We start from the raw sequence: 144,179 nt of genomic DNA on the forward strand, positions 1-144,179 counted from the left end.
GAACGTCTGTGGAATCTAGAAGAAGTGTTGAGCAGACTGGAAAAGGCAGGCCTACTGTTAAAGAGAGGTAAGTGTACATTCCTGGTGAATGAATTCAATGCTTGGGATGCAACGTGGATACTAAAGGACTACACCCAGTTCAAGAGAAGGTAAAAGCCATTCCCTATGCTCCTGCACCAACTGAACTAACTGAGCTGAAAGTATATCTGTGATTGTTGAATTATTATAATAGATTCTTGTCCATTCTAGCAATGCTCTTGTCTCCATTGCACCGATGTCTGCGAATGGATGTGGCGATGGACTGAAGCCCAAGAAAATATTTTTGTGCCTTCTAAAGAATTACGACAGTCTGTTGATGTGTTTGTCTACTACTCAGCAGGCAGAGAAATTATGTTATCTTATGTTGTTGGTCTGTTGTCCCATTAGATGGAAGATAGTTCTGAAAACCCAATAATAAGAAAACCCAAAAAAGATTTAGCCATCACACTAGGAGTGCAGCAGTCCATAAATATATCCATGGATGTCACTGACCATTCACACAGAACACACCAATGCATTCCATGTTCCATGAAATGAAGCCAGTTCCTCGAATGGTTTCCCTCGGAGTTCAAAGATGCTGGATCATCTAGACATTTTGCCTGTGAGCTCTGTGCAAATCAGACAGTGAACAACAAGAGATCCTATTTTGCCTCAAGTATAGGTCATATGTTCCAGCAGAAGGAGATCGCCTGGAGATTTGAACAAGTGTGTCAAATAATGTTGAATAGTTTGGGAGTTTGGGAAAGATATGTATATAGTTGATATATAATTGAATGTTTATAATTGATAGTCATTCTGCACCAAACTGGCAAGAGTTAAAGTTCTTTTGAGGGATTACCTTCTGTCACTGTCTTGATCAATAATTTTGAGAAGATCACTGCTTCTGAGTAGATGCCACTTTAGTTGATCTCTGTAAGGGCTGTGTTTACAGGCATGTTCACTCAGCAGGCTTGAAGAAAATAAATAAACTGCCTGAGGGATGAAACTAAACTTCCATCATTTTTGCATGTTAAGATATTATTGTAACTCTGTGGACTATTATTGGAAAATCTGAGCCATATATCTGAGCCATTATCTGAGACATAAACAAATATGTCAAAAGGTTTTGAATATAATGCAGAGTTAAAAATCCAAAATTACATTTTGAGTAGGATCTCAATTCACCACCATCCTCACTAGGGCCATAATCTCATTCTACTTTCTTATTTGTATGAAGAGGTAAATATACAAACACAGATTGGGTGATCACTTTGCTAAACACCTCAATTCAGTTGACAAAATTACTCTTCAGCTACTGATCCCATACTATACTAATTATCCACCTCACTCTTACATTTGTCCCCATGACCTTCTGCACTATTCCAATAAAGCTTTCAGAGTTTATGGTATTGGAAGCTGAAAACAAGGCCACCTATGATGAAGCAATTACATTTGGAGTTTCTCTTACTTAATAATTTTCTAGGGGATCTGACCATTACTAGTAATGCTAGCATTTATTGTTCATCACTAATTGCCCTTGAGTATGTGGTGGTGAGCCACTTTTTTGAACTGCTGCAGTCTTTCTGGTGAAGGTACTCCCATGATACTATTTGGGTAAAGAGTTCTAGAATTTAGTTGAAGCAATAATGAAGGACCAGTGATATATTTTCAAGTCAGGATGGAATGTGATTGGAGGGGGAACCTGCAGGTGGTGGAGTTCCCATCCCCTATAGCTTTGTCTACCTTGATGGGAGCGGTCAACATTTGGGAGGTGCTGTCAACTTAGTCTGGGTGAGTAACTGTTGTGGAGTTTGTAGTTGGTAGACACTGCAGCTACTGTGCTAGTGATGGAAAGCTGGGATGTTAAGGGAAGTGGATGAGATGATCAAGCAAATGAGGTGCTTTGCCCTAAGTGATACTGAGTATGTTAAGAGTTGTTGACATTGCATTCAACCAGATTAGTGGAAATTATTTTGTTAAGCTCCTGATTTAAGCCTTGTAGATCATAGAAAGGCTTTGGGATTTCAGAATATTCATATGACTGATTCTGGTGACCTCCCAGGATGTTGATGTTAGGGGACTTGGCAATGGTATTACCCTCAAGGGTAGATGGTTAGATTTTCTCTTGTTGGAGATGGTGTTTCGAACTGGGTTACTTTTGGTGAATGTCCCTTTAAGATAGAGCATAGTGGTGCGTGTGTGTTTTGGCGTGGTTACGACAACAGTAGATAAAGGACGTAATGATGTTTTTGGAGCAGTCAGTGAGAGAGGGAGAGAGAGAGAGAGAGAGAGAGAATCCAGTGGAGTCCACTTTGTCATTACCCTGTACAGGGAAACAGGTATTTGCATGGACGGCCATGTCTCAGATGCCTTTTGGGGTGGCAGATACTCTGGAACGAAGCAGTGGAGTTCACTTTGTTGTTGACCTGTAGAAGGAAACAGGTATTTGTGTTGACGGCCACGATTCGAGAGCCTTTCATGGTGAGGCAGATGTGGTGGAGTGGTCACTGCTGAGTAAACACTGAGGTGTCTTTTAGGTTCCAAAGTGGACCATTTGGATTTTGTAATTACTCTCTATTTTATCTCTACATCTATGTTTTGTCTTCAGTCAACGGTGGTTGTTGAAGAAGCCTTTTCTCACGTTTCACCTTATGGCTTGCTGAACTGAATTTTAAGAACCATTCCTGGACTTGGAGTTTGCCACACACACACTACGAGTTTAGTTTTGGGGTTAATTTTTAAGATTCTAGCATTATTACTTTTATTTTTCTTATTATCATAAGTAGCTATTAATAAAGTAGTTTTTACCACTGAATCATGACTCGGTGTGTTTCTTTTGTTGCTGGTTCATAACAATGGTCATTGAAGATTTTAAACATCTGCAGATGCTAGAAATCTGAAATAAAAACACTTAGCTGGTCAGGCAGCATCTGTGGAAACAGAAACAGGCAGAAGACCATTTGTCAGAACTAGTGAGTAAGTGCTGCTTGATAGCACTGTCAGTGACAGCTCCCATCAATAAATACAGCATGCAATAGATAGAGCTAAGTGATCTCACAACCAATGGTCAGATCGAAGCTCTGCAGTCCTACCACATCATGGTGGTGGAACATTAAACAGCTAACAGGAAGAAGACGGTCCAAGACCATCCCCAATGATAGTGGGGGCCAGCATGTAAGAAAGGGCTGAAACATTTGCATTTACGTTCAGCCAGTGGGGCCAAAAAGATGATCCATCTCGCTCTCTTCCTGAGATTCCCACTATCATAGAAGCCAGTCTCCAGCCAATTTGATTTACTCCAAGTGATAGCAGGTGATATCAAGAAATGGCTAACAGCACAGGATACAGCAAAGGCCATGGACCAAACAAAATGCCAGCTGTGGTACTGAAGCTCTTGAGGACTACCTATTCCTCCGACAAAGCTGTTCTAGTACGGATATGACATTGGTATTTCACTGGACAATGTGGAAAATTACCTGGGTACATCCAGTTGCCCAGGTACACTCTGTTTACAAAAGGTGGGGCAAATCCAATCTGGCTAATTACTGCCCACCCTATCTACACTCAATTGTCAGAAAAGTGATCAAAGACGTTGTCAATGGTGCTATCAATTGGCACTTACTCACTGATAACAACCACTGATGTCCAATTTGTTTTTTGCCAGGACCACTTCCCCTGCCACCACCAATTACCGTGCCCCCCACCCCAACCAGACCACATTACAACTTTGGTCCAAAGATAAAACAAAGAGTTGATATCCAGAGGAAAATCCAGCGAGACTGCCTTTGACATCAAGATAGCATTTGACCAAGTTTGCTATCAAAGAGCCTTGGTAAAACTGAAGTCTACGGGCATAAAAAAAGATATTTATTGGAATCTCTTTAGTAAAGCATACCCTCTGCCACACTGATGGTAGGAGCTGTGCTCTCTGAAGACACTTGGCTAGATCAGGTTTTGTTCTCCAGTCCCTCCCACCTCCACTCTCCTCTGCCTGGCATCATCTACTCCTTCTATTCGTCATTCAAACCAAGATGTCCCATTCCCTTTCTTCTGGTAACTCCTGTAGGCAGTCCGAAAAGGTAGAATAAAACTACATGGCCTGTAACCACAACAGGAGCACCCATGTTATCTGACTGCTGATTCTGCTGTTGCCATTCATCAAGTAATTCAATACTATTGGGCCTACCAATGGAAGAACACATGAACTTGTTGAAAGTACACAAGGAGGAGAGGAGGCACCAATATTTTTTTTACATGAAGTCCACAGAGTGTTTCTGAAAATGTGTCAACAGATCTTGGTTATGTCTTTACAAAATGTTACAAAAAGCTTTATGATGTGTATCAAAGGGCTCCTTCAAGCATTGTGTAGATAGACAAACTCAATCGGCAAGTGAATATGATGGCTGAGGTTGTCTTAAGCAGCAGTCAACAACATTTTTACTTCTCTTCTGTTGTCCCAGATGGTGGTGGATGGAATTTTCTACCGTGGAGGGTGGTGAGGGCTAGATATCTGGAGGTATTTGAAGAGGAGGTAGAAAAGGTTTTGCAAGGTTGGGTTCTTGAGGGCTCTGGGGATCTGGCACAGAAGAAAATTTGAAACTAGGGACAGATCAGCCATGATCAAATGGAATGGCGGGTAGAGTTAGAGGTAGATGGTCTACACCTGCACACTTATTGTGCTCTTGTGTTCAGCTGCTTGATGCTAAAAGTTGATAATCACTGTGGTGGTCATAACATTGTAGATCATTAGGAACAATTTAACAAGCTCTCAGAGGGTTAATCCTCCTCAGAATGGCCATTCCTAGTGTGCATCTAAACTCCTTTACAAAGACAATGTATTCCACCAAATCCAGACTCATCTGGTGCTGCAGATCATGACTCCATCTTTGCTATTTCCCCATCCTTAGTTCCCAAACTTCCAGTACTACAGCAGTCTCCAACACAAGTATATACTGTTGACTTATAATACAAAGTCACAATACTGGTTTTCTATAATCCACTGCAAATTAGCTTTCAATAAATTTAAGATATTTTAATCAATAGTGCCACATGTCAGTTGTATTTTACATTTATTAGATCTAGTCTTGGCCCCCAAAAGCATCTAGCTAATCCACTCTAACGTGAAGCACATGATGTTTTGTGAAATAAACAGTGAAACATAGGCTCTGGTCTTTGAGATTCATTCCTGCAGTTGATGATTTCAACTGAACCACTCATTAACTTTATTACATTGTAATCATCACATTTGATATGCATTATACTGGATGTTAAAATCCCAGGGAAAGAAGAACAGCAATTTTAACCAATCAATGTTGATTTCTATTAGCTGCTGATTGTAAGATTATATGTCGCCCATTTAATTGTATGTCATACCAGAAACTATTTGTATTTGGTACTTTCTTAGCTTACATGAAGATTTAATTGTAACCATTCTATTCTTTGATCTTATCTTAAGAAGATAATCCACTCCTTCAATGGCTTTAAACCAAGAATGTTGGCATTAGTTTCTTGTAAACAGCAGCTTCATGTTTCTTGAGCAAATTGTTAGGTACAACTGAATGTCCCCAGGGCAGAGGCAGGATGCAGTAACAATGTTAACTTCTGCAAAACTTTGCACTGAATAGCAATCTACCAACTTTGCAGCTGCTTTTACTGAAAGGAACAGCAATAGATTATGCTAATTTATGGTGTTTGATTCATATCTCATGGGCATTTAGAAAGGAATGTCAAATAGCTACTAAAAACAAGTTATGAAAATTTTGTTACATATATGGACAAAAATATAAATGATTAGAAAATATAGTAGTTGATGCTTGAGTCCATTTCCTGATCTAAAATAGGAATGGGAGTTTCTGCAAAGGTTTCAAGGTTTAAAGCGGCTTTATTTGCAGCTTGGCTTCAAAGAGACAAATGAAACACTCTTGTATTCAATGTCTGCACTCCCTTACTGCTATTCTCATCATCCTACATTACAGTTTCAGTGACAAGTTCTCTTCCTGCTGTTCACCATGTCCATATGTAGAGCATTCAGTGTAATGAGTTGGCCACCATGAACAGACTGTGGGTTCAGGACCCCTACTTCTCCATCTGCTGCCAGCTGAAATAAGTTACTCGCCAAGGATGGTTTGACCTTTTTCTCATGCTGGGCTAATTGCCTGATCAATGGCAGATCTCCGCCTGTAATCTGGCCCTGTCTGCTGTTCATTGCCAACATCTCCTGCAAGAAGAATTCATAAATGTGAAAAAAACAGTAGCTTTTCAGATCTTTATCCCCTTTGAGAGTCAGCATTCAATTTTTGTAGCAAAATAGTGGGATGTATGCATATGCTTGGGCATGAGAGGGTAGCTTCAAAGAGCAAATGTAGATAACATGGTGTCACAAATTTTAAATGGAGAGGTCCACATGACATAGAGACTGATTGCTGCAGGCCAGGCAGTGTGAAATCTCAAGGATCTTGAGCCAAAGAAGGAGATACTTGGAGATTAGCCAAAACTTTGTTCAAAGATCTATGTCTTATTTTTGTTTAACATGGAGAAGTAGATTGGTTTAAGTTGGTGTTTTCAAGCATGGAATCAGAGCAGCTGAAGGTATGGCCAGCAATGTAGGATTCAAGCAACACACAAAAAGCTGGAGGAACTCAACGGATCAGGCAGCATCAATGGAGGAAATGGACAGTTGACGTTTTGGGTTGAGACCCTTCATCAGGATTCAAGGCATGGTTGCAGAAAAGGGAGGAAATATCTAGTACTAGTGTTTGTAGCATTGAAGAATGTTGCTAAGGTAGTGAGGGAAAAAGAAAAACAAGGATTTAAATACCAAGATGAGAATTTTAGTTTGTGTTATTTGGCGCTGGTAAGTCATTAAGATTATGGGCAAGAAGAATTTGAGCAGGATGGGATAATGATGGTACAGTTTTGAATGAGATGAATTTAATGGAGAACAGGAGACTGTTAGAATATTCCAGACTGAAAATCACTGAAGCCTGATTGAAATTTCCTTCACTATATGGTCTGCAACAATTACTGATGAAACAATATACAAAAAGTGCTGGAGGAACTCATCAGGTCAGGCAGCATCTATGGAGGGAAATGAACAGTTGATGTTTTGGGCTGAAACCCTTCATCAGGACTGAAAAGGAAGAGGGCAGAAGCCGGAATAAGAAGGTGGGGGGAGGGGGAGGAGCACACATTGACTGTTTATTTATATAGAAAGCATCCGATCTAGATGCATCACGGCTTGGTATGGCAACTGCTCTGCCCGGGACCACAACAAACTGCAGATCTGTGGACGCAGCCCAGCACGTCATGGAAAACAGCCTCCCTTCCATGGACTCTGTCTATACCTCTCGCTGCCTTGGTGAAGCAGCCAGCATAATCAAAGACCCCACCCACCTGGGTCTCTTCTCCCCTCTCCCATCAGGCAGAAGATACAGGAGCCTGAGAGCAGATACCACCAGGCTCAAGGACAGCTTCCATCCTATTGTGATAAGACTATCGAACGGGTCCCTTTTATGATGAGATGGACTCTTGACCTCACGATCTACCTTGTTATGACCTTGCACCTTATTGTCTACCTGCAATGCACTTCCCTGTAGCTGTGACACTTTACTCTGTATTCTGTTATTGTTTTTACCCTGTGCTACCTCAATGCACTGTGTAATAAATTGATCTGTATGAACATTATGCAAGACAAGTTTTTCATTGCACCTGGGTACAAGTGACAATAATAAGCCAATAACAATAGCAATATTTCCCTCCATAGATGCTTCCTGACCTGCTGAATTCCTCCAGCACTTTCTGTGTATTGCTCCAGATTCCAGCATCTGCAGAATTTCTTGTGTCTCTGAATCACTGCTGAACCATGTTTCTATTAATGCTGAATTGGATTCCCCAACTGGAGACACTTTCTCTGCTTTTAATCTAGCAAATCTAACGTTGATCTGACAATTTCTCGGCATTCTCAGCCCAAGGGAGTTCAAACAGAATTCATACAACCTGACTTCATATTTCATCCTTTTTAGACCTTGGAGTCATTCAGGCAGATCTGAGAACTTGCCCTCCCACTTCCAAAGCTAGTAGTATATCCTCCTTGGGATGTGATGCCTAGTCTTTAGAATAAGACTTTAGAACACATCACCATGCCAACCCACAACTCTCCCACAGCCGCAATAGGAGATTGATTCCTAAAGTTCCATTCAATTTTTAGTTACTTATGCACCGATCCACTAGGTCATTGTGATTTGTGCATTTGGACATCCACATTTTTCACCCTTCCACAATTACTGGTTTCTCTCTATTAAAATAAATTTGATTTGTAGATCAGCATGCAGTTGACAGGTGATCCTTAAAGGTACTGCTCCAGGATACAACCAGCAAGGAAGATGTCTGAAATCTACTTGAATATGGAGCCAGAAGATGCTGATAATTAACTGGAAAATGTTTCCTTCCGTGTAAAGATTTTTTTCAACTGCTAGCAGTGTCAGTGCATTTTTATTTAATAGTGGATTTGCAGACAGGCATGCCAGAATAGCTGGAAACACTGAACATTTTATGCTAAATGTGTGATCAAAATATCTCTACTACATTGCCACAACACTCTAGCAACAAGAGAGGAGAACATTGCCATTTTTAACTACCTCTCCCAGTTCATTGGATTTTTAGCTTTTCCTTGCACTTGTATAAGTCTTTTCTTTGAGCTGGATATCATATCTTACCTCATTTCTTGACTATGGTTGCACAATCACACAAGTAGATTTTTTTTTGGCTTTTAGAGCTACGCACTGCTTTTCTAATGTGCCAAATAGTTTGAACAGGAATAATTTACACTATGTTTGGCCTACTTCAGCTGAAAGTTAATTGGCAAATGTGTTCTTTCTTGCCACGTAAAATATTATGCTGCAATAGTGCTATAGATGTCTTGACTGATAGGCAGAAATAGCTAGGAGAACTGAAAATAATTTTGGTTACGAAAAATGTGGCCAACATAGTTCTGCCCAAGCACAGTATTTCAGTAGCAAGAGCAAGGCAAGGCTTTTTACTTCTATTCTGAATTCCCCATGTTTACCACAGCAAAAATGTTTGCACTTAAACTTTGGGGAATTCCTGGCTCCATGTGTCTGAAATAAACATTTGAAGTAAATCCAAAATGTGGTTATTAAAGATAGGTTTCAATATGCTGGTTAGTTCAACAGTTTTCTGATAATTTCTTTTATGTTGCCATAGTGCCTTACATAATGTTGAAAAATGCAGAACACTACAATTGTTGTAATAATCTAGTTAAGGTTTAAATAACTGAAAATCAAATATGCAATTTGCATTTTATTCTGTTGTTTAAATCAATTAAGGGTCCACTTGATGAAAGATGGCCCATGTTTATTATTAGAATGGCATTTATAAAATCTTGACATTTGCTTCCAGCTGTACTGTGCAGCACGAATCCATTGCTTTCTTGTACAATATTACAAAGATGTTATTGCTTTTCTACATTGATACCTAATTTAATCATTTTTTTTTCTATGAATAGCAAAGTTGCACAGTATTTTGGTACAGGAAGTTTTTGTTACCCAAGTTTCAAGGATTCATTATAAATAGAGATGACAGAAATTGATTAACATATTTGAAACTTGTCCTGGGATAACTCTATTGATGAATAGATGATTGTAACTGGATGTAAATTAAAGTCATATTATTGTTTAAGTATGTTTTATTTATGTCATTCCCACCATGATCTTCTGAAGGGAATGGAATGGAAATGAGGAATGAATTTTAGGATCTCAAGTTACTACAACTTATATAACTGGCTTAGTGAAAAGAATCTGAAGGGGTGGCTGGTAAATTTGCTGATAATGCAAAGATAGATAGGAAAGTAAGTTGTGAAGAGGATATAAGGAAGCTACAAAGGGATATAAATAAATAAAGAGATTGGGTACAGATCCGGAAAATGGATTATAACAGGGAAAATGTAAAATTGTCCATTTTGGCTGGAGATATACTATCTAAATAATGAGAAATTGAGAGCTCTGAGATGTACAGGCACTTGTGAAAGTATGCAGGTATAGCAAGTAATTAGGAAAGCGAGTGGAACATTGTCATTTCTCGTTATAGGAATTGAATAGAAAAGTACATTATGCTTCAGTTACATAGGCATTAGTGAGACTGCAGCTGGAGTACAGTATAGGTCTCTTTATTTAAGGAAAGATGTAAATGCTTTGGAAGCAATTCAGAAAAAGGTTGATATCTGGAATGGATGGGTTGTCTTATGAGGAAAGGTTGGCCAGGATCGCCTGGCATCTGCTGGAGCTTAGGAAAGTGAGGCATGACCTAACTGAAAAATATAAGATCCTTAGGAGTCTTGATAGGGTATAAATGGAGAGGATGCTTCCTCTTGTAGGAGAACTAGGAGTCACTGTTTAAAAATAAGGATCATCCATTTAAGACAGACGTGAGGTGAAATTGTTTCACTTGGAGGTTCATAAGTGTTTGGAACACCTTTCCTTGAAGAGCTGTGAGAGCAGAGTCTTTGAATAATTTTAAGATAAAGGTAGATAGAATTTTGATAAGCGAGAGGATGAAAGGGTATAGAGGTACGTGCAATGCAGAGTTGAGATTACAATGAAGCTAACCTTAACCTTTTTGATTGGCAGATCAGGTTCGAGAGACTGAGTGGTGTGATCCAACTCCTAATTCACATGTTTTTATGATATTGGCCCAGATTTTGTTGCATTATCAGTGAAGGTGTTAGCACTTGGTGCTATAAAGAATAACCCTTTTCTAGAGTGTAAAGGTACAACTTCCTTACTCTTTCCAGGAGTCAAGACTGTGATCATGAACTGGAATGCTGAGTGCTACTTTTGCTAGGGAATGTTTGGTAGGCATGCATTTGCATAACATATCAGCTACCTTCACTGCTAGGCCAGTTATAAGAGTATCCTGATCTGGAGATCATCTCTGCCAATTCTGCCCTTTTTCTCCTGTCCTTGTTAAAGAAAAGCAGAGCCTCTTCACCAAACCAAGATCCAAAGAAACTGACAGTTGAAGCTGAGTTTTAAGACTTGAACCCTGTATTACAAGAAACACCACATTTCTAAAGCATTTCATTGGATGTGAAGAACTTTGGACAACCAAAGGTTATGATAGTACTATGTAATTACAAGACTTTCACATTCTGGCCTTTCTTGCCACACTCCCAGCAGGGCTAGAACAAAACTGCACAGAAAACACTACAAATTCCTGATCTACTGACCCACATTACTGATGAAAAAAATATGCTATTTTCAAAGATTTTTTTCTCCTTTTTCTTCTTCAATGTTATTCTATATCATTCAACTCCAACTTATGAAAGAGAATACTGAAGCAAAACAATTCTTTCATGATCTTCAGTTAAAATAACCTTCCGTTATTTCTTCCTAAAAGGATTTACAGTTAATGATTCTCATTAAATCTTCATCTTGCCACAGATGTCTTTTTTCTGATCTAACTGAAGGAAAAGTTCAAAAAACTTAAACCCTGATTTTAACTCTGAGTGGGAGTTGAATGGTAGCTGGCATGTGCACTAATCAGTCCTGTCATTGGGAATGTGGTGATTTTAGCTCCTGGGATTTATGACCCAGTCAGTCACCAAACTGAAACTGTCAAGAAACAAATGCAGATGTGATATATCAGTTGACAGGAGAATTCCACCAAGCACTGTGGATACTTGGTTAAGTTACTAGACTAGAATCCAGAGGTCAGTGTTATTGATCCGGAGATATGAGCCCAAATCCAAGAAGCTGGAGAAATTGGAGAATGTAAATCCAAGCGATTATGTAAAGCCAGAATTAACAAGCTAAAAGCCCATTACTAATGTCCTTCAGGAAGTCTGCTGGAAGGCCAGGCTTCTAGAACAACAAATATGCATCCATTGAAAGACTTAGTAATCCACTCAGTTCAGGGCTTATAGGGATGGACAATAAATGTTTGTCTAGTGAATGAATAAAAGGTGAACATAATAATTCATTTTACTTAAGTAGAGGAGGGGGGTGGAGATAGTGCAAGCTGTCATTGGTCCTCCTTCCTGATAAGGGAAGTGAAAAGAAAGTTGTATAAAATGTACTTCACTGGGCCACTTCTGGCCCTGACTGTTGTCCACACTGATTCTTTAACAAATGACTGGGTCACTAGACCACTTCAAGAAACATCAATATTCACTGCAAAACAAAAACTGCATGCAAGCCAAACCACTTTGAGCTCACAGCTTTCTGACAGACGTTTGGAACCAATGGGACTGTTGCACTAACTTAACAGCTTTTCTGATAATTTTCTTTCTTTGGTGGCAACCCAGAAAGAAGCAGGATTTTTTTTGGTCCATTTTCACAAGTTGCCAATTTGTAATTTGAGCTTCTGGCCACTGGATTGATGGCCAAGTACTACAGCAATTACACTACTGCATTTTTTAAGAACTTATACTTCCCCAACAATAAGCTTTGGACTACAAAATGTGACATGAATCTGATCACTGTTCATTCATGTCTGGCTCCTTAGAGTGAAGCCAGCAAGGCTGATGAAATCAAAGTCTCTTTGTTCTGATTCCAACAGTTCAATGTGAAATGAAGATAAAAAGATGCAGCCAAGTTTTCAATGCTCTTGCATTCACAGCAAGACAACTGGCTGCAACTTGGTGTAACTTGGCACCCAGTTTGTGTAGAAATTTTGAAAACAATGCCAGTGAATGGTTTTCCAAAGAAAAGTTGTAAAGCCAATACATCTGTAAAAATATATAAAATATTCTCATTCCCAGTCCTGATATCTTTTACTTTAGATCCAAGGCATGTGCAACTTATAAAAGAATTACTTAGCTGAATCATTTGGAGTTTAGAAAATGTGATTCTTTTCATCAGTTAAGTGTTTGAGATGTGAAAACCCATCAATAAATCCATGTCAAAATTAAACTAAGAAATTCACATAATTTATACCTAGCATAAATTTATTTCTTGAATGAATGTCATTGATATACTTAAATTCAAGAGTCCAGATAATTTTCGTGAAGGTTTGAGAGACCTGTGAGTGCGCAAAGGTATGTTTGACCAGCTAAACAAATGTCTCGTAAACACACGTGGTTTGCTTTTGCACCAATATTCACTGCAGTATTGGCCTGCAGGGTCATCTGGAGTCAAGTGGATGGTACCTCTAGTGTTCTTGTTAATAAGAGTGGCATGGAATAATGCAGACTAGCCTGGCACACCTACTGCAGTGCTGAATCTGCTACAAAGGGTTGACATTTCTCTTCCTTCATCATCTACTTCAGAGAATCTTTCTCTGCCTCTTTTCCTATTACGTTAATTCGACAGTTGATAATGTCAGCGACTTGGGGCATGAATTTAAAATTGCCATTTAAGGAGTAGGGAGAGAGGTTAAAAATAATATCTTCACACAGAATGCTGTTGGAACATGAATTATTAGGGGCAATGATTGAGACAGAAATCTATTTGGTCTCAAATGTTTTGAAGAAACAAAAGATAACTATTTACAACAGCCGTGAATCCAGAGCTGTAGGGAGTGAGCAGGTTTATAGTGCTCTAACATGAATGCTGCATAGATATATAGGACTGAATATTCTCCATATTTCCTTGAGAGATAGAAGGAAGCCACATGACCCACTGAGTCTATGCTGGTTTACAGAGCAATTCCACTCCCCCACTAAAATCCCATTTCCCTGTAACCTGTTCACCCAAGGAGCAATTTATAGTGGCCATTTAACCTATCAAACCATATGTTGTTTCTGGAGGAAACCTACCTGCTTACAAGGAGAATGTGCAAACTCCACAGTCTCAGTACTGGAGGTTAGGATTGAACCCAGAGTTAATAACAACTCAGAGTTGTTATTATCTCACAACTCTCTGGACTGTGAGATAATAACTCTACTAGCTGAGCAACTGTGTCACCCTTCTCATGCTGTGCTAAGCAGGTTTCTAAACAAATTCATCATGTATTCCCACTTGGCTAATCTCATAGCAGTATATCCTACTGAACTGGATCAATTTTGGATAGAGTGAATTAAATGTGCCAGGTATCCAGTAGAGCTCACAAATAACATGCTGAGGGAGAAATTCATCTTTGGTGCTAAACTCGTGTGAGAATATCAGTTGGCGGTACCCACTCCTGAAATTTGGTTCATTGATTTCAATAGATCTGTATGTGTAGGAGGTGAGTATAACTGGCAGCAATTCATTCACACAACTTAGTGACAAAAGACCATCTTTTGAACAGGTATGTTTTAGACAAATTCCCAAAACAAACACTCCGGTTATGCTGTCAGACAGAAAATGTCCTGAAAATCTTTAAGTACAGTTTTCTTTGGAAAAAATTAAACATAGTAAACAATATACAACCCTGCAGACACTGGAAATCTGGAATAAAATCTGGAAATGCTCAGCAGATTAGGCAGAATCTGTGGAGAAAGAAACAGGATCAATGCTTCAATTCACAGACCTTCCATCAGAACTGGGAAAAGATGGAGATAAAATGAGTTTTAAGATGTAGGGGCGGTGGGGAGGGTGGAAAGAAGAATAGTGAATTTCTGTGGTAGGGTAGAAGGCAGGAGAAGTTAAATCACGAAAGGGATGACTGTGCAACACCAAAGGAGGTGACAACAGGTCTAATAAAAAACAGAAGTGTCTTTGGAGAAAGTGAAAGTTGGAACCACAGAGAAGTCAAAGTGGTGTTGGAATGGAGAATTAAAGTTAAATCAGAAAATTCTGGAAACACTTAGCAGGCCGGGAACATAAGATGCAGAGTTAACATCGATCACCTAACATCAGAGCTGATAGTGGAGTTATGGCCTAGGGAAGATAAGAAGAAACGTGAGATAGATGGCATTCATCCTGCATAGGCAGAGGTACATTGATCAAACAAAAGCTTCAGCACCCTCGTCAGGGATACTTTCAATCCTTGACATTTGAAAGAAATCAAATAGATTTATTGTTAAAGCATCCGATGAGTCAAACAATGACTCAGAACTATGGAGTGGTGTAGCCGTGAAGTACAATCATTGCGGAGTTCTGAAGGCAAAGGTTGAGACCAAGCTTCACATGCAGGTTGCGTCTCTAGTTGTGGTGACTATATCCATTGCAATCATATTATTTTAAATTCTCAAATCTTTATCAATTGTAATACATACCATGTCACATGCGTTATTAGGGGCAGTGTAACAGTGTAGCGGTTAGCGTAATGCTAGTACAGCGCCAGAGACCTGGGTTCAATTCCAGCCATTGTCCGTAAGGAGTTTGTAAGTTCTCCCCGTACCTGTGTGGGTTTCCTCCCACATTCCAAAGACGTACGGGTTAGGAAGTTGTGGACATGCTATGTTGGTGCCGGAAACGTGGCAACACTTGAGGGCTGCCCCCAGAACACTCTATGCAAAAGATGCATTTCACTGTGTGTTTCGATGTACAAGTGGCTAATAAAGATATCTTATTACATTTAATCAAGCAACATTGGCATTGATCCTACATATTGGAGATAGTTTTCAGTGAAAGTTTAACTAGGTGCAGGATTTGAGCAGGTCGAAGTTTGAGCAAGCCCTAAACACATCCAACTCAGTAGCTTGAGGGTCAGGTGAATTCAATACCCAGGTGTAATCTGCACAATGCCAGCCTGCTACCTCCTGGGCAAGATCAAGGATGTGGTCACTGGCTGGCACCAAGTGAAGGCCAGTCAAAAGGAGAGTCTGGGAGTAAGTGCAGAGAACTCAGGACGTTTAGAGTACTGCGTACTGTTCTGGTTGCCCTGCTATGGGAAGGATGTCATTAAATTGGAAAAGGTGGAAAAAAGATTTACAAGGAGGATACGGGACTGGAGGACATGGGTTATAAGGAGAGGCTGGATAGACTGGGACCTTTTCCTTGGAGCGTAGGAAGTTGAGGGGTAACCTTATAGAGATTTATAAAAATCATGAGGGGCATAGATAAGATGAACAGCTACAGTCTTTTCCCCAAGATACTGTACATGATTCTAAAACTAGAGGGCATAGGTTTAAAGTGAGGGGCAACTTTTTCACACTCCCTATGTATGATGCGAATATGGAATGAGCTGCCAGAGGAAGTGGTGGAGACGGGTACAATTACAACTTTTAAAAGACATGGGTAGGTACATGAAAGGTTTAGCAGGATACAGGCCAAACGCAGGCAAATGGGACTAGCTCAGTTAGGCATCTTGGTTGGCGAAGGACCTGTTTCCATGCTGTATAGTTCCATGACTCCATGACTTGTGAAGTCAAGCTACTCCTTGTGATTTCCTGAGGTGCAATCTCACTGGTTTTGGCCCCACAGGAAATCATTGATTCAAATATACCTTTGCTGGTCACAGAGTCACCTCTGGCTGCCTTTGCCTGTAAAACAAGAGCTGCAATGGCTTTTCTTCTTGAGCTGGGTGTGGATTTTGGGAATTCTGCTAGGTAGGGTTTAAAGTCATCCCACCATGAAAGTCAAAAGTATTGTAACATTAAAGCCAATAATAAATGCAATAAAAGTGTTTCCCCTCTCCTTATTGACTCCTTTCACAGTATACCAAATTAGCTTCAAACTAGATCACTCATGATGATCCTGTGGCAGCAGAAACAATACTACTGTGCATTTAATGTGTGGCTGTCCAAAGACTAATGGTTTATGAATAATTTATATGCTCTTGTACAAGGAGACTGGAGAGCTGCATTCAGTACTTCCCTGTGCTGCCTGTAGCAAGAGGCTGCTCGCTTTCATCAAGTGCTTTACACAAGATCGGGTTTATATTTCCTGGCTTCATAAAGAGTTTAAAATCTGGTGTTCTACTGAAAGTCACAACCTGCAATTATGTTGCACATCTAGTGACTGAAGAAATCAATGCTTATGAGCAAAATTGGAACTTTGAGAGCCATAATATGACACAGGGGAGTCTGTGAAGATTAGTTCAAGACACATTAGTAAGAGTGGAACACATCTTGATATAAGAATCTCCCCCTCCCACATTCAGCCTACTGGCTGCATTCTTGAAAATGCATGTTTACTGTCTTGTATTATAACAAAACTTGCTGTTCATTTACAACATGACAATTGCAACTTACCTTTGCAAAGGTTGAAGTTGCTTATTTTTGAAAGATTTTTATTTACTGTTGCTCTTGTGATTTTCTGTATGTTTTACATCATCCAGCCCAAGGCCTGGTACTTAACCTTTTCCATTCTCCTTATTATCTGCAGGGCTCAAGTTCTACTGATGTGGCAGGATTCCTTATCATTAATATAAAACTGGTCGTGTAAACAATATAATAGCTGGCAAATTATTGGTTAGCTCGATGAAATATTTCAGTCGCACATCCTTGCAGAGATACACATTGACCCAAAAACAAAAGTGCATACAGAGCCACATGCAGACACCTAGGGCTGTTTCATTGAAAGGAATGGAAACTAAATTCAGCAAGTATGTAAATTAAACAACCAGTCCAAACCTCTTAGTTTCCTTCTGGCCACGTTAGCTTAAAGTTATTCTCACAGATTTTGTGAAAAGAGTTAAATAAAACATAAATTAATTGACATTCTGAGCAGGTCGTTCAGCACCTGCAGAGAGGAAAACAGACTTAAGAGTTTTTTTCTCAACCTGGAAAGATATATTAATCTGATGGTGTGTGGCAGGTTAACAAAGGTTTTTTTTGATAGGGTCCCAATGCTATTAAATTGTAAAGAACATAATTCCCAGGTCAGTGTGAACAGTGGATTGGACATTTCAAACACTGTACATTCCTTAACATGCTCTATCATCACAGAGGCCACAAAGGAAATCAAGTGAATTGTGACATCATTGGGGTAGTTTGGAGGGCGGTTAGTGACAGGGAGTGACCTGGGGTGGGTTGGTGGAGTCATTTGGGGATACCAGGGCCTTGATGGTTTGGTCAGGGCATCAAGAAGGGCTGTGATCAACTGCTGTAATTGGGAGGAAGTCAGCCATGCCATTGATGTGCAGGTGGTCTGTGACTGCTGATGGCTGTGGGAGAGAGGATAATGCTCTCAATATGAGGTTGTGTGGTGAGTGGAGCTGGGCCAGTCTTACAATTCATTGCACAGGTACTGTCTAGGGATTGTGAGGCATGCTTGGATTAGTAATCAGTGTGAGTAATGTGAACATTAGGCTCAAGACTGAGGCACTGAAAATTTGGACTACCAATCAGAATGGTGGGTAGGGTCAGATGTGTAACTGGGTGGGGTGCCATGACCATGATTGGGAGGTGGGTGGGGTGATATGGAGAACCAAAGGAGAATTGTCACAAATAGAAGTGCTTTCATTAAAGAGGACCAGACTGAGGCAAATGCCCAGCAGTGTTCCCAATGGCCTGCAATGAAGCAAGCCTCATATTAATTGTTAAGGCCATCTTCCACACTAGTGGACTGTGCTGACCACAGGCCACACACATGTGGTCAAAGATCTTGGAAGTGCTTTCCATATATGAGTTGCTTGGTATAAGTTGCTATTGCCCATGCCTGGGTGCCTCCAATATTTGAGCATCAGGCACATGTGGGACCTGGAAAGAAAATCGCCAATTTAGTGGTCTTTTAAAATATGTCTTTGATTGTTCTGTATAACTGTATTTATTGAAATTATATTGCGCATTCACATAACATTGTGATAAAACTTCTAGACCAAAGACTTAACATTTCAAATTTTTAACTATGTGTCTCTCTCCAGAGATACTGTTTGACCTGCTGAGAATGTTCAGTGTTTTTTTAATTTCAGATGGTCATCATCCTTTTGTTAAAATGCTTGGCATTTTCAGCTGCTGGCCAGAACTTGAATATCTTCTGCAAAATACATATTTAGTTGGCCTAGATTTTGGTCAGTGGCAATCATTTCTGAGCTTGAAGAAAATTACTTGCAAAGATCTAGCAATCTCAATGGCATGAACTTTCTCCTTTTCCAATGCCCATTGATATCAGGAATTTGTTTGATGGAGTTCTCTGGTGCCCAGAGGCAATGAGATCATCAAAGTAGACAAGAACCTTTCCACATTAAAGAGGTCTAGTGGAGAACATATCAGGAAGGAAGAAGAACAATTCTAATCAACCTTTTAATCATGTTACAGAACACTAAATAAAGATTGAAACAAACACAAAGGTGCTTAAAAATCATAAATGAACATTGTGGTAATAAAGAATACATATGCCTTAAAAGTCATTCCTGGAGAGTATACTTGATATTGTACTTTGCCTCTGAAATTCATTTGGGAGGCTGAGTAGAATATGCTGTTACTATTATGTGGCATGTGCTATTTACTGGACATGGATTTCCATGCAATATTTGTTGAAAAGGATTGTGTGATGGGAATTATAGTAATTCACAGGAAGTTAGATTTTAAAGTCTAGGAGTTTGATAAGATTTATCACTTAGTGTGACATTAAAGCTAACTTTAACTTCATGCATGAATATAAAATGTTCATGTTATTTTATATTAAAAGTAGTTATTGGACATGTTCAGTTCACGTAAGTGATTTCCCTTGATTGCATAGAAGGCTGAAAACAATGTAGCTTGTCGAGCTGCTCTGAATCATTGGTAACAGCTTTGGACTTTCCATGTTGGACATTCCATGCACAGAAATTGCAAAGTTGCTGTTGGTTTCATTAAGTTATATCAATGGAACTCTATAGGCTAATTATCTTTACTACTCAATATATGTGCCACATAGTAAATCATTTCAGATTATGCTGAAGAAAAGTTGATTTGATCCCTTGCAACCCTGTCAGTGGGTTCCATTTTTGGGTATCGACATATTTGTTACTTTCTTTTTGCAATGTTTTTGAATATGGACTTACGCCAAATTTTCATGGCACTTTCACAAGCTGCAGTAAACACTTTATATAATCAAGCTTGATAACTTATTCACTATCAAGACACCAGAAAGTGCTATTGCCCCTGCAGGGTCTAGTTTAGGGAATATGGTACTTAGCAGCTGTTGCTATTGCAGATTCTCAGACAGGAGGTGTGCAATAGCAAATGAAATGAGTGAGTTATGAACATTGCAAGCTATCACCAGTAGCAGTTGCAAATGATGAACCAGTCAGTAACTGCTGAACATCTGCATGAAGAAACAAGCATGGCAAAGAGCTTTTATTCCTGTTGTATCTTTTATTTCTCGCACATTCTATCTCCCCACTCGACACTTGCCAACTTTCACACCTTGTGCATATGTGATACATAGTCATGTCCCATCTTGTTTATACATCATTGAAATGCAGTTTACTGATTTACTATTTTAATTGCATTATGTCATCCTTTCGTTCTTCAGTGTTTGGAAGGAGAAGTTGGCAAATAACTTGTGCAGCTACTTTACTTCTAGTGTTCTAATTGGAGGTATGTTAACATTTATTCATAAATGCAGCAAAAAATTGGGTTTCAGGAAATGTAGTCAACGATGATCTTAGGTGAAATATCTTGCTTTACAGGAATAGTCACAGGTTATCAGGAGAGGAGAGCCGAAAACAAAGAAAGAAAAACATGGCTGAATAAATTTACTTTTAATGGAGGTTAATTTCTATCATTTCTGCTATCCTGCTCCAATAACTTATTGCAGACTATGATTTCAGTCTAATGTGTGAATACAATCCTTTTACAGATAGGATCAGCTGTTTGCCATCCTTCTTTACAGAGTATTCATATACATGCATGCTTCTGTCTTTGAGATTCTCATATACATGCATTAGATTAAAATATCTAATCAAACAATTTTCTTTTGTTGGTGCTTAATTGCATTATTCAAATAATTTATAAAACTGGAAAATCTGCAAACTGTATAATATATCAATTTACATTAATTGACTCCTTTGTAAACAACATAGAAATGGTAATGTACAGGAAATACATTTAAATGAAACAACCTTCTGATATTATAATTGGAGTAATACATTTCAATTCACTTTTTAAAAAGCACCATTTGTTGATGAAAGTACATATTTCAATTAAAGCTAACTTAACATTGAGGGATCAGATTTTGTGATTATAGGAGCATGTGCTTTGTTTGATTCACAATATAAGCTCAGCTACAGGTGGGTAGTGTCAGTTATTGTGCTGGGAGCCTCTTCCTCTAATTTGTCTTTGTCTTCAGTGATCCCTTGGGATCGTGGATGATTTCCTGCCCCTCTGGTTATCTGGATTCTGAATAGTCTAATGAGGCCAATGTGGAAACCCTAGGTGCTTCCACAGATGAATCAAGGGGTATCAGATGGGGTGGGATCAGTGGGTAGTTTATTAGGCCGTGTGTTTTATTAGGCCATTTACACAGGACTTTGGTGTGCTCTTGATGCATTGCTTCGAATTTGTCAGTACCATTCTGAATGTTTTCCTTTTTTGAAAGAGGAATGGGTAAAGATGTTGATTTCTTCAAGGAAGCTTCAAGAATTTCTTTAAATCCTATTGTCTGCCGACCTGGTTATCTTCCATGACAATGTCCGGAATACCATGTCTGCTTTAGAAGTCTGGAGTTGGGCCTGTCCAATGTAGCTGACTCAAAGTAAGTAGGGTATCAGTTCTGGGGACGTTGGCCTGGGGAGGACACTGATATTGATTATTTTGTTTTTCCTGTGAATCTGATGTTTTTTTGTGGGGACAATGTTGGTGGAATTTTTCCAGAGTCTTGAGATGCCTGCTGTAGTAGTCCAGGTCTCAGAGGCATAAAGGAAGTCAGGAATCACTGCTGCCTAGTAGACAATGAGTTTTATACCAGATTTGAGGTCTTCACACATAATTTTCCTCAATCAACAAAGGCTGTGCACTGAAAGATGTGATGAGTTTCATCATTGATGTCTGCCTTTGCCAAGAGGTTGCACCAGAGATGTGGAAAGTGGTCCATATTTTCGGGGTCTCATCATGACTTCAGAGGGCAGTGTGGTACAGTGTGGTAGAGTGGGGTAGAAAACCTTGGTCTTGTGGATGTTGTGCAAGGTACATTCTCTTGTGTTCTTTTGTGAATGAGTCAAAGATATCTTGGAGGTGGACCTCTGAGCATGCAAAATGCAAGCCTCATCTGTGTACTGCAGCTTAACCACTGAGAATTGGGTGATGTTGGTCTGAAATGTAGTTGCCACAGTTTGAACAGTTTTCCATCAGTTCTGAAGAATAGCTGCTCTCTCATGGGAGTGAGGTGCAAAACTGCAGAGAGAACGGTTGGGAAATGTGTTGGAGCAATAATACAGCCATGTTTGAAACCAGTCTTCACTGTGAATGCTTCCAGTGGCACATGGAAATCAATTGGATTACAGCTATTGAAGATCTGCAGCTTGACACTAAAGTCGTAGAAAAATTGGACAAATTGTTCACAGTGCACAAATGATGAGGGGTTACTGATGCAGTTATCGTTGAGGCTAAATTATTGGTACTGTGGCTTCACTAATGTACCAAACTAGTCTGTCATTTCCAACTTTATCTTCCTCCCTTTCTGAAGAAAGGAATTACATTTGTTATTTTTCATTATTATCCAACTTTTTCCAAATCTAGGCAATGTCAGAAAATTAGAACTAATGCAATAACTCTCTCACTAGCCACACAGATGACAAGTGATTGGGGTTCCATTCAGTTTTGCTCCTTTTAATGTTGTAGTTTCCTAGTAAGGTTAGCATCCAGGTATTGCCAAGGTAGACTTGGGACCAAAATTTAGTTAAACATGTTTCACCACTTGAAATGTGATTGAGTGGATTTCACAGATATACCTGGATCTGTTTGTAGACCTCACCTCAAATTGCAGGGATGAGGTCCTTAGTGCTCTCAAGGTCAACCAATGCCACTGTTAAGGTACATCAACAGGCAGCCCAGTTTTCAGGAATGCTATGATGCCCCGGTGCCATGTGAGGCTGGGAAATTTTTCCCAAGCCACAGAGTGGCTTGACTCTGTAGCTCCCAAACAAAAGCTGCAGTATCCTATTCAGGGATACTTTCAATCCTTGACATTTGAAAGAAATCAAATAGATTTATTGTTAAAGCATCCGATGAGTCAAACAATGACTCAGAACTATGGAGTGGTGTAGCCGTGAGGTACAATCATTGCAGAGTTCTGAAGGCAAAGGTTGAGACCAAGCTTCACATACAGGATGGGTCTCTAGTTGTGGTGACTATATCCATTGCAATCATACTATTTTAAATTCTCAAATCTTTATCAATTGTAATATATACCATGTCACATGCGTTATTAGGGGCAGTGTAACAGTGTAGCGGTTAGCGTAATGCTAGTACAGCGCCAGAGACCTGGGTTCAATTCCAGCCATTGTCTGTAAGGAGTTTGTAAGTTCTCCCCGTACCTGTGTGGGTTTCCTCTCACATTCCAAAGACGTACGGGATAGGAAGATGTGGACATGCTATGTTGGTGACAGAAACATGGCGACACTTGAGGGCTGCCCCCAGAACACTCTATGCAAAAGATGCATTTCACTGTGTGTTTCGATGTACAAGTGGCTATTAAAGATATCTTATCTCATTACATTTAATCAAGCAACATTGGCATTGATCCTACATATTGGAGGCAGTTTTCAGTGAAAGTTTAATTAGGTGCAGGATTTGAGCAGGTTGAAGTTTGAGCAAGCCCTAAACACATCCAACTCAGTAGCTTGAGGGTCAGGTGAATTCAGTACCCAGGTGTAATCTGCACTATGCCAGCCTGCTACCTCCTGGGCAAGATCAAGGATGTGGTCACTGGCTGGCACCAAGTGAAGGGAACCCAGGACGTTTAGAGTACTGCGTACTGTTCTGGTTGCCCTGCTATGGGAAGGATGTCATTAAATTGGAAAAGGTGGAAAAAAGATTTACAAGGAGGATACGGGACTGGAGGACGTGGGTTATAAGGAGATGCTGAATAGACTGGGACTTTTTCCTTGGAGCGTAAGAAGTTGAGGGGTAACCTTATAGAGATTTATAAAATCATGAGGGGCGAAGATAAGATGAGCAGCTACAGTCTTTTCCCCAAGATACTGTACATGATTCTAAAACTAGAGGGCATAGGTTTAAAGGGGCAACATTTTCACACTCCCTATGTATGATGCGAATATGGAATGAGCTGCCCGAGGTAGCTCCCAAAGAAGATGTAAAGATGTCTTTGGGTGGCAACTGAAATCTTGCTGTTTCATTGTAGCCTTGGGCCCTTCAGAAGGTTCATTGGTACTATCATAAACTCCTCCAGACATAGATGCCAGAGGACTCCCTGCTTCCATTATTTGATCTGTTATACAAATGGAATAAAGTCTCTGAAGAATCATACAAATTTAGAGCACAGAAGATCAACATTCAGCTCATAATGTCCACGCCCGAGAAAGGGACCAGAACCCAGCTGTGCTCAAATTTCTCATTCCCTCTGGTGTTAATATTAGGGGTAGAATTTGATCCCTTGCTCTACCAAGTATTATTTCCTTCTGTGTACCTTCCTAAAAAGTGTGTGGAACTTCAGGGTGGTTGCAAAGTGAAGGCACCGTGTCTGTTCCCAGATAATGGTCATGGCATGCACAATGATGCATCTGCTGTCAGATAGTGCTTGAAAATTATTTGCGAGAAAGCCCTTTCTGCCTATTAGGCTCTGGAGACCACATGAGGACACCTGATGGCAAAATATGGCACTAGTTATGCATGGCCCTCAAGAACACTGTGGCCTCTATTGAACTTCTTTTGCTCTGTTTAGCTGATGACTCATTTACACAAGATAAAGGTGCAGCCCATTTAAGCCCAGCATTTATTGTTGGTTTCATTCATGTAAATATGACCAACAGGCTGCCATAAATGACATAGCTTTCCAGTAATTTGGAAAGTTTCAGTAGCAAAGTTTGGTAAGCTCCACTTAAACTGGAGAAGTTTCCCTAGTTCCACTTACATTTTTCAGGCCATCCTTTAGCACCTCTTTCAAATCTGTCTTAGGAAATGTAAGTCAAGAGGTCATAACTCTCCTGATATCTCCAAGTCCACATGAATTAATCAATAAATGTGAGTCCTAAAGATATGCTGGTGCAGACAATATTGGCTGTATTAATTCTCCTGCATTGCTATGTCATCATGGCTTGATCATTTTCAACTCAATTATATGGTTCTGTGGGAACCCCTAAAGATTTTCCTATCCTCACTATCATATCTGGTGGTTTTTAAATCCCAGCAGCAGCTGAAAATAATGAAGGATACTCAGCAAAACTAACTACTGCATGAAATAAATGCAGATAAATGTGATTACAATTGCAAAAGAAAAATTGTTTCAGTGACTCAAACAGTAATCTCCCTTTAAAAAGATTACTTGAACCGACTTAGTCCCAAGGCTCCCATTTATAAATGGGCAAAAGTTGTGAGATTTAGCAAGGGATCTAATTCAGCCTTTGTGAACATCACTTAAATAGACTTCCTACCATTCTTCCATTTATTTAAATAATTCTTGCAAGCTGATGGAAGAGCTTCATTGTGTCCCCTGAAATAGCAGTCAGAATATGATATAAAGCAATGATTTTATGCTATGTTATCATGCACAACAAGGATCTCCAATCCCTTTGAAGCTTTGTACAATTGACTCCTTTGTGCTATTACTTCCTCAGTTAAATGAAGCAATTACTGATTTGCTAGTCTGATATCTATCCACTTCATAATTGCTCCTTTCAGAGCTAAATATCACAGTAACAAAGATGACAAAAAATAAAATTTTGTTACATGACAAATAATGTGACATGATGAGGGAATTTTACCTCCAGTTACGAGGTGGAAATTAAATGTGTTAAAAGTGATGACTTGCCTGAAACCTGACCCCAGTTGGGGGGGGCTTGAGATTACATCTGGGAAAATCCAACAGGAGAGATGGGTTGTCAAATTCAATATGCTAGTCAATTATTAAGACTTTAATCAATGTCAAATAGGTTGAGCTGGTTTGAATGTGAAAGAGGCTCTAAATGCTGGAATCTGGAATAAAAAAACAGAATGCTGGAAGAATGCAATGGGTCAAGCAGCATCTGTGGAGGAAAAAGGCATGAATTGACATTTCAGGTTGAGACTGCACCAGGACCAAGGGGAAGAGGAAAGATTGCCAGTATATAGCAGTACAAGGGAGGGGTGGGACAAAGGCCGGTTCCATCTGCTTATCATCCTCTCCTCATCTGGTTCCACCTGTCAGGATTGCTGTTCAGGATTCATTACTCCCACCACTGTCTCTCTGACTATATGCTTGCTGTCAGCTAGATAGCCTACACTTCTGCCTTCGATGGTGAGACAGTGCTGCCTGAATCCAAGCCATCCACACTCTGACATCTCCTCCACTGTAAGTCAGTGAGCATCACCCAGTCTGTGTAACCACTGATAGATTACAGAGTGGAAGTAGTAGGACAGCAAAGGTAGCAGGGAAGACGGAAGGCAAGCACTAAGGAAACGCACAAGGGTGTTTAATCAAGAATGATAGGGCTTTGTAATTGCTTGCATGTATAAAATTGTTTGGTAGATTCATTTGTTTGGTTTCTGATTTCATTACTTGTGCTCATACAGACACTTAAATGATCAACCTCAGGGTCATGGTATATGGGAACAATATTAGAGTAGTGACTTGGATTTCTTTTTATTTGTAGTCACTCATGAGTGGTGGGCATCACTGCGAGGCATATAGCAATGTCCTTAATTGCTGTTAAAAAAGGAGCCAGCATCCTGACCTGATACATGGTTTATGACAGAACGTGGAACAGTACAGCACAGGAACAGGCCCTTCGGCCCACAATGTTGTGTCAAACTATTTAAAATAGTAATTAAGTGCCTAACTAAAGTAATCCCTTCTGCTTACACAATGCCCATATCCCTCCATTATTTGCACATTCATAGGCCTCTTGAACGTCTGTTGTAGCTGCCTCCACCACCAAACCTGGCAGTGCATTCCAGGAACCCACTGCTCTCTGTGTAAAAAAAACTTGACCCACATATTTCCTTTGAACTTACCCCCTCTCACCTTAAATGCAAGCCCTCTAGTATTAGATATTTCGATCCTGGGAAAAAGAGACCAGCTGTCTATCTATACCTCTCATAATCTTATAAACCTCTATCAGATCTTTCCTCAGCCTCCACTGCTCCACAGAAAACAACCCAAACTTGTCCAACCTATCCCTATAACACATGCCCTCTAATCTAGGCAGCATCCTGGTAAACCTCTTCTGCACCCTCTCCAAAGCCTCCACATCCTTCCTATAATGAAATGACCAGAATTGAATGCAATACTCCAGATGCGGCTTAACAAGAGTTTAATAAAGCTGCAACATAACTTCCCTACTCTTGAACTCAGTGCCTTGACTAATAAAGGCAAGTGTGCCATATGCCTTCTCTACCACCCTATCAACCTGAGCAGCTGCTTTCAGGGAGCTATGGACTTGGACTCCAAGATCCCGCTGTACATCAACACTGTTAAGGGTCTTGCCATTAACAGTGTATTATCCTTTATATTTGATATCTCAAAGTGCAACACCTCATATTTGGCCAGATTAAACTTCATCTGCCATTTCTCTGTCCATATCTGCAACTGATCTATATCCTGCTGTATCTTTTGGCAATCTTCTACATTATCTACAAAACTGCCAATCTTTATATCATCTGCAAATTTACTAACCCACCCATCTACATTTTAATCCTGGTCATTGATATATATCACAAACAGCAGAGGTCCCAGTATGGATCCCTGAGGAATGCCATTAGTCACAGATCCCCAGCCAGATGGTGTGTTGTTAGTTGGCAGCTCCAAGTTAGTGAGTGAAAGAGGGGATAGGAACAAGTTAAAATGGTGTATGGGGTCCACCTTGCTAGTGTTCAAGTTCCCTAGTAATTGTTGCTCTTGTCCTTCTAGGTGGCAGCCTTATAAACGTAGAGTCATAGAGTCATACAGCACAGAAATGGTCCCTTCGACTCTCCATGTACATGTCAACCTTTTTGCCCATCTATACTAATCCCATTTGTTTCCATAAGGACCATATCCTTCCCTGCCTTGCCTATTTAACTGTTTGTCTAATTGCCTTTTGAACGTAGTAATTATATTTGATTTTATTCTCTCCTCTGGCAGTATGTTCCAGATATCAATCTCTCAGATCCCCTTTAAAGCTCCTTCCTCTCTCTTTAAACCAATTCCCTTTTGTTTTTGATAATCATATTATGAGAAAAAATTGTTTGTCTTCCCTCTCTATGCCTTTCATAATCTTATATACTTCTTTCAGGTCACCCCACAGCCTACTTCATTCCAGGAAAAACAAGCCCAGTTTATCCAATTTCTCCCCATAACCAAAGTCCTCCAACCTAAGCAATATCCTGATGAAACTCCCCTACACTCTATCCAGAGCAATCATATCCTTGCTAAGGTGCCATGACCAGAAATGCTCAGAATACTCCAAGTGTGGCCTAACCAGTGTTTTGTAAAGTTGCAACATGATGTCCTAACTTCTATGCCTGTGAAAGCAAGCCTGCCATATGCCTTCTTCATTACCCCATTGACTTGTGTTGCCACTTTAAGGGAATATGGACTTAAACTCCTTGGTCTCTCTGTTCATCAACAGTCCTTACTGCCCAACCATTTATTCTATATGTCCTACACTATTTGACTTCCCAAATTACATCATCTTGCACTTGTCAGGATTAAATTCCTTCTGCGAATGCTCCATCCAACTTTCCAGTTGATCTATATCCTGCTGTAGCTTTAGACAATCTTCCTTGCTTTCCACACCATGACAAACTTATTAGTCATACCCCCTACATTCACTTACAAGTCATTAATATACATCACTAACAGCAAAGGTACCAGCACAGATCTCTATGTACTCCACCAGTCACAAACTTCCAATCACTACTACCCTCTGACTCCTATCACCAAGCCAATTTTGGATCCAATTAGCCAGCACATTTTGAATCCCATGTGCCTTAACCTTCTAGACCAGCCTGCTGTGTAGAACCTTGCCAAATGCCTTATTAAAGTCCGTTTTGGCAACACTTACTGCCCTGTCTTCATTAATCTTGTTTTTTATACCTCAAAAACTCAATCAAATTTGTGGCACAGGATTTCCCCTGCACAAAGCCTTACTGACTCTCTCTAATCAGTCTCTGCCTTTTCAAATGTACATAAATCCTGTCTGTTTTTTTCCAATAATTTCCCTAACAATGATGTAAAGCTCACTGCCCTGTAGTTATCTGTATTATCTCTGCCGCCCTTCTTTAAATAAAGGAACATCATTAGCTATCCTTCCAGTCTTCTGGTGCCTTGCCTGTGACTAATAAAGATGCAAAAATCTCTGGTAGGTCCTCATCAATCTCCTTCTTTGTTTTTCATAACATTCTGGGAGAGATCTCATCTCGCCCTGGAAATTTATCCACTCTTATGCATTCTAAAACATCTACTACCTCCACCTTCTTCATAATGACATGCTCTAGACTACCATTCTAAAATCACTGTCTATCTTCCATATCCTTCTCCTTGGTGAATACAGACCAGAGGTATTCATTTAGGACCTCACTCATATCCTCTGGCTCCACACATAGACTACCTTGTTCCCTCAGTATCCTCTTGCTCCTAATGTAATTACAGAATGACTTAGGATTCTCCTTAACCTTACCTGTCAAAGATATTTCATAGCCTTGGAGAGTCGTTGCCATCCATTCTGTACATAATCCACTCAGCACGTATTGCATCAATGGACTGTGGTGCTGGTGAGATGATGGGGGTTGGATTTGCACTGAATGAGTGAAGACTTCTTCAGTGTTTTCATAGTTGCACTCATGGAGGGAAGTAAAATGACTTCTTTAATTGTCCTGATTTGTTTATTGCAGTGGTTGAAAGTCTTTTCAAAGTCAGGAGCTGACTGTCTTGTTGCAGAATACCCAGTCTCTGATTATGCTGTTGGAGCTTGAGTAATTAAATGGCTGAACCAGGTCTGTTTCTGATCTGATAGTTCCAAGGATGTTGCTTTGATGACCTTGGTATTAGTAATACCGTTGAACATTAATATCAAATGGGTTTACTTCTCTGTTTTGGAGATGAACGTTAAGGTCAAATGGGTTTGTCCTGTTTTGGAGATGTTATTGTAGGTCTCTTGCATGTTGCAATGGGAGTTTGTGACTCATCAACACAATACTGAAGGAAACTTTGCTCCTAAGAGAGTTTTCATGGAGCCCTTCTACCCTTCCTCTTTTGGCTTCCTTTGTTATCGTCATCTTGACTTCAGGTCCTCTCTTTCTGCTTCTTGTAATACTGGAAGTAACCAGGAATACAGCGGCTTTTACATCACTAAGCTGAAAATGTAACCATGATTCTGGCAGCTCCAAAGTGCAGCTTCATATTGTACAAGAAGCTCAGCTGCAAGATGATCCCTAACCAATTTGCAAATAATTAATGATCCCTTTAAATATCTCAGTTGCAAGGCTACTGTTCAGATCTGATTTCTTGTGTGTGGTTCACATTGCGTGTTGGGTTAATACGCCTGGCCCTATGTGGCATCAATAGAACATTGCACAAATTTTAACATGGGTATCATGTGTGCTTCATCATCATGTGTGACTTGCATTGAACTGCAAATTTTGCATTAATGTGTGAATTGCAATCCCAGTTTTGCACAGTGACTTGTAAGCTTATAAGTAAACAATGCTTCATAAACTAATTTCTATCCCACAGCTTCCAAAACATGCAGCTTGTATAAATTCATGTTTGTGGAAAGAAGTTACGTCACCTTAGAAATTACTGCTTGTTATATTAATGAACAACATTTAGTGGGAGTCATACCAAATTCCCCACCACATTTGGAGAACTTAACCAGGTTAAGTTAATACAGTTAATGCTCTCTTTAAAATAACACAGAGATGAATTTAGTATGTGTGTTGATTGTTCATACAGTAACATTGCCTGTAGTCTAACCTTTGCACAAAGTAATCTTCTTTGAAAACAAAGCAATATCTCACAAAGTACATAGTAAACTAATAGTTTCATGGTCATAATCTATGATTGATTGCAATGATAACTTCATTAGTTTCTGAGGAATATTAACTTTGTATGAAGGTTAGAACTTGCTGTTGCATAACAATACTTTTGCCATTCCTCTGCAGTTTGATTTATTTTCCCTGATATATCTTTATAGCTTGGCCAGCAGCCTGACTAAGTGCTACGCCTGACATATAAACCAGCTCCCAGTTATTGATCTTGTAGATGGCTGTGCTGTATCCAGGCTTCTCTGGTGCCACAAAACTATCAGCTGTTAGATGGTCAGGCCAAGACTGTCTTTCCTTTATTAAATTGTTAAAACTATACTGGTAATAATATCTGTATTTGCAATAAAAGCAGCAGTTCATACCAGCCAATAAAACCATTCATAGCGTGGAAACTGTTGACAATAATCACTCTGCAGTCCAGAGAAAAGGACATGACACAGTCTTTTTTATATCAATAATTTTTTTTACCTTCTGATGTAAATGAAGCAAAATAACTTTGAGATATGTAAAAACAAAGTTGTTTCAAAGTGTTGCTTACTCCTACCTATACATTTAAAAAATATTCAAAGGAAAGTTCCAGGGCATTCTATTTTTTTCTTGAATTGAACTCTCCATTAAGTAGCTGTAATGTACTTATCTACTCTAAAGGTGGAAAAATAACACCTTAGATTCCAGTAAGTAACATGTTACAGGATTTCAGTCATGGCTGATGATACCAGTATTATAATTGCCTTAGATCCCAGGAAACCATTCAGTTTAAAATTATTTCATAAGAATGATTTATGAGTGTCCGCAAAAATATTGATGAAAGGTGACAGAATAGGTTCAGTAATTACTTGAAGGGCAATTAGCTCCAGTGTTAAATGAACACACATCACATATTCAGAATGTTGCTATTTTTGATATTGTTATCTCTCATTCTTCCAAATGGGTTCTTTTTACCCTGAAGTGCTACATTGATAGATGATGAAGGCTTAACTTTTGCTGGTGTGTCAATGAGCTGTATTTTTTTTATTGCTTGAAGGAATGGTGTAGAGAGGGAATGAAGCTGTTTGCAGGACAAAATTAGATCTGAATAAATGAATAATATTTAAAATGAATATTTTAAAACCACAAAATATGTATTCTACATGTGCTTTATTTTAGAACATAGAACAGTACAGCACACTACCAGTCCTTTGGCCCTCGATGTTGTGCCGACCTATATAAACCTACTCCATGATCAATCTAACCCTTCCCATAGCCTATAACCCTCCATTTTTCTTACATCCATGTGCCTATCTAAGAGTCTTTTAAATGTCCCTATTGTATCAACCTCTACCACCAGCCCCAGCAGAGTGTTCTAGGAACCCACCACTCTCTGTGTAAAAAAACCTACCTCTGACATCTCCCTTAAACTTTCCTCCTTTGACCTCAAACTGACGTCCTCTGGTATTGGTCATTGCTGCCCTGGGGGAATGGTGCTGGCTGTCTATGCCCCTCATAATCTTATACACCTCTATCAAGTCGCCTCTCATCCTGTGTCGCTCCAAAGAGGAAATCCCTAGCTTGCTCAACCTTTCATCGCAACAAGTTCCCTAATCCAGGTAGCATCCTGATAAATCTCCTCTGCACCCTCCCTAAGGCATCCACATCCTTCCTACAGTGAGGTGACCAGAACTGAACAGAGTACTCTAAGTGTGGTCTAACCAGAGTTTTATAGAGCTGCAACATTACCTCGTGGCTCTTGAACTCAATCCCCTGACCAATGAAGGCCAGCACAGCATATGCCTCTTAACCACCCTATCAAGTTGTATGGCAACTTTGAGGGATCTATGGACTTGGACCCCAAGATCCCTCTGTTCCACCACACTGCTAAGAATCCTGCTATTAACCTTGTACTGTTCTTCCAAAGCGTATCACTTTACACTTCTCTGATTGAACTCCATCTGCCACTTCTCCATCCAACTCTGCATCCTGTCTATATCCCATTGCAATCTACGACAAACTTCTACACTATCCACAACACCTCCAATCTTTGTGTAATCTGAAAATTTACCAACCCATCCCTCTACTTCCTCATCCAAGTCATTTATAAAAATCACAAAGAGCAGGGGTCCAAGAACAGACTACTGCAGAACACCACCATGCCTCATGACTTTCTGGATGAGCCTACCACGGGGAACCTTGACACACGCCTTGCTAAAGTCCATATACACCACATCCCCCACTCTACCTTCAATGATTTGTTTTGTCACCTCCTCGAAAAACTCATAAGGCTCATGAGGCATGACCTGCCCTTCACAAAGCCATACTGACTATCCGTAATAAGACTATGCTTCATTGGTATTGGTATTGGTATTGGTATTGGTTTATTATTGTCACTTGTACTGAGGTACAGTGAAAAGCTTGTCTTACAAACCGATCGTACAGGTCAATTCATTACACAGTGCAGTTACATTGAGTTAGTACAGAGTCCATTGATGTAGTACAGGTAAAAACAATAACAGTACAGAGTAAAGTATCACAGCTACAGAGAAAGTGCAGTGCAATAAGGTACAAGGTCACAGCAAGGTAGATCGTGAGGTCATAGTCCATCTCATTGTATAAGGAAACTGTTCAATAGTCTTATCACAGTGGGGTAGAAGCTGTCCTTAAGTCTGGTGGTATGTGCCTTCAGGCTCCTGTATCTTCTGCCCGATGGAAGAGGAGAGAAGAGAGAATGTCCCAGGTGGGTGGGGTCTTTGATTATGCTGGCTGCTTCACCAAGACAACGAGAGGTAAAGACAGAGTCCAAGGAGGAGAGGCTGGTGTCCGTAATGCACTGGGCTGTGTCCACAACTCTGCAGTTTCTTGCGGGCAGAGCAGTTGCTGTACCAAGCCGTGATGCATCCAGATAGGATGCTTTCTATGGTGCATCTGTAAAAGTTGGTGAGAGTCAAAGGGGACAAACCAATTTCTTTAGCCTCCTGAGGAAGTAGAGGTGCTGGTGAGCTTTCTTGGTCATGGCTTCTACATGATTTGACCAGGACAGGCTGTTGTTAATGTTCACTCCCAGGAACTTGAAACTCTCAACCCTCTCGACCTTCACCTAATGCTCGTAAATCCTGTACCTAAGAACCTTCTCCAATAGCTTGCCCAGCACTGACATAAGACTCACTGGTCTATAATTCCCAGGATTATTGCTATTACCTTTCTTGAACAAGGGAACAACATTTGCCATCCTCCAATCCTGTGGTACCACACCTGTGGCCAGGGAGGATGCAAATATCTTTACATTTTTTAAAAAAACTTTATTTATTCAGCACTGTAACAGACACTTCTGGCCCAACGAGCCTGCACTGCCCAATACACCCATGTTAACCTAGTAACCTGTACGTCTTTGGAATGTGGGAGGAAACTGGAGCACCCTGAGGAAACCCACGCAGTCATAGGGAGAATGTAGAAACTCCTTACAGACAGCAGCAGGAATTGAACCTTGATCACCGGTGCTGTAATAGCATTACGCTAACTGCTAGTGCCGCCCCCAATCATTGTCGATATCTCAGCAATCTCTTCCCTCATTCCCTGTTGGAACCTGGGGTATATCCCATCTGGCCCTGGGGACTTACCTACTCTAATGTTTTTCAGAAGCTCCAACACTACCTCCTTCTTAACCTTAACATGCTCCAGCACATTAGCCTGTTCTACGCTGACCTCACATTCATCAAAGTCCCTCTCCCTAGTGAACACCGAAGCAAAGTATTCATTAAGGACCTCCCCTATCTCCTCTGCCTCCAGGAGGATACATTTATTCAGTTAAAAAAAGGCAATTCATTCTTGAGTTTGGGTTATTAAGGAAATGATGGAATGCTATATTTCTGCTCTGATGCTGGTTTATAGATTTAATTATGTTACAAATTAATTTACTGAAATGAATTTGCTGATATTGTATGAATTCACTATTTTTCTCTCACTTTTGCATCACTTTACTCATTGCAAACCACACTTTTGCTTTCATTAATAAAAAGGTTAGACTTGGATCTTTCAATACAGGTGTAATTTCAGAAGTGCAAAAAAGATGTATTTCACTGTGTGTTTCAATATACATGTGACTAATAAAGATATCTTTAAACTTAGGAAAATTACAATTGCCAGAGAAGTGGTACTGAGCAAATTATCGGGGACGTGGATTGGCATTTCCCCAGGTTTCAATGGATCATCTTAAAAGAAATAGTTCATGAGGTAGTTTGTGCATTGCTGTTAATTTTCCAAACTCCCCTAAACTTGAGGACGGTTCCAATTGATTGGAAAATAGCAAATGTAACTCCTTTATTCAAAAGTGAACAAGACAGAAAGCAGGAAACTACTGGTCAGTTGGCATAACATCTGTCATAGGGAAATTTTTAGAAACTAATATTAAAAATGTTATAGCAGAGCACCTTAAAAAAACTCAAGGTCATCAGACAAAATCAATATGGTTTTCTGAAAGGAAAACTATGATTAATATATTGGATTTTTTTTGAAAGTGTAACTTGTGCTGCAGATAAAGGGGAACTGGTGGATATATATTTCTAGAAGGCATTTGATAAAATTCCACATCAAAGGTTATTGTAGAAAATGGAAGCTTGTAACTTTGGAGGCAATATATTGGCATGGATATAAGATTGGATTTTCAATAGGATGCAGAGAGAAGGCATAAATGGGCCTTTTTCTGTTTGCAAGATGTAATGAGTGGTGTACCGCAGTGAGTAGTGCTGGGGTCTCAACTTCTTAAAATTTATATAAATGATTTGGATGAAGGCACTGAAGGTATATTTGGTAGGTTTGCTGTGACACAAAGATATACAGGAAAGTCAGTTGTGAAGAGGATATCAGGAGGTTGCAGGGGGATATAGATAGGTTAAGTGAATGGGCACAGAACTGGCAAATTAATAGAACGTAGAACAGTACAGCACAGGACCATGTCCTTTGGCCCATAATGTTGTGCCTAACTAAACTAATCCCTTCTGCCAAAACAATGCCATATTGTTGCATTCTCTGCACATTCATGTGCCTATCCAAGAGCCTTTTAAACACCTCTATCGTATTTGCCTCCACTATCACTTCTAGCAGCACATTCTAGGCACCCACCACTCTCTGTGGGGGGGGGGGGGTGAATTGCCCTGCACATCTCTGTTGAACTTGACCCCTCTCACCTTAAATGCATGCCCTTTCGTATCAGACATTTTGACCCTGGGAAAAAGATACCAGCTGTCTATTCTATCTATGCCTCTCATAATCTTATAAACTTGTATCAAGTCTCCACTCAGCCTCCGTTGCTCCAGAGGAAACAACTCAATAACCTACATGAGCTGCATGAGGGGATATTGGGGCAGATGACCAAATGTTTAGTCAAAGTGGTGGATTTTGAAGAATCCCCTGGAGGAGGTGAAAGGGATAAAAATACAGAGATTTAAAAGAAGGAATTGCAAAACTTTGACACAAAATATTCTGCAGATGCTGGAATCCGGAACAACACACCCAGTGCTGGAGGAACTCAGCAGGTCAAGGCAGCATCTATGGAGGGAAATAAGCAGTTGACGTTTTGGGCTGAGACCCTCATCAGGACTAGGAAGGAAGAGGGCAGAGGCCAGAAAAAGAAGGCCAGAGGAGGGAGAGGAGCACAGGCCGGCAGGTGATAGGTGAGTCCAGGTGAGAGGGGGAAGGTAGGTGGTTGGGGGTGGGGGTTGAATGGGAGTGATGTAAGAAACTGAGAGGTGACAGGTAGAAGAGGCAAAGGGCTGAAGAAGGAGGAATCCGGAAGGAGAGGACGGTAGACCATGGAAAAAGGGAAGGAGGTGGGGAATAGAAGGGAAGGTCATGAGGGCATGGGAAGGGGAAAGAGAAGGGGTGAGGGGTCCACAGGAATGAGGGAAGACAAAGGGGGGGCAAAGAAAAATAAGGAGAGGGAAGAAGGGAGAGGTTGCTGGAAGTTAGAGAAATCAAAGCTGAGGCCGTCAGGTTGGAGACTACCAAGGTGGAATGTGAGGTGTTGTTCCTCCAGTGTTTGGGGCTTGGGAGCTGATGTAAAAGTGGAGGGTGTATGGTTGAGATTGTCAAAAGTTGAGGATTGGAGCAGCTTGGACAATGTGGTGATCTCTAAAGGTTGTAGGGCTGAATACGAGAGTAATAAATTCTGTCTATATAAAATATATTCCATTGTTTAATGGCATCTTTCTCATCTCTTTCAGCAGCAACCAAGGTCATATTGTTCAATAGAATTTATAAGCCTCCAGGCGTTTAGCAACATAGAAACGGTTTACAAGAAATAATTAAAATTGTGTTATTCTCAAAAAAGGGAAAAAAAAACAAATACACCTTCAATTCTTTAATGTGGAGTCCAAGTTTGTTTGCAATGGAAGTTAAGATACTTAATTTATGATATGTAAGTATGTAAACATTAATAGTAAATATTCTCATAGAATATATTTTCTAACTGTGGCTTAAAGTCTTGCTGCATCAAGTATGTGTGAGAACCAAATACCGGAATCCTTGTACAGCTCTGTGTGTATAATTCAATTAAGACAAGATATCTTTATTAGTCACATGTACATCGAAGCACAGTGAAATACATATTTTGCATAGATTGTTCTGGGGGCAGCCTGCAAGTGTTGCCATGCTTCTGGCTCCAACATAGCATGCCCACAACTTCCCAAACCATACGTCTTTGAAATGTGGGAGGAAACTGGAGCACGTTGTAGAAACCCTTGCAGACACGGGTAGAACATACAAACTCCTTACAGACAATGGCCGGAATTGAACCCGGGTTGCTGGTGCTGAAATAGCGTTACACTAATTGCTACACTACCATACCTGCCCTTACACAACCATGCCTGTCCATACAGGCAAGGTAGTGTAGCAGTTAGCGTAACACTATTATAGCACCAGTGACACAGTTTCAATTCCAGTTTCAATTTCAAAACCATAGCACCAGTGACACGGTTTGTATGTTCTCCCTGTGACTGCGTGGGTTTCCTCCGGGAGCTACGGTTTCCTCCCACATTCCAAAGACATACGGGTTAGGAAGTTGTGGGTATGCTATGTTGGCGCTGGAAGCGTGGTGACACTTGAGGGCTGCCCCCAGAACACTCTACGCAAAAGATGCATTTCACTGTGTGTGTTGATGTACATGTGACTAATAAAGATATCTTAATTGAATATACACACAGAGATGTACATGGGTTCTGGTGTTACATGTTTTAATAACAACAGAAAATACTGGAAATATAAAATGACACACTCAATATCAACAAGGAGAAAATGTCCATTTTAAGGTGTAACATTTCATTATTGAGTTTTGATGAGCAGTAACATTTGGACAGTTAATAATCTGTCTTTTCACTTTACAGAAACTGCTAATTCCCTGCATATTTCCAGTTGTTTGTGTTTTTATTTCAGATCTTGAAACTTTCCAACTTTGTTTTATTGTTAAGAAACAACTGGAGCTCCATCGAACTTGCCTCTTGCAAAGGACACAAATCTCTTACAAAGAACATTTTGTTCCTTGAGATTGAACACTGTTCTCTGTGTACTCTGTCAAGAATATTCTGTCCTGAGATGTGACTAATCCTGTAGTGCTTATGAAAAATCACAGAGATTAATATTTGAAAATAACTTTTTATTTTGTTGAATTTAGAGAAATATTTCACAAGCAATAAAGGTAACCATGTATTACATTACTAATCTCTGTTGCTGTCTTTCATCTTTGTATACATAAACACATGTCGAATGCATTACAAAACACCCCAACTCTTCACTGACAATGATTCAAATTCAAAGAAACCAAATGGCTCTCCGCTTCTTTCTCGACAAACACATCCAATCAGTTCCCCTCCACTGCCACCCTCCTCCATCTGGCAGAACTGGCACTTACCCTCAACAACTTCTCTTTTGGCTCCTCCCACTTTCTCCAAACCAAAGGTGTAGCCATGGGTACTCACATGGGCCCCGGCTATGCCTGCCTCTTTGTCGGCTATGTGGAACGGTCTATGTTCCAAGCCTACACCGGTAACGCCCCTCAACTCTTTCTCTGCTACATTGATGACTGTATTGGGGCTGCTTCCTGCGTCCGTGCTAAGCTTGTCAATTTCATCAACTTTGCCTCCAACTTCTACCCTGCCTTCAAGTTCACTTGGTCCATCTCTGACACCTCTCTCCCCTTTCTGGATCCCTCTGTCTCCATCTCCAGAGACAGATTAACTACAGACATCTTTTACAAACCCATGTGTGCCCACAGTTTCTTTCACTACACCTCTTCCTAGATGAAAAACACTATGATGCTGGAGGAACTCAGCAGGCCAGGCAACATCCGTGGAGAAAAGCAGGCGGTCAATGTTTTGGGTCAGGACCCTTCTTCAGGACTGAAGATGGGAAGAGGGGAAGCCCAATATATAGGAGGGGAAAAGCAGAGCAGTATTAGGTGGACAAAAGAGGGGAGGTGTGGTGGGCACAAGGTGGTGATAAGTAGATGCAGGTAAGAGACAGTGATAGGCAGGTGTGGAGGAGCAGGGGAGAGCAGATCCATTGGGTGATAGGTCAAAGGTAAGGAGGAAGGAAGGGGGTAGGTAAAAGAGAGAGAGGCTAGGAAAGGGAAAAAAGGAAGAGGCATGGTTGGGGTTGGGTGTGGGGGGGGCAGTGTGGGGATTACTTAAAGTGGGAGAATTCAATGTTCCCTCTCCCATACTATCACAGATATGTCAGTCCCTGGCGTCCTCCGCTGCCAAGAGAATTCCAAGTGCAAACTGGAGGAACAGCACCTCATTTTCCATCTTGGAACCTTACAGCCTAATGGCACGTAACTTTGCCTCCGAGCTCAGCATGGGTACAGGAAGCAGCATTGAATCCTCCCACTTTAAGTAATCCCCACAACATGCCCCCCGCCCCCACACCCACCCCCAACCATGACACTTCTTTTCTTCCCTTTCCCAGCCTATCTCTTTTTTTCTATCCCTTTTTTCTCTCTCCTTACCTTTGACCCATCCCCTGGTGGATCTGCTCTCCCCACCTCCCCCCGCCTGCCTATCACTATCTCTTTCCTGCATTTACCTATCACCACCTTGTGTCCATCCTGCCTCCCCTCTTTTGTCCACCTATCACTGCTCTGCTTTTCTCTCCTATATATTGGGCTTCCCCTTTTCCTACCTTTAGTCCTGAGGAAGGGTCCTGACCCGAAACATTGACTGCCTGTGTTGACCTCTTTATTCTGGCTTCTGCCCTTTTCCTTTCCAGTCCTGATGAAGGGTCTTGACCCAAAAAGTCTACTATTTATTTCCCTCCATAAATGCTTCCTGACCTGCTGATTTCCTCCAGCATCTTGTGTGTGTTGCTCCAGATTCCAGCATCTGCAGAATCTCTTGTGTCTCCAAATTCTAAGTTTCTTTCCTGGTTTTAGACGGGGCAAAGACGTTATCACAAGTTGAGATTCAATCTTGGTCAAAAATTAAATGTTATGAAGAGCTTGGCATTGATGTGAAGCATGCATGACCTGACACTTAATGCTGTTTTTAACAGAGTAGTATTTCTCACTAACAATTAGTTGATTGAATACAAATTTTGCACAGCTTAAAGACTGTTCATGCTTAAATTGTTTATACTTATAAATCCATGCAAATAACAATGGAGCTGGGCTAGAAATAGATTTGTGCACTCTTTATAAACTTTATTTGTAAAATTTCAAGGTCAATGCAAAGTGTGTTTAAATTGATTTTTTTATAATAGGTGATACATTTTAAGTATGCCTCACAGATTCTAACAAAGGAATGATCAGTCCATAACTGTCAGCTACTAAGCAACACTCATTATTGATCATGCAAGCCTTATTTAGCAATTAGCATTGTTCACACAGAGACTAAGAAACTATCTGAGAAGCTTAGACCATTACTAAATTGCAGCAATATTTCCAGTTATTTATTGTATTCTATTCTTTTCACTGGTCTCTTACTGTATTCTCATACTTGACAGGACAAAATTAGTTACACTTCTACTTTGACAAACCTTGTCCTGTATAATTTCAAAACATAATTTCATTCTTTTACTGAACGAAAAACACTATAATGCTGAAGAAACTCAGCAGGCCAGGCAGCATCCGTGGAGAAAAGTGGGTAGTCAATGTTTCGGGTCAGGACCCTTCTTCAGACTGAAGATAGGAAAAGGGGAAGCCCAATATTTCAGAGAGAAAAGCAGAGCAGTAATAGATGGACAAAAGAGGGGAGGTGGGGTGAGCACAAGGTGGTGATAGGTAGATGCAGGTAAGAGATAGTGATAGGCAGATGTGGGGGAGAAGGGGAAAGCAGATCCACTGGGGGGTGGGTCAAAGGTAAGGAGGGGTAGAGAAAGGAGATATAGGCTAGGAAAGGGGAGAAAATAAGAGGCATGGTGGGTGTGCAAGGGGTGGGGGTTACTTAAAGTGAGAGAATTCAATGTTCATGCCATTAGGCTGCAAGGTTCTAAGATGGAAAATGAGGTGCAGTTCCTCCAGTTTGTGCTTGGAATTCTCCTGGCAGTGGAGGAGGCTGAGGACTGACATATCTGTGATGGAGTGGGAGGGGGAGTTGAAGTGACTGGCAACAGGGAGATGCATTCATTTACTGAATTTTTTTTTCATTTTAGGGATTTTATTTTAAACAGCTTATGCACTCATTATTTTACTGGTAGTCATGGGATCTTGATTGGCTGTTGTGCTTCCAACAAGTGACTGCACTTCAGAAATACTTCATTGGCTGTAAAGTGCTTGTGTGTTGGGCAGAAAGTCTTGAGCTTGTGAAAAATGCTATATAAATGAAGTCTTTGTTTCCATTCTGTGGCTCATTAATTCCAGAGATGATATTGAGTCTTTGTCATTACTCTGAGTTGCAAGATTGTGAACTCAAGTCCCAAGGGACTTGAGCAGAAAAGTAGGCAGATGCTTTGGTACAATACTGAGGGACTGTTGGATAGTTGGAAGTGCTGTCTTCTGGACAATTATCCCTGTCCAGTGTATGTAAAAAGTCACATTACTTTGCTTCAAAATGGATAAGAGCATTCTGACCATTTTCCTAAGAGGTCCACATGCATCATCTGCATCAAAGGACTGATTAGATGAGGAAATACATAGTGTTCGGACCTGAATTCCACAGGCAATGTAAGAGTGACTACTCGTGACAACAAAACAGCATGTGACCAACTGTAATGTGTTGGAACCTTGGTAAAACTAAACTCAATAAGCAGTAAGGGGAAAACAATCCAATTGTTGGGGTCATACCTTGTACAAAAGTTGTATTTGATGGAGGTCAATCATCTCAGTTCAGAACATCACTGCAGAAGCTCCTTAAGAGAATCTCCTTCAGCTGCTTCATCAATGATCTTCCTTCCATCTTAAGATCCAAAATTGTGATGCTTGCTGATGATTGTGCAATGTTTGATTCCATTTGTGGCTCCTCAGCAAATGAAGCAACCCATATCAGTAAGACCAAGGCAACATTTGAGCATGGGCTGATAAGTGGCAAGTAACATTCTCACCACAATTGTTAGATAATGGCTATCTCTATCAAGATAGAATCTATTAACTCTTGACATTCGATGGCATTGCCGTCACAAAGTCCCCATCAGCAACATCTTAGAAAGTCACCATTGGCTAGAAATTCAACTGGTGTAGCCATATAAATATATTGGCTGTAAGAGAATGTCAGAAGCTGGGTATCCTGTGGTGAGTGACTCATTTGATGACACCCCAAAGCTTTTCATCATCCATAAATCACATCCCAGAGTGTTATGGAATTCTCTCCATCTGATTAGTTGAATACAGCCCCAACAACTCTCAAGAAGCTCAACACCATCCAGCTCAATTGATTGGTATCCTATCCACAATCCAATGTATTAATTCTCTCCACTACAGTGGCTTCAGTGTGCACTATCTACAAAATGAACTGCAGTAACTTATCTATGCTATTTTGACGGGAGATTACATATATCTGCACCCTCTACCACCAAGGAGGTCAAGGGCAACAGTTGCATGCGCACATCACTAATTGCAGATTCCCCTTCTAGTCATATACCACCTTGACTTAGAAATATATCACTGGTCTTTGTTACTTGGTCTAAATCCTGGAACTTCCTATCCAACAGCTCTATAAGAACACTTTGATTGGAAGTATTGTTGTGGTTCAAGAAGATAGCTCAACATCACCTTCTTAAGGGTAATATGGGATGGATAATAATGTTGGCTCTGCCAACAGTGCTCAAATCCCCCAAAAGTGAAGAAACAAAACAAAGGTCTTCCTTTACTTACTTACTTTTTCTCATGTCAAAGTGCATGATTACTTTAAACAAAAATATGCAGATATTGAAACAATCACAGCAAATGTTGGAAACATTCAACAGGTCAGGCAGTATCTGTGCAGTGAGAAACAAACTCAATACTTCAGGTCAATGATCTTTCATTCGATAATTTTTTTTCCAGCATTTTGTGTTCTTGCATCTGATTATTTTTCTGAATAACTTCATGCCTAGTGTAATCAGTGTCTTTATCTGAATAAAATCAAAGTAATAATGTGTTGGGATCAAGCAATAGAGGTTTAGATTATCCTTTAATTGAAAAGGTGCCTTTAGATTTTAATCGTAAATGACTAGATATAATTTTACAATTATGCTTTTTGTTCTACCAAAAAGAGAAATATTTTTTATTTACTATATCAAATTCTTATCTCTATTTAAAGGTCTCAATTAGATCATCAATCTTATTAGATTTGGAAATATTCCTAATTTAGCACTTTTGCCCTGGTATTGTTCGGGTGATAAATCTCCTTACTATATGGTTTTGTGCAGACGTGCATCCACAACTCCCTCATTCCACTCATTATATGTATATATGTTGTATAAGCTAGAGAAACAGTCATTGTTCAGTACCAGAGTTACAATCCGTTCAGTGGATTCAGGTGAGGCAGTGTGAAAAGCTGTGTGAAAAGATGTCACCAGGATTGAATCTCTCAGGGAAGGATTGCAGTATATGGATGGTGATCTGACTTGGGTGGTGACAGTCATAACTTAGGTTTTCCTTCATGTTTCATTTATGGAACACTTCACGGAAACCAGCCTCCCTTCCATGGACTCTGTCTATACTTCTCCCTGCCTCGGTAAAGCAGCCAACATAATCAAAGACCCCACTCACCCCAGGCATTCTCTCTTCTCCTCCCTCCCATTGGACAGAAAAGCCTGAAAGCACATACCACCAGGCTCAAGGACGGCTTCCATTCCGCTGTTATAAGACTACTGAACGGTTCCCTAGTACGATAAGATAAATTCTTGACCTCACAATCTACCTCATTATGTCCACCTGCACTGCACTTGCTCTGTAACTGTAACACTTTATTCTGCACTCTGTTATTGTTTTACCTTGTACTATCTCAATGCACTGTGTAATGAATTGAACTGTATGAATGATATGCAAGACAAGTTTTTCATTGTACCTCGGTACATGTGACAATAGTAAACCAATTTACCAATCGTCCTTACCCTGTCCTCAAGTAGCTGAGGATTGTCTGGATTTTCCTTTAAATTTAAAACCTGAGATGGCATCAATTGTGTTGTGGTTGGTGACATATCTGAGCAGTCAAGAGGTGTACCTTTGAAAGATGGGGCAGCTAATAGTTTTGTTGGGTTCGGAGTGTATTCCAGTGGCATTTGGGGGATTTTATTTGGGTCTTTGTCAGTGTGAGTGCTTTGTTGGCTGTCAGCTAATGGTTTTGTTAAGAGAAATAATTTGCCTCTGAATATTAGAAGGTTCAATGTCACCCAGGAAGACCTAATGTTTTGTCATGCCTTCTAGAAGTGAACATTTACCACATTTGTGACAGTTCTGAGCCAGGTTGAACAGCAATCTAAGTTATTAATTAATCCTTGTCATAAAAGTAAAATAATATGGCTGCTGTAAATCTGAAATAAAACAGAAATTGCCAGATACTCTGGAAATCACGTCTCAGCTCTGTAGAGAAAAGCAGAGTTAACACTTTAAATTGATGACTCCTAATGTCTTTTGTGTAAATATAGGTTGCCATTCCAACACTTTTGTTTTATGTTCTGTTTTCATTTCATAAAACTGAGACCCCAGGGCAATCCTTAAGGGACATTGTTTGACATATCCTGCCAATCAGAGAATATTGCCTTTATTTCTTTTTCATGTCTCCCGACAAATTGCCAACACATGCCAAAAAGGTTACATCTAAAACCATGCTGTTTGATTTTTGATAATGTCCTGTAATAAGAAGCATTACCATATGACTTCTTCCACTGAGAAAATAGATGTGAGGTATCTATTTAACAAGTTGTCTTTTTGTTTACTCAAAATAAGTCTTGCATGCTTTTATCTCTAGTGAGTCCAGGTACCCTGGTCCACTCTTTCTCTTACAATATTCGTGAAAATTATTGCCCTCAACTTTGATATTTATTGAATATGTCCTTCTATCCCTTTGATAAGCTCTGCAAAATGTATATCTGTTACTTAAGCAGAATGGTTTAAAACCTGCAGAAAACGTTTTTGTTCCCTTTGTTGTGAATTCTTTAGTTGTGGCCTAGTATATCAACAAATTCCAACAAAATATTATTCCAGTGATAATATAAACCAAATGTGACAACTCTGCAAATTACCCGGCATCCTATACCTGATGCCTAGAGCTTAATGACACTAACTTTCAGCTGATACTTGAACAAATTATTATCATTATACAAAGATACAAATTGTTGTCTTATGAGGATAGGTTAAGCGAGCTAGGGCTTTTCCCTTTGGAGCAAAGGAGGATTAGAGGTGACTTGATAGAGGTGTACAAGATGATAAGTGGCATAGATCGAGTGGCAGTCAGAGACTTTTTCCCAGGGTGACATAATTTTAAGGTGATTGAAGGGACATAATTTTAAGGTGATTGGAGGAAGGTATAAGGAGGATGTCGGTGTAAGTTTTTTTACACAGTGGTGGGTGCGTAGAACACACTGCCTGCAGAGGTTGTGGGGGCAGAAATATTAGGGACATTTAAGAGACTCTAAGATAGACACATGAATGATAGAAAAATAGGGGGTTATGTGGGAGGGAAAGGTTAGATAGATATTAAAGTAGGATAAAATGTTGGCACAACATTGTGGGCCAAAGGGTCTGTACTGTGCTATAGTGTTCTATGTTCTAAAAATCAAAAACCTAAAGCACATTTTTCTAAGAATTTCGACTCATCTGATTATGCTATTAATGGGGAAAAACAAAGGAAGATAGCTAACCTAATGGCTCAAGCAACGGGTAGGACCAAATTCGAGATCAAAATGTCACAGGAATGGCCCTGGTTAGACAAAGAATGAAATATGAATCTCTTTGGCTATTTTATAAAAGGCTAAATTCTTTTGAAGTAAGGATAATCAGACAACAAAGGATGTGTATGTTAGGATTTGAAACCTTGCTGAGATTTGCAAAAAGGTAATGCCAGTCTTAATGACCCAATAACAAAGGCAATACTGAAGAACATAGAACATAGAAAATTACAGCACGGTATAGGCCCTTTGGCCCACGATATTGTGCCGACATTTTATCCTGCTCTAATATCTATCTAATCCTATCATAAAAATATGACACACTTGGCAGACTTCTCAACTTTTCTTGGGAAACAGTGGGATGGGATTTCCACCTTCATCATCTGGGTAGAAAACCATAGGCCTTATTGTCAACCTTTTCATTGAGTTTTATTCCATTGATTTCCTGTGGCTCCAAAGTGGACAGGAAATCATCCACACAAATGATTACCCAATGGTGAAGCTGAAAATCTAGGATGGATGCATTAAAGGGTTTTGTAAAGAAATGTGGCTTTCAAAATAGTGAAGGATATTCCCTACCTGGACTAGATCAGTTTTATCCTCCTGGTATGAGAATCCCTATACAATGGTACAATGTGGAAAGAACCTTCAGGTCCTCATCAAGAGATCTGTACACTTGCAAAGTGAAAAGATTCACATGTGATATATGTGTTTATTTAGACCTCCAAATAAACAGATTCACAGAAAGAATGTGTTTTATTTGGAGGTCTAAATATTTTATGTGGAATGCCATTCATTAGGAAATAGAGATATTGTAGGAAACCATTTAAATAATTGGATTCATTCATTCATGTACTATAATCAGTGTAGGTGGATCTGTAGAGAAGAATGCTAGTGATCTTTATGTTTCATCTGGGCTTCCCTGCCAGATGGTTGTTGTGTAAAGATTGGAGTGTGGAAACGGTAACTTGACTTACACTGGGGGCTATGAACTTACAGGATCTTTTGAAGAAATGTTTACCTGTCAGGGAGTCCTTTGCTGCCCATGCCTACAATGCTTCCCTCTGTACGGCAGGGGAATGAGTTTGTGGATGCTGTTTAGGGACATCTCTCTCCTTTCTCCTTCATTTCCTATGATAGAAGCAAAAAAACTTCAGATGCTGGAAAATGCTAGTAATGCTTAGCAGGCTAAGCAGCATGAGTCAATATCATCTTCTATGATATTTACATTGCAAACCAAGATGAGTTGTCCCTTCAAGTGAATGTGAGAGCTGTCCCCCTCTCTTCTACTGACTCTTCCATGGCAGCTCAGTGTATGTTGCTGCTATGTGGCTGCCTCTGGGAATATACTTTTGAGGGCTAATGTCCTTCTCTGATTGTTGTGCAGAAATGTGTCAGGAGATCTGCAAAACAGATCGAATTGGAATTAGTATTGGTTTATTATTGTCACTTGTACCGAGATACAGTGAAAAACTTGTCTTGCATACTGATCGTACAGATCAATTCATTACACAGTGCATTGAGGTAGTACAAGGTAAGACAATACAGAATGCAGAGTAAAGTGTTGCAGCTACAGAGAAAGTGCAGTGCAGGTAGACAGTAAGGTGCAAGATCATAATGAGGTAGATTGTGAGGTCAAGAGTCCATCTTATTGTACTAGGGAACCGTTCAGTAGTCTTAGAACAGTGGGATAGAAGTTGTCCTTGTGCCTGGTGGTACATGCTTTCAGACTTTTGTATCTTCTGCCTGATGGGAGAGGGGAGAAGAGAGGATGTCCTGGGTGGGTGGGGTCTTAGATCATATTGGCTGCTTTACTGTGGCAGCGGGAAGTATAGACAGAGTCCATGGAGAGAAGGCTGGTTTCTGTGATGTGCTGAGTTGTGTCCACAGCTCTCTCTTGCGGTCCCGGGCAGAGCAATTGCCATACCAAGCTTTGATGCATCCAGGTAGGATGTTTTCTATGGTGCACCGATTAAAAGTTGGTGAGTGTCAAGGGTGACATACAAATTTCTTCAGACTCCTGAGGAAGTAGAGGCACTGGTGAGCTTTCTTGGCCATGTTATGGTTGGACCGGGACAGGCTATTGGTGATGTTCACTCCTAGGAACTTGAAGCTCTCAACCCTCTTGACTTCAGCACCGTTGATGTAGATAGGTGCATGTGCACTGCCCCTCTTCCTGAAGTCAATGACCAGCTATTTTGTTTTGCTGACATTGAGGGAAAGGTTCCTGTTATGACACCATATTACTAAGCTCTTATATCTCCTTCCTATACTCCGACTCATTGTTAGTTGAGAGATGGCTCACTACGGTGGTATCATCTGCAGGCTTATAGGTGACATTAGAGCAGAATCTGGCCATGAAGTCATGAGTGTATAAGGAGTAGAGCAGGGGGCTGAGGACGCAGCCTTGTGGGGCACCAGTGTTGAGAATAATCGTGCTGGAGATATTGCTGCCTCACTGATTGTGGTCTATTGGTCAAGAAGTCAAGAATCCAGTTGCAGAGGGAGGTGTTGAGTCCAGGTCTCGGAGTTTGGTGATGAATTTGCTTGGAATTATAGTATTGAAAGCAGAGCTGTGGTCAATAAACAATAGCCTAACGTAGGTGTCTTTACTGTCTAGATGCTCCAGAAATGAGTGTAGGGCCAGGGAGATGGTGTCCACTGTAGACCTGTTTTGGCAATAGGCGAATTGCAGTGGGTCAAGGTTTTCTGGGAGGCTGGAGTTAGTGTGTGCCATGACGAGCCTCTCAATGCACTTCATCATGGTGGACGTCAGAGCCACCAGATGGTAGTTATTAGGGCATGTTACCTTGTTTTTCTTAGGTACTGGGATGATAGTGGTCTTCTTAAAGCAGGTGGGAACCTCAGACTGAAACAAGGAGAGGTTAAAAATTTCTGCAAATACCCATGCCATCTGATCTGCACAGGATCTGAGGACATGGCCAGGGACACCATCTGGGCCAGATGTTTTCCGTGAGTTCACTCTCTTACATCCTCAATGGTGACCTTGGGTTCATTGGAGGCTGTCAAGGTTTACTGGGAGGCTGCAGTTAATGGTGGGTGGTGACATACCAATCCTCTTCTGTTCAAAAATGTGTACAGAATGTGTTAAGCTCATCGGGAAGGGATGCACTGTTGTTGCCGATGCTGCCTGACTTCGTTTTGTAGCCCTCTATGGCATGTAAACCCTACCACAATTGACGGCTGGTCTGGGACTTGATTTTGGACTGATATTGTCTCTTGGCATCTCTGATAGCTTTACAGAGGTCGTATCTCGATTTCTTGTAAAGGTCAGGGTCACCTGATTTGAATGCTGCAGTCCTTGACTTCAGTAGGGAGTGGATCTCCCGGTTCATCCCTGGTTTCCAGTTTGGGAACACCCTGATTGTCCTCTTTGGTACACAGTCCTCAACACACTTGCTGATCAAGTCTGTGATGGTGGTGACATACTCATCTAGGCTGGCAGCTGAGTCTTTGAACATGGACCAGGGAGATGGAACATTTTAACACTTGTTTCCAGTGGTAAACTATGCTTCCACATGAAATTTAAGCCAATTTCTTAATTAATTTTTTTCTTCTGGGGACCTGATTAGCTGTTAATGCTAAGTACTAGTGCACCAAAAAATAGTTGAAATCTAAATTATGGCATATATTTCAAATGAGATGTAAAAGGGAGGTTTCACCTGTTTTTTCAGGTCAACGAGAAACATCCTGGAGTGATTTTGGAGAAGAATAGTGGCATTTTTCCTGGTGCCTGAGCCAACATTTACCACCAGCCAACACCTAGGTACAGATTATCTAGTCATTATCACATTTGTGTGGGACTTTGCTATTGGTTGCTCATTTTCTATATTTAAGTTCTGATTGCACTTAAAACAAGTAATTTATTGCCTATAAACTATTTCTGAGGTTATGGAAGGCACTACATAACAATTTCTTTTTATTTATAAGAGTGCCTCTGTCTAATTAGATTCATAGAGTTATACAGCATAATTGCAGGCCCTTCGGCCCAACTCATCCATGCCAACGAAGATGCCTGTCTATGCTAATCCCATTTACCTGTGTTTGGCCCATATCTGTCTAAATCTTTCTTATCCATGTACCTGTCTAGATGCCTTTTAAATGTTGAAACTGTACCATCCTATACACATCCTCTGGCAACTCGTTCCATACACCCACCAGCCTCTGTGTGAGGAAGTCGCCCCTCAGATCCCTTTTAAATCTTTCCCCTCTCACCTGAAACCTGTGCCCTTTGGACTTAGACTTCCTTACCCTGGGAATAAGATTGTGACCATCCACCTTTCCTATGTCTCTCATAATTTTAGAAATCTCTATAAGGTCAACCCTCAGCCTCCTTTGCTCCAGGTAAAACAGCCCCAGCCTATCCAATTTCTCCTAACTGAATAGCAGAGGAGGTTTGAGAGGCCTATTGGCTTACTCCTGTCTGGGTTTCTTGTGTTCTTACCAAGTTAAAATGAGGTTATAGTTTAAAAATGTACATGGAGAGTGAAATATATGTGCATAGGCAACAGGAGACATAATTACCCAATTGATGAATCTGGGTGTCGGGAGCCAATTGTCTAGTATCTCCTTGAGATTGAGCAATATCATCCCCAAAACTGCAAGGATACTCCCAGGCAAAGCAAAAGCTCTGTGACATTGCTGTCAGATGATGCCAAACAAATCTGGCCTCTGTGTGAATGCCACAGGAATTAATCAGTCCATAAACCAGCATTGCTAATGCCACATAAGTACGTAATTACTTTTATTCTCTGGAGAATGAATAGGATCATGCATTCCATATTGTTATGTCTGCAAAACAGCAAAAAACAGAACAGGTGGTAAGATCTTAAAATGTTATATATTGCAATCTCAATTTGTTCAATAATCTTACAAATTTAGGATAATGATATGAATGATAGTTTTAGTTTTGAATAGATGCCAAATCTGTGAATCTCCTTTATATTTTTGTCCTGTTGGTAGATGATTGATTATACATTTTATATGCATTTGATGGTCTTGTGCCTTCAAGAGCAACAAAAGATTTAACCCATAAAGAGTTGGATCATAGCATTTCACTTACCTACTACAGAGAACCCATTCTCACAGTAAAGAAGAATGAGAGACAGATAGCAGAAGATGTTGGATTTCAGTAGTAATGCAATGGCCTGTGAGATCAAACTCACTGAAATGCTGCATCTTGACTACTGTTAAAATGATTATCATTTGGGTAATGGCAATATGTGGTAACTTGTTTATAGCTTTTTGAGGTGATTTGTATGTACTTGGAAAAGCTGATAACAAGAGAATTCATTTTGTTCAGATTCTGGAAACAAGATAGATGGTTTTTGCTTTGAGCCATCTCTAAAGATTTTATGTGTGCATATGCCTTTATTGCAGTGGTAGCAGAAAAATCAATTTTCATGGTCAAAATAGATCAGAAATTTAAATTCACTGCAATTCCAAACATATATTAGAAAAGCATGTCATGGACACATTCATATAACCATTGCTGGAATAAAGAAATAATAGTCACAAAAAACATTACTTAAGGGTCTGCCATTGTAAATTACTTGACAGCACAGATGCTTCAAAAATATCTGCTTTTCTTGCACACATTCATTAATGCCAGTTTGGACAAGCTATTGCCCAAATTACTTTACTGGTTATTTGTAGTGCAGCAGGGAACATCAAGAATTTCACTTCTTGAAAATGGGCACTAAGTTACATAGTTTATGATCAAACTGAACTATGCAAGGGTTGTTTGATGGAACTGCAGTTATCAAGCTTAGGGAAATCAGCCTTGAAGGCTCTTAAGCATATTATGTAAGCTGTACAATTTATAGCTGAAATATCTTGCATTTATTTTGGGAATCAAAACCAAAATTTCAGGATACTAGTTGAACTAAAAGATAAGGAATAAGTGTGGTTATTTGCTTTTTGTACATTTTAAGTATTTTTTGGTAATCTTGGAAACAAATATTATGAAATGAAATAAAATAAATTCAAATGCAAAGCTATCAGTGTGACATGGCAAAAAGCTACCATTAGCGTGAAGATAATTTTCTTTGTTACGTCTAAGTTGACAGAAAATAGAATTGAAATTATTTTATTTCTACAATTAAGAATAAACAACATCTTATTATCGAGTGCCAATGTCTGCCTAAACATAGCAGAAAGCTGTCTTTTATTTTCTACTTTCGCTAGCAAGCAATTTGTTAATCCTTTGAAGGCAATTAGAATTATTGCTATCAATGTAATAATATTAGACTTTAAACATCTATTGCTGACACTGCATAACTGTACTTAAAGATTCAATATTTAAAAGAATGATTAACCCTCCAGTTATCAAACATTGATTTTGCTATTTTCATATTTGAATAAATGAATTTTTACTGGCTAATGCTAATTAACGTAAATATAAACAGCGTGTTTTGAACACGCTGAGAAAGATCTTTGTAAATGTAGTTTGGGGAAGGAGATAGAGAAATACTGCTAATGACCCTCAGCTATATAGTCCATAAATTATGTTAAATGTCCATAAATTCATCATAGTCACTAGCACCATATCATCTTACACTGCTTGGAAGACTCAGCAATTCTTCATGAAATGCCCTCTGGCACCCGTAGATGCTCTTACAAACCCATTCCTGTCTTTACTCTGTCTCCTGTATGATGATACACTTACAGAAATATTTACAGACTGTTTACTATGCAACATTACTTCTATATTTTGCATGGTCTAATGCTAAGTTGCTATTTCAGATGAAAACTGATATCATCATGAAGTTGTGTTGTAATATTAATTAACTTCCATCATTCAATACACCTAAAATAACCATGTATTTTGTGTTAACTAGTAACTTGATTCCAAACAGTGAAACAAGAGTCCCCTTAAGCCAAGGCAATGACATAAGTCTGGTGTCCTAATATGACCTGACAGAAAGCCACTGTTTCTCTATATACATCACTATTAATCATCCTGTCAAAATATTTGATGGATAGTCTAGTGGTAAAGGCTTGACACTGACATCATTTGAGATCTTCAGCAATGCAACTATCTTCTTCAAAAGGACTTAATAAATATATTTAAGTGCAGAGCTTTTTTGGGAACATGAGTTATTTTCATCATGACAATATCAAATGGAAATGATGCAATGATCTTTTCCAACTTACATAATTTTCAATGTTGCTTTGTTGATATATTTAAAATGACATAATTCATGCTATTCAATCGTATGCTTCAAAACAAATGATAAAACATTGAACTTTTCAAGTGCTTCTTCATAAAAATGATGTTTGTTTTGACTATGTGGACATAAATAGGCCTATATTCATTCTGATACCAGAATATATGATTAATTTATACTTCGCTACAATTATCTTTTTTTCTGTTTAAGGAACAAATGCAGTATAAGCTTGCAGAAATTGAAAGAATTTAGCAGAGAGAAATTGAATTAACATTTTAGTTTGCTGACATTTCATCGAACTGGAAAATAATAGAATGATAATGGTTTTTAAGCAATTATAAGAAAAGGTAAAGGGAGAAAGGGGAAGAAAGAGCAAAACTCAGGATCTGGGTTAGGAAATTGGATTATCCCTATCTTGAGTGGTGAATTTTTAATAGTAGTGGAAGGCAAGTATAGTTTGATGACAAAAGGGATACAGGTACAAAGCAAAAGTGAGAGGTAATGGAACAAGTGCAGGAACAAAAGACTGTCTTCTAGATAATTGTCTCTTTTCTATTAAGTTGGCCTGAACATGTTCAGGTTGGGTACAACCAGTCAAGGTCCACAGAGCACCGCAATCCAGAACTCTTCTAAAAATTTATAAAGACTCTTTGACATCATAAACAACATTAAAAAATACTAACACTATAAATAACATGACGTAAGATATTGTATGAAATTACCGAAGATTACTTGCTATTAAAATGCTTCATAAAATTGTACACTAATATGACCTGTGTCTTCTGTACCTTTAAACAGCTTTAGCCCTGGACTGAACTTTTATCTGAATCTCATATCCACTTTTATCTGAATCTAAAAGCAACTCACTGTATCAATTACTTGAAGGAATCCATTCCCAACTGCATATAGAAAATCAACTGTCTTCAGTTCCTTTGCAAGCTGTCTTTTAACTTTAAATATTATTCACTCCTTAGCTTTAGATGATTTTGTACATAACTCACCTATGCGATAACTTGGAGGATCCACGTGTCCAGTCTTTTCCACGATGAGTTGCCAAAGTTTGCCTGAACCTTCTTTATTTTATGAAACAAAAATCACACACATGACAACACAATTGACTTAACCTCTTCTCTGATTTTACCCACCATAAGACCATGAACTGTTTGATTGAGAAATGTTTGACATAGAACCATTAGTACAACAAAAAGTTTGATTGGGAAATATCTAAATTTATCAGCATCCTGACAAATTGCTGACAAAATATTTGAAGGAGCAACATGCGATTAGATCAGTTGCCAGACTAATGCCAACACAGAGCTGACCAAGTGAGTAAGAATATTTTGGGAAGCACCATGCTGTGAGAAAAGCAGTCTGATATATTACAAAAGTACAAATAAGTACCCTTTATAATTAAGGAATCAATTTGTTGAGGTAATTGTGGATTGGTGCCAGCAAGAATTTGAAGGGGTTAAAAGAAACACATACTCGCATAGATAAGGAAGTGGATATGTGACTCTCAAACCTTCAGGATTGTATGGGAGAATGAGTAATTTTGTTTTCCCAGTCCTTGAATGAATGCCAATTTGAATGATTGACTTTAGAGTTATGCGGGTCCTGGACAGGGGTAAGAACAAAAAAAAGTCTGAAGAAGATTGGAAAGAAAATCGAGCCCCAAATGGGTACACCTTGAGTCCCAATCAGTACTTGAATTTTCATTAGTTTCTATTTTAGGAGCTCCACTCCCTTTTGCACTTACCAAATTAAGTAAACATATGATTAACCCAATTGTTAAACATACAATATGAATATGGTTTCAATTTCGTAAATTTTTTGGATTGAATAAATTTAATCTATCAAGTCCCATTCAATCTAATTTTTTCTTTCATCCATCCAGAATTGACACAGCTTTTTCCATATGGAAAAGGAAGGGAATAGTATGTTTTCGTGATTTATTCATTGATAACTGTTTTTCATCTTTTGAACAATTGTCTAACAAATACGATTTGCCTAGATCACACTTTTTTCGATATTTACAAGTTAGAAATTATTTTAAAAGCTACCATACCCTCTTTTCCCACACCTTACAAAACTGAAATTACGGAAAAAATTTTTGGTTTTAATCCTTGTCAGAAGGGCTTGATAGCAATAATTTATGATTTAGTCATGAAAATTCGTTCAGAATCATTGGACAAAATTAAGAATGAATGGGAAAGTGAACTCCAGACATCTACACCTACAGAGACTTGGAAGAAAATTCTTCAACTATTTATAACATCTTCAATGTGTGCCAGACATTCTTTGATACAGTTTAAGGTAGTTCACAGGGCCCATATGTCAAAAGATAAGCTAGCCCATTTTTATCAACATATAAATCCTATATGTGACAGATGTAAATCGAATGTGGCTTCTTTGACACATATGTTTTGGTCCTGTCCTCCTTTGGAAAAATATTGAAAGATATTTTTAATATTATTTCAAATGTATTGAAGATTGATTTACAACCTCATCCTATCACTACAATTTCTGGTCTACCAAGGATAGAATCTGGCCATCTATCTGCCTCCGCTAACCGTATGATTGCCTTTGTTACATTAATGGCCAAACGATCCATTTTGCTTAAGTGGATGCCCCCTACTACTTTTCAATGGGTCACTCAAACTATATCATGTTTAAACTTGGAAAAAATTAGAGTGGTCCTGTTGATCCTTCGCTTAAATTTGAGGAAGTTTGGAGTCCATTTATTCAATATTTTCACATGATATAGATCCCCTTATAATAACCTTTCAATTTAGAGGAACAGAGTTGATGACATAAGAGTTGAGAAATTTTAGTCCAGTTTTTTTTAAAAATTTTTTTTAGCTTAGTTTGGTTTGATATATTGTTTATAATTTTTCTTATTGTTTTGGGGATTTTTTTTTCTTTCTTTTAAATTTTATAATAAATCTTTTTCTTTTATATTATATTCATTCATTAACAGATTGTTGGATCTACAGATTTTTTTATACTTTATTGTTCTTTATGATTATCCATGTCATGATTGTTCTCCTGAACTCTTTGTATTACATGTATAAGCATTGATATATTAATCTGTATTAATTTGAAAATTAATAAAAAAAGAAAGAAAATCATAGAACAGAAGGACCATCAGAGACATTGATAGTGACAACCCTGGGAACAACCATCACAGAAGGAAGATCCTGAGTATGGAACTCAGAGAAGACTACTGCTCCAGTGGACTGAACTGGCCAATTCATTTCAAATGGGTAGTAACTGAGTCCAAGCCTTGAGTCTTGTGATTTAGTATAAGAAGTGATAAGTTGGAATAGTAAATCAAATGTGAAGTTATTAGAAGTCAGTGGTCGTTATGAATGTTTAAGTAACTCAAATGCTAATAAAGATTAAGTTGTACTAAACCTTGGTTTAGACTCCCTTTGTTTGACATGTCAGTTGATACCATATAGAGGTAATAGGGTCGACAATAGCTCTTTTGTTCAAGCATTTGTAAAACTGATTTATTAAAACTGACTTAGTTAAATATATTATCACATGTTTCTAATTTGCTTGAAAAGTCTAATAAGCATAGACAATGGTTGGTAGTGCTATAACCTGTTAGTGACCAAGGGTAGTCTGTGTTGATTTAGAACATAGAACAGAAAACATAGAACATAGATGTAAATAGTATTCTTTGAACTAGAAATAACAGCTCAATTTTTCTACATATTTTCAATTCCATTTCTTTTCAAAAACTCCTACAATTTTGAATGAATATCTTATAAGAAAGGCTGGATAAGACCAATTATAAAATACATAATTTTCCAAATAATTTATCTTGTTTTGAATGAACATTTATTTTTCTTTCTGTTTTTCTCATTGTCTAATATAAACTGTAATCAAAGTTTTTGCAGATCTTCCATGAAAGTGCTCAAGGCAACATTAGAATATTTTCTTTACTCTCGTGAGGAAGTATCTTCATTCCAACTCTACAAGTTGACAACCTAATCACTTCCCTCTCTCAGCACCAACTTCCAACACAACCTCCACAGACACACACAGCTCTAGAGCTGTAAACTCTGCAATCCCCTCCATAAATCTCTCTTCCACTCTGCGACTCTCTCTGCTTAAAGGTGCACGTGAAAACCTATCTCTTTGACTGGGCTGTTAGCTTCTTTACCTAATGTGTCACTTGGTGTCAAATTTTATTTGTCATTACTCCTGTGTAACTCTTTGATTAAAGACACTGTATAAATGTAACTTGTTGTTGTATTTTCCTGTCATTGTGCACCTGGATTACAAATGTTGTAACATGCGGTAGCTCAGAAATAACGCACAACCTGTTAAATCTCACATGCTGCCATCAATTTGGTTTTATGATAATTATAATAGACCGTAATAAAATTTCCATTAGAAACCTATCACTGAGATAATCCTTCCCTGGTGAGAATTGTCACTTATCACATCTAGTGTTAAAAGCAAAACTGTGTAAAACTGTATTCTCAAGCACAAGTGGCGAAATTAACATCAGTTGTCATGTTCAGTCTCAGCCACCACTGAATCTGAGTTACTGGAAAATGAAAATTCTTGAACTAAGTGAGAGTATATCTTCAATTGATCTGGGTCAGGAGCACAACCCAGTGTGATTTATCTGATGAGGCTTGAGGCTTTTAATGTTTCAATATATTTTTTACATTTGTCTGTATATGTGTTGCATATACTGTATGCATCCAGGTTCTGCATACAATGTTGTGAGTGCCATATGTTGCATGTTTCCAATTCAAACTTAATGCCTTTGTTTTGCATTGTTAAATTTCTGAGCAGATTAATCATTATAAAATAATCGTTGCAAAGCTAAGACTGAATATTCTGTAAATGAATAAAAATTCAGACAACATTTGTCACGAGGCAGGGCAGGCTACAGTTTTGTTTAGTTGTCCAGGAGTTTCTGCTTTGGGAATAATTAGTGATTGGGAAGAAAATTTATGCACATCCTTAAAGGACAACATCAAAGGATATGGGGGTGAACAGGAATTTGGTATTGAGATAGTCGACCCTGGACCAGGGTCAGAGGTCTGAATGGCCTACTCCTGCTCCTTTGTTCTATGTTTCTATTAAACAAATTAAAAATGATCCTGGGATATATAAACAGAGGCACAGAGTTTTGATGTATGGAACGTAAATCTGGCCTGCCCATCATAGCGAATTGAATATGATTATGCAAAATTTAAAAAAAAATGCAGATACTGGAAATCTAAAATAACATGATTATGTCCTCAATGCTGTGGATGTTGACTAGGAAGAAGACAATGATGTTGGTTCACTTATGCTTTAGGTGAATTTGGAAGATTTTGCAGTAACATCTCCTCTGTGCCGACAGTCAACGCAGGCGCACCTCTAGGATGTCGGCTTACCCCACTGCTCTACTCTCTCTACACTCATAGCTGTGTGGCTAGGCTCAGCTCAAATGGCATCCATAAATTTGTCAATAATACCACTGTTGTTGGCAGAATGGTCAGATGGCGATGAGGAGGCGTATAGGAGTGAGACAGATCAGCTGGTTGAGTTGGTATCGCAATAACAACCTCACACTCAATGTCAGCAAGACCAAGGAATGATTGTGGACTTCAGGAAGGAGAAGTCAGGAGAACACATACCTGTCTTCATTGAGGGATCAGTAACGGAAAGGGTGAGCAGCTTCAAGTTTCTGGGTTGTCAAAGGATCTATCTTGGGCCCAAACACATTGGTGCAATCACAAAGAAGGCATGCCAGTGGTTCTACTTCATTAGGAGTTTGAAGAGATTTGGTATATCACCAAAGACTCTTGCAAGTTTCTACGATGTACGGTGGAGAGCATTCTGACTGGTTGTATCACAGCCTGGTATGGAGGTTCCAATGCGCAGGATCGCAAGAGGCTGCAGAGGGTCATAGACTCAGCCAGCTCCATCACAGGCACAACCCTCCCCTCCATCGAGGAAAGCTTCAAGAGGCGGTGCCTCAAGAAGTGGTATCCCTCATTAAGGACCCCCACCATCTGGGACAATGCCTTTTCATGTTACTACCATTGGGGAAGAGGTACAGGAGCCTGAAGAACCGCACTCAGTGATACAGGAACAGTTTCTTTCCCTCCGCATCAGATTTCTGAACGGTCCATGAACCCAATGAACACTACCTAGTTATTCTTCTTCTGCACTATTATTTATTTTTTGTAACTTATAGTAATTTTTTGTCTTTATGTCTTGCACTTGCACTGCTGCCGCAAATCAACAAATGTCACGACATATGTCAGTGATAATGAACCTGATTCTCATTCTGACTCTGAGACAGTGTTGGTGATAGCTTTCCAGTACCTTGAGATGCCTAGTATTGGTAGTCCAGGTTTCAGAAGCTTAAAGAGGGCAGGAATCACTACTGCCCAGTAGACCATGAGTTTTGTGTCAGGTGTGAAGTCTTGATCTCCAAATATCCTTTTTCTCAGTTGAACAAAAACTGTGCTGGCACATTGTAGGTGATGAATTTCAACATCGATCTCTGCCTTCATCAAGAGATGGCCCTTGAAATGTGGGAACTATTCCATACTTTCCAAAGTCCAGCAGTGAACTTTTATTGTTGGAGTGCGGAGAGTTTGGTAGGGGACCTCGGTCTAGTGGATTTTGGGGAAAGGTCCATTCCCTCATATTCTTCAGTGTAAGCGTCAATGGTGACTTGGACCTAGACCTCCAAACACAGCGTTGTCTGCATACTGCAGCTTGACTGCTGAGGTTCAGGTGACTTTGATTCTAGAGTGTAGTTGAACACGTCCCAATTAGTTAAGAAAGATTTGCTCTCGTCCCATGGAATATTTGTTGGGAGATGAGTTGCAACGTCATGGTGAGAAGAAATGAAGAAGTATTGGGGCAAAGGAGCAGCCTTGTTTGGCACAGGTCTTCAGTGAGACTGGCTCTCTTGGTTATTATCGTGGCTTGCATGCAGTCATGGAGCCAACATAAAACACCAAATTTGAAGTGGGTGTTCCACAACTCTGCTTATTAATTAAATCAAAGGCTTTATTGAGGTTGATTAAAATCATGTGCAGGAGTTGATGCTGCTCTCTGGAACTTTCTGGGAGCTATTGCTTGGGGAAGATCATGTTCACTGGATCTCTGGATGAGACAATTACACTGTGATTCAGGGAGCAGTTCTTCAGTTCTTCTGGCATTGGGGGAAGTTGTTGAGGAGGCAATGATTTTCTCCGAGGCAGATTCTCAGGGAGACACTCTGTATCTATAACAGTCAGATTTATCTCCTTTCCTGAAGATAGTCATGACTACAGCATGTCTGAGGTTCCATGGTATATCCTCCTCTTCCTTGTTATAGTCATCAAGTGAGGCAGTATCTATGGAGAATCTTCCTTGTAGAGTATAGCTCATTAAGTGCACATCCAGGTACATCTTAAATGTAGTGAGGGCACTGTTTTATAGAGCAGGCAGAATATTGAGTCAAAATGCTGTCAAGTGCTTCACTGGAACTTTTTAAGATGCCAGTGATAGAGGCAGAAGTAGGTGTGGGACTCAATTTGTTGTTCCTAAATGAGTTTTCATTACATTACTGAGACTACTGTCCTTCCATGGTAGATGTATGGTAACCACCTTCTACCTATTCTTCTTAGTTTTGTTATCTTTTCATGTGGAAATGTTCTTTTCATATCCACCTCATCAACTAACTCCTGACTTTAAAGCGGTCACTGTTAAATTACTGAACCAGCATCCAGAGGACTGAATCATTGATCCAGTAAACTCAAATCGCACGGCAGCTGAGCTATTTAAATTCAGGTAATTAAATAAATCTGGAACTAAAAAAGCCAGTTTCAGTTAAGGTGATAATGAGATTACTGGATTGTTGTAAAAACCCATTCAGCTCACTGATCTCCTTCAGAGAAGGAGTTCTACATTATCCTCGGAGACACAAGAAACTGCAGGTGCTGCAATCTGGGGCAAAAAACAAAATGCTGGAGGAACACAGCAGGTCAGGCAGCACCTATGGATTGAAATTGACAGTTGACGTTTCAGGATGAAGAGTCCAGATGAAAGGTCTCGACCAGAAATATTGACTGTCAATTTCCTTCCTTCGATGCTGCCTGACCTGCTAAGTTCCTCCAGCATTTTGTTTTTTGCTCTATATTATCCTTGTTCTGGTCTCGAGTGACTCCAGATCCAACGATATGACTGAGTCATCAGTTCAGGGCAATTATGGATGGATAATAAATGCCGGCACTTTAGTTGTGTCCACATCCTGAATGCATAATTTGAAAGAAAAAACAATCATTTTATCCACATTGCTCTAATCTCCCTCTTATGAGAATCAAGTTTAATAGAGCCCTCAGTCCAAGGATTCATGCTGTGTCTTTCATGTTGGAATGGTAATTATAATGGTATATCACATATATTTTTAATTAAAGTACAATTAAGTTGCAGCGCCTAATAGACAAAAAAAACTTGGCTGATTTTCAATTTGATTAAAAATTAGATTTTCTGAAAGAACCCTTTGAGGAGATCAGAGTTATATATTTCTTTAAAAGATAGTATGCGATCAACTGACTGGATGTCTCATCTCACATCTTGCTCAAGGCTTCAGCTCTGTCCTGTTCCGCCTCCAACCCCCAGACTTTACTATTGTTTTTCATGCTTGTTTCAACTGCATGATATGGTCTTCTTAATTGTCTATCAGTCATTACAGAATTTCACTAATTTCCACCCTCCCTCCTTCCATGGTTACGTCTTAAACCAGAAATGAAAGGAAGTTCTAGGAAAGAATAGACTGGAAAAAAAAAGTCTTATTACAAAAACCCTATTCTGGGATCTTAGCCAAGCTTTGGAGGTGGCTTTGGTGAAACTGAAATTTAAATCCTGCCTATAATTCAATTAGTTGTTTTAGTCCTCTGAAATCAATGATGCTGATACCATAACAATGTCAGAATCGTAGCTGTTGTTTCTTCTAGATTTCTGAATACATAGATTATATAAAATTATGTATTCTGCAACATTATTAATATTGAATAATATTACAAAGTAAAATCAGAAGCCATCATCAAGTATTTCACGGACTGTCTGAATATTTTAGCTAAAAGTTATTGATGTTAAGAGAATTGAAATTTTCAAAGCTGAATCTGATAAATTCTTGTTCTCCAAATTGTGAAAGCAAGAGAATAGATGGAGATAAGATACAGATCATGATAGATCATATTTAAGGGGCTGAATGGCCTATTCTATTCCATGAAAAATATTGAAAATCTCTAATTTACATTTTTTAGTTGCTAATAAAACCTTGCTTAATTAAAAACTTGCACACTTCTGAAGAAGGTCTGTTGAAAAATGAAAAGAACCTTATAGCACTTTATAATAATTGACTAGCCTAACAAAAAAACTCAGATTTTTTTTTCTGTTGGTGCATATATTAAGAGTCATAGAGTCATGCAGCAGCACAGAAGCAGGCTCCTTGGCCCAGTTGGTCCATCCCGACCAAGATTCCCATCTCAGCTAGTCCTATTTGCCTTCATTTGGTCTATACCCCTCTAAACCCTTCCTATCCATGTATCTCTCCAAGTGCCTTTGAAATGTTATTAATGTTTCCCAGGGAAAGGGAACCAAAAACAAAAGGGCATAGGTTTAAGGTGAGAGGGGAAAGATTTAAAAGGGACCTGAGGGTCAAATTCTTCACGCAGAGGATAGTGTGTATATGGAATGAGCTGCCAGAGGAGGTAGTTGAGGCAGGTACAATAACAACATTTCAAAGACATTTGGATAAGTACATAAATAGGAAAGGTTGGGAAGGATATGGGTCAAACATAGGCTAATGGGACTAGGTGAGTTGGGCACTTTGGTCAGCATGGATGAGTTGGGCCAAAGGGCCTGTTTCCATGCTGTATTACTCTATATTTCTGAGTCTATGGCCCAGATCCCTCTATTCCTTTCCTATCCACGTACCTTTTTAAATGCTGTGATTATATCTGCATCTACCATCTCCTCTGGCAGCTTGTTCTATATACCTACCACCCTCTGTGTGAAAAACATGCCTCCCAGATTGTCTTTAAATATTCCTCTCTCACCTTAAACTTATGTGCTCTAGTTTTAGATTTCCTTACCCTTGGAAAAGGGCTGTGACTATCTACCTTATCAATGCCCTTATAGTTTTATAAACCTCTATAAGGTCGTCCCTCAGCCTCCTGTGCTCCAGTGAGAACAATACCAGTCTATCCAATCTCTCTATTTGTAGTTAAAACCCTCCATTTCAACATCTTTGTGAATCTCCTCTTCATTCTTTCTAGTGCCACCACATTCTTTCTATATCGTGGTGGCGAGAGCTGCACACAATATTCCAAGAGTATCCCTACCAATGGCTTGTACAACTGCAACCTTATACTCAATACCCAATACCCTTGCCAACTTTCAGCATTTCTCCAATGACCCACATCAATTTTTGCAGATGCGCCATAAAAAGAATCCTATCTGGATGAATCACAGCTTGGTATGGCAACTGCTCTGCTCAAGACCGCAAGAAATTGCAGTGCGTTGTGAACACAGTCCAGTCTATCATGAAAACCAGACTCCCCTCCATTGACACAAGAGATGAAGGGTCGCATCCCGAAACGTTGACTGTTTATTTCCCTCCATAGATGCTGCCTGACCTGCTGAGTTCCTCCAGCATTTTGTGTGTGTTGTCCCCTCCATTGACTTTATTTACACTTTCCACTGCCTCAGGAAAGCAGCCAACATAATCAAAGACAACCACCACCACCCCGCCCCCTCCCCCAACTACCTCAGTCATTCTCTCTTCTTCCATCAGGCAGTACCTCCAGGCTCAAGGACAGCTTCTATCCCACTGTTATAAGACTCCTGAACAGACCTCTTGTATGATGAAGATGAACTCTTCATCTCTCAATCTATCTCATTATGGCCCTTGCGCCTTATTTGCCTGCCTGCACTGCATTTTCTCTGTAACTATAACATTATATTTTGCATTTTGTTATTATTTTTCCTTTTGTACTACATCAATGTACTTATGTTTGGAATGATCTGTCTGGATGGCATGCAAAACAAAGCCTTTCACATGACAATAATAAATTAAATACCAACTAGTAATTAAGACCAGTATTTTGCTTTCTTATTTTAGCAGCTTCAGAAGGGTGGGAAAACCACCATTAGGTGAGAGGAACATGAGGACACATGAAGCACAGCGCAGAAGTTTTATCTGTTGCCCTGCTGGCTGCTTTCCAAAAGTAAATAGATGAAACTCTTGGCCTTGGCAATTGATAAATTAGTGACCGCTTAATGCAAGTGTGCATTATAGTGACTGCAACACAGACCAGTTACCACCTGCTTGATAGGAACCTTCCACATTAATGGTCAGGCCTTTGGCTGTCACTGTAGTGACAAATCTCGCAGTCATCAAACAAACTACTCCAATCCGACTCTTAGTACATTGTTATTTTCTGTCATCATTTGTGATTCTCCTCATGGACAGTGTATTCAGACCTAGCTCATATATGGGAACTTAGCCCTGCTTCCATGAGTGGCAGTGTAAGCATGATTGAATGGTGTGTCTAAGGTGTAAACACATTTGACAGGCATGTGTGTTTTGCTCCTTGTCCTCCAAGACGTACAATGAGAGACCCTTGCTCACATGCATACTAACAGCTGCATAAAGGTTCATATTACCAACTTCAGTTGCAATTGTAAACATAGAAGTTTAGAAACTGGATTAAAATAATCCATTCATGCATGTTTTTTTTAAACATAAATAGTGCATTCCACATAATTTTTGAGGTGTTAACACACATTTCCTAGTGAAATCCGACCCATTGGATAATAGTACTTGGGTATATCACCCTAATGCCAATGTGATTTCACCAGTGTATTTTGCACATGTGATGATGTTACAATGTAGACTGCACGTTATTTATTCAATGGCAGAAACTGCACCAAAAGTTGCAATTTATGATCTGTGCAATTAATAGTTCAACAAGGAGGCCATCATGTTCAAAGTAGTGAAAGCTGCAGGATTTAAAGTGTCTTGCCAGTCTAATACGTTAAAAATCATGCGCTGCAGTTTATATTTCTAAAACACTTTGTTGCTGGCATGCCTTGGTACAGATTGTGGGTTTGAGGCTTCTGTGAGCTGATGAGAGCTGTTCACTCCACTCTGATCCCATAATCTGTGGCCAAGGTGAGGAGGTTGCATCCCCAGCACTTCCCCCTCCCATATTCTCCCCTTTCACCTTTGTATTTTGCGTTTTTCACTCCCCCCACTCTGTTTGACGTCACCTCCATAGTTGCCCACGTATGTCATGTTTCAACATGTTTTAAAATGTAGAAACTGCAAAAACACTGTCCTGCTCTCAGGATGTCCCAGTTTCATTATTTTTATTTGTATATTCTCTGAGATGACATTAGTATTAACCTTAGCACAGATTTAGAGCACCATAATGTGGGGGCAATCCAATTTCTAGGCAAAGGATGTAATGCAGCAGTTAAGTTAATAAGAATAAGTTAACAAGACCAGCCAGCATTTATTGTGCATTCCTAATCCACAGGGGTCTGGACTGATGATACAGAACAAAATGAGTTCAACTCCCAATGTGGCAGGTGGAGAGTTTAAATGCGAGTCATTAAAAATTTGAAATGAAAAGCTAGTATTAGGAACAATGACCATGAGGCTACTGGCTTGCTGTTAGAAAGCCCATCTGGATTATGAAACTAATTGATTCTTAACTGTTCTGCGAAATGACCTAGAAAGCAACTCAGTTCAAGGGGAATTAGGAATGCACAATAAATGCTGGCTGGCTTTGTTAATAAATGAAAGCAAATAGGAATCACTTCCTACATGCAGAAAATGTTGAAAGAACAGAATATGCAAGACACTTAACTGCTCCAACCTGGGACTTCATCTATGAAGTAACATAATGAGGTGACCATTTTCATTGTGCAAGAGAAGGCTGAAAATTCGTTCAAAGAAATTGATTGAACAGGAGAGTCATTTGGATGGTTTAGTCCTGTTACCAGATGTGCATCAAGCTACCTGTGCACTTGGAGCAGCCTGCTAATGGGAGGTGGCAGGGCAGTGGTAATTCTCCTTGCCTCACAAAAGTACTTGTTTTTGGGATGCCTTCTGTATTCTCTACTCCAACGGCTCCTGATTAAGCGACTCCATAATCAACAGCACTGGAAGATTGCATCAGGGTGGAATCACTTCCTACAAGGATCCTTCGTCACCTCTAAAGGCCTCATTTAAAAGGGCAGCAGGTAGAATAACAACAGGAGTCATGTGGGAGGTTCTGCATTGCAAATTATAGCACATTATCATTATTTGACCAAAATCAGAAATCAATATTGTGCTATTGAATGCTAAAAACACATCTGGATTGAATTGTTGTCCACTCACCTCACTACAGGAAAGATGTGGAAGCCATAGAGAGGGTGCAGAGGAGATTTACAAGGATGCTGCCTGGAATGCGGAGCATGCCTTATGAAAGCAGGTTGAGGGAACTCGGCCTTTTCTCCTTGGAGAGACAGAGGATGAGGGGGGACCTGATAGAGGTGTATAAGATGATGAGCGATATTGATAGGGTAGATAGTCAGAGGCTTTTCCCCAGGGCTGAATTGGTGGCCACAAGAGGACACAGGTTTAAGGTGCTGGGGAGTAGATATAGAGGAGATATTAGGGGTAAGTTTTTTACTCAGAGAGTGGTGAGTACGTGGAATGGGCTGCCGGAAATGGTGGTGGAGGCTGATACGATAGGGTCTTTCAAGAGACTGTTAGATAGGTATATAGAGCTGAGTAAAATAGAGGGCTATGGGTAAGCCTAGTAATTTTTAGGGTAGGGACATGTTCAGCACAGCTTTGTGGACCAAAAGGCCTGAATTGTGCTGTAATTGTTTTATGTTCTATGTTCTATGCTCATGAGTAATGCAGCATTTTACATTTAATCTAGAGACTCTGACCTCACGACCTACTTTGTTGTGACCTTGCACCTAATTGCACTGCACTTTCTCTGCAGCTGTGACACTTTACTCTGTACTGTTATTGTTTTTACCTGTACTACCTCAATGCACTCTGTACTAACTCAGTGTATCTGCACTGTGTAATGAATTGACCTGTGAAAGACAAGTTTTTCACTGTACCTCAGTACAACTAACAATAATAAACCAATACCAATACCAATACCAATAAAAATCTAAGAAATAGATGCAGGAGTAGGCCACCCAGCCCTTTTAGCCTCCTTTGCCATTTGTCAAGATCATGGCTGATCTTCAACATCACTACCATTTTCCTACACAATTACCATTATCCCTTGGCCCCCTTAATGTCTCGAAATCTATGGACATGCATTTAAGGTGAGAGGGGGAAGGTTTAAAGGAGATGCGCAGGGCAAGTTTTTTTACACAGAGTGCTGGGTACCTGGAATGGGCTGGCAGGGGTGGTGGTGGAAGCAGATATGATAGTGGTGTTTAAGAGGGTGTTAGATAGACACATGAATATGCTGGGAATGGAGGGATATGCACTCAGAAGAGGTTTAGTTTAATTTCAAAGGGACTGTTCCTGTGATGCCCAGTTCGATGGTCTATGCTTTATGGATTTCTATTTAGAACTCAATGACTGTGCCTCCACAACCCTCTGGGGGTGGAGAATTCCAAATATTCACCAAGTTCTAAGTGAAGAAATTTTTCCTCATCTCAGTTGTGAATGGTTTACCCCATTCCCAAATGATGCTGCCTGGTCCTAGACTCTTCCGTTAGAGAAAACATCCTCCCCGCATCTAGCTTGTTAAGAATTTTGTGAGTTCAAAGAGATGTCAGAGGACCTATCTTTTGGTATTGGTATTGGTTTATTATTGTCACTTGTACCGAGGTACAGTGAAAAACTTGTCTTGCATACTGATCGTACAGGTCAATTCATTACACAGTGCAGTTACATTGAGTTTGTACAGAGCCCATTGTTTATAGTACAGGTAAAAACAATAACAGTACAGAGTAAAGTATCACAGCTACAGAGAAAGTGCAGTGCAATAAGGTGCAAGGTCACAACAAGATAGATCGTGAGGTCATAGTCCATATCATTGTATAAGGGAACTGTTTAATAGTCTTATCACAGTGGGGTAGAAGCTGTCTTTAAGTCTGGTGGTACGTGCCCTCAGGCTCCTGTATCTTCTACCCGATGGAAGAGGAGAGAAGAGAGAATGTCCTGGGTGGGTGGGGTATTTTATTATGCTGGCTGCTTCGCCAAGACAACGAGAGGTAAAGACAGAGTCCAAGGAGGGGAGGCTGGTGTTTGTGATGCGCTGGGCTGTGTCCACAACTCTCTGCAGTTTCCATACCAAGCCGTGATGCATCCAGATAGGATGCTTTCTATGATGCGTTGGTAAAAGTTGGTGAGAGTCAAAGGGGACAAATCGAATTTCTTTAGCCTCCTGAGGAAGTAGAGGCACTGGTGAGCTTTCTTGGCCGTGGCATCTATGTGATTTGACCAGGACAGGCTGTTGGTGATGTTCACTCCCAGGAACTTGAAGTTCTCAACCCTCTCGACCTCAGCACCATTGATGTAGTCAGGTGCATGCACACCCCCTTTCCTGAAATTAATGGCTAGCTCTTTTGTTTTGTTGACATTGAGGGAAAGGTTGTTGGCATGACACCATTCAACTAAGCTCTGTATCTCCTTCATGTACTCCGACTCATCACTGTTTGAGATACAGCCTACAACGGTGGTATCATCTGCAAACTTGTAGATGGAGTTAGAGCAGAATCTGGCCACACAGTCATGAGTGTATAGGGAGTAGAGTTGAGGGCTGAGGACACAGCCTTGTGGGGCACCAGTGTTGAGAATAATCGTGCTGGAGGTATTGCTGCCTATCCTTACTGATTGCAGTTTGTTGGTTAGAAAGTCAAGGATCCATTTACAGAGGGAGGTGTTGAGTCCTAGGTCTCGGACTTTGGTGACAAACTTGCTTGGGATTATTATATTGAAGGCAGAACTGTAGTCCAACATAGGTGTCTTTACTGTCCAGATGCTCCAGAGCTGAGTGTAGGGTCAGGGAGATGGCGTCTGCTGTAGACCTGTTTCAGCGATAGGTGAATTGCAATGGGTCAAGATTGTCTGGTAGGCTGGAGTTGATGCGAGCCATGATCAACCTCTCAAAGCACTTCATGATGGTGGATGTCAGAGCCACTGGTCTGTAGTCATTGAGGCATGTTACCTTGCTTTCTTCGGTACTGGGATGATAGTGGTCTTCTTAAAACAGGTGGGAACCTGAGATTGAAGAAGGGAGAGGTTAAATATGTCTGCAAATACTTCTGCCAGCTGATCAGCACAAGATCTGAGCACACGGCCAGGGACACCATCTGGGCCAGGTGCTTTCCTCGTGTTCACTCTCTGGAAGACTGATCTTACGTCCTCAACTGTGATCACAGATTCAGTTGCATTGGAGGCTGTCAGGGTGGGTGGTGACAATCCACTTCCCTTCTGTTCAAAACATGCATTGAATGCGTTAAGTTCATCAGGAAGGGATGCGCTGTTGTTAGCTATGCAATCCGTCTTTGTCTTGTAGCCTGTTATGGCATGTAAGCCCTGCCATAATGCAATCATGAAGAAGACATGGCAGCGGCTCTACTTCATTCGGAGTTTTTTGGAGATTTGGTATGTCACCAAAGTCTCTTGCAAATTTCTACAAATGTACGATGGAGGGCATTCCAACTGATTGCATCACCAGTTGGAATGCTCTGGTTCAGAAGCTCCTATGTGGAGGATCGAAAGAGGCTGGAGAGGATTGTAGACTCAGCCAGCTCCATCACGGGCACAACCCTCCTCGCCATTGGGGACATCTTCAAGAGCTGGCGCCACAAGAAGGCAGCATCCATCATTAAGGACCCTCACACCTGGGACATGCCCCTCCTTACGTTGCTACCATCAGGGAGGAGGTACAGGAGCCTGAAGACCCATACTCAATGTTTCAGGAACAACTTCTTCCCCTCCACCATCAGGTTTTTGAATGGTCCATGAACCCATGGACACTACCTCATTGTTCCTCTTTTGCACTATTTATTTATTTTTGTAATTTATAGTAATTTTTATGTCTTTATGTCTTGCACTGTACTGCTGCTTCAAAACAACAAATTTCACGACATATGTTAGTGATAATAAACCTGATTCTGATTCTGAGATCTTCTCTCATTCTTCTAAACTCCACTGAATACAGCCACATACTATCAATTTCTTCTCACACCTCTAACAGAATGGGGGGTGGGAGGGGGGAGGAAGAAATGCAAAATACGGAGGTGAGAAGGGCAAATATGGGAGGGGGAAGTGCTGTGGATATGCTTTCCCCTCACCTTGGTCACAGATTATGGGATCAGTGAACAGCTCTCATTGGCTTACAGAAGCCTCAAACCCACTAGACTGGAATCAATCTGGTGAATCTTTGCTGTGCTTCCTGCATGGCAAATAGAGTGAATTTTAGTTAAGGAGGCCAAAGATACAATACTTCAAGTGTAGTCTCACCAGGGCCCTGTATAATAGTAGTGACTCTCATTTTAAAACATGCAGCTCATCAGATTCTGATTATATTATTGTGTCAGTAGCTTGAAGAGATGAGGCACCTCCAGGGCTGGTAATAAATGTCTAGAGAAAATCCATTGTCAGAGACAGACAGAAAACAATCAATGAAGGAAAAGAAATCAGTGATTTCAGCTTGATCCAGCAATTGGACAGGCAAGAGTTATTGGAGATTTTAATTCCTTATCTTCTCCATGTCACTGCCGAAATAATAGGAAACACAAGCTAGCTGGTGAGTAGAGATGAGATGATGGGGCTGAGAACCAAGGAAATAGTCCTCCTCCTCACAGTTTATACGTTGGAAGAACTAAACGGGTAACACCAGACACCAATAACCCAGTGATTAAGCAAAGCTAAAAGCATTCCTCATTGACTGCAACAGAAATATCCTCTCTGCAACCACATCGACACTCTGAAAAGGATGCAAAAACCAACCAAACTGAGCAACCTCCACCCAGAGGAAGCTGGGTGATCTGGTCAACTGTACTCCTACAGCCTTCTTATATACCATGAGTGAACTGATTTCTCATTCGTGCCGCCTGGTAACATGTTTGTATAAGTTTTTGAAACAATGTTAAGCTAGTTGGACTCTAGGCTTGTGACTAGTGGTGTGCCACAAGGACTGGTGCTGGGCCCATTGTTGTTTGTTATTTATATAAATGATTTGGATGAGAATGTACAGGGCATGGTTAGTAAATTTGTGGATGAAATTAAAATAGGTGGTATCGTAGACAGTGAATAAGGTTATCAAAGATTACAGAGGGATCTTGATCAGCTAGGTAAGTAGGTTGAGGAATGGCAAGTTGTGTTCATTTCAGATCAATGCAAGGTGTTGCATTTTGGGAAGTCAAATCAGGGTAGGACTTTCACAGTGAATGGTAGGGCCCTAGGGACCGTGGTGGAATCGAGGAACCTAGGAGTACAAGTACATGCTTCCCTGAAAGTGGCATAACAGGTAGACAGGTTGGTGTAGAAGGTGTTTGGCACACTGGCCTTTATCAGTCAGGGCATTGAGTATAGGAACTGGGAGATTATGTTGCAGTTCTCCAGGACATTGGTGAGGCCACACCTGGTTTAAAGGGATATTGGCCAAATCCAGGCAAATGGGACTAGCTTAAGTGGGCACGTTAGTTGGTGTGGACGAGTTGGGCCCAAGGGCCTGTTTCCATGTTGTATTACTCTATGAATCTATCTAAATCTCCTTGCAGTCTAAAGCATTCCTCATCACTGTCAGCCAGATGACCAATGTTTGCAACATCTGCTGACTTCTATATTTGCATTTCATCCTTAATCATTTATATTAAAAAAGCTAAGGGATCAAGCCTTGTGGAACTCTATTGGTATCAGAGTTTCAGTCATAAAATCCCGTCAACTATTATCTTTGCTATAAAACCAGAAAATGCTGGGAACAGTTTGTAGGTGAGGCAGCGTCTGTGAAAAGAGTAAAGATTTCTGGTCAGAGATCCTTCATCAGAACTCTTTCTTTACACCTACAGAGTAAACTTTGGATGCAATTTGCGACCCTCCCTTGGATCCCATGGGCTTTTACTTTTTGATTGGAGTCGTAGAGTAAAGGTCCCTTTCAAATCTTTCCCCTCTCATCTTAAACCTATGCCCTCTAGTTTTTGATTCCCTTTCCCTGGGAAAAACACTGTGTGCATTCACCGTATCAATGCCCTTCATGATTTTCATGATACACCTCTATAAGGTCACCTCTCAAGCCTCCTGTGCTCCAAGGAATAATCACCTCCCCCATCTCTCCCTATAATTAGGCCTTTGAGTCCTGGCAATATTCTCGTAAATCTTCTTTGCACTCTTGTCTTTCTGATAACAGGCTGTATTTTTAAATGCATGGGCTGAATTTTAATATTTCACGATTCTGGGATATGTCATTTATCTTTAATCTTTATTTATACAGCACGGTAATAGACCTTTCTGGCCCAATTACACCCATGTTAACCTACTAATCCATATGTCTTTGGAATGTAGGAGGAAACCGGAGTACCCGGAGGAAACCCACGCAGTCACGGGGAGAGCATACAAGCTCCTTACATACAGTGGCGGGAATTGAACCCCAGTCGCTGGCGCTGTAATAGTGTTACACTAACCGCTACACTACTATGCCACCCTATTTTGCTGTAACTTTAGAATGAAGGATATAACACATAGATTTCTTTCCTAATATTGTCCAGCTGGAATTTTTTGTATTCTGGTTCTCATACTAAAAGATCCATATAAAATAGTTGCAATCATTAATTTCAGAAATAGTTGATTTACTCAGAAATCTGCAGAACTTAGAGTCATAGGGTCATAGAGACATGAAGCATGGAAACAGACCCTTTGGCTCACTGACTCTGTACTGACCATCAAACACCATTTATTCTAATCCTACAAAAATCCCAACCTAAGTGCAACATGCTAAATGTTGTGTAAAATGAGCAAGATCAGTTTGGCCAAAAAATAACAATATATGGACTTAAAAACTGAAGGGTCCTTATTTTAGTTTTCTTGAATATATGCACTGGAGTATATATTTATATTTTTTAAAAATAACATGTTGTTACATAGGCTGGAGTCCCATATGCTGAATCTTTTTAAAATGAGAAAGACTACTTATGATATTTGGTAAATTGGTAAATTGGTTTATTATTGTCACATGTACCAAGGCACAGTGAAAAACTTGTCTTGCATACTGTCCATACAGATCAATTCGTTACAGTAGTGCATTGAGGTAGTACAAGGTAAAACAATAACAGAATGCAGAATAAAGTGTTACAGTGCAGAGAAAGTGCAGTGCAAGTAGACAGTAAGGTGCAAGGTCACAACAAGGTAGATTGTGAAGTCGAGAGTCCATCTTATTGTACTAGGGAACCATTCAATTGTCTTATAACAGTGGAATAGAAGCTGTCCTTGAGCCTGGCAGTATGTGTTTTCAGGCTTTTGTATCTTCTGCCCAATGGGAGGGGGAAGAAGAGGAGAGAATGTCTGGAATAGGTAGGATCTTTGATTATGCTGGCTACTTTACCGAGGCAGCCAGAAGTATAGACAAAGTCCATGGAGTGGAGTCTGGTTTCTGTGATGTGCTGAGCTACGTCCACAACTCTCTGCAGTTTTTTTGCAGTCATGGGCAGAGCAGTTGCCATATCAAGCTGTGATGAATCCGATAGGATCCTTTCTATAGTACATCGATAAAAGTTGGTGAGTGTCAAGGGGGACAAACTAAGTTTCTTTAGCCTTCTGAGGAAGTAGAGGTGCTGGTGAGCTTTGTTGGACCAGTTCAGGCTATTGGTGATATTCACTCCTAGGAGCTTGAAACTCTCCACCATCTCAACCTTAGCACCGTTGATTGAAACAGGAGTATGTCCACCATGAAGAATTACTGTTGTTGACAAAAAAAAGGTTAGTGTATAACACTATCATTGAATCTTCTGACTGGACATTGCTGGCAAACGCCAGGAAGTCCTGAATTTGTGGTGTGTGGTCAAAACGTAGAATGCCTGAATTTACTCAGCAGTAATGGATATTGTGTCTGACAGAATGCTCTATTGTTGGGCTTCCTATGGAGCTCTGCCTTGCTGAGATCCCCAGTAGTTAAAAAGCAAAGAACTGTAGATGCTGGAAATTTAAAACAAAAAAAACCAAAAAATGCTGGTTACACCCAACAGTACAGGTGTCGTCCATGGAAAAGGAAATAGAGTTAATGTTTCAGGTTGAACACCCTTGGCTGACTGACCTGCTGAGTGCTTCCAATATTTTCTTTTCTAGTTCTGCTGATTTCAGTATTCATTGTAGACCTATGAAATAAGTTCATGTCAAAGGGGAAAGCAAATAGATTTTCAAATTATTTTGGTTTTAATTCATGTTTTAATAATATGTGTGTGCTTTTAAGTGTTTATAGATGTTTTTAACAGTGTTTAATTGTTAACTTTATTTTTAATAGTATTAAGTAGTGTCTGAATGCTAGTGGCTTTCATGGTTTTGACAGCAGGGCAACCTAGTGATAGGATTTTGTTGGCTATCAGAGGATTTAGGGGCATTTTGAGGGAAGGAATACTTCAATGTTCCATTGGCAGCTCTGTCACTGTTCTTAGTTGGAGTCCGGGACTATTCAAGCCAGTAAATTTGGCCGTCTGCATCCAGACCATCACATCATATATGGGGTTAAAGATGGGCGTCGATTTAAGGACAGTTGGCCAGTGCTAGTACAATCTGATCCATAAAATCTTACAGCATAAATATTTTATCTCAGTTGTGTTGGTTCTTTTCAAAGAACTGCCCAACTTATTCCCACTCCCTCATTCATGCAGATTTGCTCTCTTTATATGTACCACTGTTTATAAGATTTGATATTACCATCCTTTCAGATAGTGTATTCTGTATTCTTAAGCATTTTCAAAGAAATTTATCCTCTAGTTCTTTCATCAATATTATATATCTATGCTCTTTAGTTTCCCGTCAATTTACCAGAAAATAAACAGTTTCATGCTTTATGTTCAAGCAAAACCCTTATTTTGTCTTCCTTTCACATTCTGTATTCTAAAGAGAACAATCCCAGTTTTTGCAAACCCTAAAATATTCATCCCTGGTATCATCCTGTTAAAAGACCTCTGCACTTGCACCAGGGTCTTGTCATCCATCCAAAAGCCCAGTGCGTTTGCTTCATTGCTGGAGAAATAAATGATGACAAATTTATTCCAGAAGTAGGTACAGAAGTGAGAACAACTGAAACAAACACAAGTCAAACATGTATTGAGTCAGGATGCCACACGTTCTTCAGGTTAAGAAATAACTACAACACTGGGGGATGAAACAAAGTTGAGAATGTCCATGCATCTGAGAAAACTGGGTGAGAGCCGGAACTTGTAATTATTGTGCATGTGGGAAACAATAATTTAAAGAGAGAAAGTGGAGTGATATATTGGAATGTTAATTTTCAAATGAGTAATGATGTATTGGATGTAATGATGTCAACTTATGTGTGACACGGGATTGCTGGTTGTCAGTCTTCAAAAAAGAGTTTGCACCAGTTCTGCCTCTCTTTGTGTCTCCTAGAATTTCCTTGGTGCTGTACTTCACAGATCTATGCTAAGTACCTATGAAACACATCGGTACACCACAAATAATTGTAGGCACTTGGAAAAGTCTGAATTAATAATAAATAATCCATTGAGATTTCTAAATGGGAAATGGTGTTTCACTATGCTGATTGAATTTCTTGATGAACTATTAGAGAAGGCTGATGAAGGAAATGTAACAGATGTCATCTATGTGGATTTTCAGGAGGCAATTGATTAGGTCTCACTTGAAAGGTTGGTTAATAATGGAATTAAAGAGTGATTAGCAACATGGATAGGGATTAAAAGTACAAAGCAGAGAGTGGTGATAAATAGTTATCTGTCAAATTGAGTGGGGCATGTATCAAGAAAGGAAATAGTTCATATGTTAACATCTGGGGGAAAATTATTTTTAATAACCATTTTTGTGATCTGAACTATAAGACCATAAGATATAGGAGCAGAATTAAGCCATTCAGCCCATCGAGTTTGCTCCACCATTCAGTCATGGTTGATTTTTTTTTTCAAACTCATTCTTCTGCCTTCTCCCCGTAACCCTAAACCCCTTTACCAATCAAGAACCTATCAAACTCTGTCTTAAATACACCCAATGACTTGGGCTCCACAGCCCTCTGTGGTAACGAATTCCACAGATTCACCACCTGTCATCAGCAAGGCCAAGATTTATTGGCCTTGAGAAGGTGATGAAGGTGATAGTGAGCTGCAATCTTGACTGCTGCAGTCCTTCTGGTGAAGGTCCTCCTAAGGTGTTACTGGGGAGGGAGTTCCAGAATTTAGACCAACCAATCATTAAGGACCAGCAATATATGTCTAAGGCAGGATGGTGTGCAACTTGGGGGGAAGCTGCAGGTGGTGGTGTTTTCATGCTCCAGCAGCCCTTGTCCTTGGCGAGAGAGGTCATGTCTTTGGTAGATTCTGTTGGTGGAGTCAGGATGATTAACTCCAGTGCAATGTGCAGATGGTGCACATTGAAGCCACTGTCGATGGTTGAAGAGAGGGTATGAATATTTTGGGAGCTGAATGGAGTATAAATTAAGCAGACTGCTTTATCCTGGGTGGTGTTGTGCTCTTTGAGAGTTGTTGGCCTGAACTCATCATGTTTCTGATTTGTATCTTGTAGATGGTGGATCAGCCTGGCGGAGTCAGGAGGGGAGTCACTTGCTACAGAATAGCCACCCACTGACCTGTTCTTGTAGCCATGGTATTTATGTGATTGGACAAGTTGAGTTTCTGGTCAATGATGACCACTAGACTATTGATAGTGGGGGTTTTGTAACGGCAATGCCACTGAATGTCAACGTCTAAGTCAAAGTCAAAGTTGAGTTTATTGTCATATGCACAAGTACATGTAAACACAAGTGCAATGAAAAACTTACTTGCAGCAGCACCACAGGCACATAGTATCAGATAAGCAGCATTCACAAGAAAAACATAAATTAAACATAATTTATACACAATTTTTACAAGAAAGAACACAATTAAAACAAAAAAAAACAAAGTCCATTTTAGTGCAAAGCGATCAAAGTGGTCATAGTTTTGCTAAACTATAGTGTTGAGGCATCCTTCGACTGGACCTTGGATAAAAACCAGCATGACCATCACCTGCACAGCCTACAACAGGAAGCAGCACCAGAAAGGGCAATAGAAGGTGGGGAGGATAGGAAGGAACAGCAGAGAAGGGCCAAACAATGTGGGGCCACAGGTCTTGGTGTACGTATGGTTTTCTGACTGGAGAGAAGTAAAGAGTGACCTCAGGTCAGTGTCCTCGGCCCCACCATCTTCATCTGCTTCATCAATGACCTTCCTTCCATCAGAAAGTGAGGAGGAGAGTTGTTTGAAGATGATGCAAAATGTTGAACTCCATTCATAATGCCTCAGCAGATGAAGTAGCCCTTGCCTGCATGCAGCAAGACCTAGATAATGGTTAGATATGGGCTGATAAGAGGCAAGTGACAAAAGCATTAATCAATGCTGATCTCCAAATGAGAAAGTCCAGTTACCTACCCTTGAAGCTACTTCAAACTAATCTAGGAGCTACTTCCCTTCAATCACTTGGTTCTTGAACCAATCAGCACTGCAAAAAGTTGTGGACACAGCTCAGCACATCACGAAAACCAGCCTCCCCTCCATGGACTCTGTATATATTTCTCGGTAAAGCAGCCAAGATAATCAAAGACCCCACCCCCCCCAGACGTTCTCTCTTCTCCCCCTCCCATCAGGCAGAAGATACAAAATCCTAAAAGCGTGTATAACACATACAATCAGGCTCAAGGACAGCTTTTACCCTGCTGTTATAAGGCTATTGAATGATTCCCTTGTACAATAAGATGGACTCTTGAACTCACAATTTACCTTGCACGTTATTGTCTGCCTGCACTGCACTTTCTCTGTAACTGTAACACTTTATTCCGCATTCTGTTATTGCTTTTCCCTTGTACTACCTCAATGTACTGATGCATTGGTATTGGTTTATTATTGTCACTTGTACCGAGGTACAGTGAAAAACTGGCCTTGCATACCGATCGTACACGTCAATTCATTACACATTGAGTCAGTACAAAGTGCATTGATGTAGTACAGGTAAAAACAATAACAGTACAGAGTAAATTGTCACAGCTACAGAGAAAGTGCAGTGAAATAAGGTGCGAGGTCACAACAAGGTAGATTGTGAGGTCATAGTCCATCTCACAAGATCACAAGACAAGGGAGCAGAAGTAGGCCATTCGGCCCATCGAGTCTGCTCCAAAGAAAAGGGAAAAAAGAAAAAGAAATGAGAAATTGGGTGGGGGGGGGGCAAAAAAAAACCACACTATTCTGACCCCAATTTCCGGCCTTATCCCTATATCCCTTGATACCCCGACTATTTAGATATCTAACTATCTCTTCTTTAAATGCCTCCAATGATCTGGCCTCCACTGCTGTACATGGCAAGGAATTCCATAAATTCACCACCCTCTGGCTAAAGAAATTTCTCCTCATCTCTGTTTTAAACCTGTACCCTCCAATTCTAAGATTGTGCCCTCTGGTCCCGGACTCACCCACCAAGGGAAACAGCTTGACCACATCTACTCTGTCCAGTCCTTTCAGCATTTTAAATGTCTCTATGAGGTCCCCTCTCATTCTTCTCTACTCCACTGAGTACAGTCCAAGAACTGACAAACGCTCATCATACGTAAGCCCTTTCATTCCAGGAATCATCCTCGTAAATCTCCTCTGAGCCCTCTCCAACATCAGCATATCTTTCCTAAGATATGAGGCCCAAAACTGTGCACAGTATTCCAAATGAGGCCTCACTAGTGCCCCATAGAGCCTCATCAACACTTCCTTACTGTTGTACACTATACCTCTCGAAATGAATGCCAACATAGCATTCGCTTTCTTTACCACCGATCCGACCTAGTGGTTAACCTTTTGGGTATCCTGCACGAGTACCCCCAAGTCCCTTTGTACTTCTGTACTTTGAATTTTCTCTCCTTCTAGATGATAATCTGCCCGCTTATTTCTGTTTCCAAAGTGTACAACTGCACATTTCTCAACATTGAATCTCATCTGCCATTTCCTTGCCCATTCTCCTAAACTATCTAGGTCTCTCTGCAACCTTCCTGTCTCCTCAATACTCTCTACTCCTCCACCTATCTTGGTGTCATCTGCAAACTTAGCCACACAACCATTTACTCCATCATCCAAATCGTTAATGTACAAGGTAAAAAGAAGCGGCCCACTGTATAAGGGAACCGTTCAATAGTCTTATCACAGTGGGGTAGAAGCTGTCCTTAAGTCTGGTGGTACGTGCCCTCAGGCTCCTGTATCTTCTACCTGATGGAAGAGGAGATAAGAGAGAATGACCCAGGTGGGTGGGGTCTTTGATTATGTTGGCTGCTTCACCAAGACAATGAGAGGTAAAGACAGAGTCCAAGGAGGGGAGTCTGGTGTCCGTGATGCGCTGGGCTGTGTCCACAACTCTCTGCAGTTTCTTGTAGTCCTGGGTAGAGCAATTGCCGTACCAAGCCATGATACATCCAGATAGGATGCTTTCTGTGGTGCATTGGTAAAAGTTGGTGAGAGTCATAGGGGACAAACCAATTTCCTTAGCCTCCTGAGGAAGCAGAGGCGCTGGTGAGATTTCTTGCCCATGACAATGATCTGTATGGATGGCATGCAAAACAAAGTTTTTCACTGCACCTCGTTACATACGATGATAATAAACCAATTTACCAATTTACTAACTTGATGGAGGAACTCAGCTGGTTGAGCAGCATCAATAGGAAGGAAAGGAATTGTTGACATTCTGGGTCAAAATGCTGCATCAGTCCACCAGCAGTTTGTTTATTGCTCCAGGTTCCAGCATCTGCAGTCTCTTGTGTCTCAACAAGAGCATGTGAGTGAGAAAATCTCAAAAAAGTAACAAGTATGCTGTTCAAACCTTATCCCACAGGCAGGTATGAATGTGGCTGTGAAACTTGTGCACTTAGTAGAGTATTTCCATGTAATTGATTGCTCATTAATTATCTTCACTTGCATGTTTCAGAAAGCCCTGGAAATCCAGGGGTGTGCTAGTAATTTGAAAGCCAGGTAAACTGTTGCACTAATTGAGTAATTAACACGGGATAAAAGGGCGACTGCCTTGTTTGAGGTAAGTAACCCAGTTCTCTCTGTTAAAGAGCTTTACACTGGCATTACTATTGGTTTCAGTTCCCTAACCTTAATCTGCACCCAAAACCACAAGTTCCTTCAAGTTAAAACCCCTTTAATGCTTTTGCTAACATCATGGACAAAGTACAATTGCACAAACACATTAAGCGTTCATTCATTGATTATAGATTCCTGGCCTTTAATGGACTAGGATGTTTTGAGCACTTCCCTTATTGCACTGAATTTCCTGTGGTGCTGCAATATCTGCAATAAATTGTGTACTATATCTTTAAAAATGATAAAAATAATGCTGAGTGTCATAAAACCAACAACTTAGTACAGAACCAGCAAAACCTGCATTATTAATTTGTTGCGTACACTTCCATAACACAATCGATTGCTCTTCAATGGATATTTGATACGTAAATATTTAAACTATGAATATAAGTTTTAAATCGGGCCACACTCTATTTGTGCATATTGTATGCTTTTAACTATAAATTCCCTATAAATAAGCGTTTGGCATTATTTTCTTGTAAGGTTTACTGGGTCGAATTTCATCATGGATTCTTTTGGATTTGACATGAAGGTTTAGGGGGATATGAGGTTAAATGCAGGCAAATGGGACGAGGTCACGAAGGCACCTTGGCTGACACGGATGAGTTGGGCTGAAGGACCTGTTTCTGTGCTGTATATCTCTATGACTCTATAAAAAACAAGCATTGACCCCATGGAAATAATGATGCTAACAGGCTTTTATCCAGAGTTTCTGTCTGTACTGTGCACATATGATTGGGGTAAACCTATAGATTTCGCTTCTATCACATGGTATGCCTCTTTGAACATTGTTCTACCCAGAGACCACAATTTAGACAGAGCTCCTGCCTTCAATCAACTGGCTTCTATATATACTGTAGCTCTCCTATTATTTGGCTATAACCTACAGACTCTACTCAGTTAAAGGTGTTGCAGAAGATGCTGAGGGAAGCATACTTGTTGAGAAGCTTTAATATCAGTTGAAATACAGACACATAAAGAAATGAAATAGTCCTGATGCAAATTGCACTGCGTGAAATTAAGCTACTCAATTAGGAGACCTCAGTTCAAACCTCTTTGCTGTCTGGTTGCTGTTGGAACCCCCATAGTGCTGACTTTCAAGTTATGGATCAAGCTGACTTGCACTCTGCACCTAACTAGTGGTTTTCCATGGAATCACCAGTTAGCCATCAGCATGATTCAGTTATTGATTCACCACAAGCAATAAAAGTGAGCTACACAGTGGAACAACTAGTGGGAATGCTGTCTCACAGTCCCAGACATCTGGGTCCAATCTTGACCCTGGCTCCTGGCTCTGTGGATTTTGCATGTTCTCCCTGTGATCACATAGACTTCCTCCGGGTGCTCCAGTTTTTTTTCTACATCCTAAAGATGTGCAGGTTGGTCAGTTACCTAGTCACTGTAAATTGCTCCTAGTGTGTAGGTGAGTGGTAGAATCTGGCAGGAGTTGAGAATGTGGAGAGAATAAATTGTGGTTAGGGTTGCATTAGTGTAAGTGAGCACTTGATGGTCAATGTGGACTGTGTGCTGTATGACTCTATGACTATGAATACAGTCTACAGGAGGCATTGATGTGGCAGGATAAATGGGATGTAACAGATTGTAGTAGTAGCAAAAGTAAGGAACCAGGAGGTTGGTTCTACTGACATTGGATAAAATGACTGGCTTTCTTGGCTTAAGTACAGAGGAAATATTACTTTAAGAAAAAATAATTATTTGTGTATTTTTCTCTAGGTAGTGCTGTGACTAACTTAAAATCTGTTCAGCATCTTTTACCTCTTGAGTACAGAGTTAGCTGAATGAAAAACTATTATAACATTTATAAGATTGCAGCCCAGATGTTGGGGCAGGTCTTCAGTAGTGTCCAGACATGACACATCTGTGTGGACGCAACTTTCATGGACTTTGCGCATATTTGGCCACACATGTTAAAGTAAGCCTTCACAGCATATGATGCCTACTTCATCATAACTTACAAAGTGTTTGCCTGAACATGTCCATTTTGGGAATTCACATCAATTGAGTTCATGAAGCTCAAAGGTTACCTCTTGGTCCTCCCATTCCAACTCCTGCCACCTCTTGTTGCAACCTGCATCCTCACAACTTGAACTTAACCTGATTTCCATCCCTCCCCATCCCAATTTTAATGTGATCGCCACCAATACTTGGTTGATTTCACTATCCCCCTCTGCTCTTGACTTATTTCCTGACCTTTCTCCCAACTCCTGTCCTTCTCTCACCCATGATTTGCTTTTCATTGAGACTGGCAACTTGGTACACCAGCCATCCTAATGGAGGACCATGTGGTGCAAATGTTTGAGCACATTAATGTGTAAGCCCATATTCACCATGTAAGCTGTGTGAGCAATGGAATTTTGCAGAATTAGACCTGAAAAACTTCTGGGCCTGTTTGTCATGCTGTTGTGAAAAGAGGGAAAATTAAACAGAGGACAGAAAAACCTGTATACTATAATATAAATAAAAAGAAAAGCAGTGAAATATTAATTATAACAGGGAGTTAACCCATAAAGATGGACAATTTCATATTACATAACACATACATTAGCAAGAATGTTCAAAAATTTGACACTGAGCTATTATGTATATGTTGGGACAGGTTGCCAAGTGCTGAGTTAAAGACATAGGTTTTAATGAATGTGGTGAAATTTAGGGAGGGAATTTCAGACCCAGAGACAATGTGCAAAAAAGAAGAAAAAAAAACTGGCAGATATTTATGCACAGTTGATCATCACAACACAGGTGAGAGTTGCAACCTATTTGAGAGCCACACTGTAGGCAATAGTGATTACAAACAAAAGAAATTTTGTTGTAAAAATTTGAAATGAATGTGGTCATTGGAGTAAATATTTCTGTTAAGACTCCTCTGCAGCAAGTCATCTAATGTTGCAACACTAGATCTTTCCTCAAGTGACAACTATTATTTTTGGCTCTTTATTTCATTCCTATCTATCTTAATAACTCAGTGTTAATATCCCTGCACAGAATCACTGCTACAGTTATTTGGAATGAAGTTACTATGTATTATGTTGTATTGTAAGGCACTCTTGAGAATCATTGTCCTGCATTCTCAAATTGAATTGAAATCTTTCTATATTGGTCATTCATTTTAGGTCCTCTGAAGTTCAATATTATTGAGTGTATTTCCTTAACTATCTGTCTTATTGAACAAGTATGAAGACCAATATGGGAGTCAGGCCCAAAGGCATTTATACAATGATTTGCGAATGATCCTGTAGTAAAGGGAGTTATCTAATCAGGACTGGTAATTAGAGGACCATAGAGGAGGAAGAGTAATTGCATTATGCTTATAAATTGCAGACTTACCACCAAAGAGGAGAAGAAAAATCAATGGCCATCATTTGAACATTAAAAACCAAGTAGGGGAACATAAAGAAGAAATGTTGGCAACGGACAGAAACTGCCACTGCGGTAGAATTTGCTTCCTTTTCCTTGCACTTCAGAGATGTTTGTTCCAGCATTTTCTTGGCTTTAGTTTGCTATTATCTATCATCTTTGAAGAGATCTGATAAACTGAAATATTTGCCCAGTTTCTGTTTCCACAGATGCTGCCTGAGTATTTCCATAATTTTTATTTTAATTTCAGATTTCTGGCATCCAAAGAAATTTCAATTAAGGTGTAACAGAGGTGCCATTGAAAATCGAATTCAGAAATCAAGTTACGTTATTGTGATAACCACCCAGATTGATTCTACGTTGCTTTTGGTTAGTATAGCTGGTGTAGAGGCTGGTAGGTAACAGGTGGATCTGGATGGGGAGGGGATGACGGGCAGATGGAATCAGGTGGGGAACTGAAAAATTTACTGTTCATACCAGATTCCAGTATCTACAGTCCCTTTTGTTTTCATACCCTTTCAATCCATCCTGTTTACTTAAGCAATAAAGCAGCAGATCCTTTAAATAAAAATCAATGTTGTTCGCATAGTCAATCTCAATAGGAATACCTCTCTGAAGCACAACACAGTAAATAAGATGTCTTACATCTAAATGATGCCAAGAAGTAAAATGGAAATTTCCCTTAAAATCAGAAGAATCAGAAGGATAGGCAGGTAGACAGAGGGAGTGGCATGGCTTTGCTGGTAAGAAATAATATTAAATTATTAGAAAGAGGTGACATAGGATTGGAAGGTGTAGAATCTTTATGGGTTGAGTTAAGAAATCGCAAGGGTAAAAGGACCCTGATGGCAGTTATATACAGGCCTCCAAACAGCTGCAGTGATGTGGACTACAAATTACAACAGGAAATAGAAAAGGCTTGTCAGAAGGGCAATGTTATGATAATCGTGGGGGATTTTAACATGCGAGTGGATTGGGAAAATCAGGTTGGTACTGGATCTCAAGGGAGAGAATTTGTAGAATGTCTACGAGATGACTTTTTAGAACAGCTTGTTGTTGAGCCCACTAGGGGATCAGCTGAACTGGATCGGGTATTGTTTAATGAACCAGAAGTGATTAGAGAGCTTAAGGTGAAGGAACCCTTAGGAGGCAGTGATCACAATATGATTGAGTTCACTTTGAACTTTGAGAAGGAGAAGACTAAATCCGATGTGTCGGTATTTCAGCGGAGTAAAGGAAATTACAGTGGCATGAGAGAGGAACTGGCCAAAGTTGACTGGAAAGGGACACTAGCAGGAAGGACGGCAGAGCAGAAACGGCTGGAGTTTCTGCGAGAAGTGAGGAAAGTGCAAGACAGATATATTCCAAAAAAGAAGAAATTTTCAAATGGAAAAAGAACACGGCAGTGGCTGACAAGAGAAATTAAAGCCAAAGTAAAAGCAAAGGAGAGGGCATACAAAGAAGCAAAAATTAATGGGAAGATAGAGGATTGGGAGGCTTTTAAAAACTAACAAAAGGCAACTAAGAAGGTCATTAGGAAGGAAAAGATGAAATATGAAAGGAAGCTAGCAAATAATATCAAAGAGCTTTTTCGAGTATAGAAAGAGTAAAAGACAGGCGAGAGTAGATATAGGACTGATAGAAAACGATGCTGGAGAAATTGTAATGGGAGACAAGGAGATGGCGGAGGAACTGAATGAGCATTTTGCATCAGTCTTCACCGAGGAAGACATCAGCAGTATACTGGATACTCAAGGGTGTAAGGGAAGAGAAGTGTGTGCAGTCACAATTACAACAGAGAAGGTACTCAGGAAGCTGAATGGTTTAAGGATAGATACATCTCCCGGACCAGATGGAATGCACCCTTGTGTTCTGAAAGAAGTAGCTGTAGAGATTGCAGAGGCTTTAGTAATGATCTTTCAAGAATCAATAGATTCTGGCATGGTTCCAGAGGACTGGAAAATTGCACATGTCACTCCACTATTTAAGAAGGGTGCGAGGCAGCAAGAAGAAAATTAAAGACCTGTTAGCCTGACATCTGTGGTTGGGAAGTTGTTGGAGTCATCTGTCAAGGATGAGGTAACGGAGTACCTGGAGGCACATGACAAGATAGGCTGAACTCAGCATGGTTTCCTTAAAGGAAAATCCTGCCTGACAAACCTATTGCAATGTTTTGAGGAAATTACAAGCAGGCTAGACAAAGGAGATGCAGTGGATGTTGTGTATCTGGATTTTCAGAAGGCCTTTGACAAGGTGCCGCACATGAGGCTGCTAAACAAGATAAGGGCCCATGGAATTACGGGAAAGTTACGAGCATGGATAGAGCATTGGCAGATTGGCAGGAAACAGAGAGTGGGAATAAAGGAATCCCATTCTGGTTGGCTGCTGGTTACCAGTGGTGTTCCGCAGGGGTCCGTGTTGGGGCCGCTTCTTTTTACGTTGTATATCAACGATTTGGATTATGGAATCCATGGCTTTGTGGCTAAGTTTGCCGATGATACAAAGATAGGTGGAAACGGAAAGTCTGCAGAGAGACTTGGATAGACTAGGAGAATGGGCAAAGAAGTGGCAAAGTGTAAGGTCATGCACTTCGGTAGAAGAAGTAAATGGGCAGACTATTATTTAAGTGGGGAGATAATTCAAAATTCAAGAGATGCAAAGGGACTTGGGAGTTCTCGTTTAGGATACCCTAAAAATTAACCTCCAGGTTGAGTCATTAGTGAAGAAAGCAAATGCAATATTGGCATTCATTTCCAGAGGAATAGAATATATGAGCAGGGATGTGATGTTGAGGCTCTATAAGGCATTAGTAAGACCTCACTTGGAGTACTGTGTGCAGTTTTGGGCTCCTTATTTAAGAAAGGATGTGCTGACATTGGAGAGGGTTCAGAGAAGATTCACTAGAATGATTCCAGGAATGAGAGGGTTAACATATGAGGAACATTTCACGGCTCTTGGGCTGTACTCCTTGGAGTTCAGAAGAATGAGGGGGGACCTCAGAAACATTTCAAATGTTAAAAGGCCTGGACAGAGTAGATGTGGCAAAGTTGTTTTCCATGGTAGGGTAGTCTAGTACAAGAGGGCACAACTTCAGGATTGAAGGGTGCCCATTCAGAACAGGGGTGTGGAGACATTTCTTTAGCCAGAGAGCGGTGAATCTGTGGAATTTGTTGCCACAGGCGGCTGTAGAGGCAAAGTCATTGGGTATATTTAAGGCAGAGATTGATAGGTATCTGAGTAGCCAGGGCATCAAAGGTTATGATGAGAAGGCAGGGGAGTGGGGCTAAATGGGAGAATGGATCAGCTCATGATAGAATGGTGAAGCAGACTCGATGGGCCAAATGGCTGACTTCTGCTCCTTTGTCTTATGGTCTTATGGTCTTAAAAGGGAAGAACAAATCAGGCATTATAAGCTTATTTTACAAGTGTTTGCTTTTAACCCTGAGCGTATTTTATCAACATATACTACAATTTGAATTCACCCAAGCTTGGGGAAACCATAAAGTAGAAAGTACAGCAGATATACATAATGCTTAATTAGGCAGCACGGTAGTGTAGCGGTTAGCATAATGCTTTTACAGTGCCAGAGACCCAGGTTCAATTCCGCTGTTCTCCGTCAGGAGTTTGTACATTCTCCCTGTGTCTGCATGGGTTTCCTCTGGGTGCTCCAGTTTCCTCCCACATTCCAAAGACACACAGGTTAGGAGCTGTGGGCATGTTATGTCGGCACCGGAAGAGTGCCAACATAACATGAGTGCCGACACTTGAGGGCTGGCCGCCAGCACATTCTCAGTATCGCAAAAAGATGCATTTCACTGTGTGTTTCCATGTACATGTGACTAATAAATAAATATCAATCTATCTAATTTATGTACTGTAGTGCCCAGGGTATAATATAATGCTAATTAAGATATAAAAAAGTCAGTGGATCTCCTGTAACATTGCTCCTGGTTATATCTATCATCCAATAGAAAACCACAGTTTGCTGTGTAATTCACTGCCCACTATTCTCTTGCTTAAGAACTGTATGCATTTTCTGGCTTGTTCCTTTAATGCCACAACATCTTTTTCTGTGTGGTATATTCTCTCTATGGTGGCAGCACAGTGGTTGTGAGTTCAATGCTAAATTGTGAAGCTGAGTTCAATAAATCTGGTAATTTATGATCTTATTGCAGAAAATTTACCATGAAAGCTCCTAGGTTGCTATAAATCTGAAGTAGATAATTAATGTTCCTTAAGGAATAGAACCTACAATCCCACCTACTCTCGCTGGCTTTTAATAATAATTTGCATTTATATTGGGCCTCTAACAGAGCAAGGTATTCAATGGCACTTCATGAGAGTGTTATCAATCAAAATTTTCCACTAGTTTGCATAAGAAAATGTTGGGTGAGGTAGATTTTAAGGAATGTCTTAAAAAGAGGTAAAATAATGGAGGGATTTAGGAAGTTAACCCCAGCTGAAGGACTTGGCAATGGCTTCTAAAGCAGCCTAGCAATCTACTCTTTACTAAGTTGACAAAAGTAGTCCATTACTACCTTCACAAGGTACCTAACAATGAACATTGCAAGAGCACATGAAAGGAAAACAAAAACACATGATTTCATTTAGCCTTGGAAATGAGCTTTGCGATGTCCAGGTCTAGATGTCTTCTTCTCAGGACTGAACACATCTTTGGTGTTTTAGGATTTTTGTTTTCCACTGAATTCCATCTCTGACCCTGACCAATCTCCTGCCCTTGTCAGGAGTGGAGAGTTAAAGGTCGGTTGTTCATTTTTTAATCTTGATGCGGGATCGTCAGCCTCCACCAGGGAGTGTGCATCAGATGGAGAAGAGACAGGCAAAGGCAGGCTTCAAAAGTTGTCTGTAAAATTTAAAAAAAATTCTATTTTACCTAGACAATTGGTTGTCCTGTTTTTCTCAGTTGAAAACATTCAGCAGTGTTTCCTAGCATTTAGCCTTTCTATAGCACATCTGAAAGGAACCATACTAGAGGTAAGTTTCCCACTTTTTACATCCTTTGTCTCTAAAGGGATCTTTGCTGTACTTCAGCAGGCCCTGGTGAAAGGAACTTGGGACATAAAAATGAAAAGAGTATTTTGTCAAACTAATTTCTGGAAGATTATGAACTGAGTGTATGAAATCCTGACCCCCACCCATCACCCCTCTACCATGCATGAGCCATGCTGCACCATCTACCAATTCACTCACCAAAGCTTTGGCAAGATTTCCCAATGCCATGACCTTCACAGCTAAGAAGGACAAGAGTAGCAAATGTTAAAATATAGTCAATCTTGAGTTCGGATTTGCTATTTCTGCTAAATGGTACCATAAGTGGGAAGCTATAATTAAAGGAAGATATATGAAAGAGTAGGATTATTTCCAATGGAGCAGGGGTAAGTAAGAGTAGATTTAATAAAGGTTTTTGAAAAAATTATGAGGGGCTTTGATAGTACGAACAGGGACAGAATGTTTTCCCTCATTGCTTATTCAGTGACGAAAGGTTATCAATTTAAAATTGCCATCATTGAATAAGGAGCAAGCTCAGGAGAAATTTATTTATGCAGATGGTTGAATAATTGAATGCATTGCTGTAAGGAATGTTTGAAGCAGCTACCAATGTATATTTTAAGGGAAAATTAGATAAATATTTATAGCAGCTGAAAATACTTGTCTTTGGGGAGGGAGATGTAAGAATTGAGGCAGGTTCAATGGGTCAAATATCTATAGTTTTATGGTGATATTTATTTTAGTTAATGCAGAAAATACTACAAATGCTCAGCTGATAAGACAGCATCTAGGGTGACAGAATTAAAGTTAATCTTTTGGGTCAAAGCTTGCTCAAATTTGTCAACAGCCGGAGATAAAACAGTTTTTCAGTTGCAGTGTAATTGGGGAAGGGAGAAAAGAACCAAAGCAAAGGTGGTTGGGTGGAAGATTAAACGACAAAAGAGACGACGGACAAACATGGATGATAATGGGATAAGTAAAGTAGCAATGGGAGGGAAGGAGGAGATGTAAATGGGAATAGATAGAATTATTGCTTGGAACTGTTAACTCATTCTTATGACCCAAGATCTGTTTCAAAGGATGCAGTGATATCCATCCAATTTAGGTTGAGCTTCATTTTGACTACATGGGATATTGGGGACAGAGGCTCAAAGGGGAGTGAGAAGGAGGATAAAAGTGACTGGAAACTTGGGGCTATGCTTCTAGATTGAATGTGGGTGTTTCATAAAGTGATCACCTAAACTGCATTTGTCTCTCGAATATAGAGGAACCTTTAAGAAGAGTAGAAAATTTAATACATTAAAATGAAAAAAAAACTATAGGTAACTTCATGTTTGACCTGGTAAAACTGCTTAGGGCTTTGGACACTGGGAAAAGAGAAGGTAGAGGGCAAACGTTGTGTCTTCTGTGCAGAGTGAAAGGCCATAGGAAGGGGTGAGGATGTGTGTGTGATGATTGAGTGGGACTAAATGTTTCTGAAGGTGGTGAAAGGAAGATGTTTGGTAATGGTGATCCTGTCATTAAACTTCTCAATATTTACAGCCAACTATAAAGGAATAATGTCTTGTGGAGTGAATATCATTGGGTAATCACCAACTGCCATAGCTGTACTCCAATAAGAAGTCAAAAGAGTAAGGAAATCATAGAGTCATATAGTCATAGAATTATACAGCACAGGTCCAATTTAGCCACGCCAAATGAAGCCCTTTGGTCCAACTTATCCAAGCCAACTGAGGTGCCTTCATGAGCTAGTCCCATTTGTTTGCATTTGTCTCATATCCCTCAGTAAAGAGAAAAAATACAGAGGAGGAAATGTGTTGGCCTTGACATTGCATTGGAGATGCACTGGATATTCTGGGGGCACTGGAAAGTAAAGACAAGGGAATCCCTTGTGGTTCTGAGGGGAAGGGGAGGGTATGAGAGGACTCTGTGACGAATCCTGTCATCTTGGTGTTGATACAGTCTCCTCTTAGGAATTTTTGGTGGTTAAAGCTTGCAGACTACAATATTCAGATAAATCTCCACTTGTTGTAGGGTACCAATTACAGTTCCACACAGAAAAGAGGAATGTGCCCTTTGCAGGTTAGCCTTAATTACACCAGGCACTAAACCAAGAGAAATTTCTGGAGAGATTTTCTTCTGTTGCCTGGAGAAACAGTAAATCTCTAGGCTAGATCTTTCTACTTTCAAAAAGCAAAACAAAATGCAGATGCTGGAAATCTGAAATAAAACAAAAATGTTGGAAATATTTCAAGCATTTTCTGTTTTTATTTTTGCTTACTTTGAGTTTGCATTTAATTATCTGTTCAACAGTGCACCGATCTTTCTTTTTTGTGGAACAATCGACACAACTATTATTATTCTGTTAGCTGTGTTATTTTTCTTGGTCCTAATTTTCTCACTTCCTTGCCGGAGACCAGCACTGCTGGCTGATAATTGCTTTCTTCATTTCATCCAAGGTGCCATTAGTCTGTTGTCACTGTTAGGTTATTTAAGAACAGAACAATGTAGCCAAGTCCAGTCATTGCTAAATAGTCATCCACGCATATCTTCAGAAGCACTGCTCAGAACAATCAGGACCTGGAGCCTTACCTTGCACTGTCCCAGTGGAGAGCTGATTCCTTAGCATGGAACCAAGGACCAAACCTAGCTCTCCACAACCTGGTATCATTCAGGTTTTGACTGGACAACTCAAGGAGTCAGCCAAGTAAATTGTTAACATTTTCACAGATGTTAGTTAGCTCAGCTGTCTCCTTTCAACTTCTATTTATGCAATTTGTAAAGTTCACTAGCTCTTCCAATAATGATGACAATTTCTGCAAATGATTGCTAGAAGAAGGGAGTACCCTCATGGCTTCTTTTTACAAAAACATTTGGCCAGATTACTGGCAATATGTCTAACCTTTAAACAATACATCTATTTCCAGCTGTCAGGTGGAATCCTAGGGACACTTGGCTGTGAATTGAGGGGAAGGACATCAGGAGCTCTGGCAGAATTCTGTCATGCATTATCAGAGCATTAAATGCTTTCCTCAACTTCTTTCAGTTTGAATTATTATAAGTGATTGCGTGTATAGTCTGGAAATATTTCTGAGAAATTTGATTACACACTATGTAAATGAAAGAGTCTTATTGAATTATTTGTATTTTGAATGAGCACAGTAACTTATTTCAATATCACTAATGCAAAGTGTTTATTGGCATGTGATAGAAAGCAAAATTGCTAGTATGTAATTCCATAATTCATCTCCTTGCTGAGAGCAATTTCGCCACAAGAAACTCACATTGGTCTGCTTGAAATTAATGTACAGAGGAATTTTGCTCCCAGGATTTCTTGAAGTGGTGTTTAATGACCTGATAAAATGTATTTAATTAACAGAAGTAAAGTTTTGCAGCAGTTCCATTGAAATGACTGCACCAAAGTAAAGCAATCATCTTGTGCTAAATTAGATTTCTGACTTCTTTGATGGAAGGTTTATATTATGCCTTATCTCTTGTTTACCTTGTTTATCACTCATACAGTGCCAGTTGCCTCCTTATTAAAGTTCAGATAGTATTTCCTATTTCCTCTCTCCTGTGATATTTGGCTTCAGGTTTGCATATGATTTGGATGCAGTGCCTTTCAAATATGGAAGTAAGCATCATTAACATGCAATAGCATCTGTTATTTATGTTTAACTCAATTGATTTCCCAGTTTTTGTTGATTTTTTTCTAACATGAATATGAATTTCTCAAGCCCCATGAATTTTATTTAAATGTACCTGACGTAAATCTCAAAAAATATTTTCACAAAAATGAAAGATTTTCAAAGAAAAACAAATCTTAGCAAACTAATATTGCTGTATTGTGTAAAATGGCAGTTATCTGCTAGACAGCTAAGGTATATTTCTTGTATTTGGCAGGAAAGGAAATTGGGATCTGGCTGGTCCTAGCCTCCCAAGGGACAACAAGGAAATAAATACCTCATTGCTGCTATTTTTAAAACTACCTTTAAGATTAGTAAGGTAGCACTCATGCCAAGCAATTGGACTCTCTGTGGAATAGTTGCTTGCTATTTAAAATTCTAAAATGGCCCATTGCTCTTCACAGCGATCCTGACCTTTAGGGATGAACTGGTGCTTCTTGAATCCATTCCTATTAGGATGCAAATAATGGGAAAACATGAAATATATTTTTTGACACTTGTATCAAAATAATTCAATCAACCACTTTGTAAGGGTGTATTGTGTGGCACCATTGCCACCCACAGGAAATTGGACACCCACGGAAACCTTTAAAAGTTCTGTCAAAGACTATGGAATGGAGGGAGGTGATTCAATCAATGTGAATTTCAGAAAATATTGATAAATCATTCAATCTTCAATGGAGATTTGTAACCCTCCTTCTTCAGTAACTATTAAGTTCCTGAAGCTTCAAGTTCTTGGGTGTCAACAGTTGGAGGATCTATCCTGGGCCCAATGCATTGATGCAATCATGAAGAAGGCACATCATCAGCTCTACTTTGTTAGGAGCTTGAGGAGATTTGGTATGTCACCAAAGACATCTATTTCCATAGATGTACAGTGGAGACCATTCTGACTGGTTGCATCATAGCCTGGTATGGAGGCTCCAATGCACAGGATTGCAAGAGGCTGCAGAGGGTTGTGGACTCAGCCAGCTCCATCATGGGCACAATCCTCCCCACCATTGAGGAGATCTTCAAGAGGCAGTGGCTCTAGAAGGCGGTATCCATCACTAAGGACCCTCACCATCCAGAACGTGCCATGTTCTCGTTACTACCATTGGGGAGGAGGTACAGGACCATGGAGACCCAGTCTCAATGACTTAGGAACAGCTTCTTCCCCTCCACCATCAGATTTCTGAATGGTCCATGAACCCATTAACACTACCTCGTTATTCCTTTTTATTGCACTATTTATTTATTTTGTAATTTATAGTAATTTTTATGTTTTTGCACTGTAGTGCCGCTACAAGACATTTCACGTCATATAAGTCAGTGATAATAAGCCTGATTTTGATTCTGACATTAATTCTTTTGTGTCAGACATTATAATAGAAAACAATTATCCCCTCGTCTAATAACCACACAAGTACTTGTGCAATGTTTCTGGACAGGGGTTAAGAGCTAGAACCTGGGGTTCTAGACAGGCTTAAGACAGAGGTTAAGAGGAGGACTGTCAGAGGTTACAGAGGGACATAGATAGGATGCAAAGTTGGGCTGAGAAGTGGCAGATGCAGTTCAACCCAGATAAGTGTGAAGTGGTTCATTTTGGTAGGTCAAATATGATGACAGAATATAGTCTTAATGGTAGGACTCTTGGCAGTGTGGAGGATCAGGGGGATCTTGGGGTCCGAGTCCATAGGACGCTCAAAGTGGCTGCACAGGTTGACTCTGTGGTTAAGAAGGCATATGGTGTATTGTCCTTCATCAATCGGGGAATTGAATTTAGGAGCTGTGAGGTATTGTTGCAGCTATATAGGTCTCTGGTCAGACCCCACTTGGAGTATTGTGCTCAGTTCTGGTCACCTCACTACAGCAAGGATGAGGAAGCCATAGAAAGGGTGCAGAGGAGATTTACAAGGATGCTGCCTGGAATGCGGAGCATGCCTTATGAAAGCAGGTTGAGTGAACTCGGCCTTTTCTCCTTGGAGTGACAGAGGATGAGGGGGGACCTGATAGAGGTGTATAAGATGATGAGAGGTATTGATCAGGTAGATAGTCAGAGGCTTTTCCCCAGGGCTGAAATGGTGGCCACAAGATGACATAGGTTTAAGGTGCTGGCGAGTAGGTATAGAGGAGGTGTCAGGGGTAAGTCTTTCACTCAGAGAGTGGTGAGTGCGTGGAATGGGCTGCTGGTAATAGTGGTGGAGGCGGATACGATAGGGTCTTTTAAGAGACTGTTGGATAGGTACATGGAGCTGAATAAAATAGAGGGTTATGGGTAAGCCTAGTAATTTCTAGGGTAGGGACATGTTAGGCACAGCTTTATGGGCTGAAGGGCCTGAATTGTGCTGTAGTTTTTCTATGTTTCTATGTTTCTAACCCTCACCCATTTTTTCCTGATGATGTGAGACCAGTGATACCAACTGCAGTAACCCAACTTAGCTGAGATCCTCTTACTTGCTTTAGAATGTGAACAAAACCAGGAACTATCCTTCTCTACTTTGCTCAGGTAATCATAGGATGAATTTGCTATATAGAAGAAGTGACTCTGTAATATTATTTATGAGCCATCCAGTGTCCGGTAATATTAATGTACAATTCCTGAGCTGATCTCTCCTGGCCTACTTGCATACAACAGTTATTGCTAATTTTCAGAGAGGAAAGACAAGAGACTGCGGATGCTGGAATGTGAAGCAACAACTGAACCGCTGGAAGAACTCAATAGGGCCTGCAGTTTGTTTATTGCTGATTTTTGATTTTTCTTAACCTAATAAACTTCTGATTTCAAGATTTTTAAATCCTTTTATAACAATGAACTTAATGGCTCCTTATACTATTTTAGATCACTGGGCGTGATGTAAACTGCAGCTTAAGGCAAGAAATTTTGCACTTTTTGTATTATTTTTGAAAAGAAACACAGAATAATGCAAAAGGATAGTTGTTTGAAATGATACACAGTATTGGAGGGACATTTGGTGGTTATAAACTCACTCAATGTCTTTTTCATCCGTGGCATTCATTAAAACTAACACTAATAGAAAGAATACAAGCAAAACTGCAATGCAGTTAAAATCTTGTGTTAGGATTGTTTTGCATCTGCCAACCAGAAAATATAAAACTTAGCTAATGAATAGAGTGAACTACTCATTTGATATTTTGCTTTATATCTCATTCCTTGAATAATTTAATAAAACATACACAAGTGGATATTGAACAGAATGCCAAATAGATCTGAATTATTTGCATGAAATCCAGTTGGAGATGATTTTAACATCTGTTTCTGGAGACCCTATCAGTTGGTAAGAAAGGTTTTTAAATTTACTGGCATGAAGCATATAAATTTTCCGACAATCAGATAGCTGTTGATCTTACAGATTCTGTAAGCTGAATCAACAATCAAAGTGTATTATTATTTCCAGTGCCTTACACCAGGATTCTCTATCATTTGAGTCATTAGAGCATCTGTTAAATGTTACATTCGTGCAAGAGAGGGCATGAAAATTGACTGAAGACACTCTCAGTTCAGTTAAACAACTTGAATGGGCTGAGTTGATACTGTTTCGACAGTGCATCTTTGGCATGAGTTTTCAACATTTGCGATTGATGGTACCAAGGAAGTGTTTTAACACATTTAGCAGAGTCCATCAAAGGAGGATGTGGGGGCAACTCTGATGGAATCTCGTTTCCTTTTATTTCACATCACTTACCAGTGCAGCTTTGGAAGAAGTGAGGTTAATTTCTTTTAATTTCATGATATAAGCTTTGATTCATACATTATAGCCTTAAAATGATGTAATTAGATTATATTAGAGACCATAATATGTTTCGGGATATTAGGTTAATTCCTGTGTTGAAACAGCAGATGGAAGAAAGCTGCGCATATCCAATTAGTGTTAGTTTACATCTTGCACCCGCTGTAATTTTTGCCCTTGTGAAAAAGAAATAAATATTAATAGTGTTCATGTATCAGTCATAATCCTATTCCTGCATCATTACTCCTATTGCAATTGAAACATTTAAAAAATATTAAAAGCCTTGTCCTAGAGTTTCTACATTTTCCCCCATCATTTCACTTTTTAAATGGGACTGACCATTTGCTTTGGGAGGAAGATGGGTCAGTTACCATCTCTCCCTGAGAGTAACTCAGAGACATAAATAGTAAGAGCTGGTGATATTGCAGAATTTTCATGAACTGAATGTTTTAAGTAAGTTAATCCTAAGATTATAAAACACAGCTCCAACAGGGAAAAGTGAAGAGTTCAGGAACAATTTTTGAAACTGGAAGCCACAGTAACTTATTCAGTAATTCTCATTAAGGTGAGTACGATTCTGTACAATACCAAAAGGGCATGTGCTGAGAGTCTGTTCTTTAGGCTGGAGAACCTGGAGCAAGGAGTTACCATTTGCGATGAGGAGACGAGATTTTTTTTACTCAGCAGCTGTGAATCTTTGAAGATCTCTACCCCAGAGGGTTGTGGCTTCTCAGGCTTTGAGTATGTTCATGACTGAGATCGGATAGATGTTTGGAAAATCTGAGAATCAAGGAGTATAGGGGTCTGAAGGACAATTTGAGGCAGAGGATCATCCATATTCTTAGAGAATGTAGACCAACATTGAAGGTCCTGTATTTCCATGTTTTATGTGACATTATTCAACCCTATTTATACTTGCTTCTCACTACTTCAAACAATGTGACATTACTGTGAAATTTCACATTTATACCCTTAGAGGGAACTTGGAACAGATTTGTCATTCTGAGTGGACACACCATTGTGTGCCATTATCATGAAGGAACAGCAGAGGATAGTATAGCAGTGTAGTAAGATAAGATATAACATATCTTTATTAATCACATGTACATCGAAACACACAGTGAAATGTATTTATGCCTCGAGTGTTCAGGGGGTAGCCTGCAAGTGTTGCCACGCTTCCAGTGCAACATAGCATGCCCACAACTTCCTAACCAGTATGTCTTTGGAATGTGGGAGGAAACTGGAGCACCCGGAGGAAACCCACAAAGTCATGGGGAGAACGTACAAACTCCTTACAGGCAGCAGCTGGAATTGAACCCGGGTCACTGGCACTGTATGCAGAGGCCTGGACCATTGATCTGAAGACTTGAGCTTAAATTTTACTATAGCCCCTTGCAAATTTAAACTCAATTAAATTAATCTGGAATATAACGGAAAAAACTAATGTCAGTGATGGTAACAACAGTGCTGTCTTTAAACCCCATCTGGTTCACTAATATCCTTAAGGGAAAAGAATCTGAATAAAGATTAAGATGAAGATTTCTTTATTAGTCGCATATACATTGAAACACACAGTGAAACGCATCGTTGCATAGAGTGTTCTGGGGGCAGCCCGCAAGTTTTGCCATGCTTCTGGTGCCAACATAGCATGCCACAACTTCCGAACCCAAACGTCTTCGGAATGCAGGAGGAAACCGGAGTACCTGGAGGAAACCCACGCAGATACTGGGAGAACGTACAAACTCCTTACAGACAGCGGCCAGAATTGAATCTGGGTCACTGGTGCTGTAATAACATTACACTAACCGCTACACTAACGTGATGTGGTAACAAGAGAGAGTGAAGAATAAATTTACCAGGATGTTGCCTAGAATGGCAACATAGTTATAAGGAGAGATTATAGTTATAAGGAGAGATTGGATAGGCTGGGTTCACTCTCACTGGAACATAGGAGGCTGAGGGATGACTTTATGGAGGTTTATAAAATTATGAGGGGCATCTGTAGAATAGAGTCTTTTTCCCAGGGCAGTAGAGTCCAGAACCATAGGACACAGGTTTAAGGTGAAAGGGGAAAAATTCGAAGGGGGTCTGAGAAGTTTTTCATACAGAGGGTGGTGGTTATATTGAATGAGCTGCAAGAGGAGATAATAGAGGCAGATACAACTGCAATGTATAAAAGGCTCTGGACAGATACTTAAAAAGGGAGGACGTAGATGGACACAGGGCTAATGCAGACAAGTGAGGTTAGTGTAATTAAGCATCACAGATCAGTATGGACGAGGTGGGCTGAAAGGGCCAATTTCTGTCTTGTACGGTTCTATGATTCCAATGATCTATAATCTTTACCTGGTCTGATCCATTAGTGACCCTTCAATGCGTTTGACTCCTAACTGCATCCTCAGCTCGGGGGATAATTAGGAATAGATAATAAATGACTGTGTTGCTAGAACTACCACACCCCATGAATGAATTGTAAAAAACGACAATGCTATAGTTAAAAATTATTAGCCTCACCACTGTTGTTCTCCTCCATGGTAATAAGAATAATATAAAGACTTCCAAGAAAGGGTGTGCATTAGAAAATTATGCTGTGGGTTCACTGGGGGTTTTCAACATTCCTGATAGTTCAGTGAATTTTCCGGAATCTCCAATCTCCTTAATGCTATTTCTATCAACCCAGGAGCAATGTACAATTTGATCCTGCAAACCCAAGGTGAAACTTGGTATATTCAGGCTAAAAAAGTATGATAGCTAGAGTGCCAACCTGTAAAATTGAAAGCTCTACTTTAGAATTCCTTTCCTTTTATTATTTTATCGAGCTGTCAAAATTCTTCATGTTTAAGTTGTGTTGTGAGGGGCCTCTGCTACCAGAACTGACATTGTTTCATTAACGTTACAGCTTTTATAATAGCTATATTCACTTCTGAAAAATGTATAACTCAGTTTTCAGAGATCTTCCTAGATATACCATTTTGATGATTATATAATTTTTGTCCAACTGCATTGCTTGTAATTCAGTTAATCCATCAATTCTAGTCTCACTGTCAACTTCTGTCCCAATGTGTCACTTCCTGCACCATTTCTTAATTCCCATTCAAGTTGTTAGTTCCTGCCACTTCCAGTCCTCATTGTTAATTCCTGTCCGATCTCTTAATTCATACTTAAATTGTACATTTCCTTTGCAACTCCACACACTTCTGTCAACTTATGTTCTGATTGGGTTTCATTGTGATGCCTGCCTTCTCTAACTCTAATGTAGAGTACGTTTATTAACTGACAAATAAACTGCACCTTGCCTGATATTGAAGAGATGCCTTGATACTGCCTGGCATCGGATGTGCTTTGTAATTTCACAAAATCCTTGCCCTTACAATCACAGAAAAACCAATGTAAAGAAAGGATAATGTCTTCCAGTTGCCATCTAGTAGGCAACTTGACAAGTCAATCTATACCTTGCACCATCTTAAGACACAATTTATCACCAGATTGGATGGTTTCTCATTGAAATATCTTTCACTGTCAGCCATTGGTCCATCACTATATTTGTCATGTATGTTGAGCACGGTGTGGCAGGCACAGTAGTGTAGCGGTTAGCGTAAAGCTATTACAGCGCCAGAGACCCAGGTTCAATTCCGGCCACTGTCTGTAAGGAGTTTGTACATTCTCCCCATGACTGTGTGGGTTTCCTCTGGGTGCTCTGGTTTCCGCCCACATTCCAAAGACGTATGGGTTAGGAAGTTGTGGGCATGCTATGTTGGTGCCGGGAGCATGGCGACATTTGCGGGCTGCTCCCAGAACACTCAACATAAAAGATGTAGTTCACTGTGTGTTTCGATGTACATGTGACCAATAAAGTTATCTTATCTTATAAGGATTGCTGCACCTCCTTTAAAGTTTAGTTAATGGATTGGAGTCAGAAAGCTAAAGAGGGGTGTGGGGGTTGTAGGGAACGGGGAGGGACTGTTAAAGAAAAACAAAAGCACTTGGGGAAAAAAAATGAGGGTGAAAATCCAGATACACATTGCACCATTTTTTTTAATGTTCCTGCATGCATTGTATGGAATGATGTTTATATTCTTAATTTATATAATAGGAACGTTTAATGAAAATGCAAAGATAAATGTAAAACTTGTGACTTTAGAAAGGGAACTGTTTTATTTCCTTCTGTTTAATTTAACCACTAACTTTTCTTCATCTGAAATCAACACTTGAGATTTATGGCAACCTCACAGGGAATCAGAATCAGGTTTACTATCACTGTCTTATATGACGTGAAATTTGTTGTTTTGCAGCAGCAGTATAATGCAAAGACATAAAATTACTATATATTACAAAATAAATATATAGTGCAAGAAAAAGGAATAATGAGGTGGTGTTCATGAGTTCATGGACAGCTCAGAAATCTGATGGCAGAAGGGAATAAGCTGTTTCTAAATCGTTGAGTGTGGGTCTTCAGGCTCCTGTACCTCATCCCCGATGGTAGTAATGAGAAGACAGCATGTCCCAGATGGTGGGGGTCCTTCGTGATGGATGCCACCTTCTTGAGGCACCGCCTCTTGAAGATGTCCTCGATGGTGGGGAGGTTTGTGCCTGTGATGGAGCTGGCTGAGCCTCCATCCCTCTGCAGCCTCTTGTGATCCTCTGCTTTGGAGACTCCATACCAGGCTGTGATGCAACCAGTCAGAATGCTCTCCACTGTACGTCTATAGAAATTTGCAAGAGTCTTTGGTGACAAAGCTCCTCAAACTCCTAACGAAATAGAGCTGCTGGTATGCCTTCTTCGTGATTGCATCAATGTGATGGGCCCAGGATAGATCTTCTGAGATGTTGACACCCAGGAACTTAAAGCTGCTCACCCTTTCCACCACTGACACCTCAATGAGTACTGGTGGTGTTCTCCTGACTTCTCCTTTCTGAAGTCCACAAGCAATTCCTTGGTCTCGCAGATGTTGAGTGCGAGGTTGTTGTTTTGACACCACTCAACCAGCCAATCTATCTCACTCCTGTACGCCTCCTCGTCACCATGTGAGACTTTAACAACAACAGTGGTGTCATCTCCAAACTTGCTGTGTTTAGCCACACTGTCATGTGCAGGGAGATTAGAGCAGTGATCTACTCTAATCATCTAACATCCTATACAATTACAGAGTAACTATGTGTTGACACCTTCAATATTGAAAATACTCATTACACTGCCATTTATAGCACCAGTGGGTATCTTGAATTCATATAACCAGTTATCAATGAAATATGTGCCCAGATACCGAACTTAATGCACAATATATTTAAAAAAAACACATAAAAACTAATATTTGTTACCTTGAAGTTAACAACAATGCAAAATTATGGAATTATAGATTTTGTTTAGTTTGTAGTTTCTCATATAGGTCCTGCCGACCCTGAATTGTACACATTTGTTTCCAAATGTTTATATTTTGTTCAGTAAATCTGTTGAACCATTATTCTCCCTTCTGTACAGGACATTACCTCATTCCTACTCTTTAGGATAAAAGGAAATGATGTTGTTAGTGTATTACCCAAGACTTCTCATAGTATAAAAGAAATCCAGCTCTTTACCACTGTGTACTGTGAAGAATTCTTTCTCAATTCAGTGTAAAATTATATAGGTTTCAGTACAATGCAAGATACAATGATGTGTATGTGAATTATTACGTTAGAGAAATATAAAATGTTGGAAATGCTCAGCAGGTCAGGAAGCATCTGAAAAGAGAGAAACAGTTAATATTTCAGGTTGATCACAATGGATGAGATATAACAGCTAAAGGAGGAGGAGAGAAAGAGAACAAGAGAGGAGGTCTGTGATGGGGGGAATGGAGAGGAAGAGAGAGGGGAATATGGTGAAAGAGAAAGATTAAACTGCATTGTTTAATGTCCCCATGCTAAAAATAGGGTAGTCTGAGCAGGTCCAATACTGTTATGAAGCCTGGTCTGAGAAGATGAATTTCCCAATGGGTGCTGAGGCACAAAATTACACCACTCCAGGTGAATCCAGTTTTCAACTGTATAATCTGTTTTTTCTTGGAGTTATGCTATCAAATTTCTAGCCCAGTTCAACTCATCGTGTTGAAGTTCAGCCGAAGGATATGATAAGATCTTTATTAGTCACATGTACATTGAAGCACACAGTGAAATACATCTTTCGCGTAGAGTGTTCTGGGGGCAGCCCACAAGTGTCACCACGCTTCCGGTGCCAACATAGCGTGCCCACAACTTCCTAACCCGTACATCTTTGGAAAATGGGAGGAAACTGGAGCACCTGGAGGAAACCCATGCAGACACATTTGGAGAACATACCAACTCCTTACAGAGAGTGGCGGGAATTGAACCCAGGTCGCTGGCGCTGTGAAGAAAACTGCATTAATTTGAATAAAAATGTATCATAAATTAATTACAGAATAATGTAAAATTTGTATTTGTTGCATTTTTATTCACTAATGTCATTAGGGGAGGAAATCCGCTATTCTTACCCAGTCTGGTCTATATAAGACTGCAGATAATCTAATGTGGTTCAATTTTATGAAAGAATATATTTTTAAAAATTACAGATGTGTTGATGTATAAATCTGGGAAGTAAATCTTTTCTACTATAAGAAAATCTTGTCAAATTGAAAAATGTAAGTAATATCTGAATGACACAAATCAAACATGCCAAGGTTTTCAATCCATATTGAATGAAAAAAATTAAGTTTTCCATTATTAATCAATAAAAGGTTCAGTGCCAAAATTCCTCAAACAAATCACATAGAAAGTATGCTAGACTCAAGTATAACATAAATAAAATATTATTTTAAAAAGGTTAAAATCCTACTTAATGTTTCTAATACTTAACCCATTTCTGGTTTTTGGGGTTTTGGCTATTTTATACCCTTGATACCAAATGGACCATTGCCAATACAAGTGGTGGTAGTTACATTTTTACCGTATCAGATTTCAACAGATGGAAAATGTAGCTGTCCAACCAAAGGCAGGCTCAAATCCTGTGACAATTGATTACTTGATCTTTGCAAGTATGTCTAACAATGCTGCAAACTGAAAAGTGAATGTGAAACAACCTTGGAGTAGATTCATCTTTCTGAAAAGTACGAGTACGTGCCGATGATAGCATATTTATTAGGAATCAGTAGAAAGATGAAGAGAAGAAGTGACCATTTCTGGTGAACCTGAAAAATATGTTGAGCTCATCATTTTAAAGGTAACAGCAGATTTCAAAGTTGTCATTGGTTGCAGCAATAAAAATTAAATGTGCTGTCAGTTATATCTAAATATTTCAGTTCGTATACATCTCAAATACATCAGACATTGTGCTCCTCTGTAATCCTCATAAAATATATAAGGGTTCAGAATTTATTTCCTTTCCTGAGTGTTGCACATATTGACAGTGACATACTGACAGTTGTCATTTGTAATCCTTGTGGAAAATGTTGGAATGTTTAATGTTCTTGAAACACAAATAAAAGGGCAGCCATTATGACTTCTGATTAACGGAACTAGCACACAGCCAACTGAAGGATACAGACAATGGTGGAAGAACTGTCTGATATGAAACCGAACTAGAAACGTGAACAAAACTTCATTTGAGAAACCTGTAGAAGAGGGAACTTATATTAATAGATATCATTGATGTTGTAACCTCAGTGAACCAACCACTGCCCTTTATTTTGTGCCACTCCCTTACCCTGCCACTGTAACTACAGCCAGACATGACTTTTTAAAGGCTGCATTTTCATCTGCACGTAGCCCCATTTCCTCCATGTTGCATGATCTTTTTGCAAGTTGGTGGCAGAGTCAACCTCTGATGCTTGTGCTTGAATCAGAAGGTTCAAGTTCAACTTCAGAAACTTGAGCACAATAAACTTGCCTATTCTTCAGTGCAATATTCAGGGCGTGTTCCTCTGTTAGAAGGAATATCTTGCGAATAAGATATTAAACCAAGACTATGTCTGCCATCTCAAGTGTATAAGATGGGGTAGAAAATATCAGTGGTGTTATTATTGAAGAAGAGTAGGGCAGTGTTATCGTGCTTTTTCGCCCCTCAAGTCAGTAAAAATCGATAATCTGCTCATTATAGGACCACCGTGTGTGGGAGATTGCTCTGCAAAAAATTTTTCTATTTGTATTTTCTCAGTTGCCACAGTGATTGGATTTCAAAAGTGCTTTGAGACAGCTTGAAGCTGTGAAAGATGATATATAAATGTAAGCCTTTTGTTCTATCACCAAGTCACTAGATATCAAAATGAGATGATTCAGGAAAATTTGATACATCTTTCCAGGTCTTTGCTGACCATATATCACTAGTGAGTCACATCTATCTCTTTACAAACAGCTTGAAGCTGTTGCAATCAACTCATCAATAAAAGCAAGCAATCCTACTTTTCTCATGCTATGCTTGATCTAGACATATCCTTCTTTCTCTCATTTTAGTGCTTGCCCTAAGAAAAATCTGATATTAAATATCAAGTGAGGTGGTAAACTGACTGGGGAAATCAGTATCTCAGGGAAGATTGCTCTAGAGAGTGAGCCTCTGCTTCCTTGAAGAATTCATCTGGGTAGCAGGTTGTTACCTCCTTGTTTTTTCTTTGCTTTGCTCTTCTGTGAAATGGCAACAATCTGATCTGCAACTATTTCACAGCTTCACTGTAGAGTTTAATCTGAAGTATTCCAGTAATTTTCCAAGCATGCATCTAAATTCTTTCAGGCCTCATAGCCAGGCCATGAAAGACTGCTTTGAGATTCTGACATCCAAATGCTTCACACATCTTTTTTCAAAATTCCTCTCTGCTTTGGTGTTGCTTAATTAAAGAAATGGAACTAACCTTCCTTTGTAAATATCAGAGGAATGTAGTTTTGACTGCACAGGCTGAACAATAATATCCCACTGTGCAAGTTCAAGCTTCCAAGCCATTTCATACCTGATGGACTTTTGCAAATGTCTAAGATTAATTTATACTCTATGAAGTATGAAATGCATAAAACCACAAAGAAGTTGTTGATTTCAAATCATTTTAAGAATAAATTTGTCTATTTTAATTTTCTTCTGTATTTTTTCTTTTCCCAACATCTTGTTAGATTCCTGGAGCTAAAGTGATATTTCAAATTTATAGTAGGTGCTGCTGATTCTTTGCTACAAGGTAGGGTTATTTACTTTTCACTCACAACCCAGTCATGCTTTCTGTCTTGAATATGTTTGCCACAAACTGGTTCATGAGATATTCAAAATTGTGGATCTGTTAATTTTCTACTTCAATAGAAGTACATGTTTGGTTTTAATTTCACATTGCTGTCCTTTAAAAATCATGTGAGAAATATCAGGAGATTATGTTCATAATGGGCACAGCTCTAAAATGAGTACACACATGTGGCAATCATCTTCTTAAAGCAGTGAATTCCTATATTGCTGCTCCCAACCATTCAATAAAGTTATATCAAGACGATATTAAAAGAAAGCAAATTTAAGCACGGTGTGTAGCGGTTGCTACCGCGGAATAAAACAAGACTCACTCGGAGGATTGCCAAACAGAACTGGTTTACTTTCCCGCCTTGCGCGGGCCCTTTAAGGGAGAAAACTCCCGCCCAAAAAACCGGCAATGACGTAAGTCCTACGTCATCAGGACTTTCCCGCGTGTGGGTTCTTCCCGTCGCTCGGAAAGACGAGGCCCGCCGCCATCTTGGGCCTCGTCGCTCCAACACCGTGCGACCCAACTGCCTAGCCGGTTCGCCCGACTAGACGGTGAGTCGCCACACAACGCCCCCCAGAACCGGCGAGACAGTCCCCAAGGTCCGTGGGCTGTGCCAGCTGCCGCTTAGGGGGGTGGCCTCTGCGTCGCGGCGTGGCAACCTCGACAGGCTGTTGCAGATCCAAATGGGCCGGTTTGAGGCGGTCCGCCATGAAAACCTGTTCCCTGCCTCCAATGTCCAAAATAAAAGTGGATCCGTTATTCCGTATGACTCGGAACGGTCCCTCATATGGTCGTTGCAATGGCGCCCGAGGTGTGCCCCTGCGAACGAAAACAAACTTACAGTCCCGTAGTTCCTTGGGCTGGCAGGATGGGGCTTGACCGTGCCATGAGGTGGGAATCGGGGCCAAGGCGCCAAGCTTCTCGCGCAGTCTTTGTAGGACTGCTGGGGGTTATTCCCCTTGGTCCCGAAGGGCAGGTATGAAATCCCCGGGGACAACTAGTGGCGCCCCGTATACAAGCTCAGCTGACGAAGTGCGGAGGTCTTCTTTGGGGGCAGTGCGTATGCCGAGCAGGACACAAGGCAGCTCGTCAACCCAGTTAGGACCCTTCAGGCGGGCCATCAAGGCTGATTTTAGATGGCGGTGAAAACGTTCCACCAACCCGTTTGATTGAGGATGGTAGGCCGTGGTGGAGTGCAGCTGCGTCCCTAGCAGGTTCGCTAATGCAGCCCAGAGACTGGAAGTGAATTGGGTGCCTCTGTCTGAAGTGATGTGGGCCGGAACGCCAAAACGTGAGACCCAAGTTGTGAGCAGCGCTCGGGCGCAGGAATCAGTTGTGATGTCAGTCAGGGGGGTTGCCTCAGGCCACCTCGTGAACCGGTCCACGATAGTAAGGAGGTACCGGGCTCCTCTTGAAACCGGCAGAGGGCCCACGAGGTCGACGTGTATGTGGTCAAAACTCCTACGGGTAGGCTCGAACTGCTGTGGTGGGACCTTGGTGTGTCGCTGGATTTTTGACGTCTGGCAGTGCGGACAAGTCCTGGCCCACTCACTGACCTGTTTGCGCAGGCCATGCCAGACAAACTTGCTGGCGACCAGTCGGACAGTAGATCTGATGGACGGGTGCGCCAACCCATGTACCGAGTCAAAAACACGTCTCCGCCAGGCTGCAGGGACTATAGGGCGGGGCTGACCAGTCGCAACGTCGCAAAGTAGGGTCCGCTGACCTGGACCAACCAAGAAATCTCGGAGCTGTAGACCCGAGACTGCAGTTCTGTAGCTGGGCAGTTCGTCGTCGGCTTGCTGTGCGTCAGCCAGGGCCGTGTAGTCGACACCCAAGGATAGGTTGTGGATGGTTGGTCTGGAAAGTGCATCAGCAACAACATTATCCTTTCCGGAGACATGTTGGATGTCAGTTGTGAACTCGGAAATGTAGGATAATTGTCTCTGCCGACGAGCTGACCAGGGATCGGAGACTTTGGAGAAGACAAAGGACAGAGGCTTATGATCGGTGAAAGCGGTGAAAGGCCTGCCTTCTAGAAAGTATCGGAAATGCCGGACCGCCAGATACAGCTCTAGAAGTTCCCGATCAAAAGCGCTGTACTTCAGTTCGGGCGGTCTAAGGTGTTTGCTGAAAAATGCCAAGGGTTGCCAGCGGCCTTCGAGTAGCTGTTCCAGTACCCCACCCACCGCGGTGTTGGACACGTCTACCGTGAGGGCAGTCGGGAAGTCAGTCCTGGGGTGTACCAGCATCGTGGTGTCTGCCAGGGCATCTTTGGCCTTAACGAAAGCAGCCGCAGCCTCGTCAGTCCAGATGATGTCCTTGCCCTTACCAGCCAGCAGCGAGAACAGAGGGCGCATGATACGGGCTGCTGCAGGGATGAAACGATGGTAAAAGTTGACCATCCCAAGGAATTCCTGTAGGCCTTTGACTGTGTCGGGGCAGGCAAAATGGCGGATAGAGGTGTTGCCCCGTCGCTGGTGATTTTGTGGCCGAGGAAATCGATAGAGTCAAGTCCGAATTGGCACTTGGACGGGTTAATCATGAGGCCGAAATTGCGGAGGCGGGAATACAGCTGGCGGAGGTGGGAAAGGTGTTCCTGGCGGTTACGGCTGGCGATCAGTATGTCGTCCAAGTAAATGAACACGAAGTCCAGGTCTCGGCCTACCGCGTCCATCAGCCGCTGGAAGGTCTGCGCGGCGTTCTTAAGGCCGAACGGCATCCGAAGGAATTCGAACAGGCCGAATGGGGTGATAATCGCAGTTTTGGGGACGTCATCCGGATGGACCGGGATTTGGTGGTATCCCCTAATGAGGTCCACTTTGGAAAAGATGCGGGCCCCGTGTAAGTTCGCTGCGAAGTCCTGGATGTGAGGGATGGGATAGCGGTCCGGGGTGGTGGCGTCATTCAGCCTGCGGTAGTCGCCGCAGGGCCTCCACCCTCCGGTGGCTTTGGGGACCATGTGCAGGGGGGAGGCCCAGGGGCTGTCTGACCTGCGAACAATCCCCAGCTCCTCCATGTGACGGAACTCTTCCTTTGCCAGGCGGAGCTTGTCTGGAGGTAATCGCCGTGCTCGGGCATGAAGGGGTGGCCCTGTGGTAATGATGTGGTGTCGTACCCCATGTGTGGGCCTAGAATTTGTAAACGAAGGTGCCAAAATCGATGGGAATTCGGCTAGGAGCTTGGCGAAATTGTCGCCAGAAAGGGAAATGGAGTCCAGGCGCGGGGCTGGTGGGCTGATTTCTCCCAGGGGATAGGTCCGGAGAGTGCTAGAGTGAACTAACTGCTTCCTTCGCAGGTCGACTAACAGGTTGTGGGCCCGAAGGAAATCGGCTCCTAGGAGTGGTCGGGCGACGGTGGCAAGGGTAAAGGTCCAGGTAAAACGGCTGCCGCCAAAGTGTAATTGAAGGGTACGGGTGCTGAAAGACCGTATCATTGTACCATTGGCGGCATTGAGTAGAGGACCTGGTGGCCTGTCACGAGTTTCGCGGCCTGTCGGGGGCAAAATACTGACCTCCGCTCCAGTATCAACGAGGAAACGCCGTCCAGATTTCTTGTCCTGAATGAAGAGGAGGCTCTGTCGGCGGCCAGCCGCCGTAGCCATCAGCGGTGGCTGGCCCTGGCGTTTCCCTGAAACTTGCAGGGTGGGCGGCATCGACGGGCCTCCGCACCCCACCTCTGATGGTAGAAGCACAGCTGGTCACCCGTGTCGTCGTCTGCGTTCCTGGGGTGTGGCTGCTCGGTTGCTGGGGCCGGGCGAGGCGGGCGTTGGGCTCGCGGCCTGGTGATTTGACTGACGGATGAACCGCTCTCGCGCTTGGCCCTCCACAGGACATCTGCCCGGGCGGCCACCTCACGGGGGTTGCTGAAGTCGGCGTCAGCTAACAACAAGTGGATGTCATCGGGGAACTGTTCGAGGAAGGCCTGTTCGAACATCAGGCATGGCTTGTGTCCCTCGGCCAATGCCAGCATCTCATTCATTAGGGCGGATGGGGATCTGTCCCCCAGGCCATCCAGATGAAGCAGGCGGGCGGCGCGCTCACGACGGGAGAGGCCGAAGGTCCGGATCAAAAGGTCTTTGAAAGCCGGGTACTTATCTTCCTCCGGAGGCGACTGGATGAAGTCTCCAACCTGGGCGGCTGTCTCCTGGTCCAGAGAGCTAACCACATGGTAGTACTTCGTGGAGTCGGAGGTGATCTGCCGAAGGTGGAATTGCGCTTTGGCCTGGTCAAACCAGACGCTGGGCCGAAGTGTCCAAAAGGTGGGCAGCTTGAGGGCCACTGCGTTGGCTGCTGCGCTGTCGTCCATTTCGCGGGTCCAAAAGCCATTTGGACCGTCGGGGTCACCAATGTAGCGGTTGCTACCACGGAATAAAACAAGACTCACTCGGAGGATTGCCAAACAGAACTGGTTTATTTTCCCGCCTTGCGCGGGCCCTTTAAGGGAGAAAACTCCCGCCCAAAAAACCGGCAATGACGTAAGTCCTACGTCATCAGGACTTTCCCGCGCGCGGGTTCTCCCCGTCGCTCGGAAAGACGAGGCCCGCCGCCATCTTGGGCCTCGTCGCTCCGACACCGCGCGACCCGACTGCCGAGCCGGTTCGCCTGACTAGACGGTGAGTCGCCACAGGTGCAACTTTCGGTCATATTAACAATCAACCACCTGAAGATCATGAATGCATATTTCAAGCTATTTGACTGGATGATCCCAGAACCTGGCACATCACCAGGACTTGCTTCCTGTGGTCTCTACACATCTACACTTACACTTCTGGAATCTGACAGGCATCCAATGAGTCACAGAGTCACACAGCATGCTGACCAAGATTCCCATCTAAGCTAGTCCTATTTCCCGCCTTTGGCCCATATCCCTCTAAAACTTTCCATCCATGTACCTCTCCAAGTAACTTTTAAATGTTGTTAATGTACCTGCCTCCTGACAGCTCATTCCATATATTGACCACCCTCCGGGTGAAAAAATTGCCCCTCAAGTTCCTATGAAATCAAGAGAAACAAAGCACTGCAGATGCTGGAATCTATATGGAAAACATGATGAACTCAGCAGGCCAAGCAACATCCGTGGAGAAAAGCAGGTGGTCAATGTTTCGGGTCAGGACCCTTCTTCAGGACCGAAGATAGGAAAAGGAGAAGCCCAATCTATAGGAGGAAAAAGCAGAGCAGTGATAGTTGGACAAAAGGGGGGAGGCAGGGTGGGCACAAGGTGGTGATAAGTAGTGAGCAGATGGTTGAGGAGCCAGAGAGCAGAGGACATCACAGAGGTGGAGCAGTGAGAGAGGGACTCAGGGATCTCCCATCGAAGAGAGGAAGAAAACTTCTTTAAAGTGGGTATCCAATGAAATCTCTCCCCTCTCACCTTAAACCTATGCCCTCTAGTTCTCAATTCCCCAACCGTGGAAAGAAGACTCTGCGTATTGACTCGATTTATGTCCTTCATGCCTTTAAACACCTCCATAAGATCACCCCTCATGCTCCAATGAAAAGAGTGCAAACTTGCTCAACTTCTCTCCATAACTCAGTCCCTTGTGTCCTAGTAACATCCTCGCAAATCTCCTCTGCACGCTTTCTAGCTTAATGGCATCTTTCCTATAGCAGGGCAACCAAAACTGAACACAATATTCCAAGTGTGGCCTCATCAACACCTTGCACAACTGCAACATAACATTCCAACTTCTATACTCAGTGCCCTGACTGATGAAGGCCAGCGTGCCAAAAGCCTTCTTCACCACTCTGTTTACCTGCGATGCACTTTCAGGGAATCGTGTACTTGCTCTCCTAGGTCCCTCTGTTCTACAACACTCCCCAGGGCTCCACCGTTCACTGTGAATGTTCTACCCTGATTTGTCTTTCCAAAGTGCAACATCTCTCACTCAGTCGAATTAAACTCTATTTGCCATTCCTTAGCCCACTTATCCAACTGATCAAGACACTGATAACCATTTTCACTATCAATGACTGTCACTGAGGTGAATACAGTAGCGATTGTTCATATGCCGTCTGTCAAATGATTTTCAACATTTTTATATAGTTTTAATAGCGAGGAACATTTAAAATCTTTTTAATTAGATTGAAATAAAAAAGTAAAATCCATTAAAAAATAAAAGAAACTAAATTTAATTAGAAGCTCATTAAAACAGTAACAAATGATTTAAAAAAATGATAAAACTTGGAGCAAAGGAGGCTGAGGGAAGACCAGATAGCAGTATACTAAATTATGAGTCGTATACTGTATATAGGGTAGATAGTAAGAAACTTTTCCCCTTTGTAGTGCTAGCTAAGATTAGAGGGCATAACTTTAAGGTGAGGTTTACAGGTGATCGGAGGAAGAATTTCTTCAGCTAAACAGTGGTTGAAATCTGGAAAGCACAGCCTGAGAATGTGAATGTTTACTGTGAAGAATGGTCAGTGGCTAAACTGTCAGAGGGCATCCAGCATTCCAGGAATCTGTAACTGGGCAGCAGTTAATATTTCAAAGAAAGGTTGTGGAAAAATAAAGTGAAAAATGAATAGGTGCTGTTATTTTACAGAAATGAATACAGTGAATACTTGAAATCTGAAATGAAAACAGAAAATACTGATATCAGCTCATTGGCCTGAACTGTTAACTTTGTTCCTTTGTCCACATATGATGCCTGCTCAGTATTTACACAGTTTTCCATTTACATTACTGTGACATATTAATGACTGATAAATCAGTAGAAAGAAAATAAATTCAGCATTTTTGTCTGAAGTAGCTGTCTTCCATTTACTTTAAGTTTAATTTCGTGAGGCTTGTTTAAAATGACTGTTGGGAACTTTTGACAGCTTAAAGCACAATTATCATTGTCACATCTTTATGTAACATAACATGGCAACAACAATAGCTTATGTACGTATAGAATTTCAAATTTGTGAAATATCTCAAGCAAAAAGAGGTATTAGGGCAAGGGAGCAAAGGCTTAATCAAAATAGTTGGGTTAACAAAATGCTAAGAGACAATGCCAGTCCAAAATCGAGTCCTAGACCAGCCGTCAGCTGTGGCGGGGCTTACGTGCCGTTACGGGCTACAAAACTAAGTCGGGCAGCATCGCCAACAACAGCACATCCCTTCCTAATGAGCTTAATGCATTCTATGCACATTTAGAAAAGGAGATTGGAATGTCACCACCCACCCCGACAGCCTCCAATGCACCTGAACCCACAGTCACTGTTGCAGATGTAAGATCAGTCTTCCAGACCCACGGGAAGTATCTGACCCAGATGCAAATATTCCCGGCCATGTCCTCAGATTCTGTGCTGATCAGCTGGTGGGGGTATTTGCAGACATTTTTAACCTCTCCCTGTTTCAATCTGAGATTCACACCTGCTTTAAGTAGGCCACTATCATCCTGGTACCTAAGAAAAACAAGGTAATCTGCCTTAATGACTACCGCTCGGTGGTTCTGACATCCAACATCATGAAGTGCTTTGGGAGACTGGTCATGGCACACATCAACTCCAGCCTCCCAGATAGAACCATAGAACAATACAGCACAATACAGCACAATACAGGCCCTTTGGCCCTCCATGTTGTGCCGACCTTCAAACCACACCTAAGACTATCTAACCCCTTCCTCCGACATATCCCTCTATCTTAAATTCCTCCATATGCTTATCTAACAATCTCTTGAACTTGACCAACGTATCAGCCTCCACCACCACCTCAGGCAGCGCATTCCATGCACCAACCACTCTCTGGGTGAAAAACCTCCCTCTGACGTCTCCCTTGAACTTCCCACCCATTACCTTAAAGCCATGCCCTCTTGTATTGAGCATTGGTGCCCTGGGGAAGAGATATCTATTCCTCTTAATATTTTGTATACCTCTATCATGTCTCCCCTCATCCTCCTTCTCTCCAATGAGTAAAGCCCTAGCTCCTTTAGTCTCTCCTCATAATCCATACTCTCTAATCCAGGCAGCATCCTGATAAATCTCCTCTGCACCCTCTCCAACGCCTCCACGTCCTTCCTATAATGAGGCGACCAGAACTGGACACAGTACTCCAAGTGTGGTCTAACCAGAGTTTTGTAAAGCTACATCATTACTTCGCGGCTCTTAAACTCGATCCCACGATTTATGAAGGCTAACATCCCATAAGCTTTCTTAACTACCCTATCCAACTTTCAGTGACCTGTGGATATGAACCCCCAGATCCCTCTGCTCCTCTACACTGCCCAGAATACTGCCATTTACCTTGTATTCTGCCTTGGAGTTTGTCCTTCCAAAGTGTAGCACCTCACACTTCTCCAGATTGAACTCCATCTGCCGTCTGTCAGCCCAGCTCTGCATCCTATCAATATCCCTCTGCAAGCTTCTACAGCCCTCCACACTATCCACAACACCACTGATCTTTGTGTCGTCTGCAAACTTGCTAACCCACCCTTCAACCCCCTCATCTAAGTCATTAATAAATATCACAAAAAGTAGAGGTCCCAGACGATCTTAGATAACCTCGATCCACTGCAATTCGCCTACCGCCAAAACAGATCCATGGCAGACACCATCTCCCTGGCCCTACACTCATAGAACATAGAACATTACAGCACAGTACAGGCCCTTTGCCCATGATAATGTATCGACCGTTTATCCTGCTCTAAGATCTATCTAACCCTTCCCTCCCACATAGTGCTCCATTTTTCTATTATTTATGTGCCTATCCAAGAGTCTCTTAAATGTCCTGAATGTATCTGTCTCCACCACCTCTGCCGGCAGTGTGTCCCATGCATCCACTACTCTTTTTGTAAAAAACTTACCTCTGACATTCCCCCTGTACCTTCCTCCAATCACCTAAAAATTATGCCCCCTCGTGTTTGCCATTTTTGCCCTGGGAAAAAGTCTCTGACTGTCCACTTGATCTATGCCTCTTATCACCTTGTACACCTCTATCAAATTACCTCTCATCCTCCTTCTCTCCAAAGAGAAAAGCCCTAGCTTGCCAACCTATCCTCATAAGACATGCTCTCCAATCCAGGCAGTATCTCTGTAAATCTCCTCTGTATCCTCTCTAAAGCTTCCACATCCTTCCTATAATGAGGTGACCAGAACTGAACACAATACTCCAAGTGTGGTCTAACCAGAGTTTTATACAGCTGCAACATTACCTCACGGCTCTTGAGCTCAATACCCTGACTAATGAAGGCCACAAACCATATGCCTTCGTACGAACCCAGCAAACTGTGTGGCAACCTTGAGGGATCTATGGATGTGGACTCTGTTTCTCCACACTGCTAAGAATCCTGCCATTAACCTTATATTCTGCCTTCAAATTCAACCTTCCAAAGTGTATCATTTCACATTTTTCTAGGTTGAACTCCATCTGTCACTTCTTAGCCCAGCTCTGCATCCTATCAATGCCCTGTTGTAATCGACAGCAACCTTTTACACTATCCACACCATCAAAACCATAGAACCATAGAACAATACGGCACAATCCAGGCCCTTCAGCCCACCATGTTGTGCCGCCCTTCAAAGCACACTTAAGACTATCTAACCCCTTCCTCCCACATATTCCTCTAACTTAAATTCCTCCATATGCTTATCTAACAATCTCTTGAACTTGTCCAATGTACCAGCCTCCACCACCACCCCAGGCAGCGCATTCCATGCACCAACCACTCTCTGGGTGATAAACCTTCATGTCATCAGCAAACTTACTAACCCACCCTTCCACATCCTCATCCAAGTCATTTATAAAAACCACAAAGAGCAGGGGCCCCAGAACAGATCCCTGTGGAACACTACTGGTCATCAACCTCCAGGTAGAATACGCTCCATCCACAACCACCCTCTGACTTCTGTGGGTGAGCCAATTCTGAATCCACACAACCAAGTGTCCCTGGATCCCACGCCTCCTGACTTTTTGAATGAGCCTTCCATGAGGAACCTTATCAAATGCCTTACTAACATCCATGTACACCATATCCACTGCTCTACCTTCATCAATGTGCTTGGTCACATCCTCAAAGAATTCAATCAGACTTGTGAGGCACGACCTGCCCCTCACAAAGCTGTGCTGACTGCCCCTAATCAGCCTATGCTTTTCCAAATGCCCATAAATCCTGTCTCTAAGAATCTTCTCCAGTAATTTGTCCACCACAGAAGTAAGACTCATTTGCCTGTAATTCCCAGGGTTGTCCCAATTCCCTTTCTTGAACAAAGGAACAACATTTGCCACCCTCCAATCATCTGGTACTACTCCTGCGGCCAGTGAGTACATAAAGATCATGACCAAAGGCGCAGAAATCTCTTCCCTAGCTTCCCGTAATAACCTTGGATATATCCCATCCGGCCCCAGTGACATATCTATCCTAATGTTTTTCAAAGTTTTCAAATGTTTTTTCATCTCTGGAGCATCTGGACAGTGAAGTCACATACATTAGGTGATTGTACATTGACTACAGTTCCACCTTTAATGCTAAATTCCAAGCAAACTCATCTCCAAACTCCTAGACTTGGGACTCATCACCTCTCTTTGCAACTGGATCCTTGCCTTCCTGACCAAAAGACCACAATCAGTAAGGATATGCAGCAACATCTCCACCACTGGTGCCCCACAGGGCTGCGTTCTCACCCCTTACTCTACTTCCTATTCACTCATGACTGTGTGGCCAGATTCTGCTCTAACTCCATCTACATGTTTGCAGATGACGCCGCTGTAGTGGGCCAAATCTCAAATAACGAAGATTCGGAGTACAGGAAGGAGATAGAGGGCCTAATGACATGGCGTTGTGACAACAACCTTTCCCTCAATGTCAGCAAAACAAAAGAGCTGTTCATTGACTTCAGGAATGGGGCAGTGCCTATGCTCCTATTTACATAATGGCGCTGAGGTAGAGAGGGTTGAAAGCTTCACCAATAGCCTGTCCTGGTCCTACCACGTAGATACCACGGCCAAGAAAGCTCACCAGCACCTCTACTTCCTCAGGAGGCTAAAGAAATTTGGCACATCCCCTTTGACCCTCATCAGCTTTTATCGATGCACCATAGAAAGCATCCTGTATGGATGCATCACAGCTTGGTATGCAACTGCTCTGTGCGTGACCACAAGAAACTGCAGAGAGCTGTAGACACAGCTCAGCACATCACGGAAACCAGCCTCCCCTCCATGAACTCTGTCTACACTTCTCATTGCCTCAGTAAAGCTGACAACATAATCAAAGACCCCACCACATTGGACATTCTCTCTTCTTCCCCCTCTCATTGGGCAGAAGATACAAAAGACTGAAAGCACGTACCACCAGGCTCAAGGACAGCCTCTATTCCACTGTTATAAGACTATTGAATGGTCCTCTGGTACGATAACATGGACTTTTGACCTCACAATCTACCTTGTTATGGGCTTGCACTTTATTGTCTGCCTGCACTGCACTTTCTCTGTAACTGTGACATTTTATTCTATATTCTGTTATTGTTTTCCCTTGTACTACCTCAATGCACTGTTGTAATTAAATGATATGTATTGATGGTATGCAAAACAAGTTTTTCACTGTACCTTGGGACATGGGACAATAATGAACCAATTTCAATTCCAATTTTAAATATGGAGGGAGAGTAGTGGAGAGACAATGTAGCAATGAATTGCATTATTTGGGTACTGTAGATTTCATTGTAGTGTAGTTGTGCGGAGACATGCCACTGTTAGTTTGAAACAACCATTTAGGGTCTCCTTTTCCACTGTTGTTACTGCTTAAAATTATTGGTTGAAAGTACCAGTCAGTTCATCAATTATAGATTTAATCCTGCAAAACTTACATCATGTTTTATAAAGCAGTTGTTGGAAATGTTATGGCGGTCTGTTCTTAAGGTAGAGCCAGGAGAATAGAAATACTGGGTCAATATCAACATTATTTTGTGGACACCTAAAAAGTCGGAAAATAATTGAAGCAACATCCACTTTAACAGCAAAATAAATGTTTTAGTGGTCAAATGCTAATAAAGCTTCATAGTGTTCTTCAACTAAGAACTCTGACCTGGGGCTTTGATCACCACTAATCTCAAATCACAACCATTATTGTTAAATCTGTCAAGGACTTGAATGCCACTGGGGACAAGAGTCCCAGTTCATTACCGACTCCAAACAGGAATAGAAATGTTCGGCAGTTTTCTTTCCTTCATTATACTAAGTTCTTAAACTTCTGCAGGGATGTAATTGATTATGAATCACTTCCACTGAGACTGTTCTCCAGTCATCTACATTATAGTATTCCCACACTCTCTACCTGTTAGAAATTAAGGCTCTGTGACAAGATGAACAGCTTTACTACTGTTTTTCCTTATTGCATATTCATGGAAGACAGTTACACTGAGATCTAACATTCCCTGTATCATTCTCCATGGGAGTGTTTCTATTATAGCGGAAACATTTACTTGCAGGGCATCGCAGTCAACACCCTGGGATAGCTGTTAAGTTGTGACAACCCATGGGACCCAAGCTCTGACCATTAGCTATCCTGAATACAATTCTGCCACTGATTCTTAAAGTAACCCCAGTTTTTGTGGTTCAGGCCATTTTAATCCTGGCGGGGAGATCTGACAGAAGAGGCCACTTCTTACAACAGCTCTCCATCTGTAGTATCACTGAAGCTGTGGAAGATGTGAACTTGAGCATTTAAATTTTAGCAATAACCTACAGTAGTAGGAAAAAAGAAATCAAATCTAAAAAGTTCTGATGTAAGGTTATTTACCTGAAATGCTAACTTTATTTTTCTCTCCATAGACGTTGCCTGACCTGTTGAATGATTTTGGTACCTTAACATAAAACATAGAACAGTACAGCACAGGACACGCCCTTTGGCCCACAATGTTGTGCCAAACAAATTAAATCAATTACTCTTATTTAATCTCATCCCTCTTTCCCGCAAGTGACTATATCCCTCTCTTCTCTGCATATTCATATGCTTGTCTAAGAGTCTCCTAAACACTCCTAATGTTTTCTGGCTTGACCACCAGCCCTGGCAGTGCATTCCAGGCCCCCAACCTCCTCTGTGTAAAAAACTTGGCTTGCATATCTCCTTTGTACTTTTCCCCTTTCAATTTAAATACATGCCCTCGAGTTCTAGACATTTCAATTCTGGGAGAAAGATACTGGCCGTCTACTGCCTCGTATAGTTTTATAAACTTCTATCAAATCTCCCCTCAGCCTCCATCACTCTTGAATACACAGCCCCAGCTTGTCCAACCTCTCCTGATTGCACATGTCCTCCAAATCAGGCAGCATACTGGTAAACATCCTCTGCACCTTCTCCAAAGTCTCCACATTCTTCCTATAACGAGGCAACCAGAATTGAGTGCTATATTCTAAATGTGGCCTAGCCAGGGTTTGATAAAGATAGAATCATTGAATCATAGAACAGTACAGCACTATACAGGCCCTTCGGCCCACAATGTTGTGCCGACCTTTAAACCTCACCTAAGACTATCTAACCCCTTCCTCCCACAAATCCCTCTATTTAAAATTCCTCCATATGCTTATCTAGTAATCTCTTGAATTTGACCAATGTACCTGCCTCCACCAACACCCCAGGCAGCGCATTCCATGCCCCAACCACTCTCTGGGTAAAAAACCTCCCTCTGATATCTCCCTTGAACTTCTCACCCATTACTTTAAAGCCATGCCCTCTTGTATTGAGCATTGGTGCCCTGGGAAAGAGGCGCTGGCTGTCACTCTATCTATTCCTCTTAATATTTTGCACACCTCTATCATGTCTCCTCTTATCGTCCTTCTCTCCAAAGAGTAAAGCCCTAGCTCCCTTAGTCTCTCCTCATAATGCATACTCTCTAAACCGGGCAGCACCCTGGAAAATCTCCTCCAACACTTCTACATCCTTCTTATAATGAGGCGACCAGAACTGGACACAATACTCTAAGTATGGTCTAACCAGAGTTTTGTAGGCTCTGAAACTCGATCCCATGACTTATGAATGCTTATATCCCATAAGCTTTCTTAACTACCCTATCCACCTGTGAGGCAACTTTCAGGGATCTGTGGATATGAACCCCCAGATCCTTCTGCTCTTCCACACTACCCAGAATCCTGCCATTAACTTTATATTCTGTCCTGGAGTTTGTCCTTCCAAAGTGTACCACCTCACACTTCTCCGGATTAAACTCCATCTGCCACTTTTCAGCCCAGCTCTGCATCCTATCAATGTCCCTCTGCAATCTTTGACAGTCTACCACACTATCCACAACACCACCGACCCTTGTGTCATCTGCAAACTTGTTAACCCACCCTTCTACCCCCTCATTCAAGTCATTAATAAAAATCATAAAAAGTAGAGGTCCCAGAACCGATCCTTGTGGGACACCCCTAGTCACAGCCCTCCAATCTGAATGCACTCCCTTCACGACAACCCTCTGCTTTCTACAGGCAAGCCAATTCTGAATCCAAGCCAAGCTTCCCTGGATCCCATGCCCTCTGACCTTCTGAAGAAGCCTACCATGTGGAACCTTGTCAAATGCCGTACTAAAATCCATGTAGACCACATCTACTGCACTACCCTCATCAACCTTCCTGGTCACCTCCTCAAAGAACCCTATCAGGCTTGTGAGACATGATCTGCCCTTCACAAAGCCATGCTGGCTGTCCCTAATCAGTCCATGATTCTCTAAATGCCCATAGATCCTATCTCTAAGAATCCTTTCCAACAGCTTGCCCACCACAGATGTAAGGCTCACTGGTCTATAATTCCCTGGACTATCCCTGCTGACAATATTTGCCACCCTCCAATCCTTCGGTAACATTCCCTTGGACAACGAGGACTCAAAGATCCTAGCCAACGGTTCAACAATCTCCTCCCTTGCCTCATGGACAAGCCTGGGGAATATTCCGTCAGGACCCGGGGACTTATCTGTCCTAATATTTTCTAACAGCTCCAACACATTCTCCCTCTTGATATCTACATGCTCTAGAACATTAACCTTACCAACACTGTCCTCAGCATCATCAAGACCCCTCTCCTTGGTGAATACTGAAGAGAAGTATTCATTGAGGACCTCACCCACTTCCACAGCTTCCAGGCACATCTTCCCACCTTTATCCCTAATCAGTCCTACCTTTACTCTCGTCATCCTTCTGTTCTTCACATACGTGAAAAACGCCTTGAGATTCTCCTTAACTCTACTCTCCAAGGCCTTTTCATGTCCCCTTCTTGCTCTCCTCAACCCCTTCTTAAGTTTCTTCCTTGCTACTCTATATTCCTCATGAGCCCTATCTGATCCTTGCTGCTTACACCTTATAGATGCTGCCTTCTTCCTTCTAATTAGTTGTTCCACCTCTCTTGTCACCCATAGTTCCTTCACCCTGCCATTCTTTCTCTGCCTCACCGGGACAAATTTATCCCTAACATCCTGCAAGAGATCCCTGAACAACGACCACATCTCCATAGTACGTTTTCCTTCAAAAATGTCATCCCAATTTACACTCTCAAGTTCTAGCCTTATAGCCTCATAATTTGCCCTTCCAATTAAATATCTTCCCGTCCTCTTTGCTCCTAGCCTTGTCCATGACAATGCTAAAGGGTAGGGAGCGGTGGTCACTGTCCCCCAAATGCTCACCCACCGAGAGATCTGTCACCTGACCCGGTTCATTACCTAATACTAGATTTGATACGGCATTCCCTCTAGTTGGCCTGTCAACATACTGTGACAGGAATCCGTCCTGGACACACTTAACAAACTCTGCCCCATCTAAACCTTTGGTACTAAGCAGGTGCCAATCAATATTTGGGAAGTTGAAGTCTCCCATGATAACAACCCTGTTATTCTTGCACTTTTCCAAAATCTGCCTCCCAATCTGCTCCTCAGTATCCCTGCTGCTACCGGGGGGGGGGGGGGGGGGGGGGGGGGGGGGGCCTATAGAATACTCGCAGTAGAGTAACTGCTCCTTTCTCGTTCCTAACTTCCACCCATATTGACTCTAGAGAGGATCCTTCTACATTATCCACCCTTTCTGCAGCTGTAATATTATCTCTGACCAGTAACGCCACCCCTCCTCTTCTTCTCCCCCCCCCCCCCGCCCATCCCTTTTAAAACACTGAAATCCAGGAATATTCAGTATCCATTCTTGCCCTGATGACAGCCAAGTCTCTGCAAGAGCCACAAAATCATAGTTCCACATATTTATCCAAGTTCTCAGCTCATCACCCTTATTCCTGATACTTCTTTCATTTAAGTAAATGTACTTTAGGCCATCCACCTTTCTATTTTTATACCCTATACTCTGCTTTTCCTTCCCCAAACCCTCTCTGTATGTTAGATCTGACTTTACTCCATGCACTTCTTCCACTGACCTATCCCTCCAGTTCCCATCCCCCTCACAAACTAGTTTAAACCCTCCCGAACCACCCTAGCAAACCTGCCTGCAAGGATATTGGTCCCCCTCGAGTTCAGGTATAACCCATCCAATCTGTACAGGTCCCACCTTCCCCAGAAGAGATCCCAATGATCCAAAAATCTAAAACCCTGCCCCCTGCACCAAATCCTCTGCCACACATTCATCTGCCATCTCCTCCTATTCTTATCTTCACTACCACCTGGCACTGGCAGCAATCCTGAGATTGCTACCCTTGAGGTCCTGTTCTTTAGCCTTCTGCCTAGCTCCCTAAACTCGCTCTGCAGGACCTCATCCCTCTTTCTACCTATGTCGTTGGTACCAACATGTACCATGACTTCTGGCTGCTTTCCCTCCCGCCCAAGAATGCTGTGTACCCAGTCAAAGACATCCTGGACCCTGGCACCTGGGAGGCAACATACCATCCGGGATTCTTGCTCACATCTACAGAACCTCCTGTCTGTTCCCCTGACTATCGAGTCCCCTATCACTATTGCCCTCCTCTTCTCCTCCCTTCCCTTCTGAGCAGCAGGACCAGTTCCAGAGCCAGAGACCTGGCTTCTGCTGCTTGATCCCTGTAGGACATCCCCCTCAACAGCATCCAAAGTGGAATACCTGTTATTGAGGGGAACAGCCTCTGGGGTCCTCTGCACTGTCTGCTTGTTCCCCTTCTCTTTCTTTCCCCTGACAGTCACCCATCTCTCTCTCCTAGACCCTAGAAGTACCTGCTCTAAGTGGGGTGACTGCCTCCTGATGCACAGCATCTACATAACTCTCTCCCTTCCTGATGCTCTGCAGTGTTTGAAGCTGCGACTCCAGTTCATGAATTCTGAGCTGAAGTTACTCAAGCCTCATGTACATACTGCAGATGTGGTCACCGTGCACCAAAGCAGGGTCCACTAGCTCCCACATCATGCAGCTGCAGCACATTGTCTTGCCCTCCATCTGAACTATTTTTTCCTACCTAGCTGTAGTCTACTTAAAAATTTATAATAATAACAGTAAACCTTACCTTTACTTACCAGCTACTCACCAGTGTTGTTGCAGATGGCCTCGGCCTCTTTATGCCGAAGAGAATGATAGATAAGTGGATCTCGCCTCGCCCCTTTACTGCCTAAGCCCGTTGAGCCAAAGCCCAATCACTCTGCTACCTCTCACTCTGCTGCCCGCTGGTTATGGCGGTCTTCTTTTTGAACTGCTCGCATGCTACCTGCTTACGTCACGCACCTGCGCAGTCTTGCCCCATTATTCCCGATTAGAGAGAAAAAAACACTTAGCTGCTCCGAAGTCCGCCGAAACGACCCAAAATGAAACCCTTCACCAAAACGACCTGAAACGAAACCCGAAATGATGTAATATAACTCTTGAACTCAATGCTTCGCGTAATGAAGGCAAACATGACATACACTTTCTTTACCGTCCTATCAACCTGTGCGGCCACTTTTAGGGACCGTGCACCTGGACCCCAAGATCCCACTGTTCATCAGCGCTGTTATGGATCCTGCCATTAATTGTGTACTCTCCCTCTATGTTGGGTCTCCCAAAGTGCAGCACCTCATACCTGCCATCTGTCACTTCGCCGCCCATCCTTGCAACTGATCTATATCCGCTGTATCCTTTGGCAATCTTCTACGCAATCCACAATGCCATCAAGCTTGGTGTCATCTGCAAACTACTCACCCACCCTACCACATTTTCATCCAAATCATTTATATATATGACAAACCACAGAGGTCCCAGTACAGATCCCTTTCTGCAAAGCTAACTGTTTTGGGTTTATTTGATTTTACACATAATGGACTTGTTTCTCTGTTTCTTTTCCATGCTGTTCCCAGATTCTTCAGCATCAGGCTGTTTGTATAGGCTGTCCATGCACTGCTCAGATACAGGTTCTGAAGAAAACCTGTGATATGACAATTTTACCCCAATAAACTTACCATTGAACCTAGTTTCTGGATGTTCAGTGATATCCCACAAACATGCCGGTGGGAAAATTGTGGACTTTGAGCGGCAGGGTAATTTCCCCATCTTAATTAAGTCTTGAAGTCACACCATGATGTTATTACCAGACTTTCAGCCACATCCATTAATGCATATATTCCAGATATGGAATGAAAGCGAAACAAATTAGAGAGGCATAGCAGAAAGAAAGAGCGAGAAAGGAAAGAAAAAGGAAGAAAGGGAATTAAAGAAAGTCTGACAGATGAAGAGCTAGGCAGAGCAAAATACAATACAAACATTTCTATTCAGAGTCTAGTCACCAAGTGCAAATGTAATATTGCATTGGAAAGTTTCAGGCTGGTGGTTCAGACTTGTAACATTCTGACATTACCCAGTGCTTTCAGGCCAATGTCACTTTGTCACTCACTGCTGACAGACTCCAGGTAACTTTCATGTTGTTCCTGCCAACAGTCAGATTTCCCATCTATAATTCTGTTAAAGTCCAGTTTACTCTTCCATAGTAATGTAAGAGCAATGAATAGCTAGCCTGAAAAGGAGAAGGTGGAACCTCAATGGTTTGGACTTCCAAATTTCCCTGGAGGATATTAAAATCAAGGTACAGACTCTGAGGTGTGGAAACAACCATGTTGCTGGTGAAGTGGCCATTAACTTTTGCACTTCTGTTTCCGTTTCAAATTCTAGCACCTGCAGTTTATTTGGTTCTCTGCATTTGGTGAATATTGATCAGAAGAATGGACATTGGAAGTTGATCAGAAGAGACATTGCAGCGTAAAACTAATAGGGTATTGAGACATATCCCAGTGGAATGTGATTTGCAAATCACATACTTTACTTGCAAAAAAGTCTTTCAACTGATACCACCATAAAATAAAAAGAGTAAAATCAGGATGGGATTAACCTATCTACTGCATCAAGGTCAAAAACTGGAAGAAGAGAGTAACCAATGACAGGAATCTTTGAATAAAGAGAAATTGTTATAGTATTGCAGCAATGCCAGCATCTTCCTTATTCAAAAATAGAAAGTGCAGATGATCTGATTCAACCTGCCATTAACTATATAATAGATGAAGATTTTAAATAGGATGGACATTAGTGGACAGTCTTACCTCACATCCTTGTTTCGGGAAACAGCTATGGAAAGCCTCCTCACTGTGCTAGAATAGTCATGGAACACACAAATTAGATCAGGTCTAATGTAGCACCATATTACGTCTCAAAAAAGGAGATAGGTTGAAAGCCGCATAAAAATTAAAGAAAACCAAATACCTTTCACCCCAGTGCTCTGGACTCATGAATGAAACCTGAACTACATATTCCATGCAAGAAAAGCATTTTGTTTGCTCCTTTAATGACTTATGTGCCTAAAATGCATGACCTGGGAACTCAAAGAACACCCTTGGGGGTTTGTCATATACTTAAAAATTCAGGGTCAAGTGGTGAAGAGGTTTGCCCAATAAATCAGAAGAACAAGGTTATTGGGCTGATAATTAATTCTTGTTCCGATGTTCTGAAGGCCACAATGATCACAGTTTTTTTGAAATCTTTAATAATACTCTGCTTCTGTAACCCTTCTCCCTAGTTTAATGCATATGTTTATGAATACAGGGATACATTTTCAGTACATTCTCCAAACACGAATGATTTCAAAAAATAAAATTATTTCTTTGGCAACACACCAAGAGAGACTTCATATCACTATGAAAACAGCTTTGAAGGAAATTTGAGTTATTCGTCAAAACTCCCATAAACTGTTTTAAAGAGCTAATTTGCTGGCATTATTTGTTGTACTTTGAAACATAGATCAGTGCCTCAAGAAAAAGAACCCATCATGTAAAAGCCGGAAAATTATTTTAAAAGGCAAACTGGCTGTGGGTCAAAGGAAGAGCAGAGTCTGTGAGGGGCAGGCGAACGCTAGCCTAGGATTGGTATAATAGAAGCTGGCAAGGGGTACAAAGTTTATAAGTGATAAGAAGGAGCATTGACACAAGAATAGCTGCAAGGAACATACAGTAAAAACAATAAGAGGGTAGTTCAACTTGTGCAACATAGAGCATTTATTTCAAGATTGATTAATGTTTATGTAGAAAGGACTAATTCAGTCTTAGAAAAGAATTCCACAGTATATGCAGTCTACGTGGAATCAGAACATTTGAAGTTAAATTATCATCAGGACTTGTTCAAGGAATAGTCATCAGTAAACCAATTTTGCAAGTACTGAATGGTCCTTTATTTTCTTTTGATTGAAGTAACATTGAAACTATTTGTGATTGAATGACCAGAATCTTTGCCCTGGGTTTTAGCCTGGAGACATGTTTGATGTGGCAGCTTTCCTGATTGTCCTGCAGCATTTAACCACATGTTTCCTTCAAGCGTTGCTCACGGCAGCTTGATTGCCATATCTCAGGGTTATTAGATGGCAAAGTTACCTTAAAAGGTTGAAATTAGGAAGGTGCATCAGGGGAAATGGGAGATGTTAAACAGTTTTGAATTTCAGTGGGGGTTGGGGCTGGACTGCTCCTCTTTGACCTAACTTGCTTAACTAGTTACAGAGCAATATTATGAACAAGCTTCCCCAGAGTAAGACCCTAAGGGCAGGCATGGTAATGCTTTACAGTGCCAGCGACCCGGGTTCAAATCTGGCCACTGTCTGTAAGGAGTTTGTATGTCCTCCTCATGTCTGCGTGGGTTTCCTCTGGGTGCTGCGGTTTCCTCCCACATTCCAAAAGATGTACGGGTTAGGAAGTTGTGGGCATGCTACCTTGGCACCGGAAACATGGTGACACTTGTGGGCTGCCCCCAGAACACTCTACGCAAAAGATGTATTTCTCTGTATGTTTCGATGTACATGTGACTAAAAAGATATCTTATATCTTATCTTATATCTTATCTAAGGGCTAATAGGAAAATAATGAAAAAATAGATCATAGGACATTTGCTTGGACACACCTAAGGCAAATTAAGCCCTTTTCTAATAAGGCAGGTGGTTCCATTGGTATTTATTAGAAATGATTGAGAGGGAAAGCAGAGCATTATAGAAATTTTCAGTAATTCCACAATAATAGCGGATCTTAGAATAACTTTAATCAAGTCATAGTAAAGTTTCCAACTAGCATTCTGATAAACTGGATCAGTTACTACCTGTCCAAACTAGCAGAATTGTACAATTGTTACAACAAAAGAAAGCTCATTGACCCTTTGAGCTTGTGTTAGCGGTTTGTAAGAGCAATCAAATTAGTTGAATTCCCAGCCCTTTCCCTGCAGTCCTGAATTTTTTTTTCCTTTAAGTTATTATTCAGTTTCTTCCATTATTAAATCCACTTTCACCACTCTTTCAGGCAGTGGATTTCAGATCATAACTACTACCTACACCTCCTAGTACTAGGCAGGACTTTTGAAAAATACATATTAATTTAGGGAATAAATTTAGAAATTATGTCCAGATGCCAGATTCAGGTAACCAAAATGCAATCATCAGAAAACTATGAACCAGGAAGATCTAACTTACTCCAAGGTGTTAGCCCTGAGTTTAAGGAAAGCTCATCTCTCAACTATTGTACAAGCTGAGAAAGAGATTGATTCAGAAAAACAATTTAGTTCATATAATAATTATCTATCCTCTGAACCTGCCTCCACCATTGACAGTAGAGTATCATGAGACAGAAGGAGGCCATCTGGTCCACTGAATGTGTTGGTTTCTGATAAAGAAATTCCATCAGTCCCATTCTTCAGTTCTCCCATAGATCTGCAAATTATTTTCCTTCAGGTTTTGGCTCCACACCTGCATCACCTAGCAAAACTCATAAAATGTGCTGATACACTTTTTATTCGCCGGCGTCAGTCTCTACCTGCTCTCCACTAGATGCACAGAATTGATTTAACATTTAAACAGGTAAGAAAGCTACTTGTATGAGTTGGCACAGATTAGAGGGGCTATATTGAAGGAGATTGGAGGTAGCACAGTAAAGCTTTGTGGTTTGAAAGTAATTTTATACTTTTTGTGATTGCAATTGCACCTAAAACTTTTTAGTTTTTCAGGAATGAGCACTTGCACCACGCTGCGAAACTGTGATGTACAAGAAGAAAGCAAATACCTTCAAGGATCATGCTTTTAATGGAACTAACTGTCTAGGACGGAAAGGCAGAGGTGGAACAACTACCAATCTTATTTGCCTCTAAAAGGTCATTGCCACTAATCACTATGTTATTTTGTATTTGTATAACTACTACAAATATAAATGAAGCACTGCTGTGATAGAAAAAGTCACGATAATTGTGCACTGATGTGAGAAGCAAACATAGAAAATAACCTTGCTTTTTTAAATCTAAGCAATCTTTCTCTAAAGTTACAAAGTAAAGCAAATGTCTAGATATTCTCTGCTGAATACAGAGTGAAAAGCAATAGAAATACAGACCATGAACTGAATCTGATGTGCCATCAAATCATCTTCGGAACAGAGTTACATAAAATAGAAATTGAAAGGAAGCTGGATTAGTGTATAACTCTATCTTACTCAGAATCAACAAGTGAAACATTTAAGAGTACATTCTCCAGCTGTGGTGTTACAGCTGCAGGATAGATTAGTCATACCTTGTACAGTTATCCTTATTTTCAGTGGACTGAGCCACAGGTGGGTGGCAAAGGGGGTGAATTGAAGGGGATGCAGCAGTTCAAACCGTTTTGATCAAAGTTTAATGTGGTTGTACATAAGGATTCATTTAAATATGTAAATATATTTCAAAAGACATTAATAGCACCAAGTATGATTTCCTGTCTGTTTTAATGATTCTGAATCTTCCTGCCCATCTGGAGATGATAGACGCTCTTCCTGGCCTGCTATATAGAAAAGGTAGAAGTGTTGGATATGAAGTTCGTACTTGTGAAACAAAACAGAGATGGATAGCAAATGATTTTTTTTATAGACAATAAGAATGCTTGTAAGGTATTTTTGCTTGCCAGGAAAACATAACAGCAACCAAACATACCAAGAGATGTGGCTTCAAATATTAATAATTATTCCAACAATGACTTCCCAGATAACTGCTACATAATGCAGATTCAAACTTTTTCTCCAAAAGCTACATAGTTACTGATGGATGTAGCGTACAAGGGCTCCCTGGGTTACGAATAACCAGACTTATGAAAATCTGAGCATATGTAAAATTCCCCCCAACATTTTTAAAGCATTTTTCAAGCTAGTAATAATAATAATAATGATTATCATCATCATCATAAAGTGTTTCTTGTTAGTCATTAATGACTGGATACAACATACACTGTATATCTCATTAGTTTAATTAGGGCTACTGTGTAGGTGATAATTCAATGAAATGAAAGAATTATAGGAAGTGATATGATATGGGTTACTATAGAAAATGCATTTCTGACTTACTGAGAAATTGGCTTATGGACAGTTCTCAGGAACACAAGCCTTATGCAACCCAGGGACTGCCTCCATAAGCTCTAAATTTATTTCTTGTCTATCCACCCAGTGGTGCTAAAGACTATTACTAATGGGTACAATGGAGTATGTTAATTTTTCTTTGCTACTATTTCTTTTGAGGAGTGGTGCCTTGGTTTTACATCTCACCTCAACAGATAGCTTCTCCTGAGTGTAGGATGTCAGTATATGAGAGTTGTCTACTATGGCACAACACTGCATTGTTCTTGATTATATAGCCATAGAATTTTAAAATGCGGAAGGAGGCTAATTTGCCTATGGTCTCATTCATATTAGGTTAATACTATTCCTTCTGCTATAATCTCTCTGCATAGCCCATTTTCTTCACATCTTTAATTGCAGTATTCCATTAGATCAGTTCCAGAATGCCATGACTATTTTTCACTAGTCTGCTGAACAGTGAATGATTGCAATATTCATCCATGGCTACCAGCACAGCAAACCAGGTTATGCTCTTCCTATTGTCAACAGGTATACACTTTTCATGCAAATTGGAATTAGCTAGCTCAGAAATCAGTTATTGTTTCATATTTACTGGCTGATTATTATCAACTGATTAATAAATATCTGGAGGTTGAACCTAATGACTTCCTTACATCCATGCCTTAATGTTATATCCATGGTTATAGCTTGATATTGGCAGTAACAATCAAGGAAATTTCAGTAACGTGCAAATCTAGGAAGGAAACAGTGAAACATCAAAACTATGATATAGTTATGCTGAAACTTTCCAGCATATTGCATCTGTAAAAGAACGCAACTAGAACAAAAAAAACGTGAAGTCCATTTTAGTGCAAAGTGATCAAAGTGCTCATAGTGTTGCTAAACTGTAGTGATTAGGATAGTGCCAGTTGGTTCAAGAACCAAGTGGTTGAAGGGAAGTAGCTGTTCTTGAACTTGGTGGTGTGGGACTTTAGGCTTCTCAACCTCCTGCCAGATGGTAGCTGCGAGAAGATAGATGATGGGTGTTGCCTTCTTGAGGCAGAGCCTCGTGTAAATACTACCGATGGTGGGGAGGGATGTGCCCGTGATGTAATGGGCCGAGTCCACTACTCTCTGCAGCTTCTTACGTTCCTGCCCATTTGAATTGCCATACCAGACCATGATGCAACCAGTCAGGATACTATTAAGAGTACATCTGCAGAAGTTTGTTAGTGTGTTCAGTGACAAGTTGAACCTACTTAACCTCCTAAGAAAACAAAGACACTGGCACATATTCCTTGTGATTGCATCAATTTTCAGGAATTTAAAGCTGCTGACTCTTTCCACCGCTGATCTCCAATGTAGACTGGCAGGTGTTCACCCTCCTTCCCCTTCCTGGGGTCAACAATCAGCTCCTTAGTTTCATTGACATTGAGCGAGAGGTGTTGTTGTGGCACCACTCAACCAAGGTGTCCTATCTTGTCCTGTATGCTGACTCATCAGCACCAGTGATTCGTCCAACAACAGTGGTGTCATCAGCAAATTCGTATATGGCATTGGAGCTGTGCTTAGCCATACAGTCATATGTGTATAGAGAGTAGAGCAGGGGCCTAAACATGTGACCTTGAAGTGCATCTGTGTTAATGATCAGCAAGGAGGAGATGTTGTTCCCAATCCTCACTGATTGAGCTCTGCCAATGAGAAAATAGAGTATCCAGTTGCAGAGGGAGGTACAGAGGCCCTGGCCTTGAAGCTTTATGATGAATTTGGATGGGATGATAGTGTTGAACGCCGAGCTGTAGTCGATGAACAGCAACCTGACGTATGAATTCCCGTTGTCCAGATGGTCCAGAGCAGAGTGAAGAGCCAGAGAAATCACATCTGCCATTGACCTGTTGTGACAATAGGCACATTGAAGCAGATCCAGGTCATCTCTGAGGCAGGAGTCGATCTACGCCATAACCAACCTCTCGAAGCACTTCGTTATAGTTGATGTAAGCGCTACCAGATGGTAGTCACTGAGGCAGGTCACCATGCTCTTCTTGGGCACCGGTACAATAGATGCCTTTTTAAAGCAGGTGGAAACCTCACACTGCAGAAGTGAGAGGTTGAACATGTCCGTAAATACTCCAGCCAGTTGGTCCACACAGATCTTTAGTACTCGGCCAGGTACACCGTTTGGACCAGACACCTTTCGCAGATTCACCCTCTTGAAGGATGCCTAGCTGTCGGCCTCAGATACTGAAATTACAGGGTCATCAGAAGATATGGGGGGCTCGTGTGGGTGTGTCATCGTTTTCCCTATCAAAGCATGCATAAAAGGCATTGAACTCATTCGGGAGTGATGGGTCATTTCCACTTATGATAACCAATTTCACCTTGTAGGAAATAATATTCTGCAAGCTGTGCCACAGCTGTCGAGAATCCATCTGTGATTCCAGTTTAGTCTGAAATTGCCCTCATCCAAAGTTTGCGGAAACCAATAAACAAGATATTGCCAAGGTTCATGTGATGTAATGGTAGTGGAGTCTGGACGGTTCTGTTAAATTTTCTGGGTCTAAGTGACGTGTAAATAAAGTTGTAATTTAAAAGTACATTCCAGATGTTCAGCATTAATTTTCAACTGAACCATAATGGTTGTTTGTCTTCATGTGGTTTGACTCACCCACTTCGCTGTGTGTTGAGTAGAACTGTTTCAGCCACCATTTTGTAAACTGAAAGAATTATTCCAGATGTATATTTCATAATCATAGTCTGGAACATAGTTGGTCATTCTTGGGATTAGAGTTTATGCGTTGTATTCATCCAGTAATTTGCATACAAGCTTCTCTTAAAATTTCACCAATTTTCTGAACTTCCACTCAAAATTCATTTGCAAAATCACAAATTCAAAATCTTCCATAAACCAGCACAAATATTGCTTTTGATTGGAAATATATTTTCTTTCCATTAAAAAAACACTCATTCATGTGTTTAAGAATGGTGCATTGTTTTTTTTTCAGTGCAGCATGCAGATGAAGCCTTCAGTACCAGTAATGGAGTTTCTGGAAATGGAAATAGAATGCATGATTGCTAGCCACATGGTTAATTTGGATGTGCCTGAAATTCTGGAGTTAGAAAGTTTCCCCTCTCACTCTATCTTTTAGAACACAAATGTTCCATAAATTTCATTTGGTGTTGTTTGGCATTGAAAGCTAAGCACCAGGGGTATTTAAACTCCAAACTGCTCAGTGCACAATTGACAGGGTTGGATCTGCTGCCTGTTTGAAACTCTGCAGATCTTATTCACCACTGCTGGGTAGACTAAAGTAACATTACCATGTAAGTGCTTTCAGGATCTGTTACTCCTGTAGGTATTTCTGGGAAAAGTCGTTTCAATGTTCTAAGCATTACACTGCAAGACAAATAAAGAAGATCCAGTGCAATACACAAAAAGTGCTGAAGGAACTCAGTAGGCCAGGCAGCATCCATGGAGGGAAATAAACAATCAACATTTCAGGCTGAGACCCTTCATCAGGACTGGAAAGGAAGGGGGCAGAAGCCTGAATGTGGGGGCGGGGGAGGAGCACACGCAGGCAGGTGATAGGTGAGTTCAGGTGATAGGCGAAAGGAGGAAGGTAGGTGGGTGGGGGAGGGGGAGATGATGTAATAAGCTGAGAGGTGATAGGTAGAAGAGGCAAAGGACTGAAGAAGAAGGAATCCAGTGGGATAGGGCAGTGGACCATGGAATAAAGGATGGGGAAGGGGAGGGGAGGAGATGGGCAGGTCATCAAGGCGGGAGAAGGGACCCTCAAGAATAAGGGAAGACAAAGGAGTTTGGGGAGGTGGAAGGAAATGAAAGGGTGAGGTTACCAGTAGTTGGAGAAATCGATGTTGAGACCATCAGGTTGGAGACTCCCAAGACGGAATATGAGGTGTTGTTCCTCCAACCTGCACCTAACCTCAATGTGGCAGTAGAGGAGGCCATGGTTAGACATGTCAGTATGGGAATGGGATGTGGAATTGAAGTGGGTGGCCACTGGGAGGTCCTGGCTGTTGCGGCGGACGGAGCGAAGGAGCTCGACAAAGATCTGGTGAAAATATATCACGAAATATCTGTTATATAATTCAAACTACTTTCCCAAATCTATCTGGATGTAGGGACCCCAAGAGATTGACAGTGGACCCATTGTGTGGATCTCTCCTCAGACTGTAGGATCTGATGAATTAGGTCCAATGCACAAGAAGTCTTTTTGGTGCTGGGACTCATAACATGCTGGACAGGACCAAGTCTATTTGCTGATCTTCAACAGCAGCCAGAGGCACTGAGGTCAGTGCTGCTGCTGCTGCTACCAATCTCCGGGAGACAACATAAAGGAAATTACAGACCTATTAGTCCGACATCGGTGGTGGGAAAGTTATTGGAATCGATCCTCAAGGATGAGGTTATGGAATACCTAGAGGTGCAAGGCAAGATAGGCCCAAGCCAGCATGGTTTCGTGAAGGGAAGATCCTGCCTGACCAACCTATTGGAGTTTTTTGAGGAAATCTCAGGTAGGGTGGATAAGGGAGAGGTTGTGGACGTTGTATATTTAGACTTCCAAAAGGCCTTCGACAAGGTGCCGCACAAGAGGCTGATTAATGAGAGCTCATGGAATTACAGGTAGGATATTGGAATGGGCGGAGCATTGGCTGGTAGGCAGAAAGCAAAGGGTGGGAATAAAAGTATCCTGTTCTGGTTGGCTACCGGTTACTAGTGGTGTTCCACAGGGGTCGGTGTTGGGGCCGCTCCTTTTTACTTTGTACATTAATGGTTTGGATTATGGAGTAAATGGTTTTGTGGCTAAGTTTGCAGATGACACCAAGATAGGTGGAGGAGTAGGGATTATTGAACAAATAGGAAGGTTGCAGAGAGACTTAGATAGTTTAGGAGTATGGGCAAAGGAATGGCAGATGAGATTCAATGTTGAGAAATGTGCCGTTGTACACTTTGGAAAAAGAAATAAACGGGCAGATTATTATCTAGATAGGGAGAAAATTCAAAGTACAGAAGTACAAAGGGACTTGGGGTACTCGTGCAGGATACCCTAAAGGTTAACCACCAGGTCAGATCAGCGGTAAAGAAAGCGAATGCTACGTTAGCATTCATTTCGAGAGGTATAGCGTATAAAAGTAAGGAAGTGTTGATGAGGCTCTATGGGGCACTGGTGAGGCCTCATTTGGAGTACTGTGTGCAGTTTTGGGCCCCGTATCTTAGGAAGGATGTACTGATGTTGGAGAGGGTTCAGAGGAGATTTACGAGGATGATTCCTGGAATGAAAGGGCTTACGTGTGATGAGTGTTTGTCGGCTCTTGGACTGAATTCATTGGAGTACAGAAGAATGAGAGTGGACTTCATAGAAACACTTAGAATATTGAAAGGACTGAACAGAGTAGATGTGGTTAAGCTGTTTCCCCTGGTGGGTGAGTCCAGGACTAGAGGACACAATCTTAGAATTCGAGGGTACCGATTTAAAATAGAAATGAGGAGAAATTTCTTTAGCTAGAGAGTAGTGAAAATATGGAATTCTTTGCCACGTACAGCTGTGGAGGCCCAATCATTGGGGGCGTTTAAGGAGGAGATTGATAGGTATCTAATTAGTCAAGGTATCAAGAGATATGGGGATAAGGCCGGAAATTGGGGCTAGATAGGAATAGTATTAGTTTAGCTCATGGAGCAGACTTGATGGGCCGAATGGCCTACTTCTGCTCCTTTGTCTTGTGATCTTGTGATCTTGTGATTTTCTATCTTTGTGGAATTTTGCACTCTAAAACTTACACATATCTCCCAGTTTTATTTCATTCTTTCTGGATATATCTTACTTTGTATCTGTCTCATTTTATTCCTGCTGTCACATTTAATGATGTATACTATATGTCTTGTCTGAAGCAAACTCTGATTATGATGAGCTAGAAGTAACTTAAACTGATAGGAGGCAATGAATGCAAAATACTTATCTGACATACAGCATTTCTATTTCAATTGAAGCATAAATGCTCATTGCAACAATGATCTCTGGGCTTGCATATGTATCAGGATCATTTTCCTTCTGGGTTCATGCAGTGCCATAAAAGCAAAACCTGATGGAGAATATTGAACCCAAAGTTATAACGGAAATCACTCCTGAGGTCAGAATCTGGATTTCTTTGCTGTTTCTAAACTGCTGCTTAAATCTATACTGGAACTTTCTTTTTCTTCTGTTGATATAATGGTGGTTCCACTAGTATTGTTTCTACCAATGTTTAGTAAAGCACTACATTTCCTGTTTGCCTATCAACTGGAGCTGAAATAACAACAGACCATTCAATGCTGTGCAGCTCATACAATGCACAACATTGCCAATATTTGTTTGTGTTTAGCACATAGGCACAGAATCTGAAAGGCGGCACAGAATCTGAAAGGCAACACAGACTGTATAGCACTTGACAGCTCTTTCAATCAGACACTAACAGGAGGATGTCTATTGCCTAAGGATCAACTACTTGAATATGACTGCAGGACACAGCATTCAATACCAGTAATTACCCAGGGAAATTATTATTAAGTTCTACCATCTCATTACATCTGAACTTGAAAGCAATCTACTGTGAACAAAATGCTGCTGTGGCAGCTAACATGACAACTGCCTTGAATTCTCAAGCTTCAGGGTTCTTGGCAGCCACAGGGGATTTGACAGGAGTGAGTTATTCCTTGTTGCTCCAATGCATTCACAGGAACATAAAAGATTATGTAATTAATGCTGAACTTTTATTGTGGTGCACTGGGTACCTGTGACCTACTGGTAATAGATTCTCTCGGTAAGATGTCCACCGAAGTTTGGATTCTTCTGAGTGATCTGTGCTCTCTGTCAGCTTCTTGAGACAGAGGGTAGAGAAGTTTAGCAAGCGGATTCCTAATCTTAAGGCTGAGAAGGAACGGTTTTCAGTGGTGAAGCTACAGCATTCAGTAACCATTATTTCTAATCAAATTGTGCATGCCTGTATTTCTAAATTTAGAAGATTATTCATATAATGGCAAATTTTCTGATGCATAAAGTGAGTGAATGTAAGTTAAATTATCTTCAGTGTAAGATAGTAAGAAGATGAGAGAAAGGAATAGGATTAGGCATGTGACCCCCTCCATGCCTACTCAGTCCATTCAAAAAATCATGGTTGATTTGATCTTGGGATCAAATTTATGTTTCTGCCAATTTACTACAGTCCGTGACTTTCCCACATGTGAAAAAAAATCTATCATAGCCTTGAATATAATCAATGACTCAGCCTCCAGAGCTCTCCCGGGTAAGGAATTTCAAAGAGTTATGACCCTCTGAGAGATGAGACTTCCTTTATCTATCTTAAATAGGCAACATCTTGTTTTGAATCTTTGCCCACTAGTTTTAGATTCCTTTAGGAGTGAAAGCATCGTCACATCATCTACACTATCAAGCTCCCACAGAATCTTATATGATTCCATAAGGTTACTTCCTCTTCTCAACTCAGTGAAGAGAGGCTACTCAATCATTCCTCACAGCTCTTTTTCTCCCATGAATCAACCCAGCAAACCTTCTCTAATTTGCCTCCAATTCAAATGTAGTTGTCCTTAAATATAAAGACCAAAACTGTACACAATTTGGGTGTATTCTTGGAAGAATGCACCTGTGGTATGTTCCACTTGAAAAGAGCTGAAATTAGGCTTGTATTAGGAAAGGCCTTTGTGTCAAAAAGCATGGAATGAGAATGAATTGTTGCAAGTGTAATGGTTTACAGTGGTAATAGGTTAAGAATAGTCCAGGTGATAAATTTTGAAGAGACTGCTGGGGAAAAAAAATTGATGAGTGGAGGCCAAAAATGTTTGTAGCAATCATTACGCCATCATTTTTCCATTCAAAAGAGCTGGAGGTAACTTAGAAGGTCCGCTCTCGATCACAAGATCACAAGATCACAAGACAAGGGAGCAGAAGCAGGCCATTCGGCCCATCGAGTCTGCTCCAAGGAAAAGGGAAAAAGAAATGGGGTGGGAAAAAAAACTATTCTAATCCCATTTTCCAGCCTTATCCCCATATCCCTTGATACCCTGACTATTTAGATATCTGTCTATCTCCTCCTTGAACACCCCCACTGATCTGGCCTCCACTGCTGTGCGTGGCAAGGAGTTCCACAATTTCACCACCCTCTGGGTGAAGAAATTTCTCCTCATCTCTGTCTTGAAACTGTACCCTCCAATTCTAAGATTGTGCCCTCTGGTCCTGGACTTGCCCACCAAGGGAAACAGCCTAGCCACATCTACTCTATCCTTACCTGTCAACATTTTAAATGTCGCTACGAGGTCCCCTCTCATCCTTCTGTACTCCAGTGAGTACAGTCCAAGAGCCGACAAACGCTCATCATACTTAAGCCCTTTCATTCTCGGAATCATTCTCGTAAATCTCCTCTGAACCCTCTCCAACGTCAGCACATCCTTCCTAAGATGTGGGGCCCAAAACTGCGCACAGTATTCCAAATGAGGCCTCACTAGTGCCCCGTAGAGCCTCATCAACACTTCCTTACTTTTATACACTATACCTCTCGAGATGAATGCCAACATAGCATTCGCTTTCTTAACCACCGATCCAACCTGGTGGGTGGAGATTTGAAATAAAGGACAGGACATTTGCAGAGATTAATCTAACCTCCTTGGCAGGACATTTAGTTGCTTCTCCTTTTGCTACTCAATAAAGTATAGCTCTGATAATCCGACATGCTCTGGATTTTGTTGGTGTCAGACTGCTAGATTTTCTGCACTATTTGATATTTTTCTTACTAATACACGACCAAGCCTTTGATTCACTTTTTTTTAAGATGTTACACAATTGTATAATAACTTTTCCAATGAATCTGGTGAGTATAAAGGGAGTATAGCAAACAGGGCCCTGGTGAGTTAAAAGGGAGTGTGGGAAACAGGTCTCAGGTGAATTTAAAAGGAGAGTGGGGAATAGAACTCGTTGGGTCAGATGCTGAACCATCAAGATTTTTGAATAGTTGGATTCCAGATTATTAGAATTTTAGTGCTAATGGATTCCAACCCTCCCTGAAGAAAGGGAAGGTGGTATAGACACATCAGTAGGTGAAAAGGAGACCGGGAATTGGCATAATGTATCTGATCCCCTTTCCAATTTGAGGAGATAGGAATGTTTAGATTTCAAAATGGAACGAAACTGTTTGTGTGTGTTACTGACCCAAAAACCACACCACTGACAGCATTGTCACAAAAATATGCTTCATTTTAAGGGAAGCTGATAATGTTCCTCCAATAATCTCCCTCTGGATTCCCAGTAAAACCACTTCAAACTGTAATACCACTTAAAGGTTTGCTAAGCACCCTAGGGTATTCCTTCTATTCATGTGATAGTGTAAGTTGGGCGATTGTGAGTTTGCATCTCTCCCCATTTATATAGTTACATTGATTTGAAATTAGGAGGGAGATAAAATGGCCATGATTCATTATTATTTCCTGTTTATACAATTGTGCATAGTCAGAGTCTAACTCAATTATTTACATATATAAAACTATATCATCAATGTTCAGTGTATCCAGGAGGATTTCTTGACACAGTATGTAGATAATAAAACCAGGGAAGGAGCCATACTAGACCTTGTTTTGGGAAATGAGCCTGAGCAGGTGATCAGAAGTTCTGTGGGAGAGCATTTTAGGAACAGTTTATAACTCCTTAACTTTTCAGATAGTTCTGGATAAGGAAAGGACTGGACATCAGGGGAAAGTGCTAAATTGAGGAAAGGCAATTTACAATAGTATTAGGCAGGAGCTGGGGAGAGTAGACTGAGAGCAGCTCTTATTGGGTAAGTCTACATCTGGCATATGGGAGTCATTTCAAGGCCAGCTAGTCAGAATTCAGGACCAATATGTTCCTGTGAGGAAGAAAGATAAGGATGACAAGTATTGGAACCTTGGATGATGAGAAATGTTGCAAATTTGGTCAAGTAAAAGGAAGCATATGTAAAGTTCAGAAAGCTGAAAATTGGATAGGGCCTTTGAGGACTATAAAAGAAGCAGGAGAGAACTCAAAAAGGGAATCAAGGCTAAAAGGTTGGATGAAATATCTTTAGTGAGTCAGATGAAAGAGAATCCCAAGGCATTTTATGCATACTTTAAAATCAAGATGGTAATTAGGGAGTGGGTAGGACTACTCAAGGACAAAGGAGGGAATTTATGCTTGGAGTCAGAGGAAGTGGGTGAGGTACTAACGTACTAAATAAGTACTTTGCATTGGTATTCACCAAAGTGAATGACATGGAGGATAGCAAGATTAGGGAGGAGTATGCTGATGTTCTAGGCCATGTTGACGTCAAGGAGGAGAGGTGGTGTGGCTCTTTAAGAACATTAAAGTGGATAAGTTCCTGTGCATGATGGGATCTCTCCCAGGTTATTGATGGAGGCAAGGGGGGAGATTGCTGTGGCTTTCACAGAGATCTTTGTATCCTACTTCACCACAGGTGCTAGAGTACTGTTGTTCCTCTATTTAAGATGGCAACAGAGACACACCAGGAAATTATAGGCTGGTGAGCCTTACACCAGTGGTTGGGAAATTATTGGAGACGGTTTTTAGGGATAGGAACTAATCACATCGAGAAAAGCATAAATTTAATAGGGATAGTCAGCATGATTGAGTTTCTTGAGCACATGATGAAGATAATTGATGAGGGTAGGGCACTGAATGTGTAAAGTTTTTGAGGAAGTCCCCTGAGAAAGTTTCAGAAAAGCATGTGGCCCATATGATGTCTCTGGCCGTAACCTGAGAACCTGTGCAGATCAGCTGGCGGGGTTATTTTAACCACTCCTTGTTTTAATCTGAGGTTCCCACTTGTTTTAAGAAGACCACTATCATCCTGGTACCCAAGAAAAATAAGGTAACATGCCTTAATGACTGTTGCCCAGTGGCATGGACATCCACCATCATGAAGTGCTTCGAGAGGCTGGTCATGGCATGCATTAACTCCTGCCTCCCTGATACCTCCGCCACGATTATTTTCAACACTGGTGCCCCACAAGGCTGCATCCTCATCCGCCTACTCTAATCTCCATACATTCATGACTGCATGTCCAGATTCTGCTCTAACTCTATCTACAAGTTTGCAGATGATGCCACCATAGTGGGCCGTATCTCAAATAACGATGAGTGAGATACAGCCCACTATGGTGGAGAAAGTTTTTATGGAGAAAGTGAGGAGACATGGGATCCAAGGGGACATTGCAGTGTGGATCCAGTACTGGCTGGCCCACAGAAGGCAAAGAGTGGTTGTTGAAGGGTCATATTCTGAGTGGAGGTTGGTGACCAGTGGTGTACCTCAGGGATCTGTACTAGGACCCTTACTACTTGTGATTTTTATAAACAATCTGGATGAGGAAGTGGAGGGGTGAGTTAGTAAGTTTGCAGATGACACGAAGGTTGGGGGTGTTGTTGATAGTTTGGAGGGCTGTCAGAGGTTACAGAGAGACATAGATAGGATGCAGAGTTGGGCTGAGAAGTGGCAGATGCAGTTCAACCCAGATAAGTGTGAAGTGGTTCATTTTGGTAGGTCAAATATGTTGGCGGAATATAGTATTAATGGTAGGACTCTTGGCAGTGTGGAGGATCAGAGGGATCTTGGGGTCCGAGACAATAGGATGCTCAAAGCGGCTGCGCAGGTTGACCCTGTGGTTAAGAAGGCATATGGTGTATTGTCCTTCATCAATTGAGGAATTGAATTTAGGAGCCATGAGGTATTGTTGCAGCTATATAGGTCCCTGGTCAGACCCCACTTGGAGTATTGTGCTCAGTTCTGGTCGCCTCACTACAGGAAAGATGTGGAAGCCATAGAGAGGGTGCAGAGGAGATTTACAAGGATGCTGCCTGGAATGCGGAGCATGCCTTATGAAAGCAGGTTGAGTGAACTCGGCCTTTCCTCCTTGGAGAGACGGAGGATGAGGGGGGACCTGATAGAGGTGTATAAGATGATGAGGTATTGATAGGGTAGATAGTCAGAGGCTTTTCCCCAGGGCTGAATTGGTGGCCACAAGAGGACATAGGTTTAAGGTGCTGGGGAGTAGGTATAGAGGAGATGTCAGGGATAAGTTTTTTACTCAGAGAGCGGTGAGTGCGTGGAATGGGCTGCCGGAAATGGTGGTGGAGGCAGATACGATAGGGTCTTTCAAGAGACTGTTAGATAGGTATATGGAGCTGAGTAAAATAGAGGGCTATGGGTAAGCCTAGTAATTTTTAGGGTAGGGACATGTTCGGCACAGCTTTGTGGGCCGAAGGGCCTGAATTGTGCTGTAATTGTTCTATGTTCTATGATTTGGACAAAAATGTAGATGGGCTGATTAGTAAGTTTGCAGATGACACAAAAATTGGTGGAGCTGTGGAGAGTGAGGAAGTTTGTCAAAGGATTCAGCAGGATATAGACCAGTTGGAAATGAGGGCAGAGAAAATGACAGATGAAGTTTAGTCTGGACAAGTTGCACTTTGGGAGGTCAAATGTAAGAGGAAAGTTTACAGTAAATGGCAGGACACTTAGGAGCATTGATGTATAGAGGGATTGAGAGATGCAAATCTATAGCTCCTTGAAAATGGCAATACAAGTAGATCAGGTGGTAAAGAATGCAAACGGCATACTCGCCTTCCTCTGTCGAGTTGATGAGTAGAAGAATCAGGAAGTCACATTGCAGCTGTATGAAACTCTGATTCAGCCACATTTATGTTCAGGAAGGATGTGGAGGCTTTGGAGAGGGTGCAGAAGAGGATGTTGCCTGGATTAGAGAGTATTAGCTATAAGGAAAGGTTGGACAAAGTTGGATTGTCTTCTGTGGGGTGTCAGAGGCTGAGGGGCAACTTGACAGAAGTATATAAAATTATGAGAGGCACAGGTAGGGCAGAGTGTCAAAGTCCTTTTCCCAGGGTGGATATGTCAAATTCTAGAGGTCATAGCTTCAAGGTGAGAGGAAGAAAGTTTAAAGTAGATTTGCACAAGTTTTTTTTTCCCACAGAGAGTGGTAGGTGCAACAACGCGCCTCCAGTGGAAGTGATGGAAACAGATACGACAGCAATGTCTAAGGGACACTTAGATGGGCACATGAACAGGCAGGGAATGGAGGGATATAGACCACGTGCAGGCAGATGCGATAAGCTTGGACCGGTATCATAGTTGACACAGATATCATGGGTTAAAGGTCCTGTTCCTATGCTGTACTGTTCTCTGTTTTATATTCTAATGTGACTCAGTGGGCAGAAAGGCCTGTTCCCAGGCTGTATCTCTTTATGACTCTGTGGCTGTCTATGACTTTTGAAATAAAAATCTACACAGATATTCCTGTGCGCTACTGTAGGACTGCTGCACTATTTGAGATGTTGTCTTTCAGATGAATTGTTCAAATTATTGATGTATCTAATCCTCTGTCACCATTTCAAAGATCTACTATTCCCTTGTATTCTGGCCAATAGTCATATTCAACCAACACTATTAATTAAAGACAGAGAAATAAAAACGGAATGCTGGAAGTACTGAGCAGGTCTGGCAGCATTTAAACAGAAAGTAATAGAGTTACTGCTTTAAGTTGTTACAATTTATCAGAACATTGGTCATCCATCTGAAACCATTGGCTTGACTGTGCTGGGAAATAGTTTGTTCCATAGAGAAGCGCTGGGTAGCTGCAATGTATATGTCAGCACATTCAGAATGCCCATGATGGTGCACTGCAGTGTAGAAAGATGGAGCACATTGGGCATCAAAAAACAGAACATCTGGCCTGTTCCACTGCTGAACTCAATACTGAATGTAGCAATGGTTCTTCAACTCCCCTGAGCAGGGGTGGGGGGGGGGGGGGAGAGGGAGGCAGTGTGGTGGGGTTCAGACACACTTTGTAGAATGGGATGGCAACCTTCACTAAAAAGATAGGTGAAGGTAGGTTGTGTAGTATCTGTATGGTCTCCAGAGTTGCAGCTTACCGAGGAAAGTAACATTCGTAGGACAAAACATCCTTTATTAAATACAGTCAAAGTCATACCACATTTAATCCCTAATTAATTTAATCCTCAATTAATTAATCCCCAATTCCTAAACGTACATTTATATTTGTACACTACTCCATTAAAAAATGTAATATACACACACAGTGAAATATCTAACATAATGCTATGAGAAAAAGGAACAAGAGTTAATTTTCATTCAGACCACTGTGCTGCCATTCAGTAAGATTATTGATGATCCAGCTTTCCTCAAATAAAAACTGAAATGCTGAAAACACACAGCAAGTCAGGCAGCATCTGTGGAAAGAGAAACAATTAATGTTTCAGGACTGAGACCCTTTGACATAAGTGTTCACTCTTTCTCTTTCCACAGATGTTGCCTGACCTGCTGAGTGTTTCCAGCATTTTCTCTTTTTATTTCAGATTTCCAGCATCCACAGTTCTTTGATTATCAGCTTTCCTGCCCTCTCTGCATAACCATTGATTCCTTTACCGATTAAGTATGTCCCAATAATAAATATATTCAAGGATTCAACCTCCATAGCATTCTGAGGCAAGGAATTCCAAAGATTAACAATACTTTGAGAGAAGAAATTTTTCCTCATCTTAGTCTTAAGTAGATGCCCCCTATAATCTTATTTGTCTGAATAAGATTATTCCTCATTCTTCTAACCTCCACAGTGCACAGACTAAACCTAGAGTCACAGAGTAATAGAACACGGAAGCAGGCCCTTCG

This window comes from Pristis pectinata, chromosome 1, assembly GCF_009764475.1.
Source record: "Pristis pectinata isolate sPriPec2 chromosome 1, sPriPec2.1.pri, whole genome shotgun sequence".
Taxonomy (NCBI): domain Eukaryota; kingdom Metazoa; phylum Chordata; class Chondrichthyes; order Rhinopristiformes; family Pristidae; genus Pristis; species Pristis pectinata.